This window comes from Salvia splendens, chromosome 8 (assembly GCF_004379255.2).
Source record: "Salvia splendens isolate huo1 chromosome 8, SspV2, whole genome shotgun sequence".
Classification (NCBI taxonomy): domain Eukaryota; kingdom Viridiplantae; phylum Streptophyta; class Magnoliopsida; order Lamiales; family Lamiaceae; genus Salvia; species Salvia splendens.
The window spans coordinates 202,611-331,500 of record NC_056039.1 but is presented as its reverse complement, the minus strand read 5'-3'; the positions used below and the strand labels follow the sequence as shown (position 1 = coordinate 331,500).

The following is a 128,890-nucleotide window of genomic DNA, read 5'->3' as shown; positions in this document are numbered from 1 at the left end:
TTAATAGGATGATACACATTTATTTTTTATTTGTATTCTTTCTATCATTCACTTTTTGTATTCATTCTCGATAGGACACTTGTTCGTTCATTATATTTTTTGATGACATTTGTTCAGTTGATTGATTATTACTTTATTTGAGTAAGCTTTGATAAAAATTTAAAGCTATACATCTTAGTGGAGCAATATTGAAGAATAGATTGTCTCGTAGCAAAAGTTTGTAAAAATTAGTATAGTTATTAAAATCACAGGTAAATTCCACGAATGTACGTCATGGGAGTGGATATCCGCCATTTGTACCCCGAAAAAAAATGTTTCCAGTGATGGGAAAGACGCGAGCGCCTCTCGTGTGTTTAAATGAAACACGCGTCTCTCTCTCGCGTGTATAAACAATGAAACACGCGTCTCTCTCTCGCGTGTATAAACAAAGACGCATCACCGTCTCACGTCTTTTAAGAAACACGCACGAGTCTCATGCGTGTTTGCCTTTGATACAGATACTGCTTCTGTCTTACTCCCTGATACGATCATATCTTTTATGATCTTCCAATTATTTAGTTTTCCTTTATTCACCATATCTTTCTCATATTTGTTTAGATATTTATTTCTTGTTCAATAAGTTAGGTATTAGTATCTAGTATTATAAATAGGAGAGCTTGTTATCATTTTAATCAATTCAATGAATATATTATTTTCCACAACTTGTCTTGAGTAACAAGAATATCATATTTCGTTTCCAAATTGTTGTTCATCGGAGAACGTCCGAAAATCAGCAATTCGTGAGCTTTCCTTCGAGCACGTCGAAGGTTTGATCACCTTATCTCTCCGAGAAGTTAGCCATCCGGCCTCGTTACGGAGAACGTCCGTAACAACTGGTGCTTTCATCCCGTGCTCATCCTCCGTCTTCATCCGTATCCCCCAAATTATTTCCCAGCCCCCGTCGAAAAAAAAAAGAAAAAAAAGAAAGAAAGAAAAACAATCAGTCGTAGCTCCACCACCACGGCCACACCTAATACTCCATATTCTTTCATCCCGAAACTCATCATTATCTGTGAAAACGAAATCTAATGGAGTCCGAAGTGCCAGTGACTGAAACACTGCAATTGGGGCCGACGCGTCAACGGAATATCGGCGAGATTGGAGGTAGGCCTCAATCGACGGACCCGATCACGCTAGGGTTTGAGCAATTGAACGCGCGCTTCGATAAGATGGATCGCCGGGTCGCAAACTTGGAACGACGCGCTGATTGGGACAAGCGGCATCGGCGTTACACCCAGCCTACGTACCGGCGGCCACAACACCACCAGTCGGACAGGTACACACCGTCGCCTCCATATCAGCCGGATAGACGCCGCCCGTACCACCTCCACCAAACTCGTTATCAACTGCCCGAGCACTATCATCCCTTCGACTATGGACCGCCACCAACGTACAGGGGGTTCCCGCTTCGTCAATTTCTGCAGCTGCAGAACGAGCCTTCTCGCCAACCATCCTGTTGGGACCCGCCGGGCGCTGGGGTGTCGATGGGTAACCTGGATTATGAAGAGATCGCATCTATATATTACCCTGATTATGATTGTGACTCTGTTGGATATGGTGAGGACGCTGATGTCCACCACGACCCATCTAGCAACTCACAACTAACTGTCATTGTTGTCCCGCCACCACCACCACAACGCTCGTCATCTTGCTTGAGCATGACAAGCCACTGCCGTGCAGCAGCGTCACTGCCCGCTGTAGCTGCTGTCCCATCTTCGAATCTGCCCCCAACAGTTCCGTCTTGCAGCCCCGACGATGACAGCGGAGGGGAAGGCGGATTGTTAGATGAACTGCCTCCACCAGCTATGATCTCTCCGCCGTGCAGCCCCTATATCAGTGGAGAGGAAGAAACATTGTTAGATGGCGACGAGGAGGTTGATTCCATTGAGGAAGTGAAGAAGGTCGTCGCATCTCTCGACGCTGCTCGAATGACATCTTCCGATGTTGTTGAGAATTGTTTTAGTGAAAATGTTGGTGCTTATCTATGTGCATTAGTTGGAAATAAAGTTGCACCGTCCTTTCCAATACATTTGAAGGAGATTGCCTTTATCTATGGGGATTTGCATGTTATGGATGCTACACGTCTGAATCCTCGATCAACATCGCTCGACACCGATGCGAGCTTGATCCCTCCGCGCAATGACACGTCATGTTTGGGCATTCTTGGAAGCATGGACAAGCTTTTCGTTTTGGCATGGAATTTTGCCGACAACATTGGGTCTCCTTTGTTGATTTTTGACAAAGGTGAAGAAGGGGGACGTTCAGCTGTTCGATATGGGTTTGATCCAGGAGGAGACGCCTCGCCAATGCGTTTGCTTTCAACTCTCGTCGTTGCTTTATGGTTCCCACCTTGAGGACAAGGTGGATTTCAACCGTGGGGGAGTTGATACGATCATATCTTTTATGATCTTCCAATTATTTAGTTTTCCTTTATTCACCATATCTTTCTCATATTTGTTTAGATATTTATTTCTTGTTCAATAAGTTAGGTATTAGTATCTAGTATTATAAATAGGAGAGCTTGTTATCATTTTAATCAATTCAATGAATATATTATTTTCCACAACTTGTCTTGAGTAACAAGAATATCATATTTCGTTTCCAAATTGTTGTTCATCGGAGAACGTCCGAAAATCAGCAATTCGTGAGCTTTCCTTCGAGCACGTCGAAGGTTTGATCACCTTATCTCTCCGAGAAGTTAGCCATCCGGCCTCGTTACGGAGAACGTCCGTAACACTCCCACTGGTCGGGGGATCGGAAGCACGGGTACGGCGTGAAGCATTACAGCAATGGCGATTACTACGAGGGGCAGTGGAAGAGGAATTTGCAGGACGGGCGCGGGAGGTATGTGTGGAGCAACGGGAATGAGTACATCGGTGAGTGGAAAAACGGAATCATCCACGGGAGAGGCGTTTTTGGTGGCAAACACGCATGAGACTCATGCGTGTTTCTTAAAAGACGCGAGACGGTGATGCGTTTTTGTTTATACCCGCGAGAGAGAGACGCGTGTTTCATTTAAACACGCGAGAGGCGCTCGTGTCGTTCCTTTTATTGGAATTTTTTTTTGCGGGTACAAATGGCGGATAAAAGCTCCCATTAGATACTTTCATGGAATTTCCCCTTAAAATCACGCTACACCCAATTTTACGAGCCACGTCGATATTGGCTTTAATTATAGTGTGCTCATTTTCAATAATAAGATTACATTAGTTTTAATTTATAAACCATTTAAATCAAGGAAACGTTAAAGGCCGGTTTTGTTGGCTGATTTTTAATTAGTCCTTAATTTTATTTATTTGAATTATTATATATCTATCAATCATTTAAACTATCAATATGTTACTCCATAATTCGTTACTTTTTGAGCTAGTCGATAAGACATAAGGCTTTGTATTTAAATGTTCCTTTTGAACAGATAATAGTGATTATTTTTAGATAACATAGTATAATTTTCACCTAATCCAACTCTTATATATGTATATATAGCAATTAAAAAACATAGTGACACGTCTACCAATTGGGCTTAGTTTTGGACGCCAGATTCTCTTCAAATAAGCAACGAGGACAACAATAAATAAATACTAGTAGAAGATTATTATTTTAACCTAGACATACGTCCCCAACTTATTTCCTTAGTAAGTAATAAATGGAAAATTATTATTAGATAATATAAATAAATTGTGTGTCGTTGTCTTTCCAAATATTGGACACATAACAATCAAACGTGGTGCTGATTTGTCAATTTTGTAAACAGTGTCTGATTTATTTCAAACTAAATTAACTTTAGGTGAAGACTAAAATCCAATACCAATTTAAGTGTATTGTGATTGGATTTTTATGGGCCCATAATTCATAACAACACAAGCAAATAAATGCATTCAACTACTTAAGCTATTTATAAAAATAAAATCCTATCATAGTTGCAATAAAAATAATAATTTACAATGTAGTGACAAAAATGTACTCACATTTATGATCCAATAACGACATAAATCAATAATTACTAAGCCCAATCTAAGTTGGATCTGGCCTACTATAAGAGCATCCATTGTGGTGCGGATGTCCCCGCGGACATTCCAAAAACACCTTATGTCACGTCATAAGGACTTTCCACTTCATTATTACGTCATAAAACATCTCACTGCACAGTAACGGACATCCCGACGGATTTCCTACAATAATAAAAATTCACAAATTCACCAAATTAAACAATTTACGAAATTAAAGAATTTACGGAATTAAAATTTCGACACAAATATGGAGAAATTGCAACCACTTTATTTAAAAAAAACATACATAGTACAAAAAAGATAATAAAATAATCGAGACGTCCGTGCGCACGTCCGTGGAGTCAACACAGTGGCGGACGTCCGCAAGGAAGTCGCGACGGACGTCCCGGGAACGCCGTGGAACTCCGGCACGCCGGCCGGATGTCTACCGGGACGGGCGTTATTGTGTATGCTCTAAGTCCAAAACCGAAATCAATAATTCATATGGATGAAATATTACTACATGGAACTGTAGCACATAAAGTTGTGCCCGAAATATTTAACTAAATTTATAGTAATTTTTAAGCGAATACATTATTTTATTATAAGTATCTGAGCTAACATGCGTATTGACAATATTGACTTTAAATGATTTTTCTAAAAAGAGTGAGTTCGTCACTTGACATTTTTTCACCTTTGCCGTATATCTAAACTTATTCTAAAAAGCATAGCAATTTATTAATTACTCATAAAATAAAATTAATAAATTAAAAAATAGAGGTAATAATAAAGGAAGAGTTAAAAATCACGAGGGCTTACCCCTAAACTTAAAAAGAGAGTTAATACATATCCATAAATCAAATGCCGCGTAATCATGTGTCGGTTTCGCCGGCTTGTATGCCGCCAGACACGTGTACCTACCTTCACTCAGACCATCCACAATGCCGCCCAGCCGACCGCTCAGCCGACCGCCGGCGCTGGGCGGTCTATTGCAGTCGCCCAGCGGGCGAATGGAGAGAGAAACCGCGCAGCGCTGGGCGGTGGCGGTGCGCTGGGCGGTCCGCTCGGCGCTATTGCAGCGCCCGGATCGCCCAGCGCACCGCCTAGCGCGAAATTTAATTTTTTTTTTTCCGAAACACTATATATACGCGTTTTGCTCGTCATTTTCATTTGCACCACTTGTTTTAACGAGTACTCTCTCTATCTTAATTTCTGTACAAGATCAACAAGGGAAATGGATCTCAACAACGAGCCTAGTTCCGGGAGTAGCGGGTCACAAACTCCGTCGATCCCCGTGGGAAGTGGATGGGGTCAGATGCCCGGGTACTACAACATGTACCCGTGGCAGCAGATGTATTCCAGGATGCCAACGGGGGGGAGTCCGCCGGGGGGGTTTCCGGCGGTACCGGGATGGGCACCACCGGGATGGGCACCCGGGATGCAGATGATGCCCGGGGGGTACCGCCGACACAGGGGACTCCGAGGGTAGTACCGACTACACAGTGGACTTATGGGGGGTCCCCGGCGCCGGCGGGGGATGTCTATCGCCTCATTTTAGATTTTTCGACTGGTTCATCGCACACATCGACCCAAACGCCCTTGGGGTTTGATAGTTTCTCCTTAGATGACTTGGTGTTTGATACTCCCGGATCTCCGGGAAACTCTCGTTGAAGGGGGAGGGGCAGAGCGGGTGCGTGGCGCCCCAGCGAAGAAGGGCAAGAAGAAGGTCGGTGAGTCGTCGCAGCCGGGTGAAGAGGAGGTACGGAGGAGGTGGACGGACGAGGAGAACGTCGCGCTATGCAAGGCGTGGGTGAGTGTTTGCGACGATCCTCTCGTTTCGAACGAGCAGAGGATCGTCAACATGTGGGGCAAGATAGCAGCAGCCTACATGAGATTTTGCCGGGGCTTCCCAGGAGGTCCAGTCGGCATCCCCCCTTGGCCAATCCACCGAGGATCTCAAATTCTTCGCTCGCGCCCAAACGCGCGCTCAGTTGATCAAGACGATGGTCGAATGGCGGGTGGCGACGGATCCCGTGGAGAAGAGCGTGCTTCAAACCTTGCTCATGAGCCTTGCTTATGGCTGTGCTATTGCTGGGCTATTCCTATTGTGGATGGCCTTACCAAGCAGCAAAATTTGTCACTTTCGAAGAAAATGTCTTTGAGCTTAGGCCATCCACAATAGGAATAGCCCAGCAATAGCCCAACCATAGCCTAGCCACCGCCGCCGCCGCTGCCGCCGGTCTCCCTCCGTGCCGCCTCCAACTCGTCCTGCAGGCTCATGAGCAAGGTTTGAAGCACGCTCTTCTCCACGGGATCCGTCGCCACCCGCCATTCGGCCATCGTCTTGATCAACTGAGCGCGCATTTGGGCGCGAGCGAAGAATTTGAGATCCTCGGTGGATTGGCTAAGGGGGGATGCCGACTGGACCTCCTGGGAAGCCCCGGCGTTCCCCTCGCCTCCCGCTGAGCGCGCTTGCGCCCAATCGGGCGAGGTCGGCCACCGACCGAACGCGGCGTGGGGAACTCATGCGTCGTCTCGGGGAGGTCGTGGGAACCACCGCTGCTGCCGCTGAAATCGCCGGTGTAGTTCAGTCGTTGCTTCTTCGGCCAGCCAGAGTCGACACCTACTCGGAACTTCTCAGACTCGTTCAGCACAAGATAGCAGTTCCTGTAGGTGAAGTCCTTGTATACCCCCTTCAGTGGGAAGGCTTTCTCCGCTATTCTCCTACAGTCCTCCTCCGTTTGGCCACTGCTCATCATGCGGAGTGCGTTGGTGTACAAACCCGAAAATCGAGAGACCGCAGCCCTGATTCGGTTCCAGGCCTTCCGGCAATCCTCCCCGTTGCGTGGCCTCCCCTCCGGGCAAAATCTCTTGTAGGCTGCTGCTATCTTGCCCCACATGTTGACGATCCTCTGCTCGTTCAAAACGAGAGGATCGTCGCAAACACTCACCCACGCTTTGCAGAGCGCGACGTTCTCCTCGTCCGTCCACCTCCTCCGTACCTCCTCCTCACCCGGCTGCGACGACTCGCCGACCTTCTTCTTGCCTTTCTTCTTTGGGGCGCCACGCCCCCACTCTGCCCCCCTTGAACGAGAGTTTCCGGAGCTCCGATAGTATCAAACACCAAGTCATCTAAGGAGAAACTATCAAATCCCAAGGGCGTTTGGGTCGATGTGTGCGAATCAGTCGAAAAATCAAAACTGGGGCGATAGACATCCCCCGTCGTCGCCGGGGACCCCCCAGAAGTCCACTGTGTAGCCGGTACGACCCCCGGAGTCCCCTGTGTCGGCGGTACCCCCCGGGCATCATCTGCATCCCGGGTGCCCATCCTGTTGGTGCCCACCCCGGTATCGCTGGAAACCCCCCGGCGGACTCCCCCCGTTGGCATCCCGGAAAACATCTGCTGCCACGGGTACATGTTGTAGTACCCGGGCATCTGACCCCATCCACTTCCCACGGGGATCGACGGAGTTTGTGACCCGCTACTCCCGGAACTAGGCTCGTTGTTGAGATCCATTTCTCGTTGTTGATCTTGTACATAAATTAAGATAGAGAGAGTACTCGTTAAAACAAGTGGTGTGAATGAAAATGATGAGCAAAGCGCGTATATGTAGTGTTTCGGAAAAAAAAATTTAAATTTCGAGCTAGGCGGTGCGCTGGGCGATCCGGGCGCTGCAATAGCGCCGAGCGGATCGCCCAGCGAACCGCCCAGCGCCGGTGCTCGGCTGGGCGGTCGGCTGGGCGCTATTGTGGATGGTGTAACTAATGTAAATAAAAAAAGTATTAAAAAAATAATAGAAAAAGTGGAGAGAGAAAGAGAGGGGGACAAAAAAGATGTTTAGAGTCATTGTTTGGTGCACAAAACCAAAACCAAAACCAAAATCAAAACCAAAACCAAAAAATATCAATAGTTGAACTTATTCAGTTTAGTGGAGTGCTCTTTTGTCTTGTAAATTTGAGCTAAATATACGCTTTTCAGGATTATCATTTTTGCAGTTTAAGCCACCATTTCATTTTTTATAATCACTATGCTTCATAACAGATAATTTTGGCATAAACTTCTACAGAAAATTGATAAAGCATAGAAAGGATAGAGAAAAATGACTTTAAAATATTTTTAGTGATGGATAATGAAAATCAACCTTACTAAAAAAGACAAACGTAGAAAAAAATGAGCGCGAATTAATTTTAATAGACAAATCAAAATAAAAAATAATACTACCATTGATTGTGGATGAATGAAGTATTTCACCTATATGCGTCTTCAATCACTTATTTAAATAACTATTCAAAGATTATTTCACTATCAATATCAAGTAATAATTAATTAAAACTCAAGTCAACAAAAATTTAGTCAATTATTAAGTTCGCATTTTATTTTTATGTACCCAAAAATTATTTCACTTCTACTCATATTTCAAGTACCCAAAAAATTATCCAAAATATATATTTGCATAATTTTATGAATTACTGCCTCCGTTCCATAGTAGTTGAGACATTATTTTTCGGCATAGAGATTAAGAAAAAAAGTGTGTAATGTATTAAATAAAATAATAATAAAATAGGAGAAGAAAAAGTACGAGAGGAAAAAAAGCAAGTGAGAAGAAATGTGTTGACTTTTAATGTAAAGGGAAATGACTCTACTATGGAATGTACCAAAATGACAAAATGACTCCACTAGACCACTACTATGGAACGGAGGGAGTATGATAATAGTGGGTAAAAAATGAGGCATTTTTCATGAACGACTAACCACATTTTAGATTATTCCAAATGCTACTTTAGTTTTCTTTTAAAAAAAATAAAATACTAAAATACAAGTAATGACGAGGAAATCATCGAGGGTTGAAGTGAGAAGAGAAATTATATTAATTTTCTTAAACACGGATGGTCACAATAGTGCAGTTATGGTCGTAGCACACAAACCTTACAAGGGTGTCTGTTCAGAATCTTCAGATAGATAATGCACACCCATGAATAGCAGCTGAAACTAAGATAACCGTTCATACGACGCCGTACCATGATTTCTTCCCGACTCCAAACTCAACAACTGCATAAAGAAAACCAGGAGCTGTTTTTTCAACGAACATGTAGAGGTATATACGAACACATCAAGGATTGCATATGACAGGCAATTCATTCTTTATCTATTGCTTCACGACTCATATTTAGAGTATTCTCTATAAAATCGATTTCAGCTATAATAAGCGCGACACACAAATTAAGATGCTGGGTCAGGTGACATCGTTTTGTTAAGTGAGATGTGAGAGTAGCAAAAACACAAATAAGTCAACAATTTATAATATAGGTGAGAGAAGAGACCTCGTTAAAGGGCCATTTCCCTCTGTAGTTCAGCAAGTTCGTCGTCTTCATCTTCAACTTTGCTTGCTGGTTGCCTTCCAGCAGGCACTCGAATGGGGGCAGCAGGTGCTGTTGTTGCAGGTTGCAGAAGCTGTTCCTCCAGCTCAGCTCCTTCAAGTTCTTCGAGTTCAGCTTCCAATTCATCCTGCCGAATAAAATTAATGAACATGAGATCTTCAAAAATGGGAAACTAGGAAAAAAGGGTGACTAGGGAAATACCTCATCAAAATCAGCTGCTGCACCAATTGGTGTCGACAATGCTTCTTGAATTAGTTTCATATTTTCAGTCTGCTCGTTGATCTCATCCATTGTTTTGTCCACATCATCGATATTCCTAGACAAACCAAACCAGAAGTTAAGTGAAAGGATTACTCTACATTCTTGAGGCCAAGATGTTTCTTCAAGGTCAGTCCTAAAAGATTATATGAAACTAAATAATATTCTCTTCCAAATTTATTATCTTTCCTTTCTTCTAAAATTTGCTGTAGAGAGAGATCCTATTTTTCAATTATGAGGGTGTTGTATCGAGGAATGATTTTTCACCTAAAATAGACACAACTGAACTGGCAATCAGCAACTTACACAGCCTTCTGCATGGCTTTCATTGCAGCAGCTCCAGTTCTCAGGGCATCAACAGTTTCTGTTGTAGCTTTTGCTCCCTCTAGCATTATCATCTGCAAGGAAGGTGCTTTACTATTTTAAAGTGAGAAAGTATCCAGAAAAAGCACCATAGCAGAAGGCAAATGAAATTCATGAATATCATATTAAAGCACCTGATCATGAATGCGTAACTGAAAATTCCCCAGCTGCTCTATTTGTTGCTCGTAAAGCCTTTTCCTTTTCAAACATTGTATAGCAGCTATAGAAAGAATTACAATAGAACGATAAATATCAACATAAGTTCTAATTTAGGAAATACTTCAAAATATGACAAAGAAGCAACCTCCATAATCAATATTTACGCCCTAATACACTAAAATATACAACCCCCCCCCCCACCCCACCCACCACACACACACACACACACATACAGCAACAAAGTATGCTGCTGGAAGGATAGGTATCCAATATAAGGTAAGATTAGAATGTTTGAAAGTAACAAGTGTAGCCGGGTTTTATAGTGAATTACAGAAATGTCAAACTTTCAACTATTTCTCTCAAAGGTTAGTTAACTATTCAAACTTGGCTGTCTCTTTTAAACGTATTATCAACAATGGGGTGAGGCTCAAACATTTTCCAGAGACACAAGTGAAATTTCGGTGCCCTAAAAGCTTATTTCTAGGGATGTGGGGGTTGTCATTCCTGAACCATGGCTGGAAAGTGGAAACCAATACTGTAACACTTAAATTTCCAAGATTTAAGGAAGCTGAACACTTGGTAAAGACATGAGATGGACCAAATCATACCCCTTTTATTTTTAGCTTTAGTGAATTCTTTGGCCTTTTCAATTTCTCCAGCAGCCTTTTTCAAGAGAACCTTCTCTTTTTTCTCCAGCATCTCAAGAGTCTGCATGAGCATGATGCATTTAAGACATTAGAGATACACTATATTGAATTTAAGTTCAGAAAAAATAGTGGAAAATAGTGCTATGACAATAGCTCTTAAACATTAGAATAGCACAGAAATATATGCCTGAAATTATGGTCTCCTAGTAGAATAATCTACTAATCACTTGGAACTATAAAAACATGAGAAAAAGATTGATGCAGGAAAAACGAAATAATGAAACAGACCATATAATTTCTCTATATGACGGCACAACAAGCATAGGGAAAGCAATATTGAATATCATTTTTGTTCAAAAAGCAAAGTGATAATTCAAGGTACATTAGGAACATATAGAGAGAGCGAGTTATGATTCGTGTATTATGTGGGTGCCATGAAAACTAGTGATTCTCTCCAGGGAAGCGGGGGGGGGGGGGGGGGGGTCAAGCAAGTGTCCTTTGAGCGATAAGAGGTGGTGGTTACAACGATATGCTTTAAAAACACGCGCTCCTACATAGTTAGGAAAAAGTGGAAATTTTCGTTTACATGGTCAAAGGGGATGGATTAACAGCCCAGCTTGTTCTTCTCTGTGCTAAACTTCTAACTATGTCTCGATGGGAGTGCAATAGAATGCATCAAATGAGCCAAAAACCAGTTAAGAGTGATTTTACAGAAACTTCCCATTTTCCAGCCCGAGTACAAACTATCAATGTAATTCTCTTGTTGTGGCAGGGATGTAAAACAACTGTTTTGAAACACATAACTTCTTCAAAAAAACTTGTTTTTTCCTTCATCGACTTTGTAGGTATTTCCCTTTTAACTCTGGTTCCTAGGAATTCAATTCCCTTGATTCCTCAACCCATCAAAAGAACAATATTTGTTCACATTCAACAACACTAACCAAATTCATCAATAGAAAGCTAACTTAAAGTGAGAACTACCATAAAAAAGTTAGATTCAGCTAGGTGTCATCCAGGAGTTGAACACATAAGAGATCTCACACACAGAATCAGCTCAATAATATCAGCATTCCCAAATAAACATCGAATTGAAGCATCGAAAGGCAAAATAAATAAAATCTAAAACCACAGAAGATCAATTATCATACCTCGTTCAACTTATCTAATGTTGCAAGAGCATTTGTCTCTTGCTTGGGCTTTCCAAAAATCCGCGTAAACATCGTGGGCGAATTATGTACCAAAATTACTACTATTTCCTCGAGATGAAGTAATAAATTTGTCCTCAAACCCTGAATAGAAAAAAAATTGAAAAACTTGCACTAATTGAAGCCGTGAACATTATCAAACAGATTACTCAAAAACCACAGAAACTCTACTACAGAACAGAGCTACTTACAATTAACGATAGCAAATGATAATCGAATAAACCTTCGTCGCTACTTACGGGATTCAATTGTTCGTTCTAGTTGAATTTTGAGAAATTTAAACTCTTCTTTTCATTTTTAATATTACTGGGTGATGGCGAATTCGGTGAGATAGCGCGCATGAGCCGGACCCTTCCAATAGCCCCGCCACTTTTTTTGTCCACAGCCCAGTTTATTTATCCGTGCCCACAAAGTGTCTATAGCTATAAGTCGGACACTTTCAATAGCCCCGCCACTTTTTTAGCCACTTTTCATTTTATTTCATTTTTCGTTTATTTTAAATCAATTGTAATTAAAATTATCGGAATGTAAATAATTAGAAATCGAGGTAACACTAAAATGTAAAAAAAGTATTGAGACCAAATATTCGTTGTATTATAGAACTGGGAAAATTATACAACGAATATTTTAAAAAAACACCGCCACCGTCTACTCGGTGGCGGAATTGGATTCCTCCTCGTCCTCTTCTCCGCCCCCCCCCCCCCCGCATCCTCAGACAACCCTAGCTGATTCCGGATCCGACACATGAGCTTGTAGTATATACCCTTGGTGATCGGGTCGGTTGCGGTCTCGTAGAAACGGCAGTTGTCTTGCAGTTGTTTCATCAATTGCACATCTAAGTTCGCCTTCGCCCTCAAGACCTCATGGGAACCAGTGGCCATGGATGGCGGTATAGGGGTGGGCTGTGAGATGCGCGATCCAGACGTGGCCGACGAGAGGTGGGAGGCACCTGCAGCCCCTCTAGCGCTTCGGATAGAGGCTTGTTGACCCGGAGGGCATGGGCGCCTAGAGTGTGTAGCGGAGGGCTCTTCGGTTTGCTCGTCGTTGAGGTCGATTGATTGCGAGCCGCTGCCGCTGCTGTGGTCCCTGGCTATGTTGTGTCTAGTACGCTTCGCCCTAGGAGCTCCTCCCCGCTCTTGCGCACAGATGGCGTTGAATTTCAGACAGTGCTCGAGAACGAGATACTCCTCCCACATGTTGAACTTCGACCAACCTTCCGTGTTGAATTGGGTCATAGACAGCGCCTTCACGTCGGCTTTGCTTCGGCCACTCTCAGCACTGAGCAGGTTGTTCTCGTATATGCTTGCGAACCTCTTGGTGGCTCTCAGAATCCTAGACTACTTTTTGCGGAGCTGTTTCCCGTCACGTGGTTTGGCGCCTCGAGGTTTGAACTCGTTATATGCCAACAGGACGCGCTTCCAAAAGCTCCCCTCGGTCTGATCGATGCCCACTATGGGGTCCGATGTGACGGCATCTCACGCCCTCGCCACAACAATGGACTCCGCTTTGGTGTAGTGCGTGGCCAGTCCACCGACGGCTGCCGACGCCGCTGCCACTGCGGCTGCCTCCTCTTCCGCCGCCACTGCTTCCACCCGCCCCACCGGACCCGCCGACTCTCGTCGGAACAGGCGTATCCACGCGTGCTGCCGGCGTATCCGGTACGCCCTGACTGAGCAGACCCATCATCGTCTCCAGTGCGTCTCGATCTGCATCGGTGAAAGGAGATTGGCTGGATTGGAAAGGGGTCTCCGGCCGTGGATGGTTAAGCACGTCCAAGTTGGGACAGTAATCTCCAAACGCCGAGCGGCTCAAATTCCTCTGTAAAGGTTGGAGCATGAGACTCGACCTCCACGGGTGAGATGGAGGAGAAGTTGGACTCGATCCCCACGGAGGGGGAGTTTGACTCCAACCCCACGGCTGGGAAGGATAGCCGTCATATCCCGATTCGTTAGTGCCGGGTGATTCGTCGTCTCCACTGTGCATTTTTAGAGAGTGAAAACGTAGAAAGTGAATTAATGGAGAGAGTTTGAAATGGGTGTAAAATGGGTGGTGGAGGACTGGTATTTATAATACAATTTTAAAAAAAAAATTAATTTCCCGAGGCGCGCCGTGCCCGGCGCGTCCTCGCACTCCTCTCGCCGGAGGGCTTTCCACCCCAAAAATGGCGTCCACCTCGGGGGACGTCGCCCCGCTCCTTAGTGGATGCCCTTAGATTGGGAGGTGACCTTTATTTTCAAAGTTATGCTGAATTACTAAAAAATTATCCACCCATTTTAACAATTAGTATGATATTTTATAATAAAATTAATATACACTAAAACATAATCCATATTTTACTAATTTTTAAACTATTTTTTACCCACAATTCTTCATATTTCTTTTCTTAGAGTTCTCATTCACATTTTAAAAAATTTATACTTTCATCATTGACATCTATAATTATAAGGTAATGTTATTTCGAAACGCAAATGATCAATTAAATTTGCATAATTCCACTTATTTCCCGATATCAAGTAGTACTAAATAAATGAATCATGTATATCACTTTAACTATGTTAAAAATTTTAAAATTAAAATGATAGCAAAACTATTATACCCAGAATACTACAATTAAAAAGAAAGAAGATGCATATATATAATTGATGAAAATACATCACTGATATCTACAAAAGATACAAACAACAGAGAAATGTGAAGAGAGATTATTCCTACAAACAAAAAAGTGCACCGGAATTAAAAAACAAAAAAAAAACGAAGAAAAGCTCACACAAACTCATACTGTTTTCTTTCTTCCTGTATCGATTGAAAAATTCTAGCAGCAGATTCAGATGCTGATCTTGCATTATGCGGCACAACCTTGATCACCTGCGTAGGGCGGCCGGGCTCGGGCCGAGTCGGGCTGCATCGACGGGCGTCAGAAGATGGAGCCGTGGGGAAAAGTGGCAGCTCGTTCGACCGCTCCGCGTCATTGCTTCCTCTACTATCCTGCACTCTCTCGAGCGGGCTACTCGCCCTATCCGCAAAAGCTCGTACGGGAGGGTCGGTGCCATCCCTAGGCGCGAGCAAGCTGCTCGTCCCATCCGCGAATGTCCGTTTCTTGTGGCGTGGAGGCGTCGAAGACACGTTGCGATGTTGGACGCTGGCACTGGCTTCGCCAGCCGAAGCTTGACTCGGGATAGGCCGAGGGTTCATTTGCTCAACGGACGAATTCGACATTGCGGCAGCATTCATGATAGGCAGCATGCCGTACGTCGGGAAGTAGCCGTGCGGGCCAGACGGCCCGGACGGAGGGAACAGTGGTGGCTGATAGTGAGGATGTGGATGTTGAGCTGGAATCCCATACTGCGGAGTCAAGAAGCTGCCCATTGCCGGGTTTTGACCAGGCTGCCCGCCTCCGCCGCATGCCGGGCCGACGAAGCCCGGCCCGGGATATGGCTTGTATACCAATCCTTCCGAAGGAGTCATCACAGGGATCAGCCACTGGTGCCCCGGAGGTTGATTGAAGCACCATGGCGCTGCATTCGGATTGCTTGTGAGAGACGGGGCTGGGGAGTTGCCCGTTGCTGGCTGGCCACTCGGCCGGGAGGCATCGTTCTGAATGGATGAAAATGATGTTTTTCCGGTTGTGTTTTCTGCCGAGGTTTCCTTGTTAAGGCACGGCTTCTCAGGTTCACATATTTGCTTGGAAACATTAGGCATTGCTTTCACAGGAGCTGGCAACGCGATTTTCGCCCCGGGCAAAACCTTCAACATAGGTTTGTCGATGAAATCCGAGTCGTCAACCAAAAGCTGTGGCGATTCAGCAATGGATTTCTGAACCTGTTAATGAGATTATGCTCAGATGCTTGAAAAGAGAATGCAACAACTCAAGCAAATAAGCAATCTTGATCGTAAAAACACGAACACGAACATCGCCCATACCTTTACCAGTCTATGCAGCTCGAATACTTGAACAGCAAAAACTCTTTGTTGACTGCAAAGAAACACAAGAGGATGACTTCAACGAAAACAACCTGTTTTACATTAAGTTGCAGCAGCAAAATGAAGACTTGCTTATTCAGAACTCTCATATAATCATCAAAATCCAAATTTATATGAAAAAACGAGCTTATAGGCAGAGCCTGTATAATAGAACAATTGAGCACGAAGCCTTACTTAAGGATGGCTTTCCGGGCTTTCCAAAAATGTTTCTGACCTATCACTCCGACCACATCATCGGGTGTCATATCCACTGTGGCGACGGACTCCATCACAGAAATCTCGGACGTACTGTCATCCCTCTCCAAGTTCCTCATCGGCACTGATCTAAACGATTTTTCTAGAGGTATTGCCTCGTTTCCCATATCACGAGGATTTCTCTGATCCCTTGAAGGATAAGATCCAGCAGAAATTCTTTCATCTAATGCTGCAGAACTCTCTGCCAACGCAGAGTTAGTGCATCGGTTTCGAGCATGCTCCAAATCAGCAAGGACCTCTGGCTCAACATTAGCATTGGAACGAGTATCTCTTTGTTCATGGTTCACAGGCGGAGCAGTTGGCTTCTTCGGACCTTCGGCCCTCGAGATGCTAGACGAATTCGATACTCGATCAGTGCCGGTGGCAGTCTCTTTTGAGTTCTCTTCCATCTGGCTCTTACCTACTTGCTTTCTGTATTTATGGAATTTCGAAGGGCGCTCAGCAGCATCAGAAGGGTTGGAAAGAGGGGCCTTCTCCTGTTCCACGTTACTACCATACTTACCACATTCTCGACTTTGGAAGGAGTGGTTGAAAATGGGAACTCTGAAGTCTTCTTCATCCAATTTCTTTCTCTGGCCCTCCTGCGCTGATGGAGTAACGAAGTCAGAAAATTGGCTGTATAGTTTCTCCGATGGTGGATGTCGAGTAGGCAGATGATACGAGACAAACGTACTCCTTTCGTTTGCAACCCCCTGCAAATCCAAGATCATACAAGACTTAGCAAAGCCCCTCCGACAGAAATCAGAAGCTCGAACATTCCATACAAGCAAAGGTATATCAAAAACCCTCCTGCCACGACTGTCTTGACACAAAATCAAAATATTTCACACGTTTCACCAACCAAGTCTCAATTCCAAGATCCTGACATCTCCTTATAAGTGAAATAAATCACAATCAACAACAAACCAGTCAATCTGATCGCATAACTGCATCTGTCCTAACACATAAATGAAGTATTTTCGTGTTTCTTGATCCCTAGATCCGCTCATCACCCTAGAACTCAAATAAATAACATAGAAAACCAACCAATCAGCACATAACTGCAACTTTCCTAACACATAATTCATATACTTCGTGCATTTCCTCATATAAATCTCGATTTCTCCCTAGAATTGAAATAATCACATATACGACCAACCAATCAATCTAATTACATAACTGCAACTGTCTTAACGCATAATTGACATATTTCACACATTTCCTCATATAAATCTCAATTCCAAGATCCCCTCATTTCCCTAGAATCGAAACAAATCACATATACAACCAACCATTCAATCTAATCACTACATAACTGCATCTGTCCTAAGACATAATTGACATATTTCATGGTATAGATATCAATTTCCCTAGAATCAAAACAAATCACATATACAGCCAAAAAATCAATCGATATGATCACATAACTGCAACTGTCCTAACACATGTAGTAATTGATATATTTCTCGCATTTCCTCATAATAAATCTCGATTCCAAGATCCCCTCATCTCCTTAGGATCAAAACAAATCACGTATAAAACCAACCGATCAATGTGTAATCATAACTTGCACATCAAATAATATATTGAACTTATGCATAACAACCACACTCAATGAATCTAAAAAAGTTCAAGAATCACAAATAAACCATATCAAAAGCTAAAAAATTGGCAAAACTCACGTGCTCCGAATTTGAAGGAAGAGAATGGCTGGATCTCTGAGAAGGAATGCTGAGCTGTTCATAAAGAGCCATCTTATTCCTAGGAGGAGCTCTTGGCCCTCCTTTCTCAGTATCATTCACATGAAGCCTTGGAAACATAGGCCCTGTGATCTTCCCTTCATCTTTCCCTCTCTTCATCCTCTCTCTATCTCTAAATATCCTTTCTCCCACTAGATTCTAAGCAAACTCTCAAATGGCATCGAACATCCTGAAATCCAACACAAAATCACTTCAAATCCCAATCTCCAAGATCAAATCTTTTTCTTCAACAAAATATACCAATTTTCAAGGAAGGATCAAAATAAGCTGGATAAATATCTACCTCCACACTCCCTGAATTGCCACAAAATCCCACAAACAAAATAAAGCTACTTCTCGAAAAGCAAAATTCTCCCCCAAAAAATGATTCTTTTCTCTTTTTCCCCCTTTCCCCAAAAAGGCACAACAAACACTCAGAGAAAAAGATCTTCTGCACACAATTTCACCAAAACTGGGAAACCTAAGCAACTTCTTTTTTTTCTGCTGAAATTATTAGGAAACAGCATAAATTCAAGAAGAAGAAGATGAGGGAAAACAGCAGTCAAATCAAATTGGATTCGCAGATTGGAGAAATATGCGTTTGAAAAAGAGAAGAAGGCTCTGTGGACCCAATATTTGGATAGAACAGAACCTAGAACCTCCTAAAGTGATGGCTATCAAATAAAATAACTAAAAATATTGGGTTTTTTTGGACACTTTTACTATGTTGATTTCTTTTTCTTACGCATCTTTTTCCCTGTAATAAGGTCTATTTTAGCACAGATATTCTTGGCACGTAAGCAATATTTATTTTTCAGCAACCAATGATAATCTGGTTTTTTATTTGCTTTTCCTACTTTAATGGTGGTGATAGAGAGATTTAAAGTGACAGGGACCATTTTGTTATTTTTAATGTTGATTTATTCTTGATGGATTTGGCATAACTTGATTTGTTTAGTTGCTATTATCTGCAAATACTGGGATCTCAAGTGAATGGTTGTGCGGTGCCTACCTTAAATAACAAAAAAATTTGGATTGGTGAAAAAGTGGTGCCTATTCATTGGTTTTGTACACAATATTAGTTGGTTACACTTACACTATTGGTTATGCTTGAAGGATGGACATCAAATTAAATCTACTTTTCTAGATTCTAATTTATTACTAGTAGTTTTATAAGAGAGTAGATAAACATGGAATAATATTTTATTCAACTTCACATATAAATGAATCCAATTTAATTTTGAAAACATAAATCTTTTTTAATCATTTTGTCAATAGAGAAAGTGTGAACCATTATTCATAAAGTAGACCTGACTTAAATCTAAAAATGGATGTTACGCCTATACTATAATTTGTACTAGTATGTAAATACGAATCAGTTTCCCAAGAAGAAAAGTAGGTTTCCCTAAAATAGATATAAATACTTTAATACCGCTAAGATTGAACTAACATCGTAACAGTAATTTCATTGAAAAAAATCTTTTGGTAGTGTTTAGGCAATCCGCATCGCGTCTCGATGTTGTCTCTATCTCGTCTCGGAGAGACGGGACGGCATCGAGACAGCGATGCAGCCAACCATCTCGGTCTCGTCTCGGCCCGGAGGGTGGAGTGGCGAGCGCTGGCGCTAGGCGTGACGCCCACTCGCGCGGGCCGCGAGTGGGCGTCGTCATGCTGACGCAATAAATATTTTTTAAAATTTTGATTTTAATAAAAAAATAATAATAAAATAAAAATTAAAAACGGTAATATTGCCGTTCAGCGGTAATAAAATTTATTTTATTATTTTTTTTCTTTTTTATTCTTTAAATACTCATCTTTCATTCTCATTATACACACAAACACACATCTATTCTTCTCTCATCATCTCTCTTTTCTCTCCAATTTTCATCTCACCTCTCCAATTTTCATCTCAAAATGTCCGGCGACGGAAACTCTGGCGGCTCCGGCGGCTATGACTTGAACACGTTTGGCGACTGGGGGGCATGTATAATGTCTTGGGTGGTTCCGGTTCCGGTTCGTCGACGTCGGGCACCCAAGGCTCGTCGACGCCGGCGGCGTACCAACCACCCTATTTTGATGTGGATGCATACTCTCGTCCCTCCGCCCCGAGATATGGGCAATCGCAGGGATTATCCCAAATTAGGGAGGATTTTTCAGATGAACCCAATCCGGAAGGAGGACGAGGCGGTGGAAGCTTCGGGGGTCGCGCATTCGACGTCGTGGAGGAAGAGGAGGAGGTGGCCGAGGAGGAGAAGGATGTAGGCTGTCATCCATACAGCCGCAACAACACGATGACTCTGTTCAACGCTTGGGTCAGCGTCTCGTACGATCCCATCGTCGGGAATCAACAAACCCGCAAGTGTTTTTGGAAAAAGATCACCGACGCCTACAACGAGAACAAGCCAAAGGGGTCCCGCCTCCGCACCATGAAGATGCTCCGCAGTCATTTTGACAGAGTCGACAAAGATGTCAAAAAATTTTGCGAGATCTACAAGAATAAAGCGGCGAATTACCAAAGCGGAGCCAGTGGAGCCGACATTCTGAGAGCGGCTATGCGAGTCTTTTTTTACGACAACAACAAAGAATCCAAACATGTCGATATTTGGGAGGCGGTCAAAGACGTTGAAAGGTGGGCTGGCGGTGTCCAGTCCAGCACGGGCTCGAGCTCAAAACGCACGAAGCACACGGCGGGTGGCCAATACTCGTCTAGTGAGGGCGGGTCAGGCAACGCCTCGCAAGAGGTTGAGGGCACGACCACCGATGCAGGGGGCTCCTCCAGTGGGCGCCGTCGGCCGCAAGGGACCAAGGCGGCGAAGGCGGCTAGATGGAGGAGGGGCCGAGACGAATCAAACAAGGCGGCAGTGGCGGATGGAGTTAAGGACAAGGGGGTACGATTGTACCCCCAAAATGCTGAATAACCTAGTGGTAAAATACTTCTATTTTATAGTGTAAGACCTAGATTCGAATCTCCTAGGTGTAATTTTTGCTATTTAGTCTTTTATTTTTGCTTTCATTTGTTAACTGTTTTGTTTTTATTACTATTAGTCTGTATTTTTGTTTACATTTATTAACTGTTTTAACTTTTACTATTACGTGTTACTGAATTTAAGCATTTACTATTATTAATAATCTATCTAATGTACGATTAAATATAGAGTAGTATACTTATTAGTTGATATTTTCATTTGTTTTTTTACACAATAAAAAACATGTATAGTTGAATCTAATTTTTATTATTTATAGTCTTCAATTATGTTCATATTTGAAATTCTATAAATTATATGATGCATTTTCTTTTATTTTAAATATTAAAAATTATTTTAAAACTGAAATAAGTTCTCAATTAGAAAAGAACCTCTATTTAAATAGTACTCCGCAGTAAAAATCTTTCAACTAATAACACTTAAATATCATCTATTTTTATATGCAATGAAGTGACTTGCTAAAAAATTGAGATAACGACCAAAAAAAAGTTATATCTCCACCGATTTAACTATATATCGCACCCCCAATCTCAAGTACATGGATCCGCCACTGCCAGGCGGGCTCGGTCTCGGGCTCGAACACCCTATTGTCCATGTACTTGACCGCCACGATGGCTGACACTTCCCGCATGACGCCTCCCCAATATCAAGCTCATCTTGCCGGAATTGAGTATATGGCAAGACAAATTGGTATTCCGCCTACAGGTGGCTTGAGTGCACCGCCACCGCCTTCGGGGGATGATTCGGCGGCGGAGTAGTTTTTAAGTGTGTAATTTTTAATTTCTAGTATTTTAAATTATGTCTTTTTTATTTATTTTTTTAGATTTTAATTATGTGTTTTTAAAAAAAAAATTAGGATTTTAAATTATAATTTTATTTTATTTAATGAAGTGTGTTTTTATTAATTGAATTTGTTGGAAATAAAAATAAAAAATTAAATTGAATGAATAGTTAAGAGATAAGATGGTTAAGAGATGGATGGATACAAGTGTTGTCTTTTAGTTAAGAGATGTAGTGAAAAGTACAGTGGGACCCATGAATTGTTAAGAGATGAGACGGTTGAGAGACGGGGATGCGGATGGCCTTAGTTGCAAAAACTTTCTTTGTTATGAAATAATTTGTAGTACTAGTTGATTTTCTACCAATGCTGAATCGGATGAGAAGTTGTAACACCTTAGCAAACTCAATGAAAGGCTAAGATTATTTAATGGATTCCCACTAAAATCTGATTTTTGTTAAAATATATACTAAATCTGTTAATTTTAAGACAGCCATAGATAGTTTGGAGTTGTTGATATAGAGTTTAATGGATTAATAATAACTTAGTTATATCCTCAACTGAATATTTTGAAAACAATATTTAAGGGCATTCCCAGCTTTTACCAGGGCCTCCAAAGTAGAACTCAGGATCATAAACATAATCAGTGACGTACAAAACATCATAGCATCTATACTCATCGGCATACTCGTACGCTCAATCCGGAAACTTCAACACATTTCCTAACAACACTCTCATCCTTGTCATGAGGCCCGAGTTATGGAGCGTCGGGAACGGCCACTGCCCATTGCTGTGGCTGTGTGAGGATGCACCCCGACTCTCTTGCTGTGCTCCTCACAAACACCTCCCGTGGCCAGTACCCGATGTTCGTCTGTTGCCCGTGAATGGATCCTAAGATGAGTCGTACGTCAATACGAAATATGATGTAAAAAGTTGTGATATAATATGATGCCTAAGCCAAACTATGATATGTTTCCTTAGCAGCATCAATCTTGGAAAAAAAAAGATGGAAATAGTGTAGTGAATGAATCATTACCTTTTGTTTAATTTCAAGATTCTTGATTTAGTAGTATTAACTGATACTACTACTATTCAGTTTCTTGCAGCTGATTTGAAACTTATAAAATGTCTGATTTCAAGATTCTTATAGCAGCTCCAATAAACAAAAGAAAAACAGTGTAAATGAGTCTTATACTCTAGTGTACTAATGCTGTCTGATTTCAAGATTCTTGGTTTTTGGCATCTTCAACTTATGATAGGTGAAGTTGTGACATAATAATATGATAGGTGATGTTGTAACAGAATATGACGTAGGTGAAGTTGTGACATAGTATAATGGATCATAAAACATAGCAAACTAAAATGGTGTGACATAATATGAGGCCTTAGGAAAAATATGATAGGTAAAGCTGTGACAAAATATAATGTTTTGAGGCAAAAATATGATCGGTGAAATTGTAAGAGAATATGAGGGATGTTACTGACTCTGTAGATGAAGATGGTTATTTGGTATGGGAGGTCGTTGGGCTCTGCAATGGGATATATGACTGCACCGAGGGCTATCTCGCTTGAAAAAGAAAAGATGAAAATAGTGTAGTGAATGTTATTACTATAGTTTTGTACATTTTGTTTTATTTCAAGATTCTTGATTTAACATTGACAGATACTATTGTGTTTCTTTTCATTTTCTTGCAGCTGATTTGGAACTTATACAAATAATAAAGGAAACAGTGCAAATGAATCTTATAAAATGTACTCCGTACTAATGTTGTCTGATTTCAAGATTCTTGGTTTAGTACATTCAATAAACAAAAAAAAAAAAGTGTGAATGAATCTTGTAAAATGTACCAATGCTGTCTGATTTCAAGATTCTTGATTATTAGATCCAATAAACAAAAAAGAAACAGTGTAAATGAATCTTATAAAATGTACTAATCCTGTCTGATTTCAAGATTCTTGATTTTTGGTATAACAAAGTTTATGTTTGAGATTACTCACTGTCCAATATACAAACAGCCTTGTCTTCCTGTCTCCATACACACTGGGATTCACCTATGACACAATTTCAACATAAAAAAAGCACTATTAGTCTACTTTTAACCTCTTCATTTCTCAAGTGTGTGTTTCTTGCTACTCACTTGCCAGCCCGCCTCCATGGCCTCAAAGTCGTAGTAAGGTCCGGTCTTGAGCGCCACCCTTGAAGTCGAGTACTCATCGTCTAGCTCCACTTTTGGATATTGAACAAGCATATCTGCTTTGCCCCCGATGTAGGCATATCCTTCCGTGTGCAGTATTCCCAACTGCGCTTATACTAATCCGATCAAAATCGCTAAAAAGGAAAAAGGTCGAGTATTCACTTACAGCATAGTTAGGGTGCAACCAATGCTGCCATCCTTTTTCCTCCCGTAGTTGGGAAGATGCTTATCCTTTGCTCTCCGAATGGGGACTGTTCCCTTCGGGCAGCTCTCGTTTTTGTGCCATAATTGTGGTGTCACGGTTGCACGAGAGCCTCTGCCCGTCTCACGCTGCAATGCCACATCCTCGTGGCTTTGGCTCGGGCTCATCTGTGTGAAAACTCACATAGTGTTAGTGACTAAAGATCCCTTGTTTCTTGTGCATACATAGGAATTGCATTATGAATTCTTTTTGTTACTTGGATTTTGTGATCCTTTAAAGCAGGATGGTCAAAAGCTGGCTGCTTGTAGATATCTATGCAATCAATGATATCTCCATCTTCACTCTTTAACATAAAATGAAAAAAAATAAATAAAAAAATGTGAGAAAAAAATGAATTTGCTGTTTTTCTGTTTTATTTTCAGAAAAAAAAATGTAAGTGAACAAGAATTGGAAGGGATGAGTAAGGCATGCATGAATGCTCAAAATTGCATGATTGTTTTGAATTTTACTTTTCCTGTCAAATTTCAAAGGCTCCTTTCTTGATAATGAGCCCTTTCTGCTACATAAAATTGTTGGTAATAAAAGCAAAATCATCAAATATTTGAATCCCATATTTCTAAGTGGGAGTGTTTTTGCTCTTGCAAAAAATGTGTCTTCAAGATTCTTACATCTTCTATCTGTTCAAGCAATGAGTACAAACTAAGTAAATTTTCTTTTTTGGTTTGGAGACAAATATTTGCTCAGAATTGTGCTTGAATACTGCAGTTTTTGCACTTTTAAGTTAGGTGTGTGTGGAAAAAAAGTCACATTTTGTATGACTTACTTTCCAAATCATTTGTATCTCATTTGGAGTTAGAATTTTTAGGTAGAGATGTTGTATAAGGTTTGTTTGCACTCTCATAAAATATGTGCTTCCTTGTCGTCTACACAATTTCATGCACAATAGAAATGTACATATATGCCAATTTGTACTTGTGTCACACTTGAAAGTATTAGTTAGTATCATAACTCTTCAAGATCAAATCTTGACTTCGAAATTAAACTCAAACCATGAACCATAAACCATAAAACATAAACTCCGAGTATTGCAAAAAAACTAGGTAAATACAATAAGTGATCAAATTAATTAATTTTAAATTAATAGTACTGTCTACTGATGCATTTTACGATGAACTAAGTAAGTTCATATTTTTAGAAAAAGCATCTACAATAGTTTCCAGTTATCCATAACTTACTAGAAGAAATTATAAAGCCCACTTACAGTATAAAGAAAAAAATATAACGAATTTAAATAGGCCCTAATATTAGCAATATGGAGTAGTAGCATTTTTTCTTGGGCCTATTTGAGCCTTCGGCCCTCTGTTGTGATACGAAATTTGGGGCCCTTTTCTGGCCAATCTTCCTCACGGGCCAGGCCAGAACTGTTTTTTGCTAAATATAGTATCTAAATCGCTTATATTGATGGAAAAACAATTGAACCACATTCATGTAATTCATTATTAATATTATTCACGTGATAGTGATAAAATACAAACTTTATATATTATATAAATTTTAAATTATGATTTGAACTATTAGAAAATATCAACAAATGACAAAATAACAGTAACAAAAATGTTAATACAGCATCAATCATTTGACACTGTGTTTACATTTTTTGTTATTATTATTTTGTCATTTGTTAATATTTTCTAACAACCCAAATCATAATTTACAGTTTATATAATATTTAAAGTTTGCATTTAATTACATCTCATTATCTATAACATTTACTTTAGATAGTTGTAACTTAATTTATGCTCGTGTAAGTTTGTGAGACTATGATGGGTAAAAGTGTATTGCTTCATTGTTAAGTTTTGTAACATGGGTGAGGAAATATTTGTTGAGATTATATCAACTAATTTCAGATTTATCGTTGTGGTTGAGGTTCATGTACGAGTTGGATCCTTTATTGTGATGAGAAGCACAACGAGGGATGTTGTTCCAAACAATCAAATAGTATTAATTTATAAAATATAGTAATATTTACATATTTATTTGTGAGAAACAACATTAGTATTGTCCTTCTCTCCACAAGAAGGGATCCAAATCTGATGTATCATTCCAAAGCTATAGAGATTAGTTATTGAAGTCGAGGAATGTGATTTATTGGTAGAGTTGGATACATGTAACCAAAAAATCGGAATTTTGTAGTACATGTAAATAATTAAACAACTAATATAATTAAACTATCGTTAATATCCAATTCACAACTTAAATACGTGCACACAGTGACGAAAGATCAAACAATCAAATTATTTAATGCTTCTTTACTGTATGGTTGATATTGTACAATATTTTAAACTATTCCCCACTTTCATAGAATTCGGTTTGAAAATATGAACTGCCAGAATAATATAATGTGCAGAATATAACGAAATGATGCTATCCAACAAAAAAAAATGCTTATAACTACGTGTCACAATATAACAACAGCAGCAGTAGAAGATTCTCGAACTAGGATATTTTTTTAAAAAACCAATTTTTAAGTTTTTACTCTCAGAAAAAACATTATTTGACTACCGTGCAGGTCCCTCGACGTGGCAGAATCCGATTCGCCCACTGCACGGAATCAGAGACTTATTACTGTACCAACGGTCGGAACAGCTGGACACTTGTCTTTTTCATCTTTTAACACTAATCGATAATTAATCCGTAAATCACTCGAAAATCAATGCTTAAGCGCCGTGATAGTAATTACTACTAAGAGGTGTTTGGTTTCAGTGATACTATAAAGTTTAAAATAGCTTCTAAAATGTGCGAGTTTATAAATTTTTCAGTTTATATTTTTAGAAAAATAGGCTTTTATATCGTTTATAACTCCTAAAAATATGCTTTAATATTTTCTAAGTTATCATAAAAAATAAGCCATTAAATTCCTATTTAATATGGACGCTTTTGCATTGTTTATAAATGGTGAAAATATGCGTTAATATTTCTAAAATTTCTTCTATAATAAGTTCTTAAATCTCAATTTACTTTTTTCATAATCTTATAAGCAGCAATTCTATTATGACAATAAGTTTATTATGATTCTTATTTGATATATACACTCATTTTTCTCTCTCTTTAGTCTGTCTTCTTAATAAATTTGATGCTTTTAAACCTTCAAATATTTTAATTTATAATTATAAATTTCCTAGTAAAATAATTATAGGTAAACGACCTCTTCTGCCAACCAAAGGTCAATACGTCGTCGTATCACCCGAGCTGTCTCTCCGCCACTCGCCAGTCTATACAGCTCGGGCGGGGCAGCTGCCCGTACAACCTAGCTGCTGCCCGAATCCCTTCCGCCTATATATAACTGTCACACTCACATTTTCTCTCCTCAGCTCAGCCGTTTCTCTTCTCTCTCGCTCTAGCACACCGTTAAACGTTCCAATCACATTTCAACAGCGCAATGGCGGTTTCTAAGAGCGGAGCTTTCATGGTCGTGGCAGCGATTTTGGCTGTCGTCGGAACCGCGGTAGCGCAGGAGGCGCCGGCGCCCGCTCCTGCTTCCTCCGCCGGAGTGGCAGCGCCGTCGTTCGCCGTAGGCTGCGCTCTCGCGGTGGCGTCGCTGGTGTTCGGATCTGCGCTCAGGATCTGAGGTTTTTATGCATACGTATTTAGGTGTTTATAGAGGGATGGTTTAGGGATTTGATGAGTGATTGTGCAGATCTGATGCGATTTGTTCTGGAGTTTGATTTCTGCTCGATATACATTATTTATTTACTTCTTGTATGTATTTGCTATTTATATTATGCTAGTAGTATTTGATTATATTAATACTACTGTTTCTGGGTGAGTGAATAGTGGTGTTTACATTACATTTCATTTCATTTAAGTTGAAATCACAATTGAATTGAGTAAATATATTTCAGAATCACCATAAACTATCTGCGCCGTAATAAAAGACATTATTTTTTCTGTAAATAGAAACTCTTCGTTTTAATTTCAAGGTTTATATCGAATTATATGATGAAATATGTCGCGATTATTTGTAAGAACTTTTTGTCTTGATCGTGATTTGCCAATTGCATCGGATTCTTCGAATTCGGTAGGTCAACATCTTGATTATTTCATGTGTTTTTCAATTTTGAAAACTAGTTTGAGGTTGAAATGGAATTAGTTTAATCAAAGCCAAATTTCTTGCACATACTACTCCAATAATCATATACTCCTACATAATGTAAAATTTTAAATCAAAATCGAGGAAATTTAGTACTGTTAAAAAGGTTTTATTTTACTTTTGGCTGTAGTAACATTGTAACTGAAACAATACTTTATCTGACCTAAAAATAAAGCTAAACCAACTCAAAATACTCAAATTTTAACTTTAGATCATTTTCAATCATACAACAAAAATGAGTTGAGAACTTTTCTAATCATACATCAAACTCAAACCTATTTTTTGGTTTTTTTGTTAAACAACATCAAATATGTTGTTCCTTAAAAAATTTCTGAGACAAAAATTCAAAAATGATGTAAATTTTAAATTTGGTATGAATGGATGGAGTAAAACTAATTTTTGGTGCAGCATATACTAAAAAATGAGTTTAAGTTTATTGTAAATGGTTGAAGATATAAACTCCAGTCCTTAAAACCCATATTTCATCCTATTTTCTTAATCCGTCTTTAGTAATTTTGTACTAGTAATTTATTTTGATTTTCCTAATAAATCAAGCTTTTAATCGCTGCGAAAGTTTGTGCTCCATCATAACTTTTGAATTTAGAATACTATCATCAGCCGCATTAATGACTGCTTTAATCTTGGTGGAATGTATCTACCATGTATTTAATCAACTTAGAGGTCTTGCTTGATTGATTAGGATAAAAGCTAATAGCAGGAAACATCAGTATTTATTGAAGCTAATGCAGTTCGAACATCAAATTTGAAGAAATGAAAATTTTCAGGGAAAACTATTCTACATTTCGGGGATTTAGAAATTTTCACTGAACAAAACTCTTGCAATAGCCAAGGAACAATACAATTTGTTTTTATCCTTGTTGAGATGTTTTACATAATTAGAACTTAGACAAAATTGAGTAATAGAGCAATTTTTACAAATAATAATGGTTCAAGATTTGTTTTAGGCATGAAGCAATTTTGAGTTGGCAACTAATATGATGCTTAGAAATAATTTCACAATCTCATTTCTCATCTCCCATGAATTTTTAGTTGTTTTTTCTTCAATTTAAATTAATTTAAATACACTTCTCAGTCCTCAAACCCTAACATTCCTTCTACTCGGAGTCTGATTCGATCATGTTTCCCATAGCTCTCAACCCTCTTGGTCTCTGAAAAATAAAAATAATCTATAATTCACACCAAATTCAAAGATAAATAATTAACAAATCAAATATTAATTTATTTAAATATCTAAAAGTAAATTAGGACAAAATACCTTCTTGGAAACCTTCTTCTCACGGACCTCGTAACGTTCGAGGGTCAAATCGCATAGCCAAGTACCCGGACTCACAAGCTTCCAAATGCAAGAAAATTTGGTCAGTTTATTAAAATATCTCATAGAATAATAAATGGCATCGAAAGGTAAAATCATAAAATCTTAATTTCAATTAGCTGTAAATCAATCATAAAGTCTGTTTTTTCTTCACGTGAAGCACATAAGACACATCGCACAAGGCAAACAAAATTAGGAATGCGATTGGGATGGGGCAGGTTCCTTTCAAAACACATTTTCTTATTATTAGAAAAAAGTTACTTTTCGTTTTTCATTATCAATATGCTTTATTCATTATTTTACAGTTCACTTTAATATACGGATCACTTAATAATTAGCTAACAAAATATAAGAACTAATTACATTATTACAAATATATAGAGTAGTACTTACTAAAGTAACAAAAATCCAATTACAGTATAAATACAATGTGCCTACCACTGATATCATGCAATATTTTTTACTCTCTATGGCATATGTCCTAAACTAGTTTCTTTTAGAGTATGAAATATAAGAAATGTATAATTAAAGGTTAATTGAATAATAAAATAAAATAAAAAAAAATATAACAATTTTTTCAATAAAAAAATACTACTACAACTCAATTACCTTAAAACAACTCAAAAAGAAGTATTCAATCTAAGAAATGTAAGCACAAGTTAAATGGTGACGATAAAAAATAGTAGGAGATGATTTTTTATTTTCTCAACTTTTTTACCCTTCTCTTTCTCGATTGTGAAGTTTTGTCAATTTATTCAAATAAACAATAATAATATTAATAATTAATGTGAGAAGAGGCTGTCGTTTTATCTGTATCGGTGCGACACGTGCAAGCCACGTTCATGAATGTCACAGCCCCCACATGGCTATCACTACCTAGCAATTAATTAGTACCATCCTTCCATCAAAAGGGATACGTCTAAATACCAATATGGCAATATCATGTTTGTTTATACACCAATATTACTCTCAAATCTGAATACCATTATAATACTAATTGTTTTTATACATATATCAAATCTTAAATGCCAATACCATTTATAATATTAGCTACTGATAGCTGTGTTTGATTACTCAAGTTCAAATTTGCATGATAATATTTGAAATTAATTGATAGTGTGATAGATTAATTGTTGCTTGGAAATGATTTAGACTCCAAGACCAAGACTTCCTATATTTTTCCTAATACTATTAATTATTGAGACAATATTTATAAGATCAATAAGTAGGCATGACAAATAATTGAAACTGTATTAATTTTCATTTTCATTCCATTATTGAAACTACAGCGTTGAATCTTAAATATAAAGTCGTAAATTTTTGTACAAATTATTTCTTCTGCCCCTCCTTTTATCAGTCATTACACAAAAATGACCAAACTTTAATAGTTTAGCAAGATATTCGTATCCGAAATCCAATCCTTCCCCATTAATTTTCATACGAAATCCAATCCTTCCCCATTAATTTTCATTTAATTTCACTTACTCTTTTAATTTCAAGCCATTTGTCGAATTTAATTCAATTTGCTAAAGAATCATTCCTCTTACTTTGACTCAATCAGAACAAAAATCCAACTGCAGAAAGGAAAATCAAGAAAAAAGTAACAAAATAATTTCATATCATTCACTCATTGCAATATCTAATTAATTACCTGCTTATCTACCAAACTCGAAATTAATTAATTACCTGCTTATCTACCAAATTCGAAATTAAAGTATCAATAATAACGTAGTAATAAATAAATAAAAAGTGAAGCATAATTGAGGGAGAAAAAGGAAGGAAAAACTCACATTGAGTGTGCGTTGAATCAACTTAGCTCGCTTCTTGGGGCGTTGAGGGAGCTTGGACCCTTTAATCGCCATGAAATCCTCCTCCTTCTCCTTGTTGGTCAAGGCAATCACAAACTTGGGCCACACCACGGGCGGTTGTGCCGCTGCGTCGCTGTCGCCCTTTTTGGCATCATGGGCATTCTCCGATGACCCAGAACCACCTCCACCGCCGCCCTGGTGATGGTGGTTTTCATGACTGTGATTGCTATTATTGGTCTTGTTATTATGGTGGTGGCTATGAGCATTATTGCTAGTAGATGTGGCTTTTCTTTCACCTGTATCCGGAGAGGCCAACCCCCTCACTCCATTGCTATTCCCTCTCATACCAATTTCTCTCTCTGAATTTCTAGCAAAGGATAGCATATATGAATCAAGCTCCATTTTCAAATGTTTTATAAAAATTAAAAACAGATCATCACATAACATCAAGAAAATTTAACAGCAAAAATAAAAAAGTTACTCAGGTTAAAAAAAAGGAACAGGATGGGGATTAAATTACTTGAATACCCTTGAGCGATTGGTGATGCGTAGAAAAAGGAGAGTTGTTGGGAGAGGATGTGTGTGGTTATTATGGTTTTGGGACAGCTTTTATATTTTAGAAAAAAGTGGTCAAGATATTAAGAGATGACTCTCTGTGTGTTGGCCAAACATGTGCTGCTATTTTAGATGATAGATTTGGACCAAAAAATGAAAAAAAAAGGTAGTAATAGAAATAAAGAGAGTAAAGGGTGGTTCTGAGGGGGAATATGGGCCATTGATTGGAATTTATATGATTCATAATCGCAATAACGCTGCTCAAACAAAGCAGGATTACGTGTCTTAATCTTAACATATGGATTTAACAATGAAAAGCAAATATTCATCGATGGAAAAGCAAGACAAATAGAAGGCCCACATATCAAAGGGGAGGCTTATTCAAGCTTCAACGGTGATGGGAATTGTGGAGCTCCTTTCAGCAAAATTAAATGAATTTATGTTAATTATTTAGCAAATAATCATGATAGAATTCTATGATGAAGCCACCACCAAGAAATGGTAGACCAAAGGAAGAGGCCAGTTTTGTGTTATAACAATTCCTAATACTTTTCTAAACATGAAACATGTCCCTTTAATTTTACTCCAGTTGAAGATTATCATCTTCATCTAAAGGAACGTACGCACAGGAATAAAATACTACTACTACAAACTCTAATCTTCAATCGGTGCATAAAAGAGCAAAATCATTAACTCCACGAGAAGAATATGCATATTTTTCTGATCATTAGATCAAGCAAGTCAAAGCTTGAGCTACTCCTTTAATTCAAATTCATATCAAAGCTTGAACTACTCTTTTAATCCAAATTCACATCAAAGATTAAAAAGAAGAGAACTAAATGTATAATAAAGCAAAAATCCCACGTGAGTAGGCACGTGACACCCAAATCGCAATTGAAGAACAATTCATTTATTCTTTAAAGAAAAAAAAGTTAAAAAAACGTTACCTGAGAATTCGATTAGAAGGCGAGGCGGAGCGGTGGCGGAGGTTCAGATAGCCATTGGTGATGGTAGGCGGATTCGGGATCGGATTTTTACTAGTGTTGTTATTGTTATTGGTGAGAAGATCAGACCTAACGACCCGCCGGTCCACGCGGGCCGCTGCTCGCTGAGACGGATCCGAACCGTCCGGGTCGTTATTTGTAGCGCCCTTAGCGTGGACCTTCATACAGCGTAACCTTTTCCGATTCCCCCACTGCAGCACGAAGTCCGACGACGTCGTAGCGGCTGACTTGGATAGTGATCTGTACAGCAAACCATCTCTATTGGTCGCTTGCGAATTCTTCCTCTCCATCTGGCTGCAGCTTCACAGAAACAAAGCAACGTGATTAACTTTTTGAGTGTGTAGATACGGATGAGCGGAAGTTAGAGAGAGATTGCAGAAATAAGAAAAACGACGGAGATAGAAGGAATGGCTCGTGATCTAAATTCTGCTATAGTTTTGAGAGAGAGAAACCACCAAACAATTGACATAATTGACCGAAAAGGAGTGGGCTCGATCAGTGGCGGATCCAGGATCCGGAATCGGAGGGGGCGGAATATATAGTATTAGCTTGATTTAGTGCGGACAAGGCTATTCTTTTCGTTGTTCGGGGTGACGCCGGAGGCAAACGGAGGGGGCGAACATGGTAATTTTACGTCCCGATAAGGGGAAAATAATCGCACGGAGGGGGCGACCGCCCCCTCCTGCCCCCCCTAGATCCGCCACTGGGCTCGATTTCATCATTATTCGTGATGAGATTTTTTTCAGGAGAGAAAAATTTGTGAATGTGGTAACTCGGAGGCTCTGGCTTTGCATCCTGAGCTAATTAGCTGAGAAAATATGAAAGTATTCTTCACATCGGAAGCTGAAAGGATCTACAGATGCAGACAAATGGATTCTACGAAGGATTTGGTGAATTGTTCTCTGATTCTAGCACGGGAACGGGGAATAACGTAGAGAAACGGTTGTATTTGACCAGAAAATTTTATGGAGAAAACTGTGGTGAAGGATCGAAACTGAAATTATGAGGACATAAATTTTTTTGAAACAGTATTTGCGTTACCGGAGAACTTCAATTCTGTTCACTGCACTCTGTTCTTCAGCAGATAATCCAGATTTTATACATCAGCAAACAGAATCATCCGAATCTGCAATTGAGAGAACAGAAGCTGATGAAAATGGAAATTCAACGCTTATCTTTTCAAAAACGAATAATCAAATTACCTTACGAAATCTGGATTTCTAAGCCAAGCATTCGTATCATCGTCTCAAAAGCGGCGAACACAAAACCATATCTACTGCGAAAAAACGTCAATTCACAGTAATCACGCCAGAAGAGTCTCCGAACGTTCGCATGACTATTGACGATGAAACAACGACAAATAGCAGCTTCCAATTCAGATCTTATGAAGCAGGAAAGTAATCATATATCTCCAGCACCTGTCGAGCAAAAAATCCAGATTAATTCCGAAACAAACCGATGAAAAAACAAGAGAAATGGAGAATACAATCTATCAGAAGCTCTGGAGTCAAAAAAATCGTATCAGAAATCCAATCGGAGTATACAAACAATTCCACAATCCTCTGATCCAAATCGAGCTTCGACGCCTTCTCCTTTAATAGCTACAAAAATGCACCTGTAATTCAACAATCACAATTCAAACTTGAACTCGAAAAACTGAGAATGTTTTGTTCATACAACTACGAAGCGAGAAGTTTAGATAGATCCTTTCGTATTATCCAATCCACCACATTTCCACTCACCAGGAGCTCACGGCATATAATTTAGAGAGAGAGAGAGGCACTTCCAGCCTGTTCGTCTACGCCTCTTGAATTGATGAATGGTAAAGATATAACGAAATTACTCTGTTTATTTCCTCATCAAACTGAAACCACCATTTTATACCTCCCTGTTTCTCAGTTTCAATCTGTGGCCGTTGAAAATAAATCGACGGTGTAGATGACTTATCATTTTGGACGCGTGACGTCATTTCTGTGTCGCATATAAGTTAGTTAACAGCGTTAAGGGTTTCACGGAATCCAAATTTCCGTTAATTTTGCCGTTTATATTTTGATTATCAATTACTCTCTCCAGTCCCACAAAGATTGTCCAATTTTTCTATTTCCGTTCGTCCCACAAAATTTGTCTCATTTTACTTTTTACCATTTTTTTGTAGTGGACGCCATATTACACTAGCTTATTTATACTCTCATTTATGATCCACATTCCATTAACTTTTTCAACTCACTTTTCATTACATTTCTTAAAACTCGTGCTCGGAAGGAATATCATTTAGCTTTCCTCATGCCTTTTGCTTGGTTAATGGAAATTAAATCATAATGGAAAAATAGCGAAATAATCAATTTCCTAAAATATCTATTTCTGAAATACTCTTATTTTAGAATTAGATAATTTATTTTCTTATACTCCATACCTCTAGGGGTTCTTATAACTGGAGCAAGCTATGGTTGAATATCCGTATATATCTCAATTCTCATCAATATAACGTCCAAAGAGTTAAATAATTTTACATTTGCAAAATATCACAATTGTCCGAACAATTACCATGCTCATCCAAAATTTTCTACGCTAGGACATGGGCACGCCGCGCTTATGATCTATCGAGCCGGATTCCACAGTGGCCGCCATCTGCAATGGCGGCCAGCCGACCGGCGAGCGGATCGGCCAGCGCCCGAAAATCGACATCGGGTCGCCGATTTTTTCACCGAAATGGCGCTCGCCTGTTGCAATGGTTCGGCGAGCGGACCGGCCAGCGCCGGAAATCGGCTAGCCTGTCCGCTCGCCGCCATTGGAGATGCTCTTAATCTTGGAGGGCTAGATACTCTACATGATGTTCAGCCTTTCTTTTTCAATTTGTTTGCTGACCCAGTATGTTATACGGTTGGACAATCCCAGATACTCAATCCAATTCCGGCCAGATTTGCCACGACGATCCTGTTTCACAAAATCAGTTCCGTGGAACCGGTTGACAAGCGGGATATATGGTTGGGCAATCCCAAATTATCGCAACACTCGCTGTGGCAAGTGTGGCTCAACCAGATTCCAGCAAATAAGGGTTGTGATTGATGTCCATATAGGACGACCGTCAATACAAACATCCGGCAGGTTTCGCATGACATAAGGCCTCCAAATAAACTACATATGAAACAAATTTAGTCAAATCAAATTCAATCAAAACAGCAAACAAAAAATAAATTAGGTTACGTAAATTACTTGGTTGGCGTGCATTCTGGAGAACTGATCTCTGACATTTTTAATGCAATGCCCGAGTGCTTTTACATATGATGCCGGACCAGTCCATCTAAAAAAATTAAATTATGAGCGAATAACACGGAAATTAATAAAAGTTATGCTTAAAAAAAGTAATTAGTGAACAACTTACGCGACTGCACATGGTACGTAGTCTATAGGCACGGGATTTAGCATATGCGGTCTAATATTTGGGATTCTCTCCTAAGCCCACAGCTGTAATAAAATAAGAGCTCCCCCGACACCGGTCCTCTTTGCAAGGGTAGATTCACATAGATTGTGGTACAAACAAGCAAGAGTCGCACCACCCCAGCTATAGCTAGCACATCGTTCTACATCCATGAAAAATTGCAAGTAGAAGAATGAAATTTTATTTCCGGATGCGTTCGGGATCATCAGACCACCAAGTAACAACAGACAATAAACACGAGCACGTTGAGCATATATGTACTGTTCGTGTTCATCACTCAACTCAATCCTTAGTTAATTTGAAAAGCTTGTCTGCTTCCAAACCATTTCTTTCAAATCAACTGCATCTGGAATAAAGCCAAGATAATCCAGAGAAATTTGCTTCCAATAGTTGACATCCTTAGTGGGTTTAACCCGTCAGAGCATCACCGTCAACTTTGAGGCCCCATAAGACCTCCACGTCTTCTAATATCACTGTCGCTTCACCGACTGAAAAGTGAAACGTGTGAGTCTCTGGCCTCCATCGTTCAATCAATGCGGTGATAAGATGATGGTCAATGTCTTTTGGTTGACCACACCTCAATATCCTGCCGAACCTCATCTCGTCTATTACTGTCAAAACGGGAGAATGTATGGGAACATCCTCAATGATTCCTTTGTATCTTCTGTAGCGTACGTCTTCTGATAGAACTCCTACCCATATATTATTAGAGATGTGTTGTCTCTGAAGATATAATACGGAAGGGTCCTCAGGACCACATAAGAGTCTTCGACGAGAACTTGAAGATGATGCCATGGTTCACCTACACAACATTTACAATTCAAATTAAACAATTCACAAACCTAAACAATTTCAATACTTGGATACTATTTAAGTCAATATCACAAAATGGAACACCAATATCAAATAATGTAACACCTAAACTCAAATAATGCAACACCACTTTAAAACCCATATAAACCAAATCAAGTTGTCCAAATTTTAAGCTAGAACAACACTAGGGTTTAGGTTTTTAATCAAATTTATACCCTAACTAAAGACCAATATCTCAACTATTAATCAACAATAATGTCATTCAAACAAGCCAATATGCTAAATAATAATTCAAAACAATATTTCAACTCAATTCACAACCCATTACAAACCCTAACTAACTATCCAACAATTACTCTATTAATGTAAAAGATAAACATACTAACCGAAAAGTATACGAAAATGGGGAAGAATAGCACCGATTGATGGAGGGAGGGCAAAATCACGGAGAAGAGGGCGAAATCGCGACGAAGAGGCGCTGCTTTGGATAAAATCGCGAGGTGTGTGGTGTGAGTTTCGCTATTTGGGGGAGGAGAGGCTGATATATTATTCTGTCTAAACACGCTAGCCTTGTTGGCGTTTTTAAATTGAAACACGCCACCGTCGCTGGCGTGTCTTCTTTAAACACGCCAATCTTGTTGGCGTTTCTAATTTGCTAAATACGCCAACACGAATGGCGTTTTTAATTTAAACACGCCAACCAAGTGGGCGTGTTACACTTTAAGCTGTATTTGTATAAAATAGTCGAAATTGTAAAACGCCGACCGTGCTGGCGTTTTTACTTAATAAAACGCCAACGAGGGTGGCGTTTTTCCCATAGATGGAAGAAATAACAAAGTGGGTACATTTTCGTTATTCTAGTTGGACTCATCCGATTTTATCTAAGAATTTTCCGTTTCTCCACTTGAATTTCCATGATTCAATCGTGGCATGGTTGATTCGGGCTCACAACGATGTTTCCTTCATTTTTTGCAGGCTAATGCTATCAAGTTGGCTCTGCAAGGTAAGGATGTTCCTGCTAACGTGTACGTGGCGATGCGTTAGTGGCACCCTTTTACAGAGGAAGCAGTTCATCAGGTAATTCATTAAAATGCGATGATTGTGGTTTTCTCAAATTATGTTGTTGATTTCGCTAGCTATCATCACTTTTCAGCCATAAACGTTGTACGTTTAGTCAGTGTAATCAAATTTGCTAGCTATGAAACCTCTAGCTGTTATCAGCTTTCTGAAGAACTTTGGCACATGCTCTTTGTTAAAAGCTGAAAATTTCACACAAAACTTATTTTCTTGCATCGATTATTATCTGATCACTTGTTCCTTCCTTCAACAGATTAAGAGACACAGGATCACAAGGCTTGTGGATATTCCATTTCAACAACAGGGTCGAGCATCCGTGTCCTACGCGACATGTTTAGGTGAATTCCCAATTGATTCATTTCTCTATCAACTCATCACATGATACTCCATGATGGCATCAATTTCCTAACTGAATTGGGTTCATATCAGGAATGACGAATATCTATCTGGAGTACCTGTTGCTATCATACAGTCGTGGTATCAACGAGAAGGCTACATCAAGTCTATGGCTGACTTGATTGAGAAAAGGAATTACAGACGTTCCCAAAACCAGATGAGGTAGCTTTTATTTTAGATTTTTTTTTTCTTTAAAGGCTAATTTGAAGAGTGCAGTTTTAGTCCACTTGTCGTTGTTACTATGAACGTAGTGTTTATGCCTTTCTCGATTGTGTAGGCTATGATATTTTTTAGTGCCCACGGAGTTCCTGTCAGTTACGTTGAGAGTGCTGGTGATCCTTATAGGGACCAGATGGAAGACTGTATTTTCTTGATAATGCAAGAACTCAAAGCTAGAGGAGTTCCCAATGCTCATACACTGGCTTACCAGGATGGTTGCATTGCTAAGCTTTTAATATTCAGTGACTATGGCTCGTGCATGCTTCATTTACTTGCACTGCACTAGTTTTAAAGTACTTTGCCGTATGTAACAGAGCCGTGTTGGACCTGTGCAATGGTTGAAGCCCTATACCGATGAAGTTCTTGTTGAGCTTGGCAAACAGGGCATCAAATCCCTACTGGCTGTTCCTGTGAGGTACTGTTTTAAGGACTCAAATCTCTCTCTCTCTTTCTACAACATTATGACCATTGTTGCCTCTTCCCATTTCTTCAAGATTCATTATAAATGAAAACATTTGTTAATACTCAATATTTCATTTTGGTTGGATTTCAAGTGTGATTAACACTAAATTATGGGGAATGGACAGCAAGAAAAATATTTTAGTTCAGTTTAGGAGGTGGCAGCTTCAATAGATAGGTTTTAGAGAGTAATAGAGTTTCAATATATAGAACTAATATAGCTGTTTGACCATGTAATATGATGGACTGAACAATTTCGAGCTTGTGTTATCATCATATAGTTCTTCAAATACTCGATCTAATCTGTAACCCAAAATTGAACGGGTGGGTTCATGGTGGTGTTAAAAGTCTTGTGTTTGAAATGCTGAGTTTCTCCAACTTGCAGTTTCGTAAGTGAGGATATAGAAACTCTTGAAGAGATCGACATGGAGTACAAAGAACTGGCTCTGGAATCAGGAATCATCCATTGGGGCCGTGTCCCAGCTTTAAACTGTACTTCGTCGTTCATCAATGACATGGCGGATGCAGTGATTGAAGCCCTGCCTTCAGCCATGGCAATATCACCCTCTGCTGCTGCTGCAGATGACGGGCTGTTGGTCAAGCTACTGTTTGGCTCTATACTGCCATTCTTTTTGTTTCTGTCACCAAAACTTAAATTTGCATTTAAGAACTAGATTTCGAAAAATGAAAGGCGAGCTCTCTCAAATTTCTACCATGTCAAGGTTTTGAGATGAGAATATCAATTTATACTTGGTAAATAAATTGTAGGATTCATGTACGCTTCTTTTCATCTTTTGAGAGTTCGGAGCATATTATGATGGTGATACTTCGAGACCAGTGTTCAAATTTTGTAACATCATTAGATTTGGGTAAATGGATAAAAAAATGTTTGCCTAAATTATACAAGTATGGGGTTCGGATTTTTATCTTATTTTGTTGGCGTTTTGCTGAATATATTCGTAGTCTATATCGGTAAATTAGTTTTTGTATAACAGTAGGAATAAATTTAAAATAATAAAATTGATCGTCAATATACGAGCTCTTATGCGTGCGCATCAAATATAGAATCAGTGCCCACAAAAACAATATTCAGCTCTAAAACAAAAACCACACAAGATAATTAAAACACACCTTTATCAAATAATTATCAGTTTGTTATGAAAACAGAATTGTAAAACAAATACCATGGTCAAGATTGACACAATTCAGAATCTCCAGTTATCAAAACCAAACTTAACGAAGCTAGAATAGACAAGAGTCACTAAAAGAGGCAACAGCAATATACCAAAATATGAGTCGCTCGCGCATCAAGCTGGCGGTGATGCTTTGGCAGACCCGGTGGGCGGGGCAGATTGAGGTGGGGGAGTAGTAGAATCATACGTTCCACGTGCATCACTACTGGCTGAGCCATCAGCAGAACGATAAGCTGGAGGCTGGGAATACCCAGCAGCGCCACCATAAGCACTGTTGTATGCTGCAGCCTGCTGTTGCCCATAGCCAGGTTGGGTAGCCGCTGCTGCTGCGTAGGGTGGAGCACCATACCCTGCCTGGGATGTAGGATAAGCTGCTGTCTGAGCATAGCCAGCATGTGCTGCAGCAGGCTGCGACTGAGAATACCCAGACTGTGCATAGCCAGCACCTTGAGAGCTAGGTGACTGTTGTGGTTGCGCATACGCTGCCTGGCTACCTGGTGGTCTTTGCGCCTGGGGAGGTGCATAGCTCGGGGGGGTTGTCTGGGATCCGTAACCAGCTCCATAACCCGTCTGGTTGGAAGCTTGGGGTGGATAGTTGGGATTAGCAGCAGGTTGACCTCCAGCATTGTATGACTGGCCAGATGCAGGCACTTGATTGGCTTCATCCTGTGTTCCATAAGATGCATCAGGTGTCGGGTTAGAGGTATTGCTACTCTTAGAGTTATATCCTTGCTGCTGGTTCTCGTATCCTGCAGCGGGATTCTGCTCAGGCTGGCCGTAACCAGCTGCAGCTGCACCTGTTGGATAACTACCATAGCCATACTGGCCGTAGCCCTGTCCTTGACTGTAGGCTTGAGCCTGGCCATAGGCCCCGTAGCCATATCCTGAAGCATCAGTGGGAGCAGTGGGACCCCCTTGGGCAGGCTGTTGCTGTGGAGGTTGCTGCTGGTTGTAGTAATCATAGCCGGCACCCTGGGGGGCTTGCTGAGTTTGGGAAGCAGTCGACGGGTCCCAGCTGGTTGGGTATCCACTAGAGGTGGATTGTTGAGGATAACCGGAATAGGGAGGCTGATTCATGCTGTATTGTGGTGGTTGACCAGGGTATGCACCAGCTTGAGGGTAGCTATAACCAGGTTGTTGCATTGGCGCGCCAGGCTGCCCCCAGTTAGAAGGAGGTCGAGCTTGGTATCCTTGTTGAGAATATCCTCCGGACATTGATGAATTTCTATTACGATTCTGCACAATTATTTTAAGCACGAATGAACCAAGAACACTTGACACATACTTTTCAAGCATCACATTAGTTCAGTGTTGAACTGACATACAAGTTCAAACCAAATATAAGCAGAGAAAAGAATAATAGATATACCAACATACTATTTGCATGAAGCCACAGATTCTAAGCACAATATACATAGTACAGTTGCATGAAGACACAAGATTTTGCCTACATACCGTTCTGGTTGGGTCGTATTATTGGACTACTCCCGCAGAAGCCCATCCTCTCCTTATTCAAGGTGAAAAGGTACAAAAGAAAATTGCAAATACGACACAAACTAAACCAGCAAAACAAGCCAATAGGTCTCCAAGAGGTAACACACGCAAAGACTCTAATTTCCAAGAATAATCATCTGTCTACTCCAAGACACCAAACATTGGTATCACATTCAATAAGGAATTACATGATCTAGATTCCTGAAGATGGATAAGACAGCTGGAATTGAATAGTAATGTAACAATCAATTTCACTAAGATAACAGACATTTCCGTTCTTATATTGCTTCTTTTAACAGACATTAACAATAGATAAATTGATGGATTTAGCATGACTAGAACAATTGAGCAATGGAGATATATTCTGGGTATATAAATTAACTAAGAGTATACTTGATGCTATAAAAATAAGCATGCTACTTGGTTACCTTTAATAATGAGCTCACTAAAGACCTGCACTGTTCAAAACAGTTTGCTAAAATATATATATAGCCAATACATGCAGGTTAATATAATCATGGGGTGAAGTGACTAAAAAGTATGTGCAAACAGAAGATCAATAATTTGTTGTCTCATGGTATGGCTTAAGAGTAGCAAATGGTAAGATCCTCCATCTAGGGATCATTTTGACAATAGTAGCAGATGAAATCTGCAAGCATTTATATTCACAATGCACAATAGGGTAGGCAGAAAGAAGGATTTGCAATCTAGAAAATTTAGCAGGGAAATGACCAGCATTGACAATATTCCAGCAGTCCAGTACAACTAAAGGCAAAGTGACAAGACTTTCCAGAAAAATAAATAGAGATTGTGCCATGCTCTGTTGCTCTAGGAATATTAACTAGATAGATGAAAGCACAATTGACTTTATTTTATTTTAGTTATGGAAAGTAAACTTGAACAAATAGAACAGTTGATCCAATGAGCTAAAACAATGGCCCATTGACTTGAGCTAAAACAGAGCATTGCAAAAGAGACAAGATAATGCACAGAGATACAATTAACAACTTATCAAGTCAACAGACATAAAGTCAAACCATATAAAAAGAAAAAAACACTTTCAGAAATCAATAATCATAACAATGATAAAAAAAGTACATGTTCAAAATAAGACAAATCTTTTAATTTTATAAATAAAAATTGTTAAATGTTACTCCCTCCGTCCCACCGAATGTGACCCACTTCCCTTTTTGGTTTGTCACAACTAAGATGACCCATTACTAAAAATGGAAACAACTTCCTCTCTACTTTATTTCATCTCTTTTACGTTATTCTCTCCACTTCACACACAAAATATAGTGGAATAAATTCCCGTTCCACCCAAGGAAGGGATAATCTTCCTTGGGACAAAGGGAGTACTAGTTAACATGCTGCACGATCTACATTGCTCAGACAGGGCCATTTGTAACAGCACTATTAGTAAAAAGGCAATGTTTTAGTGTTGTGAACAAATAGATTCAACTACTTGTACTTCCTTTGCAGGCAATCCTAGCAATGAACACAAGCGTAAAAAGAAGAAACAGGACAGTGCAATCATTGGACAAACCTCACTGATGACTTCATCTACTATTAGTTTAGCAGCCTCGATCTGCTCACTAGTTCCATCAATTTGGACAGTCCTCTCCTGTGAGGTATCACCAGGTGGCAAATGCAGAGGTATAACCTGCAATGTTTAGAAAATAAACTATTATAATGACACTGCTACATCTTTTTACATCAACATGCAACCTTGCCCAATCTAGGAAACGGGATATTGGTGAGCAATGGAACCGAGAATGGGCAGACCAACCTGAATGCGAGCCCCGGTCATTGTTTGCATGCTTTTAATGGTTTCACCTCCTTTACCGATAACAAGTCCCACCTGAAAATTGGGATCAACTACATGCAAACTAGTACATATATAGCTAGATAACCCATAAATACAACACACCTACTACCTTGTTGTTGGGGATCTTCATCACAAACTGCTCAGCTCCAAATGATTGACCACCCACACGCCGAGAAGTTGAGCCAGCTCCACCGGCCTCGGCCTGCATGTAGCATTTACTTAGTCGAATATATGTCAAAACTGATAAAAATGGGATGTATTTCTGCAAACTTCTAAAGAAACTTTTACTAATACTCTAATAGAAGGGCGACTAGAAACTAGGTTGCACGAAGCTTTGGAAGTACATTCAAGAGAGCATTCTTAAGTATCCAAGATTCTGTAAGTAATGAAGTAATTCAACCAACATTACCTCAGAAAGTACATCTTGGATAAGCTGCTCCGCTCTGGCTATCTGATCAGGAGTACCCATGAGATCAACCCCTCTTGTAGGGGAATTAAGGTCTGCATCCATGTCCCTAGTGACCTGAATCTTAGCTCCCGACTGTTGCTGGAGGTATTTGATAGTCTCCCCACCTTTGCCGATTATCACACCCACCCTCCCATTTGGTATATCAATCCTCTTGCTTGGACCAGGATAACCTGATGAGGCGCCTTGTGGTGGACCACTAAGACCATAACCTGAAGGCTTCTGACTACCTGCATCCAAATAGAAGTTAAAACAGGTTTATGATGCTTCATCTCTTACACATACATCCTAACCAATAAATCTTCATATGACCTTCCAAGACTTGAGACAAGTAGGAGGCTAATAACAAACCCTAAACTCATAAAAGCTGATCAGCACAATCAGAACTAAACAAAACTGCACGAATTCGTTAACCTTGTTGCCAATACAGCAGCCAATATTTGGAATTTAAGACATAATCACAGCCATAAGCAGAGCCAATTACAAAACAAAACACGAGACAAGAGACGCATAACTAGTGAAGGAGTTTTAGCTCAACGACGAATTAAACAGAATAATTAGGTTCGCTCCTAAAAGCTAAGAAAAAAGAGGCATACTATAATCGCTGGAATCGAATCCTCTGCCACCGTTCCCCACATTCTCAACTCTGGCTCTCTTCGTCGGATCAGCGTTGTTCAGGAACCTCGCGGCGATCTCCTGCGCCTTCTGCGTCGCCAGCTCGATTTCGCTCAGATGGGGAGGCGCCGCGGCGTCCGGCGTCGACGAGAATCCGGTCGACCTGCGCGCAACCGGCGACGGTGAATCCTCGTACTTACGCTTGTTGGAATCGGCGGCGGCGGCCGCGTAGAGCAAATCGTCCGCCATTCGAAGCCGAAAAGAGGAGAGCAGCAAAAACCCTTGAGAGTGAGAGAGGAGAGGAATAAAATAATACTGCGTGTGGGAAAGAAGCTTTTATAGTAGGGATATTTTTTCTCTAGGGGAATAACTGATATTAGGAATAAATAATGGACCGGGAATTTAATACTGTGATTTGTATTTTCGTCCCCTTATTCATCTAATTATTTTTGAAAAAAATCCTTATCTAATGTGATTTACTAATTCTATTGTATAATTTATTGAAATTGGCATATTGTATTATTTATAAAAAAAATATAGTACTAGTAGATAGAATCATAGAATATCGTATATTCCTGAAATTTCCGGATGATAAATTTAAATGTCGATTCTTCAATATGGAGTACATATTAAAATACTTTCATACCAAAATATTGTTTCACACCATTGTGTATATGATGTGGTATAAAAATTTGTTATATACCATATTATTAGTATATATTAGTATTGTGGTGTAACAAAAATCAATAAATAAGTAGTACTATATTTTTACGATGATGTATCAAACACTACAATATAAACCGAAATTCCAATATACTTTATTATACAAAAATGTATACATTTATCATATCAACATCTTACGGCATGATATCACGCCGTATTTCAATATACTCGATCTAAGTTCGTTAGACAAGTGCAATGCCTAAGATTTTTGATATATTTTTCTATCTCGTATCCACATTAGGCAATAGGCAACCACCAACAAATATTTACTTTTGCAATTGGATATGTTTTTAAAATCATATTGACCGGTCATCTAAATTTTAACGAGTAAGATAATCTTATAATTATACAGTAGAGTTTTTATAAAAGAAAGAGAGTAAAGGTCAAACGTGGTCCTAAATATATAGCTGAAATATGAATTTGGTCCAAAACATTCCTTTTTTAAAAATTGAGTTCTAAACAAACGAAATTATCGTCGGATTGGTCCGATTCCGTCAAAACTAACGGCCAACCCCAAATTAGTGATATTTTTACTAAATTAGTGCATAACTAATTATTAAAAAAAAAAGAAATTCCAAGATTAGAATTTCTATCTCTTCTTCTCTCTCATCTCTCACCTCTCCTTCCTTCGTTGAAGTTGAGGTCGATAAAGAGGAAAGAAACCCGGCTGGTGAAAGTTGTTGTGACTCTGGTTGGGAGCTTCTTTAGGTAGGTTTCCGGGCTGTAATGAATCCGAAAACTACGTTAGACTTCCTCCGGGGGTAGCGTAGAAGATCGTGAAACTGGCTGGCTCACGGCTAAGATAAGGTTCAGTAGAGTTGAATACATTGTAAAAATATGGTTTACTTATTATAAAGGTCCAAACATTTAAAAATTTAAGCCCCTTTGGATAGTGTAGGATAAGATTTCATATGTATTTGATTTGATAAATGAAGACATAGTTCTTTGCATAGGAGTAATGTGTTTGCTATAACACCAAATTTAGAAAAGAAAATGTAGTAGCAAATAAAAACAAAATATATAAGAAAGGTTTACAAATTGTAGTAATTGACAATAGCAATGGCAAGGGCTCTAGTTCTTCATAGCTCTATATTTGAGTGTCTGATAATCTCGACACTCAAATAGTTGATAGGGCCGACACTGCCACATGCGGCTTTTCCAACACGGTACGCATAGCAGAAATCCGGGGATGCTAGTTCAAGATCTTGGATGCGATTGATTCCGTTACTGATTTGAGAAGATTGTGGGGGATCCTTCCAATACTTCTTTAACTATGCTCCAAAGTATAATGTATAATTAAGAAATTGAACCAACAAATGTGAAATGAGAGATGAGCATACAACAACTCACGGATGTTAGTTATTGATATATAGCAGTATAGCTAATGTTGGTGTCGGAAACACCGACTGATTGAGGGAGTTACGGTGTCCACTATAAGGCGGACACGCCCAATAGCCCCGCCCCAGTTTTTGTCCATAGCCCCAGTTTTGTTGTCCATAGCCCCAAAATTCTATTTCTGCCACTATAGTGGACAACTCCAATAGCCCCCAAATTTTATAATCAATTTTCATTTTTAAATATTTTTTAGTTTCAATCAAGTGTAATTTAAATAATCGCAGTGTAAATAACTAGAATACAAGGTAATTAGGGCCGAATATTCGTTGTATTGCTTATACAACGAATAATTAAAATAAAATACAACTACAAAACTCCAGCACCGTCTACTCGGTGTCGGAGTCAGCTTCCTTCTCTTCTTCTTCTTCTTCTTCTTCTTCTTCTTCTTCTTCTTCTTCTTCTTCTTCTTCTTCTTCTTCTTCTTCTTCTTCTTCTTCTTCTTCTTCTTCTTCTTCTTCTCCTCCTCCTCCTCCTCCTCCTCCTCTCTCGCTGCTGCCGGCCGCGGTATCCCCAGGCGCATTATCAACCAACCCCAGTCGACTCTCAATCCGATTGATGAGCCTCTTGTAGACGTTCCTGACGTACGGATCAGTTTCCCCTGCGTATGACCTGCATACGTCTTGCAGTTGTTGCATCAACGTTACGTCTATGGTATTGGCCAACACCTCGTGGGGTTGCACTGTGGGCTGTGGGATTGGGGCAGACTGGGGGATGCGCGATCCGGACGCGGCCGCAGTTTGGCGGGAGGCACTTCTACCCCCTCTGGCGCTGCGGATAGAGGCATGTTGTCCCATGGGCCGTCGTCGCCTAATGTGAGTCGCGGCTGGCTCTTCGACTTGCTCGTCGGACTGCTCGAACTCGTGCGAGCCGCTCCCACTGGCCTCGGCCTGCATGTAGCATTTACTTAGTCGAATATATGTCAAAACTGATAAAAATGGGATGTATTTCTGCAAACTTCTAAAGAAACTTTTACTAATACTCTAATAGAAGGGCGACTAGAAACTAGGTTGCACGAAGCTTTGGAAGTACATTCAAGAGAGCATTCTTAAGTATCCAAGATTCTGTAAGTAATGAAGTAATTCAACCAACATTACCTCAGAAAGTACATCTTGGATAAGCTGCTCCGCTCTAGCTATCTGATCAGGAGTACCCATGAGATCAACCCCTCTTGTAGGGGAATTAAGGTCTGCATCCATGTCCCTAGTGACCTGAATCTTAGCTCCCGACTGTTGCTGGAGGTATTTGATAGTCTCCCCACCTTTGCCGATTATCACACCCACCCTCCCATTTGGTATATCAATCCTCTTGCTTGGACCAGGATAACCTGATGAGGCGCCTTGTGGTGGACCACTAAGACCATAACCTGAAGGCTTCTGACTACCTGCATCCAAATAGAAGTTAAAACAGGTTTATGATGCTTCATCTCTTACACATACATCCTAACCAATAAATCTTCATATGACCTTCCAAGACTTGAGACAAGTAGGAGGCTAATAACAAACCCTAAACTCATAAAAGCTGGTCAGAACAATCCAAACTAAACAAAACTGCACGAATTCTTTAACCTTGTTGCCAATACAGCAGCCAATATTTGGAATTTAAGACATAATCACAGCCATAAGCAGAGCCAATTACAAAACAAAACACGAGAGAAGAGGTGCATAATTAGTGAAGGAGTTTTAGCTCAACGACGAATTAAACAGAATAATTAGGTTCGCACCTAAAAGCTAAGAAAAAAGAGGCATACTATAATCGCTGGAATCGAATCCTCTGCCACCGTTCCCCACATTCTCAACCCTGGCTCTCTTCGTCGGATCAGCGTTGTTCAGGAACCTCGCGGCGATCTCCTGCGCCTTCTGCGTCGCCAGCTCGATTTCGCTCAGATGGGGAGGCGCCGCGGCGTCCGGCGTCGACGAGAATCCGGTCGACCTGCGCGCAACCGGCGACGGTGAATCCTCGTACTTACGCTTGTTGGAATCGGTGGCGGCGGCCGCGTAGAGCAAATCGTCCGCCATTCGAAGCCGAAAAGAGGAGAGCAGCAAAAACCCTTGAGAGTGAGAGAGGAGAGGAATAAAATAATACTGCGTGTGGGAAAGAAGCTTTTATAGTAGGGATATTTTTTCTCTAGGGGAATAACTGATATTAGGGATAAATAATGGACCGGGAATTTAATACTGTGATTTGTATTTTCGTCCCCTTATTCATCTAATTATTTTTTTAAAAAATCCTTATCTAATGTGATTTACTAATTCTATTGTATAATTTATTGAAATTGGCATATTGTATTATTTATATAAAAAAATATAGTACTAGTAGATAGAAACATAGAATATCGTATATTCCTGAAATTTTCCGGATGATAAATTTAAATATCGATTCTTCAATATGGAGTACATATTAAAATACTTTCATACCAAAATATTGTTTCACACCATTGTGTATTTGATGTGGTATAAAAATTTGTTATATACCATATTATTAGTATGTATTAGTACTGTGGTGTAACAAAAATCAATAAATAAGTAGTACTATATTTTTACGATGATATATCAAACACTACAATATAAACCGAAATTCCAATATACTTTAGTATACAAAAATGTATACATTTATTATATCAACATCTTATAGCATGATATCACGCCGTATTTCAATATACTCGATCTAAGTTCATTAGATAAGTGCAATGCCTAATATTTTTGATATATTTTTCTATCTCTTATCCACATTAGGCAATAGGCAACCACCGACAAATATTTACTTTTGCAATTGGATATGTTTTTTAAATCATATTGACCGGTCATCTAAATTTTAACGAGTAAGATAATCTTATAATTATACAGTAGAGTTTTTATAAAAGAAAAAGAGTAAAGGTCAAACGTGGTCCTAAATATATAGCTGAGATACGAATTTGGTAAAAAACATTCACTTTTTAAAAATCGAGTTCTAAACAAACGAAATTATCGTCAGATTGGTCCGATTCCGTCAAAACTAACGCCAACCCCAAATTGGTGATATTTTTACTAAATTAGTGCATAACTAATTATTAAAAAAAAAGAAATTCCAAGATTAGAATTTCTATCTCTTCTTCTCTCCCAATCTCTCACCTCTCCTTCATTCGTTGAAGTTGAGGTTGATAAAGAGGAAAGAAAACCGGCTGGTGAAAGTTGTTGTGACTCTGGTTGGGAGCTTCCTTAGGTAGGTTTTCGGGCTGTAATGAATCCGAAAACTATGTTAGACTTCCTCCGGGGTAGCGTAGAAGATTGTGAAACTGGCTGGCGCACGGCTAAGATAAGGTTCAATAGGGTTGAATGCATTGTAAAAACATGGTTTAATTATTATAAAGGTCAAAACATTTAAAATTTTAAGCCCTTTGGATAGTGTAGATTTAAGATTTTATATGTATTTGATTTGATAAATGAAAACATAGTTTTTTTGCATAGGACTAATGTGTTTGCTATAACACCAAATTTAGAAAAGAAAATGTACTAGCAAATAAAAATAAAATACATAAGAAAGGTTTACAGATTGCAATTGACAGTAGCAATGGCAAGGGCTCTAGTTCTTCACAACTCTATTTCAGTGTCTGATAATCTCGACACCCAAATAGTTGACAGGGCCGACACAGCCACATGCGGCTTTTCCGCGAATTTTCCAACACGGTACGCATAGCAGAAATCCGGGGATGCTCGTTCAAGATCTTGGATGCGATCGATTCAGTTACTGATTTGAGAAGATTGTGGGGGATCCTTCTAATACTTCTTTAACTATGCTCCAAAGTAGAATGTATAATTAAGAAATTGAACCAACAAATGTGAAATGAGAGATGAGCATACAACAACTCAGGGATGTTAGTTATTGATATATAGCAGTATAGCTAATGTTATCCCGGAGGGTGTCAGAAACACCGACTATTGAGGGAGTTAGAGGCACAAAAGAAAGAGAGTCTGATTTGGGGAAAGAAGGATGGTGAGGAGATAAATGGGAGAGAAGAAGAGAGAGAAATTTTGATTTCTCTCTCTTTTTTTTCTTTTTTTTTTTTTGCAGTATCAAATAATATATTACTAATTTAGTCAAAATATTATTAATTGGGCGTTGACCGTCAGTTTTGATGGAATCGTAAAGAAAATGACCAATTCGACGACGATTTCGTTTGTTTAGGATTTGATTTTTAAAAAGTGAATGTTTTAGACTAAATTCGTATTTCAGCCATGTGTATAGAATTACTTTTGACCTTTACTCCAAGATTTCCATCGCAAAATGATATAATTTAAAAAACACTTCAGAATATTTCTGGACCAAATAGCTCGTTTAATGCGCACAAGGCCTCAAGCCAAGCCCAATGATATTTAGTACTCAAACAGCCCCAATCTATGAACACACTTGACATATATATCTAGTTGAAAATGTTGGTATAATAGAGATATGTTAAACCCAAACTTTATATTTGCTGAATAATTTAATCTCTTCAATCTACCGACTTAAGTCTGTTGCCCTTGTCTTGCCACATTTCCATGACGGCATCCCCACAAATTGTAAAGCCCGTACTTGAACAACAACTAAAGTAATAAATGTCTTTTACTAAAATCAGACTAATTCGTCATTTATTTGAGTTAATTAGTTTTTTATATATTTTATTATTATTTTTAAATACTTAACGTTGATGCATTGCTTCCAGTTAAGTAAATACTTATTTTTATATTTATTATTATTATTTTTTTAAAATACTTATTTTTTATATTCTAAATTACTGGGATTGAGTTGAGTCACATTCAAATTCAATAATATTATTTGACAATTTGCAAGATTATATCTCAAGATTGAATATGTTATTTTATTCATTAAATTAACTTTCACATCTTAATTTTAAATGAATAATCATATGATCATTATAATAGTCACTCCTCTAACTAAAATAATCGCACACATTAATCTTAAATTACATGTCATGATTATTTTATCAAAGAATGGAACAACCACTCTAGAGTTATTATTTCTACATTTGCTGCTCTTAATTCACAAAAAAATGATTATTTTATCAAATAACTGAACAACCACTCTAGAGATATTATTTCTACATTTTCTACTCTTAATTAAAAAAAAAGAATTAATTAATAATCGGTTACAAAAGAAAACAAGGGAAAATAAAGAGCGAATGGACGAAATTACCCCCAACACATTTCATAACAATAAGCTCAAGTCAATCCGATTACCTCACGCGAATTCGAATCGAAAGAAAGGGTCACAAAGCAAAAGGGGAAAATGGCTCAGCTAGCCAGAAATGCCGCTCGCCTACTCCCTCAAACGGCGCCGTTTAACCACCGCGCTGCCCTAGCTTCGATCCACACCACCACCCCCTCCCTCGCCGCCGCTTCCTCCTCCACGCCGACGCCGTACTCGCCCTCCCTCCCACCGGCGGGCTCCTCCCCGCCGGGGATGTCCAAGGCGGCGGAATTCGTGATCTCGAAGGTCGACGATCTCATGAACTATGTCCGCCGCGGCTCCATCTGGCCGATGACGTTTGGGCTGGCCTGCTGCGCCGTGGAGATGATGCACACCGGCGCCGCGCGATACGATTTGGATCGGTTCGGGATTATCTTCAGGCCGAGCCCTAGGCAGTCCGATTGCATGATTGTCGCCGGCACTCTCACCAATAAGATGGCCCCTGCGCTCCGCAAGTAAGCTTTCTATAATTATATGGCTTTTCCCCAATTTAATTGGTGAAACATTAGATATATTTTTGTATGTGCGTGTGGATGATATGCTGTTACCCTTTCCTTTAATTTTTATTGTTAATTGTTAATTTTGATTTCGTGATTTTCTATACGGAGTTAGCTGGTTTCTTATGCGGCTACACGGTTTGCCTTTTCTGAGTTTGTTGAATTACCTAAAATCGCCTCTTTAGTATGCTACCCCATTGCATAAAATGATAAAATTGATTTAGATTAGATGTGGATTATCACTACTAGCTTGTTTCGAGAAAACAGTGATGTTTGTATTGGGCCCGGGGAAGTTGGAATGCCTTGTTACCAGTTTGATATTGGGAGATTAGGTTGTGAGTAGCACTCCATCAAAAACTCTGTATTAGCTTCAGCTGCTGTGTTTCCAGTTCCGTGCAGCCACAGTAGCACTCAATCACATTTTGTGACGTTCTCTTAATTGGTCAGTAGAAGTGAAATATATTACTACGAACTTATGGCATTCCATTTTTCATTGTTTCTAAAATTATGGACTGCAAGTGGCATGGAGTATGTAGCTGTGTGATAAGGCGTTATACCCGTAACCCGTATCACTGTGCTTCTGTGAAAAATGATGGATATCATATATTGCAAGGAGGGGATAGTTGGTAGTAGTTGATTTATTTTAGCTTTTAGATTAATCCCATATGCTACGTATATCAATTGGTTGCTACTAATACATGGGTGACAGTGACATAATATGTAGGTTTCTTCGCTTAGAAACCAAGGGTTGATATAAGCTTTAGGGGATGGGGATAGCATAATTAGCACTAGGCTCGTTAGGGCCCTTTCCCCAGTCTTGTCCCTCTTCCTCAAATACGCAATTATAACAGTTCATGGTGTGCTGCTCTTGCAAGTTGCAACTCTATTTGTCATTAATTCATTCCTTTTGTATATTACAATTTTACATGATATTGGGTTGACCCTTTTGTTTGGTAACTGGGTTGGAAGCTGTCTGATTTGTTATCTATTTTGTGCGGTTCCTCCAGTATATGCTTCTGTCACATTTTTAAGGCCCATCCAACACCTCTTAAGATTTCCCATCCTCAACCATAATAGTCATGATTAGGATTTAGGATCACCCATTACTTCATCCTGCACGTTGAAAACCATTTCCTTAAGGTAGTATTTTTAGTTTACTATAACCTATTATCAAACTGGATGTGGTGGAGTGATTATTGGGCATGACTAAAAATATGATGGCTTCGCGCACAATGGTTTGAATCCTATGTGTGATTTTTTAATACAAGCCTGTGCCATGAGTTATTGAGGGCTCAAGCTTGAGTCGTGTGGCTTGAGCCCTTTTGAGTCCAACGCAGCCTGCTCAAAGGAAGGATCACTTTTGAGATAGTCCCAAGACTCAAGTAATACTACTACAAAATAATCATGCTAGTGACGGTCTTAATTCTTAAAACAAAAATAATCAGTGTTAATGCTTCTAACAATTAGACTCTCTTGTCTTGACTCTTGAGTAATTAGAATATGTGCTGATATGTTAAATATTTTGTTTGTGAACCATTTTCTGCGTATCTTGGTATAATTTTCATTGAGTGATAATATATACTTTGTCATATGAGTATAAGCTTAACATTTTCTGGCCACTTGTACCAATTGTATATGCAGAGTCTATGACCAGATGCCTGAGCCACGGTGGGTGATCTCTATGGGAAGCTGCGCAAACGGCGGTGGTTACTACCACTATTCGTACTCTGTTGTCCGAGGTTGTGATAGGATTGTCCCCGTTGACATCTACGTACCTGGCTGCCCACCCACTGCTGAGGCCCTCCTCTATGGACTACTCCAGCTGCAGAAGAAGATCAACAGGCGTAGAGATTTCTATCACTGGTGGACCAAATAAACTCACAGCTTCGCTATGCATCTTCGAATGCGAGCTCATGCAAGGTGTAATGGAACCACCAAGTGTAGCTTTGTCAAAAAAATAAATGCCATCGCAAGGGAGAGACGTAATCTGGTGTCACTGGTATGTGTTCCTTGCTAAACTCACTCTTTTCTTTTTAAGTTACTTTGGATCTATGTACTGTTTTTGTGATATGTCATCGAGTGGGATTGTTAAGTGATCATATCTGTATTAACTTCAAGTAAAATGCTTCATTTGTGAGATTGATGTATTGAAAAGTGAGCATTGGTTTTAAAAAAGGTACTACTATGAAAGTATCTCCAATATATTCATGTTGACACATGTATACTCGTTTGAAGATCCTATTGTTACCGTAGGAATTTCAAGTTTTGCTTCATCTTCTGATTTGTAGTTTCTTAAATGATTTTTTTATTTATCGAATTATAGTTTTTCAAGATCAAACTATTATTCGGGCCATGCTTGAGCAAGTTGTGGGCCTAGTTATTTCTGAACAAGACTTAGTAAATGTTAACACTGATAAAAATTTAGTAATGATCATTAATAGTGACGCTTTTTAGAACCCTTGGTTTTCAGAAACAAGGACGGATATACACCTTCAATTTTGATTTATTATCTTCAACTTCTTTAAATTTTCCTTCTTATTGGTCCATTGCCAATATGAAGACTAATTTCACGGAATTCTCTAGCAATTTTCGAGTTTTTCTTTTCTTTTTCCAGATTGATTTAAATAAAGTCACGAATAAAATCATTAGATCATACAAATATATTAGTAAGTATTTGTGATGCGTAAGTCTAGAAGTGTCATTCTTGCAAATAATGCAGTTTGCAGTCTCTGTGTTACTTTTGCAACACACAATTATTAATACCAAATGGTAATCTTTCTATCCCATGATAAGATGGTAAGCGAGATACTTCTTTTTTTTTTTTACATTTTTTAGAAAAATAAATAGTTAAAATAAAGTAAGAGAGAAGATATGAGAGACTATTAGAGTATATATATATATCTAAGGAGCATAATTTGTATAACTCGGAGTTTTTTTTATATCATCCAACAAGTCTGCACTATAGTTTCTAGGGACGAGGGTGATATCACTGATATGTATTGATGACTTTACGTATTTCACAAATAAATGTTACATAGTGGAATTACTTCTTTTGACCACTTTCCATGTTGATATATTTTCTCACTCATTCGAAAACGTGTAATGTAAAAATGATTGAATTATTAAAAAGTGTCCTAAAAGTTAATGAAATAAGACGAGACACCACACTTACACAATAAAGAAAAAGGGAAGGTCGTTTTGCAAAGGACCATAACTTTTAAATGCAACCACTTAAAAATTTTCAACTACATATTCTACGGTATGCAGTAAATTGACCAATATAATTCCATTGATCACCAATTGATGTCTCTTATTTAATTTGTCACATCCTGTGTTTCATTTTTCTGTTTAAAATTGGAAAGAAATCTCATACATATAGGTTTATATTCCAAAGTTTCCAAATTATGATTTGGGGCACCATTAATGTGTCGAATAATCAAATGATTTGAATCTCATTTGTATGTTATAACTATAATACGTGTAATGTGTAGAGATGGTCTAGTGTTATACTCCAATTTTTCTCTATCTAACTACTATTGTGATTCAATAATAACAAATTACAATAGATAACTAATGACGCAGAATAGCCTTTGGATACACATAAAATTGATTGCTATCATTATGGGTTTACCAACAAAAATCCAAGTTTGTTTTTCATGATTAAGTTTAAATGTTTTTTTTAAAAGGATAAATAGTGGTTCTCCCATCTATCTTATAATGACTCAAACCTCTAATCTATTATTAGTTAGAGGAGAAGATACTTAAGTTTAAATGTGACTTGTTAACAATTGTGAAGCAATATTTTCAATACACATGAAAAATTTCGACGAACAAATAATCTCAAAACCAACTCCTAAATCTCAATGCATTTATCTTCGAACAAACCAACTTGAAATCAATTTTAGCTCTAATTCTAATCATTGTTTTTATATAAATCCATACCAGTTCATGAATTGTACTAGTAGTATATTAATTTCCACACCGAATAAGTAACTTTATCCTTTTTCCGTTTTCAATAATTAAATATACATGTGAAAAGAAATGGAGATGACCAATCTGGTAAAACATCTCACTCTTCCACACACATATCATCTTTGGATTGCTCAAACACAGTAAAATATGTCTACTATGATTGGCTTTAATTGGTCAAATTTTATTAAATTCTACTACTATTATTTAAATACTCTTTTCGTTCGAATATATCATATCTAAAATATCGATAATTAGTTGTCAATTGCCACACCTCAATGTATACCTGAACAATAGACATTTTCAATTAATAATCATGATCGAGTCTAGAGATTTACAGTATTTATTACAGAGATATGTCTACTTGATTTAAAAAGAAAAAAAGAAGTAAATGTACATTGATTATATTTAAGAATTGGTAGTACTATATCATAATGTTAAATATGATCCATTGGGCCCACTGCATATGCAATAGAAGGCCCAACGCGTTGGTGACTCAGTGAGTCGTTTCGAAGAAATCGCTCGAATCGGTAACTCAACTCACCGTCTATTTATATCAGCTGCAACGAGAGGGAAACGCAATGAAAATCCAAAACTAACAGTTACAAAATTGATTTTGCGAATTTTGGAGAGAGCGAGAGATAGTTTACAAGCTATGGATGCCAAATCCAACGCGTCTCGAATTTCGGAGATAATTTAGAGAGTGGAGATTTTAGTTTAGAGAGAGAGAGAATTAATGGCAGAGCACAGTGATTCCATCTGAGTGGATATTGAGCCGGTTCTACTAGCCGGGAAGGTCAAAATCGAACTGAATTCATATTGTTCATATAAACACTGTACGTAATGTCATTTATATCCAGTGGAAGCTACATTTTTGTTGATCAGATTTGGATTTCATTCTACAATCGGTTTTTTTTCTGCTCGGTCTCTTATTTTGGGATTGGCTGTTTGTTGACCATGATCATGATATTTCGAAATCAAGTCCAATTATATTTTATTCAATTTAAAAGTGCTTTGAATGAGGTAAAATTATTTGCTCTGCCATTTTTTTGGGATTGGAACGTCATTTAGCAAATTCTCGTAATTACGATTATTATTTGGATTGAAAGGCAAAGTTGCATGTTCTTTATTAAATGGACTTCGAATTTGGCTGTATTGTTGTAGTTTGCATCATCTCTTGGTACGATCATTTTGACCAAACAAAGGAAACTCATATATTGCTTGCTGGATTTTTGTGTTCTCCTTAACTCTTAATGAGAAAATTTGATTTCGGAGAGAGTTATGTATCTTGCTAGCTGGTATTGGGCATATGGATAGGTATGCAAGTAGATTCTCATTGGATGTAACGAAGCAAAAGAAGCATCTTGGGCAAGTAGATACTTCTATGATATAACCAAGAAAAGCAGCTTTGACTTTGTGATCCATTAACTAAAGTTTTGCTTATATGCTAGCTGGAAATTCTTGAATGGAACAAAGCACATGGGAAATTATGTAGGGAAGCAAATAGTAATCTTCACTAAAAGATTGTTCCACATTGTAAAGCATGGGTAGTAAATTCTTATGGTATTGAGTTGTAATGAAATATCTGACCTTCCTTGGCATTAGGATCTCTCCTCTCCATCTCTTTGAATAATGATGATTTGATAATCTCTGGTTTTGATATCTCCTACAGGAACATATTGTGAAAACTAGCTGCGGTTCTTTGTTAGTTGCTGTTTTTGGAGACTGGGACAACCCTGCCCTAATTACTTACCCCGATTTAGCTTTAAACTGTAAGACGATGTCTTCAAAATTGACTAGAGTGAAATAGGAATTTGCTGTGACTTCGGTTAAACATATATATCTTGAAGCGTGTTGTAATTGCTGACACTCACTCATAAATGGTAACATTGTGCCATTTTTCACAGAAAACATTTTTTGAAATTCTTTTTATGAAAAATGTTACTTTGTGAGAATTGGTTTGTATGAAGTCCAAGAAGATGCATGATCTCATTGAAGTATTAATTCGTTTAAGGGGATCAAAATATTACCACTACTTTTAAGGTGGTAATGGCATCTAATGCTTATTCTGTTTGCATGTGAAACCAACCAGATGTGTCTTGTTTCCAAGGTCTCTTTTCTTGTCCAGAAGCATTTTCTCTTCTTCTCCAGAACTTCTGTATCTATCACATAAGCCCTCCTGGGCATGAGGTTCGTGCTCTGGCTACTCGACTACTGGTATTTATTAATGACTAGTGGCACTGCTCAAGTGCCATTAAATGTCTTTTGTCTTAAGTTTGCTGTTTCTTATGTGGGTACTTGTATTAAGAGATATTACAGCTAGGAGCTGCAGTAGCTGGGAAGGATGAACCTTCATTATCTGTTGATGACTTAGCTAATCAGATTGCTGAAATCCTTGACTACTTTAGGTACTTTTGATGTTTTCAACTTTGAATCGTCTCTCAAATTCACTTTTTTAACGCCTTCTTATCCATGTCGTTTATCTGAGCTTTCCTCATTTTGTTTTTCTACATAGTTATATACTATCCCAGTTCAGAATTGATCTATTCATATTTAATTTCCTCTGCAGAGCCTGAAAATACTTAAGTCAAATGTAATATATATGCTTATAAACATATAGTAAGTGAAGGTAATTGCTTCTTGCAGAGTTGATAAGGTTATGTGCCTGGGCGTGACAGCTGGAGCTTATATACTTACCTTGTTTGCTGTAAGTTATTCTCATCTCTTGCACTTTCATTTGATTTTTGGGTTTTTATCACCATTGGCGTGCCTTTCTGTATGCAGATAAAGTATCCAAAACGAGTAACGGGTTTGATTCTTGTTTCTCCTCTATGCAAAACATCATCGTGGAAAGAGTGGTTATCCAATAAGGTTTATATTCTGAATTTCCCTTTGTTATATATAACCGACTCCCACCCTTCCTGATCCCCTAAGAAAAGATGAACTCATTGTGGTTCGATAATGAGTTCGTGTTGCAACAGTATTTCTCTCTGGGTGCGAAACATGTTTTCTTGACGCCGGTCAGCCATATATGCAGGTAATATCAAACTTGCTATATATGTGTGGCATGTGTGGTTTGGTTAAGGAGGTGTTGATTATGCGTTACTTCAGCAAGGTGCCTCCACACATCTATTTCAGTTTGCAAGAAGATAAATTTAGACCAATTGCTGATACAATTGGGAGTCTATGATTTGACAGGAAGTTCGCACCAGCACAGATGCACTAGAATCAGACATCATTCGATCATGTAGAAGAGTTAGTTTTCTTGTCATCCTTGGTTTATAGCCCCATCAAAAACCAAATTTGTTGGACATGCCTCTTAATCCCAAATTCGTGTTACATTAATTGCAGTTGTTAGGAGAGAGACACGGCTCAAATGTTCATCGGTTTCTTGGAGCTATCAATAGGTAGCACACATTATATCACAAAGATCTTTAGTAACTTCATTACATGGTGCAAACTGAAGTTTCTTGCTCCAAAATAAAAGCTAAATTTAGTTTCTAACGTCTTGCAGGAGATGGGATATTACACAAGGCTTGAAGAAACTACCGTGTCGATCCTTGATTTTCGTTGGAGAACACTCCCCTTTCCACAACGAGGCTCTCCACATGATATCGAAGCTAGACAGGAGATTTTGTGCATTGGTTGAGGTACACTCAAATTACTTTCTCCTCTCTCTACAAAAATGCACATATACCATTTCTTAGTACCACACCCATGCTAGGTTCAAGCATGTGGATCAGTAGTTACAGAAGAACAACCGGATGCAATGCTGGTTCCTTTGGAATACTTTCTCCTCAGCTACGGCTTCTTCTGCAGACCATCTCGATTCAGTGTAAGCCCGAGAGGCCCGTTGAGCCCAACTAGCATTTCACCCAAGCTTTTCTCACCCGAAAGCATGGGGTTGAAGTTGAAGCCAATAAAAACCAGAATCCAGAAAGAAGTATGAGGGTGAGCAAGATCAAAAGCAAGTTTCTAATGGTTTTAGGTATTCATTTGGTTGGAAGATAATTGATGAAATATATAGGCTGAAAGAATTACTCCAAAATGCTTGGATAAAATATACAAGTAGGAAATCCAGATTTTTGTGGATTTATTATGTGAAGCTGGGACCTTTATTGCAAGATGGTGTTTGATTATGTAAATGCACCATTTTGCAATAGAGGACCCAAAATATATTAGGAATTACTCTTTGTATTGTTTGTGATGCCTATTTGTAAAGCAGGGAGTAAATAATAAATGGTGGGATAAATTTCCATTCTACTTTATTGTTGTCAACTATCAATGTTTTTCTCTTTAAAATTGACGAGTTATATCAACACGAAATACAAACAAAATAAATCTAGAATAGTTCATGGAATTATATAGCCTGCACTGGAATCAATCTATGTATTGGAGAGAAATAGATTATTCTGAATATAATCAAATTTCCAATTTTCTTGAATTCTACTTAGATCCCATTTCGGAGTTTCAGTAACAATTGTAATGATATCTCTCCATACTATACTACTATGATACACTGAATATAAATCAAGAAATGCTCAAAGCATTGTAACAAGAAATATATAAATACATATATAGTTTATCAATCTCTTGTAAATCTCCTAGTTTCAAAGCGCATTTGGTTTCTGTGGTTTCCTTCCATTTCTTCATCATCCTTCCGAGCTTTTCTTCTGTTCATTTCAGCACACATTTCCTCAATCATTGGCTTCCATAGTCGAACACGAGCATTTATAAACCAGTTCGACACCTTGCAGAGAGATAGGATGTAAACGAGTCAAGCTTGAACGTCGGGAGTTTCATGTGCAAATGAAGTCAAGAGTTGTCCAAGTATATATAAAAATTTATGTGTTCTAGCCTTAAAAAGGCACAACTTCACAATGTAGGACTTTTTTGCATACCTGATTCCTAGTTAGGCCACTTTTCAGAGCTAGCAAGTGCTTCTCCGAGTCCTTTGGATACCTGCAAGATCGAGACATAGATTTCAGATGAAATTTGCATATATCAGAATTATAGGGTCGTATGCAAAGAATATGGCGTTACGGGTGTTGGAAATTCCAAAACATCCATGTCCTCAAAACGGACACAGATGTTTCGGGAAGGCCTCTCTGAGGCCTCAATAGTTGATGATCTCTCTTGCTTAGCTGCTGCAGAGCCCACTGCTTCTGGATGAAGCATGCCTCAAATGACTTGTTTTCTCGTGTTTCTCCCTCCTCGAGATGAGCTCCAATAGCAAGAATGTGGCTGTTGATCCTCTCCCGGAGGCTCTTGTACATGAACGAGATAGTGGGGAGAGCAAAACGAGCGTGCAAATTAGGTTCTAGCTCCGTCACAGCATGGAATGCAGAGGTGACCGTGTGGATTTCATCGAGGCATTGGCTGTATTGATCATCGACCTAAGACGAAACAAGAGAATTTTTTAGTTAAGAGAGTATATAAGTTATCAAAACAAGCAAAATGTGAGTATATACCATTTGAAGTAGAGATAGCAGATGCTTTTTCTTTGCTTCTAGGCTTGTTTCTTGCTTTTGAAACACAAATGTGTGATCCACTTCAATCCCGTTGGAGGACCCAATTGAAGAAAATGAGAAGTTCACTCCAAAATCTTCGACATTCTCTAGCGCGTAGCAAGCTATTGCAGCAAGTATTTCTTGCATGGCCTCGAGAAACCTTGATCCCGACAGCAATGGAGGGAGTTGGGATGTCTTGAAGCTCAACGAGTGGTTCTTGCTGCTGCAAGAAGTATGCTCGGGCAACGAGTGGCTACTCACACCATTGGAGCAGCTCATCTCCGAGCATTGCTCGTGTGGTGTTGTTAAGAGCCCGTGTAGCACAGATGGCTGTGATGTCACGAGACTCAGAGACAACTCGTTGCTATACTGAGACGAGTCATGACTGTGGGAACCGAACCCTACTTGCTCCATCACCGGCCATTCCCTAGAGTGACAGCTACGAGCTGGTTGGGCCGGTAGAGGAAGGCTAGTCCTTCCAACCACTCTCCTCACGAGCTCAGGTGGGAATGGCAAACCTCCATAGCCATGGAGCATTGTCTCAAGAGAGGGACCACCAGCGTTTAGGCCGTTCATGGAAGCGCTATATCTCATGTTTTCAAGTGAACATCCGAGGGGAGCCGGAACTGCCACCTTTTCTTGATGATTCTCAGTTAAGGTATATGGGAAGGTGCCAATGGATGCATTAGGGAGAGGAATGGCCTCCAAAAACCGATCAGCCCATTGAAACGGGCTGGTTTGGGGGAACGAGGAGAAACTCACTGCCCCTCCATTTGCTGTGGCAACTCGACTCGTTAGCTGGCCAGCAAACTTGTTCATGGCATCTCCAACTGTGCGAGTCGAGGGCAGCACGAATACATTAACTATATGATCTCCGACAGTTTCACTTGTTTGCATATTGATAAGGCCACTTTTCCAACATAGTAACACACAAGAGAAATAAAAATGCCAAAAAAAGTTAGATATTTCAAACATTACTTATGAAGAAGCAATTTCAAGAATTTCCAAACCAAAACTGAAAATGTAAATTATTAGCATATTTGCATTTTTCCTAATGAAAAGCCATCATTTTTCACATTTCTATTTTGATATATATACCACTCCACAATACTACTACATACACAGACAAAATGTTGATAGCTTCTAATTCTACAAAGAAAAAAAACAACATTTTACATTTCTATGTTGATTTATGTCAACTAAAATACTAATATCTTCCAAATTTTCTTCTGTGTTGCAAAACAGGCATTAAAATGGAAAATCTGGTAAGTATAAGATGATAATTATGTCTTTTTTGATCAAGCACAAAGTTTGTTGCTCTTAACAACAAAAATAATGTACTATCAACAAATCAAAATATGAATAATAAGAGAAAAAGATAAGGCAATATTATGACAAACCTTGTTATCTTCGAAGAGGGTATTTCGCAACAACAGATGACAACTGTGTGTTTTTGCTAAAACAATATAAGGATTCAAGGAAATATATGTTTTTGATTTCAGTGGCTGTAAGAAACAGACATAAAAATGGAAACTTTGAAGTTTGATTCTATACTGTTCAGTTCCTTCCCTAAAACAGTGTAAAAATCCAGAAAAAATATAAAAAAAACACCTGAAATCTTCAAAGTCTGAAACTTTTTTACCCTTTCAAAAATGAAAATTTTAGAAGTCTGAACTTTTTTACCCTTTTAGCTTTTTACGAGAAAGATTAAGGTAGCAAAATAAGCTAAAATGACAATGAAATTGAAAACACAGAATATTTCAGCAGTAAAAAAGTAGTTCAAACTTCAAATTTCAGTCTTCACAAAACCCCACAATAAAAACAATATAGCAAAGAATAAAACTCAAAAAGTGAGTTGTTTTTGCTTGCATGGAGAAGAAAAGGGGAAAAAGTGAGATTTCAAGAAACTGGTGAATTTTAGAGATTGAGAGAAAACCCACCAAGAATCATTATCTGTATTAAAAGAGAAGAGAAAAGAGAGGTGCTTTTTGTTAGAGGAGAGTGGTCAAACCGGTAGATATTATGAATATCATGTTTTCAAGAAAAAATGGGCATCTCTGCAGAGATCGTTTAGGAGAGGATTAAATGAAACAAGAGAGAGAGAGAGCATTTATTTGTATGAATAGTGCTCTTCAGTTCCACTCATCATCTCTCTCTCTCTCTCTCTCTCCAGCAATGATCACCAAAAACAAAATATCTTGATTCTCTTTCTCTGTGGTGAAGCAGCTTCTGTGCATGGCAGGAAGGCCATGGAGAAGAAAAGTGCTTTGTAATGGATCCGCGAATTTCTGATGTTAGTAAACGCTGGTAGAGAATACAGATCACGACACAGAGATTTACGTGGTTCGATTTACTGAAGTAAATCTACGTCCACGGGAAGAAGGGAGGGCAAGATTGTATTGCTTGATCTGGGATTACAGCTTACAACACAGACTTGCTATATGATGTTTTATCTCTAGAGAGCTTAACCTTTTTCTATCTGATCTAAGTTCTATTTATACATTGAACTAAGATCGTGGCTTGCATCACCACTAATGATGGTTGTGGATGTCGTGGAGGTCTTGGAGGTCCTGCATGTAGCGTAGGTCATGGCCTACGATCGTGGCCTGAGTTGACACCACGTGGTAGTGGGTGTGTTGGAAGTTGTGGAAATCCTGTATGGGTCCACTAACTCCTTGTTCGGTCGAATACTGAGACCGAACTGCTTTGGTTGCCGATCTGAGAGTAGAGCTTGATGCCGACCTGAGAGCAGAGCTTGATTGGTTGGCTTTTACCGAGCTGTAGGCTGAGGCCGAACTCTTTGGTAATGCCGAACTCATACTCTTCCTTGGGCTTTGGGCTGATAGGCCGTCATTGCTGTTGGGCTTGTTTAGTACGCACCCCATCACTACCCCCCCCGAAGGGCGAAGTGAATCACTTCGGCAAAGTGAGTCACTTCGGCATTCTGGATAAAGGCAAGGGGGAGGCTGATGTCAGGGGACGTGCCTTGCATTAAATGCGACAGTAAAATCCGGCCGTTGAATCCTGAAAAGGTGGGATTCGAAACGGTGCGACGATTTTGAAATCTTCGCCGAATCTGATAAATACCTCCTTTCTTCATCATTGAAGCACTTTTGCGACTGCTTCTTCTGCACTCTCTCTTTTTTGCGAAAATTCTCTCTCCGCTTTCAAGAATTTCTTCAGACTTTCTTCACCTTCAAAAAGTAAGAAAAATGTCTTCTTCTTCTTCTTCGGAGTCGGGTAGCGGTAGGAAAGGGGATAAGGGGTCTTCTAGCCGGAAGGAATCCGGGGAGAAGACCGTAGAGTACTTTCACAGCGTCTTGAGTAAGGACACCGTGATATCTCTACACGAAAAATATCTTCTTCCCGGGGGGAAGGCGGTGGTTCCCGACGATGATCATAGGGCTAACGACCCGCCGGAGGGTTACGCCACCGTGTACGAGGCCTGCTTAGAATGCGGGCTTCGTTTCCCCCTCCCTACTGCCTTTATAGATTTACTAGATTTTTTTCAGCTTCCTTTAGGCCAGGTGACTCCGAACTCTTGGAGGCACTTGTCGGCCTTCGCTGCCGAACTCCGTAAGTTAGGAAGGGATTTGTCTTTGAAGGCGATCCTTAAATTCTTTCAATTTAAGAGGAAGGGGTCTTGGTTTTACTTGATCCCTGTACAGCCCTTTAGGGCCTTTTGTAAAACGAAGTGGCCGAAGTGGCAAAACCGCTTCTTCTACTATGATAGGACCGCGGCTCCTAGTTTTCCCTGGAGAGGGCCGAAGTCCGTTATCCGTCATCCTCGGCCTGAACCGTTGGACGAGCTCGATGGCGAGCTCAACAAGATTCCCATAGTTAGGAAACAATACACGGAGTCTGAGCTCGTCAAGGGCGACGTCGTGTTCGACATCTCGTCTTCGGACGAAGAGGCCGAGGGTGAGGATTTCTCTTTATCTTTATGCTCTACTGCTTTAACGAAGAAAACTAACCTTGCTTTCTTGCTTTTTGGCAGTGTACATGCTGAACAAGGCTATCCGAAAGTCCTCCGAGCTTGTGGAGCCGGAGAGGCAGAGAGCCCCTCGCTCGGCGTCTGAAGCCGAGAAGAATCCGAAGAGGCAAAGAACCTCTTCTTCGGATCCGAAAGAGCCGGAGCCGTGTTCGGCTAAAGGGAAGGGGAAATTTCATGAGTCCCCAAGAGTGCCGGGGAAAGACCTGGTCATCTCCGAGGTGGTTGCAGACATCCCGGAACACGTCCCTGAGCCTTTTCAATGGCCGACGAATTTTGTGGAGGTAAGCTTTCTGACTTGGCTTCTTTTCCACATTTTTTGATGGCCATTCTGTTGAGTTTTTTCCTTGTTCATCTTCAGAGAGCCAAGCTCGTCTCCGTGGAGCTCTCCAAAGCATCCCACGACTACGAGGAGATGCAGAAGAAGTTGCATCTTGCTCGTAGTCTGGCCGAACAGGCTGAGGCCAAATTTGAGAGGGCCCGAGCTGCTAGGATCTCGGCTCAGGATGAAGCCCGGTCAGCCAAAAACCAGCTCATCATCCTGCAAGAGCAGACGAAGCACCGGGAGGCTCAGAAGGAGGCTGCCGCCGTGGCTGCCCAGGGGGAGGCTCTCCGTGTTTACACGGAGAAACTCTTTTTGAGCAGCCAGTTCTCGGCCTTTGTCGGTAGTCTGGTAAGGCTAATTACCGATAAGGGCGAGCAGGGGGCCGACGTCGTGCTGCCTCTGTACAGCCGAGAGATAGCAGCTCGGCTTCAGAATCTGCCGCTCCTTGAGGAGCTCGCTTCATCCTCGGTCCTGCTTTCTGCAGACCGAGTCCGGAGTTGTCGAGCTGATCGGGACGAGAACCTGGAGGCTATCTTTGCCTCCGTGGGACCCGTTTCACCCGCTTCGACTTACAACGGAGAGGGTGAGGCCGAGCCGCTGGAGCGGGAGGCCGAAGTCGAGCGGGCCGGGCATCCGGAGAAGGAAGCCGATCAGGAGGCGGAGGCGAGGCCGGCAGGATGCGAGGCCGAGGCTGAGGTAGCTCAGGAGAAAGAAGCTGAACCAGGCCGAGGAGCCGGAGACGAAGCTGGCGGAGTATGATTTCGTCTCCCTTCTCTTAGTCTAGTTTCTTCCTTGTAAAATGGCCTTGAAGCCCTCGTGTAAAAAAAATTTTCCTTGTGAATGAAAAATTCTCTACACTTGTCTTCGTATAGCTTTTCGTACTCGCCTTTATTCCTGTTGTATTTTACTATCTGCTCGGTACAGCTGCCGAACTGACATAGCTGCTTTGTACTCAAGGAGATGGAGATACTTCACTGGAAACGGCTGTACTCTTCGGCTTTAGACGAAGCTGAGAAAAGAGCTATAGCCGATCAGACGAAGAATGACGAGCTTCTGGCTCGTTTAGTGAAGCTGGAGGCCGATAATAAGGACTTAGAGTCCGATAAGAATGATCTGGAGGCCGAGCTGAATACGACCATTGCTGAGAGGACTGCGTACGAGGATTACATCCGTGTGCGCGGGGGAATGACCATATCAGATGTTCAGAGTCGAGTTGACGAACTGTGGGAGGAATATCATGTACTCCGGAGGAACAATGCGCTGGAGAGCTCGGCTTGCCAACAAGTCGTGAAATCATTGCGGCGCTGGGCTTCTCGGTACGACATAGTTCTTTTCCGGCGTCCCTCAATTGAGAGATTCCTCAGGCATTTCCCGCCAACAGATGCTAGTACTCCAGCTCAAACCTCTGATTCACTTGCTCAAAACCCTACTCCAAGTCAGCAACGAACTCAGGGACAACCGGAGACGTCAAGTCGAGGACGGACTGAAGTTCGCAGAGGAGCTGTGGTTATGAGTGAGCAAGATCGGCAAATGCTTCGTGAAGAGACTCTTCGCCGCCGAGGTGCTAGGGCTTCCCGGGCTCAGAGAAGAGGTGGCAGGTCGATTAGAGCATCTCGTCGACCTGCTTATTCTGCGGCTGCCTGGAACGCCCGAACTCAGCTTCACGAGGATTTTGTGAATAGATGGCTCAACTTTAGCAACCCTGGACAGTAGAATAGTCCTTTGTAATAGCGTAACGCCATCTCGTAGGGTAGCGGAGTTGTGTGCCGAACAAGATTTGAAAAATGAAATTTTGTTTTCGCTTCTAACACTCTGTATTTACAGCTTAGCGAAAAAATTTCATCGTACTTGTCCTCGGTCTTATGAAGTGAACTTCTTTGACCGGACTTGGTCCTTGGTCTGATGAAATAAACATCTTTGACCGGACTCGTCTTTGGTCTGATGAAATAAACATCTTTGACCGGACTCGTCTTTGGTCTGATGAAATAAACATCTTTGACCGGGCTCGTCTTTGGTCTGATGAAATAAACATCTTTGACCGGACTCGTCTTTGGTCTGATGAAATAAACATCTTTGACCGGACTCGTCTTTGGTCTGATGAAATAAACATCTTTGACCGGACTTGGTTTGTGTTCTAATTTGGCGATTTTTGTCGCCGGGATCGAACTTTCCCTTGTCCTAATTCGGCGAGTTTTATCGCGTGGATCGGACTTTCCCAGTTAACCGAAGTGGTCTTATGCAGTAAACCTCTTTGACTAGACATGGTCGTCCTCGGTCTTATGAGGTAAACTTCTTTGACCGAACTTGGTCGTCCTAATTCGGCGAGGTTTATCGCGTGGATCGGACTTTCCCTTATTGCAGTTCGTTTCAGACGAAGTGCTTATTTCTTAAGCCGAATTGTGGTCTTGTATCTTCCTGAGAAGCTTGGACTCACAATCGTTGGCTTATTGCAGTTCGTTTCAGACGAACTGCTTGTTTAAGCTGAATTGTGGTCTTGTATCCTCTTTAGAAGCTTTGACTTCACAATCGTTAGCTTATTGCAGTTCGTTTCAGACGAACTGCTTGTTTAAGCTGAATTGTGGTCTTGTGTCCTCTTTAGAAGCTTTGACTCACAATCGTTGGCTTATTGCAGTTCGTTTCAGACGAACTGCTTGTTTAAGCTGAATTGTGGTCTTGTATCCTCTTTAGAAGCTTTGACTCACAATCGTTGGCTTGTATATGTTCTAAGAAGGGGATCAGCCTTCGAAGAACAAGATACCTCAGTAACATTTGTAAGAGACGACACGCACAGAGACAGACAAAACACACAGACAAAACGCACAGAGACAAACAAAGACCAAGCAAACCAAAGAAAGCACATTGACCGAACAGGACTCAAGACTGACTGGACTGTCTCTTACAAATGGAACTTTTTGAGGTTGGAAACGTACCATGTTCGGGGTACTTGTGCTCCTGACACGTGAGTCAATTTGCAAGACCCTTTGCCGAGGACTTCTGACACCCGATATGGACCTTCCCATGTGGGTTCGAGTTCGCCCAGCTTTTCTGCTCGGCTTACTTCGTTGTTTCTCAAGACGAGATCTCCCACTTGAAATTGCAGCTTTTTCACCCTTTGGTTATAATACCGGGCTACTTGCTCCTAGTACTTGGCTGCTTTTATGCAGGCCAATTCTCTTCTTTCTTCGGCAAGATTTGGTTCGGCTCTCAGTCCGTCACCATTCATTTCTGAGGAGAAATTGAGTTCGGGGACTGGGTATGCCGATCTCAACCGGAATCACGGCCTCAGTGCCGTACACCATCGAGTTCGGCTCCGGTGTGACTTCGGTCATTTCGCTTGCCTCTGACTCCGGCTGCTGTGATTGCTATGCTTGATGGTGCCGAACTGATTGCTCGGCACTTTTAAGCGCAATCTGCGAACACACTTGCTCTTTTTCGATCACCTCGGATGACCGCTATCCCTCCTTTGGTGGGGAAGGTGTTCGGCGAGGAAGCCTCTGATTGCTATGACCGGGCTTCTTTTTGTCTTCTCTAGATGAGCTGTCTAAAGACCGTTTTCGACGGTCTGCCTCATCCGCACGGGAAAACTGGTCCGCAATGTCCCACATTTCTTGAGCTGTTTGCGGACCGCACTCCACGAGCTTTCTGTAGAGAGCTCCGGGCAGGATTCCATTTTGGAATGCCGAAATGACAAGTAGATCATTGAGATTATCTACTTGTAGGCATTCCTTATGGAATCTCGTCAGGAAGTCGCTGATCTTTTCGTCGCGACCTTGACGTATAGAAAGCAGCTGAGCCGAAGTAATTCGGGCTTCCGCTTTCTGAAAGAACCTCCTATGGAAAGCATCCATTAGATCTCGGTAGGATCTAATGCTGCCTTGAGGAAGGCTGTCGAACCACCTTCTGGCGTTCCCGATGAGCAGCTCGGGGAACAGCTTGCACATATGGACCTCATTGAGACCCTGGTTCGCCATATTATATTGATAGCATCCCAAGAAGTCATGAGGATCCACTAGCCCGTCATAAGTCATTGACGGTGTCCGGTAGTTCCGCGGCAAAGGAGTTCGGGTGATATCGTCCGAGAACGGAGTCTTTAATGCTCCGTACATGGCGAACCCGACATCTCTTCGGTACGGAGGAGATGGAGTTCTCCTGTGGTTCCGGTACCGAGGAGGAACAGGAACATGTCGGGGTTGAGGATTCTTTCTCCTGGAAGACACGTCACTACTGCGGTAGTGACTTTCATGTCTGGATGAGGAGGGAGAATCCGCCGTTGTCTTCTCCGGCTGTTGGCTCTTCTGCAGGAAGGTTAAGAACTCCTCCTGCTTCTCGGCCAAGAACAGCTTGACAGCTTCATTTAAATCGGGCTGCTGGGAAGACTCGGTGCGATCTCTCCTGGAGTGGCTTGTTCCTTCTTCGTGAGAACTGGAGACAGATTTCTCACGAGGCTGCTTTCCAGGCCTATGGGCTGCTGGATTAGCTTCCTCATGGTTATCACGGACGGAGGCACGGGTGTTATGTGATCTGGTATGCATTTTTTTTTTTTTAGTGGTGGAAAAAGGATCAAAAATTCGCTTTATCACAGATTTGGTTCTCTGGGTTCCCACAGACGGCGCCAGTGATGGATCCGCGAATTTCTGATGTTAGTAAACGCTGGTAGAGAATACAGATCACGACACAGAGATTTACGTGGTTCGATTTACTGATGTAAATCTACGTCCACGGGAAGAAGGGAGGGCAAGATTGTATTGCTTGATCTGGGATTACAGCTTACAACACAGACTTGCTATATGATGTTTTATCTCTAGAGAGCTTAACCTTTTTCTATCTGATCTAAGTTCTATTTATACATTGAACTAAGATCGTGGCTTGCATCACCACTAATGATGGTTGTGGATGTCGTGGAGGTCTTGGAGGTCCTGCATGTAGCGTAGGTCATGGCCTACGTCGTGGCCTTGAGTTGACACCACTGGTAGTGGGTGTGTTGGAAGTTGTGGAAATCCTGTATGGGTCCACTAACTCCTTGTTCGGTCGAATACTGAGACCGAACTTCTTTGGTTGCCGATCTGAGAGTAGAGCTTGATGCCGACCTGAGAGCAGAGCGTTGATTGGTTGGCTTAGCTTAGGCTGAGCACCACTCGTTGTAGCCGAATATACTCCTTCGCTAGCTGTTCATTGCCGTTCCCAGTCGATCACTTCTTTTTGGTAGATGCCGAGAGAGTAGGAAGTAGCGAAGCGAGAAGACGAGTATCTGGGGATGAGAGCCGACTGCACTTGCTGTCCTCTCTCTAGAAAGCGTCGAGAGTAGAGAGATACGCACCGAGAGAGCGCATCGCCAGCATCGCGGAGGGAACCGCGAAACAGAGATTAGATATCCAGATCAGAGAGAGAGAGAGAGAGAGAGAGAGAGCTTTTTCTAGCTGAATTGAACAACTAAATTGGAAGCTAAATGAATACTGATGCACCCACCACTAGTCTACTCTTGCATTGTTGCCACTCGATGCCTCTCTCTCTCTTTGGTGATGCAAGCTAAATTGGAAGAGTGTGAAAAGGTAGATCTGATGGGATATCTTCCACAATATTGTACTACTATTATCTTGTTTGGTGACGGTGGGATCCATCTTTCATTTTTGTGTGTATTAAGAGATTCATGTTTGTGTGTTAATTAAGAGATGAAGTAGGAATTGTGGTATGTGATCATCTATTGTTTATTTGATGGATTTTATTTAATAAAATACTAATTGATCTTATTTTATGGATTTGCATGGCTGCAAAAGGAAGAAATAATGTCTTCTGGCTTTGTCCTCGTCGGGTTCTTGAATTTTGGGGAAGATGAGTTTCACTGATAGTGTTCTTGGAAGAAATTGGTTTTATCGACTGCTACTGCTATTAACATTTGCTTTTTTCTTGTGATTTCTAATTTTTAAAATAATTTGTACATATCATCTATGGCTAACTAATTATCAATCTAAAATTAAAATTAATTTTTAATTATTAGATTAGAAGATTTAGTGGTGGATATAATATCAAATGGATTAATTACAAATTTAAATAATTATTAAATAAAATTAAAGGGTATTAATGTCAATTCTCTCTTATTAAAATATCCTATAATTTTAAATTTACATAACTCTCTCATTTTAAATTATTTTTTTCGCAAAAAATATATTAAAGGTAATTTTATAAGGATTCTAACGAGATCTCAATTGCATATGTTCCGACGGCGTTCGGATGATGAAATTTGATGATTTTTATTTCGGTTTTCGTATGTGTTGATAAGCAGATTTTTTTATCAACAAATACATAAAAAATTCTCAATATAATGCATGTAAAATCTCAATAAAACCGTGTTGATATTTTCGTGTACTTGTGTTGATATTTGTAATACACTATGTTGATATAAAAACAACACGAAATGTTTGATATGATAACATAATGACGATCTTACCCTTTTGTTGATATTTTGTCTATTATTTATTGAAATTTATAAGATTTAATCTCGTCTACTCATTTTAAAATCTAAGAGTGAAGATTTGGTCTTGCTTTTAGATTATGATGCTATAAGCAATACAAAAGCCTCATTTCTTACATTTACTATTAGCATTTGCTTTTTTTTTTGTGATTTCTAATTTTTAAAACACTTTCTTACATTTGTTATGGGCATGAAATTGATTGATACGTAGTACTACTTTAATTTTCTAACCAATAAAGGAAATTATGAATATCCAATAGTTTACTTGTTTAATAAAAATTAGAAAAGAAACAAATTGGTTGTGGAAAACTAGTTACAATGATCTAGATTATCACATTATTAATATTAACCCCCTATTCACTTACATGATGATCACAATGATCATGTAAGTGACTCGGCACCTACTAATAGTTATAGAGAAAACGTTTTACTACTCTTTTTTCAATGATACTATTTAATTTACAAATCGGTACCTAAGTCCTTGTAGACATTGATTGATATGTACTTAAATTTTTTTAATTATCAAAGGAAATTAGAATTGCTAGAATGTACTTCTTTCACCAAAACAGAAAAGAAAAGCGATTGCGTGTGGAAAATTAGTCATGTATCTCGATTATCACATCCTTCACATTTGCGAAATTGATATAAAGATTAAAACCCAAAAATATCCATTATAACCAAAAAAAAATTAATTCAGTAAACATAATTATGTAACTATCTCTATATGGGCTATTGGGCATTGTCTTTTACGGGCCTCAATTGTAGTATATCCATCACAATATAATATGGGCCCGGCCTTGGAGTGACTACACTACCAAATTATTAAGCCAGTCAAATTTTACGGGCCGAGGCATTGGTCCCATTTTTCATATTTTCAATTTCTAAACGAATTGTAAAAAATAGGTTTTAAATCATTAAATTAAAAAGAAATGAAACAATAAAGAACACTAGTTGTATTTTAAAACAATAAAGAGCTTGACACGCTTATGACGACTAGAGCATCTCCATCCGTGCTCTTGCCAAAGAATATAGATGTGGGCCCGAATCCACTTATATTACGTTTTTTATTCCCTGCGCACGACATCCACATCCATGCTCTTCCGCAAAGACATGCTCAAGGGTTCCACCATTATATTATTTAAATTAAATACTTCAATTACTAAAAACATTTCCACAATATTAAAATGCATTAAAAATACCCGGAATACTATTACAAATTACAAAAAAATTAAAAATTACATAATTAAAATCCTAAAAATTAAAAATTACATAATTAAATTCATAAAATTAAAAAAACTCACTACTCGTAGCCGAATTTCGCCCAAATGGATGATGGATATGTGTATTTATAGATGATTTTGAGATTAATTTTTTTAAAAAATTCAAAAAAATGGTATTAAAACGGCTATATTTTTGGAAATCCGAAAATATATTTTCTAAAATTTTTGTTATTATTTTGGATTTAAAAAAAATGAAAATGCTAACAGCCAATAGAAACGCGCCACGTCGCCTTGTTCAACTGATGTATCGAGCAGAGCTGTGCCGTTGGCAAGAGCATAGCGACGGACATGCCGTGCCCGCGGCACGGACGCCGTCCTTGCGCTCTAACAACTCAGCACTTTATAATATAATAATATTATATTAGTAATTTTTATGGGTTAGTCTTCTTCTTCTTCCCGTATCTGTCGTCTCTGCCATAGATCTTCGTTTTGCTCTGCAATTTTGTACTTTCAGGTAAGTTCAGCCCTTTTAATTATTCCGTTCTCAATAATTTAGTCTTCGACAACAACGTTCATTCATTAAGGGCTTAAGACAATATTTAAAAAATTTCAAAAAAATAGAAGTATGAAAAACAAAAAAAATCGTAAGTGCTTAAGCTTTAGCCTCTCCTTTATTGGGTCCGCGCTGTTTATACCAAAGGAAAATATTATTCTCCCGTAAAAGAAAAAGAAAATATTTTTTCGCCACGTTTCGTTAAAGCAACGGTTGCTCAGCATCGGATGCCAACCCCCTTAGTTGCAAATTTCTTCTGCCACAGTTCTCACTTCTTAGTTGCACTTTGCATTAGGCATACAAACAAACCTATACAGAGAGAGATGGCAGACAAGCCGAGCAGAGGCCTCGTATTGTACGGCAACGGACTGGCTCGATTCTTGAGCCCGGCCCATACTCATCTCAATTCGCTCGCTTCTCGGGCTCTCTGCGGTTTCCTCGCCCTCCCTCATTCTCCTCAATCAGGTACTGATCAATCAATCGCACTTTCATTGCCTGTATATGTGATTTTTTTTATTTAAATTTAACAAGCTGGTTGGATTTTGATTGTTTGGCTGCTGCATTTTCTGTCATAGATTTGGAATTCAGAATTTGAGTGATGATTGTTAGACTGGAAAAATGTTTTATTTGTTCAGTTTTGGAGATAGTATAAAACTCAACTGAACTATGTTGATTTTTTTATCTCTTTCCTAGAAATTATACCGTCTGTATTTTTAGTCAATGAAAAATATTGTCTTGGTTATGACTGAGATAAAAGATTTTCCTTAGAGGGAGAAAGAGAGAGGTTATTTGCTTTCCAGCTTTGATAACGCTAAGATTGTTTACGCAGCTCGTGTTTTGTGTTTTTTCATGTGTACAAGTGTTTAGCTAGGATTTTTTTTCTTGTTTTTTTTTGTCTATGGGAATATTTGCATCTCTTGTGTTTTTGAATGTTGAGTTTGTTTGGGAATTACATTGCAGAAAATGAGGATATGAGGATAGTTAGGGAGTTTGCAGAGTTGCTTGATGCAAACGAAGCATATGAAAGCACGGTGAGATGCAATGTGATATAATCCATGTATGGTATACGTGATGATCTTTTGATGAGATTCGGAAATCTAACAGCCTATTGCAATCCTCTTTTAGGCTGTAAAAGGAATATGTGATTATACACCTCAAGAAAAGTGTGCATTTCCATCTGTAGCAGAGAGGTTTGTTTGTTTAAAGGGATTTCATGGGCTTGATTGATCGATATATAAACTGAATGGATTTTATAAGTCGTTTCTTGATTCCATTTTCAGGTTCATGGGAATGAAGGCGGCTATTGTCACTGACAACTCAAGTGTGGAGTCTTTTGGAGGTATGGTTGGCTTCAAAGTGTTTTCCTGGAAAGAAATATCTGGAAACGATGGTTCTAGTGCTGAGTCATCACATTTGGCTTCCGAGGTTCTGAAACTGCTTGGATTTCAGGAAGGGAAGGAACTGGATTTGGGCATCTTTGAGTTGATTTTCGTTCATATTGGAGCCAACACGAAGATGAATGGGGTCGAGGGCATAGATCTTGTGAACCGTTTGGTTGGTGATTTCTTACACAAGGCATCACCTGGAAGCAATATTGGCTCTAGGTTGCACGTGTCTGTTATTATGAGCTACGGGGCTACTTTGGGTGACAAAGATCTTGAACTCTCAGTTTCAAATGCGGGGAAGAAGGGTGATAGTGAACTTTCGCACCTTTTCCCGCGTCAAAGTTACATGATGAAAGCCGGGAAACCGCGGGAGAATATTCGGTATAAGTTGGTATTTTTGTGATAATATGTTAGTGAGACTAAGGCTATGATGCTAATGCTGAACCAAATCCTTTGCAGGCAGCAATGTCCAATGCTACTAGCCCAGTATCAGCATGCTGTGACACGCGTTGATGCAGTTGAATCATTTTCGTTTAGTGATTTTCTTGAGGTATTCATTTTCATCTATGTTTCCTCGTATTTCTTAAAGAAGCTAAATGAGTTTTGAATACTTGTAGATGATATCTGATTATTGTGTTCTTCCTCGACTGAGATAACTACAGTTCTATGCAATTTGAACATCATGATTTAGTATAATTCTAGTCTAGTCTTGAATTTAGTCCGATTATATAATCTGTTGCAAAATGTACACTAAGCTCAGGGCAAAAAACAGGCATTCTTTACTAGTTTCTGCATGGAGAAAATAAATGACTTTTACTAGTGTTAGATTTTGATGTGTTTAGATTAGATATTAAGCCTTTTCTATGACATTTATCTATAACATTCATCTTTTAAAAAAAAATTCCTCTATATTGAAGATGGTCATTTTTTCTCTGACGCCTACGAACATCCATCTCTCAAGAATTGGCCTATGTATATTATGCATTAAGAAGACTTTATATATTGTTTAAGATGTGCATTTTTTTTATTGCAGAATGGGGGGAACCTCGTTATACCGGTGGATCGATTCTTACATGAGGTAGCCTTCAAGCTATGGAAGGCCCCAAAATATGGTGCTTGAGAGCTCTTCTGCTGCATATCATCAAAACTAACAAGTTCGAAGGCGACTGCAATGAACAAGATTTTACGTTTATCGATCTATAGATGAACTAATGCCAATATTATATTGAACTTTGCAGCTGGTTTACATTATGAGATGATGTGTTGAGGAAAATGGATGAGAATTAGAATTAGTAAAACAATACAAATGTTCACGTTAATTTTTAAATTCTCCGCTATTACAAATCTCCTTTTGGAAGTATTATAATTTCAACATTAAAGATTTAATCAAAATTGCAAGAGTATGAACATCATCTAACAAAACATGTAGTAATGTATGTATAAAACTTTAATATTCAGTCTACCAAAAGAGTATGAACATCATCTAACAATCTAGCATGTTCTTAAAAACATAATTACTCAACAAAAACCAAACCAGAAGTAGGAAAGAGAAGGAAAAGAGAGCTATTATAAATGGCCATCCAACCGCATATACACCCAAGCAGAGCACCGCCATAAACGGCATGAAAGATCTCAGCACTGAGAGGCCGTCGACCCACCTCCCCTTGGCCAGCACGAGAGCTGCCACGTTGACCATGTTCCAGCTCATTGAGCCCTCATAGCTGACCCGATTCAGGCAGTCCGCGACAAACGAGTGGCAGTTGCAGGTGAAGATGTTATAGGACCTGTTCTCAATGTGGCGCCCGCTGGCCTGGATAGCATCGTCCCATGTCATTGCCGTCCCAAATTCTGTGTGCACGTATCGGTGCTTGCATCTGTGTTCCGCGAGGTTGGGAGGGAAGCAGCACTGTTACAAGAAAATTCACATGAAAGCAGAGCTCATCAACCACTAGCACGGAATGTGTTTGAAGGTGGGGTACCGTTTTTGAATTTTTTTTTGAGAATCGACTCGTGCCTTTGTCTACGACAACTGCACCTTGTTGCAGAAGTTTCTATTTAAACTGAGACAAGAACTCTTTGAGTTAGCTTAAAGAGAATTTGGTAGAGATATTATACCTGCTCTCGATCCAGTTGAAGGTATCTGGCAACAGGACCAAATGCAAAGTCGTTGACATTGATGAGGTTGGAGCCGGAGAAATCTATGATGGTGCCATCCTCCTTGCAGATCCCGACATGTCCTATAAAAGGCGCTAACCATGAGACGATGGGCAGAGGTGTCCAGACGACACAACATGGAAATCTTGCCTTCTTAGGATCTACTTCCTCCAGTGGCCAAAACTCGTGCTCAATAGTCCTGGGACGACTAACCCTGCTTTCAACGTCCTTGGCAAGATTAATTTCCATCGGAAGAAGTTCTCCTGCAGACGATACTGCAGTCCCAGTTAGTTCCTCGTCAGATAGCATTCTCCAGGGATGTGCTAGAGTTTAAGAACAGAAGAACATTACGTCAAATCAAGAGTCAGCTGTATCACATACGGCTGTAAAGTTTTTTAGTATACAAGGAGAAAAGTGATATTTCAATAAAGAATGTAAAAGGAAAAAGCACGAAAACAAAGATCTTGGCAATGCAATAATTCCTTTTTAGGTTAAGGCGGCTGAAAAACATGGATAAAGTGGGTATATACAATTGCAGGGTTAAATGGAATTCAAGAATCTGTTATATCAATGAAATTCCGTTTCAGCTGGTTCATCCAAACATACGTTGCCATGAACTAGCACACGTGTCAATTTCAACAATCGACAAACTAACAACATGGAATGGAATGGCGATATGTAAATGCAGGGTTAAATGAAATGCAAGAACTCGAGTTAATGGACAATTACACGTGTCAGGTGTCATGTGATATATAAATGCATGGTTCAACGAAATGCAAGAACTTGAGTCAATGGGCAATTACAAGTGTCACTTTTTATCTAGTCGACAAGGAATCATGAAATATGATATCTCTTTGGCCTAACAACCATACAAAAACACAATGGCATATGTAAAGTGAAACTTTTATGATGTTATGGGAGTATGACAGTCTCCGTATCTGAAAATACCTATTCATTCTAATGCTAAAAATAGCCTTTAGAGTTGGAGATCGCAAGATTCAGGAAAAATTCTTGCAACTTGCCATTTATAATCTTTACTTATGACCTGAATGACTCTTAACCACTATCATTAAACAGCATTAGCAATGACTGCTCGGTTCAGATGGATGTCTATCATTTGAAGGCATGCTAATGCTAATGTTTATAAAACAACAAGATGCTAATTGAACACTGCATAACATCACGCAACCTTTAGATGCTCCCAATCCAACAAAGCTCATTGAGCTCCCCCTTCAACATAAAACAGTATTTTCCTATAACACTCTTATATGGAGTATCTTTAACACACTCTTTAGCATTTTAAGGAAAGGGCAATACACAGATGAGCAAATTTAACTTTAATTATACAATGCTTGCACCTCTCAAATAATAACAAAATGCATCATTTAATATTATAGTCGAATTACCTAATCACACACATTCCACATTGAGAGCTAGAAACACAAAGATCGATACAATCAAGTAAATGCCAATAAAAACACAGCAAAAGAAAGAGTTTATGAAAATGATAGTAATTCATAATTGCAGATGCCTTTGTTATTGAAGCAGAAACCATCGAACTGCATTGTTACATTTATCACCTAGAAAATCAGTTCCAATTTAAGCAATCAGGCAAATTATTGAAAAAACAACAATCTGAGCAACTCTGAGCTGGAAGATTCCAAATAAAAGTCCAACACACAAACAAAAAGAAAGAAAAACAGTAGAAATTCCTCATACTAACTGCATTGAAGATTCAATCTAGCAGATGAAATAGAAATGAACAATTTAAGAAAAGAATTTAGGGCGGAAAAAATACTAAAAAAAACGCTACAGCAGTCGGCAAAAGTACCTGTTGAAGGAATCTAAAGAGCATAAACGATTAAAATCGAAAGTGTTTTAGGAAATGAGAAGGTCGAAATGATCAATTGAAAGAAACGGAGTTTGATGTAATGAGTTTGTTGGAGAAAATATCAGAGATTTAGAGAGATAGAGATGAAGGGAAAGAGAGTTGAAAAGAGCGCAGGTGCATGAACCTCAAAACTCAATATCATTTTATATACTAACTAGTACTACTCTCTCCTTCAACGGTGGACCCCACAGTGTTATTTCGTTTGACCATTCTATCCCTACCCGTTTACCTCTATTTTACTACTAGTAACTTTTGTTACTTTGATTATTTTCTAGAATAAATTTTAAAGGGTATGAAAAAAAGAGGGATCGCGATCGACAAAGGAAATTTTAAGAGGGTTTGTTAGTTTGATTAAAGGCTCGTGATCGACAAAGGAAATTACAATTTTTAGATCTTGAAAAATAACATTAAAAACACGAAGCTATTAGATATCCGATTAGTAAAAACAGCATGCATATGTGCATGGGGATCGCGTATGAAGGGACGGACGTAGGCGGGTACCAAATTTCATCAAGTATATGTTCACTATCAACATTGTTCTTAGTTTTAAATTTCAAAATACACAAAAGCAGCTGTGACACTAGAAATCAGGGGCCGTGGATTCACCGCCACAAAAGGCCTCGGGCTCGAAGTTCCTGGCGGACTCATCGTTGTAGACCCCCGGAATGGCTCGCCCTCCTGGCTCCGCTGGGGGAATGAAACCGCGCTTTTGGCCGTCCGAGTTAACAAGGGGAACTATACACATTAGCAATGATATTCCAAGAAAAACAAGTGTGTTTTTCAATCTACCAAGTACAGGTTTCACCTATTCAAATAAATTAATTTGATTATAAACACTTTTATAGAAAACCTAAAGATTTCACGACAGAATTAGATTTTTTTTTTCTATTTCATTTTTGGTAATTTTTGTGTGTGTGGAGGAAGGCTTACTGAAAATGAGCCAAGGAGGCGATCACGAGCCAAAACTTCAGCAGTTTTCACCCAAATCTGTTACACAAAAAGTAGATAATATAAACAAATCATTAGTGATAAAATATAGTGTAACAAAACACCATTTTCGACCTATTTTTCCATAAAACAGATTTCATGTATGATGTATCAAAGTATCAAGTAAATGAAACTAGAAAGAGAAGTCATACTTGACATACCATACTAATTTATTGAAAAATATTGTTATATAAGATTAAATGACATTTATTTATTTATATGAAATTAAGGTCACAACATAACATGTTTGTGGGCTTCTATATATAGCTCAAATAAATAAATTTCAGACAACTAATAATTGAAAGAAAAATAAATACCTGGCCATCATACCATCCTGTCTCCTCATCTGCCATTCAACAAATATAAAATCAAACAATCATTAATAATATTCCATTCAATTTGACTAAATCAATTTTAAAAAATATAAATGCGTCAGAAAAAGAATTAAAAAAAAAAACTAACATTCAACAGTAGCACTGAGAAGCCTGTTTCCCACATAGGCCCAGCCCAAATACATTCTCACAACAGCAAGAATCACGATAAAAAGCCCACTACCAACGCAGCCCATAGCGAGTTTAATGGGCTCGGATTTGGGCCCGATCGACCCGAACCAGGAAACGGGAAGGCCCACGAAGATGGCGAAGCAGGCGCCGACCGCGAACAGCCTAGAAGAGTACTCGACGACGTCGCTTGACGCCCATGAGAAGGGGAAGGAGCTAGAGAGAGAGTGGAACTCGTTGATTGGCTGCTGCTCTGGTGGGACCGGGCAGTCTGTGTCACGGGGGTTGTTGTTGTCGTCATATTTGGATGATGAGGAGGGTATTTTGGGGAAGGAATTGTGGTGGCGGCGGCGGCGGTGGGTGGAGGGGAAGGAGAGAGGTGGTGGTGGAAGTGGTTTTAGAGACAGAAAGGAGTTGATGGCCATTCTCTCTCTGCAATTTTTGGAGTTTTTTTTTTGGTTTTGGATAATTTAGTTAATTGGGAAAATGTTGTGGTATACAAGAATAGAAAAGAAGGATTGAAGCATGACAAAGTATTTTGGAACTTAATTATAGTCTTGCCATGATTTCTTGTAAAATAAATTGAAGTATAGGATGAATACAAAATATATCAAGTTATTGATTGACATAAAAATAAAAAGTTGGAGACTGATATTGAAAATCTAAAAAGTTTGTTTGTAATTAAAATTTGTTCTTGACGTAAATACCCGAATACACAATATTTCCCACTCAAAGATTTATTAAAAAGCTACTCCATATGATTACATTAGTGAACCAATAACAAATTACACAAAATAATACTTTTTCCGTCTCCCGTCCCACAAGAGTATGCACTCTCGGTTGATCACGAGTTTTAATACACAATAGACAAAGCAAGAGAAATCAAAAGAAAAACTAATTAAAGTATTATAAGTATAAAATGAGTCCTACCTCGTTAGAAATAAAAAGTTACTCCATTCGTCTCACAAAATATATCACACTTGTGAGACGACACGATATTTTAGGAGATTTTGTTTTATTTGTTAAATAAAAAGAGAAAATATAATATTTATATTATTGTGAGAGAACTTTTTCTAAAAATGGAGATGTGACATCTTTATTAAGACAAACTAAAAAGAAAAATGAGACATTTTTATGGGACGGAGGGAATATAAATTAAGAAAGTGCATACTAGACGGACTAAAAAATAAAAAGTACATACTTTTGTGGAAAGAGTTATTATAACATTAGAAAGTGCATACTAGACAAACTAAAAAAGAAAACACCAAATTTCTCTTTCTTTTACCTTCCGTTACTTTATATTCCTTCTGTCCCCTATTAAATGATCCCATTTTCTTTTTTTTTGTACCAAATTAATTAATACCCTTACTTTTTACTACTTTTGGTTAGACCTCATCTTCTACTAACTCATTATACATATATTTTATGATATAAAAATAGGTCTCACATTCTACTATCTTTTTCCACTCATTTTTCACTATATTACTTAAAACTTGTGTTAAATCAACCGGTTCCAATTAATGAAGTAGTGAGGGAGTAGTAAAAGAACAACAAATTTCTCTTTCTTTTACTTTCCATTATAACAAACTCTTGTCGAAGTACAAACTGCAGATACCCGATTTTTACATTTGCTATTTCGAGGATCTCAACAGAGACTCAAAAACTCCCTTTTATGTATCTTGTATATTTATTTATGAAGTTCTCACGAATAGATGACGATAGCTACATTGTTTTTCAACTTAAAAACATGAAGAGAGACCCTTATCATTTTCACTCTCATGTTTTTAGGACTAGACAAATTTGAAGGACCAAGCTTTGCTCAACAGAAACTTACTAAAGTTCTTCCCCAACTGCACACTTTTGTGCCAACATTGAAATTGAGGACTTAATGAATCAGCTGCGTTCAGTTCCCACTTTGAATGAACCAACACTTCCCAATTCAGCAACTTTCCAGCAATGGCCTAGGTCCGGAAGAATTCTTTAATTTTATAGACTTCTGCTCAAACTGGCTCTTCAAGTCCAGAGACGAGCGAGCAGCCAGCTACTGCTACAACGGTTTTACGCACACTGAGGCGCTGCAGACACTTGAGGCGGGTGATAATCTGTGCAAAAGAAGGGCGTGCCTGTGGATTTCTGCACGAGATGGAGCCTCCGAGTCAATTTCATATGAACGATCAAGGAGCTGTAATTGGCCAAGTCAGTGACTTACCTATTCCAACAGTCACTTATTATCTCGGCCACCAGGGGATCAACCGTGGGGGGGATATCGAGGTGCCTACTCTGGAATCCAACGGCTCCAACCACTTGCATTGAGTTCATCTCTGTCCATGGCACGCGCAGAGTTGCCAGCTCCCACAGTATGACTCCAAAACTATATACATCGGATCTGTCAATTCAAAGAAATGGACCTTTATTAGTGAGATTCAGGACAAGACATCAGTTACTCAAAGTTAGAGGGAGATTATGAAACTCACTTCTCATTGGATGGTTCATTTCTCAGAACCTCCGGGGCCATCCATTCTGCCTGCACATCCCAAAAAATTCAAATATTTTCAGCACTTCATAAGAACCAAACTTCAACTTTTGTCATTATGATTTTAATCTTATCATGCATTACCGTTCCAGCTGCAGACTTTGAAGATAAGAAAGTATGGTGCTGCAGGCGAGACATACCAAAATCGCACACCTGATAGGTTGTGGTGGAGAGAGAATGTTAAGAGAGAAAGGGGAAAATTCAATGTCAAAATATACGGAGTTGTATTAAACATGAATCAAACCTTGACAGCCCAATTTTTATCAACAAGGAGATTTGGGGTCTTCAAATCTCGATGCACAATGATAGGATGGCTAGTATGCAAGTAATTCATTCCCTTGGCCTGCAAAGGATATGCATGTTAGCACATGTGAAAAAACCTAATAGAAGCTGTAAATGCTGTATAACTTATTGACCCCATACCACATCAAGGGCCATTTTTAATCTCCTTTTTTCGTCTATTTGGATATTTGGTCGGTGCAGCAGCTTATATAAACTACCCCTGCAAGTAAAATAGGGTTTATAAGAACTAAGTAAACTAAGCCCAAGAAATTAACGAATAACTGGAAAAAAAAAACCTTGGAAGGAATTCAGTCAATATGGACATATGAGGGGGGCGTGTCACAGCTCCCATGAAAAGGACCACGTTTGGATGTCTCAGCCTTAACATGATCTCAATCTGCAATGGGCAACTAAAAGGATTTAATAATCAAAGATGAAGAGGATCAGAAAATCTTCAACGCACATATACACACAGCACGATCTTCCAAAGAACCCCTACCTCGCATTTGAATTGTGCAAGTGCATCTCCTGAGATATCTTGTTTCATAAACCTCTTCACTGCAACTTCCTGTCATGAAACCAGAGTCGCAATGTAAAAACTGGTACTGCTGCCAAGTACAGCGACAGTAGACAAGAAACACACACTTCAAAATCAGAAACAGCAAAATCTCAAAGTGCTATACAACCCACCAAAAAACAACACACACACACACACACACACCATGACTCGGAAGGAAAAGAAAAGGAAAAGAGCCCCCATAGTAATTTTCTTATTAGCACAATCATTAACCCCATATCAGATAACTAGAATTATTAACCTACCGTGCCATTCCATTCTGCTCGATAGACCTCACCGTATGAACCTGCAGAAGGAACAAGAAAAGTTAGAACAGGCAGTTTGAGAAATACTGCAATTAAGCATATATAATATCCCAGTAGAAATCCTTAGCATGCAACAAAAGACATTTAGAATCATGCATAACAAAGCTGATTCATTACAAATGTGTAAAGAAACAAAAGTGGTTTATTACTCAAAGGTGCACTTGAATAAAGCATAATTTTGTACACAAACACAGGGAGGAGGCCAGCTGAAGGTGATCTTTGTGCAAGAAAACACGCACTACAGGCACAACGCTCTATTTGCATAAATTTCAACAAGGAAAAATGAAATATACAGCTAAAATTCTTACCAATACCAATACGTTCACCAATCTGAAGATCCTCCCAGAAAATTTCGGCAACTCCATTCAGCACAGGTTCAATTTGCACATTATTTCCAGAAGTTTCAACATCTCTGCTGCTTTCATAAGATATGTTCAACAACTGTTGTCCAGAGAGGGGTATAAGTGAGTGTTCATTTTCACAGCATTCAACTGCATGATCCTGATCATCCACCCTATCCCATATTGGCAGTTCATTGCGTTCCCCTACCTGATCTTCTCTAGAACAATTCCTGGTTGAAGAAACCTGATCTTCTCTAGAATTGTCCTTCAGCGGAAGATATAGATCTTCAACATTATGCTCCAACTGCTCTGTCAAAATTATTCCTGCAGATCTCCTGCCTCTTACATTTGAGTGGAGGGAAACCGCAGAAGGTGCACTTGAAGTACTGGGTTTAGGTCTTTCATCTATACAAAAGGTATCCAGACTCCCTGGAAGCGTACCAATATTCCTTGCATCTAACTCAAAATTTTGAGGATGGGCACTAGGTACCTCAGTGGGAATGAGTGTGCCTGGAGCACCCATTAGATCAATGATGTATTCGCTGCACCAAAAGAGAAACAGAAAGTCTATTTATCAACTTATATTGTTTGCAGTCATCAAAGACCTAGAGTATAGCAATAATCACAGACCTAGTTGATTTCTCATGCATTATTTTAAGCCAGCCAAGATTAACAGGAATTTATTTAACAAGATGATTTTGCAGGTGTAATTAGATGAAGAAAGGAGAGGACAGTTCAATATATTCAGCATAGTTATGACTTAAGTGAACCCAATTTGAAGTCCTAATTCAGACTCGGCGAGGAATTATGTACAAAAGGAAAGACTATCTGCAAATTCATATACTATGCCAACATTTCAAGCAGACATAGGCTCACACTGCATACAGTTACAGTCTTCACTGCAACCAATTCAATCTCATTTGAGACCCAACCCATGTACTACCTCAAGGAACTACATACAATCAGATCAGACAACTACTGCCAATATCTGTTAGCAAAAGGAAGATTGATTTGAATCCATCAATGGCTGACTGCGTCACTGCATTCAGTTTTGTGTGTGTGCGTTTTTTTTTTTTTGGGGGGGGGGTTCAAATTGAAGTCATGGAGTGAGGGTAGAGGTGAGAGGAGGGTGCTAATTTTAATTCCAGACTTCATAAACCAAGCATCATAGTAAGAATGCTTCCCCTCGTATTCCCTAGTCTGTTTACTCTTTAAAAAACAATTGAAACAAGTGGAAAATGCAGAACTAGTGTATAAGCAAGTCAATTACCTTCCATCCGCTAATTTGATCAAGTTCACTGCTCCTTCGTCAGTACCAGTATAGTAACTGCCTTTGACTAGCTTGCATGGAAGACTGACCTTATCAGCAAGGACCTAGAAGAAACTAATTACAGTTATGGTTCTTCCTTATGCAGTGTGGTGCAAACATTCATTGAAATTACGTTATTACATGCTAAAAATAAGTGCTTAATCGACATGACAGCCCCAAGCAAGCATACATGATCGGGAGATCTTGCTACCTTAAAGAGTAAGGCCCTTTGGCGGGAATGGCCAACATCAAGTGAGCCAAGGGGAAGGATGACCGAATTCAAATAGGCTCGTAACTCATGGTTCCTTGCCCTCCACCTTCTGAACATTTCTTCAACATCACTAACAGGACCTCCCATTCTTTCAACAATAAGGTCGGCAATTTTTTGAACTAGAAAACTTGTACTCAAGGTCTTGTCAAGCGCCTGGGATTCAACAAACATATAAAACACTCTTTCTTCAAGTTTACGGAGTTCCACATCATCTGCACGGTTGACTAGAACCACCTCACACCCCACATCTTCCAAAGGAGAAATGGCTTTAAGTTCCATCAGTGATGGCATTTTCTTTGGGACCACCAGGGATGAATTGATTCCACAAACATCATAGAATCCATCTATAACCTTTTCACCATAATTTATAACATTGCAACTCTGCATCATGCCATCACAAGAAACAAAGTCCTAATGAATCATCAGTTTACTAAAAGATAAAATGGGAGCTACATAGAACACACAAAATAAAAGAAAATTTTGACAAGCAGGTTCATCATGGTGCAATGCATACCAAAAGTCTAACTTAGGACTACTTAGTTCTTGATGGAGCAATGACACAAATCTATATCGTGATGTGTCTTTAATTAATTTATTTGTTTACATCACGTGTATCCAAAATGACATTATAACCAGGACCCCCAAATTTGCAGACATTCCAACACTCCCAACAACATACAAGGCCAAACAAATATTACTTGCAAATCCACAATCCATACAGAAAGAATTCCCCCGTAACTAAGTCACAACCTAAAACTCCAGCAGCTCTCCCCCACAAAAATCTAAATTTCACAACCGAACCCCATAATTCCTGCCCACCGACACAGGCAATCTATCCAAAATGGGGCAAAACACAAGAAAACATCTAGTAAACGATGTACCCAAAATCGGAGCGACAAGGATTCCGAGAGGTTCTGAGAAGGCGCATAACCGAGGCTAATCTGCTTAGCGACGTTGATTTGAGCAGTTTCCGGGTCAACGCAATTCTGACCCGGATCGGAAACGCTTATTGCCAGCGCCAATTGCATCTGAAACTCCTCCTCGAAGAAACTGATATTGCTATTGCTCGAATTGCCACCCGAAGACGACGACCCCGTCGGAGGCACCTCGGAAGACGGAGATGTGGAGGTCAATTGCTGAGACGGCGCCGTTTGAGATGAGGGAACCAGCGCAGGCGGCCGCACTTGGTTGTGGTGATCGCCGATGTGAAGCTTCCGGAAAAAGTGTTTCACTTTGGACATTTTCGTCGCCTCTCATCGATCGGAGAAAAAAATCTGATAATTTACAGTAATACACAGTAGAAGCCGAAAGATTACGATGTCGAATTCACTCTAATTGATCGACTTTATGATTAGGGTTTGAGATTGAGAATGGGGAATTTGATTTCGGGGGTGCTAAAATGCGCGGCGGTAGGTAGAGAATAAGGTGAGAAGAGGTTTAAACTGCGCATTTGGTGTTAGACGTCATCGTCAGCTAACAAATAGCCAGTTGGTAATAAAATTAACTGAAGACTGTTTCCTTCCCTCCAACTAACTACGAATATATTTAGTACTATTATTTTTAATGTGTTAATAGTTTTTTGAATTATTTATGTGTCAAAAGAAAATTAGATTTTGTCGAGTACTATTAATTATTTTTACACTAAATAAATGCTGGTTCAAACAAAATCGTATTCAAAGTATATTGAAATACTACTATATGAAATTGCATTTATGAAAAAATAACGATTTTGTCAAGTTAAATAAAAACTAACAATGTTGTGATGCATTATTTAATGGATGTTACAAACTTATATTTATATCGTACAAAATAAAAAATATTGATATTAATTGATAAAATAAGGCATTTTAGATTTCACGGAGTATGAAATAATTGGTACTCCTCCTACTATATTTTAATGATTTTTCGTCTTTATAATGCCACGAGTCTTAAAACATCAAACATCTCCTTTTTGTTCTACTATAGTGTTAGATGAAAATATGGGCTTGTCATGTTTTTATTTATTACATTTAATTTCCTGCATGAAAACAATATTTGATTTCTAATAATCCTTTTTATAACTTTTAAATAGTTTATATCTTTTATTAATATTATCAATAGGCATTATTTCATGACGTTTTTCTAAAATAATGATAATTTAGACATTAAATATATAAAATTCTTAGAATGAAATAGTTCAACCACAATAATAGAATACGAATTCAATTGCAAAATAAAATCATCCAAACAACCACTACATATTTGACATTATAAATTTCATATCTACCCTTACCTACCATTTCCTCGTATCACATATTTGAGTCACAAAAACAAATGTCTTGAACTTTTAATATAAATCTAAAATTATTTACATCCTAAAAGTATTTAATTATTTTCCTACATGAAGGAAGTTATTTAAAGTATGTAACTGCAGAATTAAGAAAAGAAGTTGTAATTACAGCAAGAGACAGAGTTGCAATGATAAGCAACAGTGGAAATAGAAGAATGTATGAAAACAGTGCCAACTTGAACATAAATATTGTTTATGTACAAGAACATAAAGCAGAGTTTGTAGTGATATTGCATTCTTTTAAAAGGAACCTTGCAGCCTTAAGCAGAAGCGGCAGCCGCCTCCTCCGCCATCTGTGACACTGGGAGGAGGGTGCAGATGAGGTTCCGGTCCCCATAGACGTTGTCGACGCGCCCTGAGATACGAAGAGTCTCCCAAGTTTAGTAAGGCAAGACAAAGTAGAGAAATGGGGTAAAACTATGTTAGGGAAGTGTCGTTTCGACTTAGGGGTGGGCATCTGGATTTTGTTCGACTGAACCAGTTAAACCGTGCACCGGGTTTTTTGGTTCGAACCGACCAAAAGTGTGTATTTTGATGGAAGTTGCATACAAGATTATATCAGTAGATCGATTCAAGCATCTCACCTGTGGTTGGCCAGAACTTGGCATTCTTGAGCCACGGAGCGGGGAAGGCTGCATATTCTCGTGAGTAAGGCTTAGTCCAGGCGTCAGCCATGAGCAACGAGGGCGGGTGAGGTGCGCTCTGAAATCGCATCATTGTGATCAGTCATGTTTGAAAGCAAGTAAACAACAGACGCATCAAAAACTGTGAAGGCTAAGAAGGCGTAGCTGGAATACCTTGAGCACATTGTTGTTGATGTCGGCTTTTCCTTTTTCGATCAATGAGATCTCTTCCCTGATAGAGATGAGAGCGTCGCAGAACCTGTCTAGCTCAGCCTGCAAACAACAAGGAGGATGCTATGAAAAATTCTTGTTTGTTGGAAGGAATGGTAGATCTACGTTGTTGTAGTGAGCTTGCTTTGTGTTACCTTGCTCTCACTCTCAGTTGGTTCAATCATGAGCGTTCCAGGAACAGGCCAAGACATTGTGGGAGCATGGAATCCGTAGTCCATCAGACGTTTGGCAACATCCTCGGGCTCGATCCCAGCAGTGTTCTGCAGCAACCACCACTTGCAGTATAAGGAAGTGATAAATGGCGCACAGCGCGTGAATGGCATTATTAGTGTTCAAGACACGAACCTTAAAGCCTCTTAAATCGATGATGAACTCGTGGGCGCACGTTCCATTGACTCCACGGAAGAGAACGGGGAAATCCTTCTGTTGATCAAGAAGCAAAACATCAGAGCTATGGCATATATTTCTTTGGGGACGATTGTGTGATTGAGATAACAAGCATGAAACGGGAAAGAAAGTAGAGTGAACAAACGAGACCTCCAAACGCTTGGCCATGTAGTTTGCGTTCAAAATAGCAATCTTTGATGCATCAGTTAGTCCCTTCGATCCCATCATGGCAATGTAGGTGTAGGATATAGGTAAAATGAGAGCCGAGCCCCACGGCGCAGCAGAGATAGTCCCAAGTGGTTGAGATTGCTCGGGTGCTGGTAGGCCTCCGGTGGCTATCTGCAGCACAAAAAAGAAAACCGATACAGAATCAGCCACGACTGCATTCAGACACACACACATACACATATCGATGCATATTTCACTGCAACTGTATTTCTGCATACCACTGGATGTGATGGTAGGAACGGTGCAAGGTGTTTCTTCACTCCAATAGGCCCCATACCAGGTCCGCCTCCACCGTGGGGAATACAGAATGTTTTGTGGAGATTGAGATGGCAAACATCAGCACCAATGAAGCCCGGACTAGTCAAACCAACCTGTAGGCACAAAAGACCGATCATCAGAAGCAAAGAACAAACACTGTGCAAACCTTCTGAGTTATCAATATAAATATACCTGAGCGTTCATGTTGGCTCCATCCATGTAAACTTGTCCACCATTGTCGTGGATTATTTTGCAGATCTCGTCAATGCCTTCCTCGTAGACTCCATGAGTCGAAGGGTACGTGACCTGGAATTCAGCAGAGTTTATCAACACTAGAATCAATTGCAAATTCAAAGAAGAGCAACAAGACAATCCTTACCATAAGAGCAGCTAAGTTGTTCTTGTTCGCCTCAGCAGCCTTCCTTAACTCTTCAATGTTGATGTTTCCCTTGGAATCAGTTCCAACAGCCACGATTTTCATCCCACACATAGCTGCACTTGCAGGGTTCGTTCCATGTGCAGAGACTGGAATGATGCATACATCACGGTGGTGGTCTCCTCTCGACTACATTATAAGTTAACCAGAAACCGGCATTACTAATGGTGGATTGTGATGTGACAACTCAAAGTAAAGGAATTTTTCAACTCTCATTTTCCAAGTATAGCAATTTAATTAAGAACAATTTTAATTAATTTTCTACATTATAATTACAGATAAAAAGTAATACTATCACTTTATTATTACCCTGTGATACGCTCGAATAACCATCAGCCCAGCATATTCTCCAGCTGCACCGGCGTTGGGTTGTAGAGAGAACGAATCAAAACCAGTGATCGTACACAATAGATCACCCAAATTCTTGAACATTTCCTGTGAGAAGAAACAACAGTTTAGAGGAATCCTTAGAACTTCCTAACAACGAGCTTATGTATTTTACGAATACCTGGTAACCAGCAGCCTGTTCCGTGGGGGCAAAAGGGTGAATGTCCGTGAAGGCAGGCCATGTTACCGGCATCATTTCTGTCGTTGCATTCAATTTCATCGTGCAAGATCCCAATGGAATCATGCTGTGGCACAATGAGAGATCCTTTGACTGAAGTTTGTAGATGTATCTAAGAAGCTCATGCTCAGTGTGGTACCTACACCAACCGGTACAGAAATAGTTACATCTAACCTTACAAAGACAAGCTCAAACCGCAGATATTTCAGTAAAATGTCCATACGAGTTGAATATTTGGTTCGTTAGAAACGGGCTCTGCCTCACAAGTCCTGAAGGGATCAAGTTCTCAACCTCTGATGCAATAGATGCAGCAGTGAATGGCACCTGATGAAACACAATTGCTCAAGTTATGATAAAAATACGAGAGGCTACAAAACACATCCCGAAAGATATACACTTGTACTTACAGGCTTGCCGGATGCAAAGACGGCAAACAACTTGTCCACATCTTCCAATGTAGTTGTTTCATCAAAAGCAACAGTTATCTGAGAGACAAAAGTTATATGATTACTCACAATCTGTAACAATATACGATAAAAAACTTAGACAGGCAACGCTTACAGTGTTCTTGTCGACAACCCTCAAATTTATTTCATGCTTGTAAGCAGCATCAGCAATCGCCTTTGCATCTCCACATTTGACCTTCACTGTGTCGAAGAACGGAAGGCTCTGAACTTCTACAGTCCCGAGCTTTTTCAACCCAGCAGCAAATGTTCCAGCCAGACCATGTACCCGTTGAGCAATATTCTTAAGGCCTTCCGGTCCATGGTAGACAGCATACATAGCAGCCATGTTGGCCAGCAAAGCCTACAATCGTAACATATCCATATTTCCATCATCATAAAATCTGAGCATAGTTTTTCACACACACATTCCCACCTTTCATATTTGATTCAAAAAACATACTCATAATACTAAGATTGGACCATGTTAACCAGAAAAGCCTAAAACATAACAGAGCCATATTTCTTCATAACAACACCCAAACAAAGTGTTTTTATACACACACACTGCCATATTTCCTATTAGAGTCAACACAAATTATTGAATTCAACACCAAAATAAAGCCAAATTGGATTAGCTTAGTTCATCACGTTCCTATTAAAACCACCATCACTACTTCTCAACTTACACTACTGCAAGCCTGCAACATGATTTCACAAACACAAACAAATGAGATTCAATTCACCAAAAAACACACTCACTTGAGCAGTGCAGATGTTGCTAGTAGCCTTGTCACGGCGGATATGCTGCTCCCTCGTCTGCATAGCCATCCGAAGAGCAGGCTTCCCTGAGGAATCAACACTGACACCAATAATCCTCCCCGGCATCATCCTCTTATACTCCTGCGAGGTAGCCAAGAACGCAGCATGGGGCCCGCCATACCCCATCGGAACTCCAAACCTCTGAGCCGACCCCACCACAATATCGGCCCCCAACTCACCAGGCGGCTTCAGCATTGTCAGGGCCAGCAAATCAGAGGCCATCACAACCTTCACACCACTTGCGTGAGCGTTCTTGATGAACTCCCCGTAGTCCAGGACCTCCCCCTCGGTCCCCGGATACTGCACCAGCACGCCACAGACATCACCGGAGCTGTAATCAATGTCCTTAACATCGGAAACAACGACCTTGAGATCGAATCCATCAGCCCTAGTCTGGCAAATATCGATTGTCTGAGGGTGACAATTGCTAGCGATGACAAAGGTCTTCTTCTTCCCCTTGGAGATGTTGTTGCACATGGCCATTGCCTCAGCAGCGGCAGTCCCTTCATCGAGGAGGGAGGCGTTGGACATGGGCAAGGCGGTGAGGTCAGTGATGATGGTTTGGTAATTGAGCAAAGACTCAAGCCTCCCCTGTGAGATCTCAGCTTGGTAAGGGGTGTATTGAGTGTACCAAGCTGGATTCTCCATGATGTTTCTCAAAATCACAGGAGGCACAAACGTGTTGTAATAACCCATTCCAATGAAGGATTTGAAAATTTTGTTTTTGGAAGCTAAATCCTTCATGTGCTCGATCATCTGAGACTCTGTCAAGCCCTCGTCGAAGATCGAGAACTTCATGACGTCCGCGCGGATGGATTTGGGGACGGTGGCGTCAATCAGGGAATCTAGGGTTTCGAATCCGACGAATTCGGCCATTTTGGACTGGTCCTCCGGCGTGGCGGAGTTGTGGCGGCGGGGGAAGGTGTCGCTGGCCTTGAGAGCCTCGACGGAGATGGAGCGGGTGCCGATGAATTGGGCGAGGTTCCGAGAATAGAAGCGGTGGTTGACGGAGGAGGCATTGGCGCCGCCGGGGACGACGCTGGGGGAGAGGGAGGAGATGTAGCGCGAGGATTTGTGCAATGGCTGCTGCTTCGATTCGGAGACGAGGCGGCGGAGGATGGCTCTGTTCGCTAGCTTCCTCGCGCGCTCCATTTCTAGAGAGAGAGGGAGAAGAGGGAGGGAGATTCAATCCAAGCAAAACGGAGAGTTTTAGCCTGTGTAATAAGGTAAGGCTGTGAGCTTCTGCTTCTCTCACTAAAAAAGATTTTTTTTTTTTTTACTGTTACTGGAAAAGGGAAAATAGGTAGTTGAGATGTACTACGATGACGTGGCAACAACTTGGGGAAAACGACGTAGTTTGTGTTGTGCAGCCCACTGGATTCTGGTAAAATAATCTAATCTTTTGTGTTTGAAAATATTTAAAAAAAAATTAAAAAAAAGTGCAGCTTGAGTGTTTGATTGATAAATTGTATGGAAGGGAATGAGTGGGAGAGGATTGAAATTCAGTGGATCAAAATAATGTGGTTATTATGGGAGTTTTTATTTTTGCATGGCAGAACCTCTTTCACATTTGGCTTATCTTGAATTTTGTCCTCACAAATGTATGGGGAGTGAAACGATTTTTTTAGCCTCATACAGTTTAGAAGGATATTGTGCATAATAATTAGGTTAATTTGATTAAATTGAGCTTATATAATTCATTTCAACTCGACTATATTTATGAATTTAACATAAAACTCATATACCATGATAATAATACAAACATTAACATATATGAGCACTTAAATTCGAAGTCGTAAATGTTTTTCTTTTTCCTAGCTATCTATGTATGCGTTAATTTTGCAATACTCCAATAATTTGTAGGTGGAACTCATTTATTAAATCTGCACTAAAATGACATAGTTTAAGTATTGATATTTGATAGGCAAAAATTGATGTATATTTAAAATTTTATAAAATGTGATTCGGTGATATAATCCATTTTTTTTTCAAATATCACACTATCCTAAATTTCTGATAAATTTGTGTATAAATAACCATTGATAAATTCAAATTTGTAGCCAACCAATAAAGATCAGGCTGCCAAGTCATTTTATTTTGTATATTAAAGGAGTATATAAGGCTGAGTAATTTGGGATCCATTTTATTCAATCTACATTATAATACTATGACATCATTGTTATGGGCGTCTAGTACTCAATTTTATAAAGTATTCAAATCCTATTGTTACAAATTTGGTATTACCTCCTAGATATCGACACATATATTGAAACAAAATAATGAATTATACTATAATGCTGAAATTCAGTAAAGACGTTATGCTTCTCTCATAAATGCAGTCAATAAAACTAGACAACACGTGGCAGTCCCCGGAGTTGATGAGGATAATCTGATGTTAAATCTGGGCCCTACGATCAACGACTGATTTTATAATAGTTGGTGAAACTTTTATAAAGAAAATATACTGTATTTATTAGTGTCTTTCTTATATAGAAAAAGAAAGTTATATCCATGTAAAATGTGGATATAGTAGCTATTTCATTTTTTTTACAACCTCGTGACCTTAAGTTCACCATAACTCTTGCTGCTAACTGCGCTACAGTATGTTGGTTCTAGCAATTTTCTTTTATTGAATGAGTATAATTTGGAATTTCTATTATTATACATGCCCTTGGTTACTAGTACTCAGAGTGCTCTCTAAATTTATAAATGTATGTTTTAAAGTTCTCCAAATCTAAGTACTAGTAATATTTTTTTCCAAAATTATTACTATTCAAGACTTACAAAATGCTTTTGCCATCTTTCCCTCTAATAATGAAGCTTTGCTTGAATATTTAAATATTTCTTGACTTATACTGCATGTAGTCGCAGACATTTGTGGATTAACAAGTAGGGAGTCTTATATTAACAATTTTAAGATTCAAACAATAATTATTTTATTCATTAATCCAAGTATATTTAATTACTGCGAGTTGGACTATTCATACACACACAAAAATGCTACTAAAATCAACATACATCAGCATCTGTTTCCACTGATTAATCCCAAATAATTTGTATATATCGATCTCTTTTCTGTGAAAAGAAAAAAACATGAAGAACCCTGTGATAAAGATGCTGTTTTTACAGCTCATTTAGATTGGCTATGGAATTGGAGTTAGAAGCGTTGACCAAGATGAGAAGATTCTTGATGAACAGCCCTACAGATCAGCATTCCATTTCCAACCACCTAAAAATTGGATGAATGGTGAAATTTTTTTACTAATTTACTCACCCTTTTTATTGTCACTGTGATCCTAATCTTGCTTTTTTGTGGTGCGGCGTGATTCTGTGACTTCGAGCTGTAAAGATCCAAATGGTAAAGTTTCTACTCAACTTTATGTTTTCAATCACTTTTTTATAATGTTGATTCAATATTTCTGTTGATGTTGATGCGATATTTCTGTTGTGGGAGAGAAGATCAAAAATATGATAGCCCATCTTGGTATTAGTATAGCCTTTACATGCTTAAAATTTGGACTTTGAGCAGTGAATTTACTCAAAAGAATTTAATTTTTTTTGGCTAAATTGATCCAAGAATAGTTTCTTCAAAGTCTAAATACAAATGCTCTATTTTGTGCCTCTTTCTTAAAATATTGTAGTATGTAGTTTTGTATGAAAATGTGATTCCCAAATGAACTCAGAGGCCTGATTCAGACAACCAGTTGTGTCTTTTTTGAAGTTATAAAGGCCTAATTTAGACAACTTATGTCTTCTTTATGTTAACTTTCTCTAGCTAATGTTCGTGTTGCATCTCGTGTTTCAGTTGCTACTGTCATCTTTGTTCTTATGTATCATCCATCTTCTAAAGACACAGTAACTCTATTTGTTGATGTTAGCTCGTTATGGCTATGGTTCGTTTTTACATCTAGCGTTTCACTACACAACAGGACCTATGCTCTACAATGGAGTCTGCCACTTGTTCTGTCAATACAATCCATATGCAGCTATATGGGGAAACATTTCATGGGGGCATTCGGTTTCTTACAACCTCGTCGACTGGATCCATCTTGAGCCTGCCCTCAATCCAACAGAGAAGTATGACATCAATGGCTGCTGGTCCGGTTCAGCCACTCTTCTTGCAGGGGAAAGCAAGCCCGTGATTCTTTACACAGGCAGTGACTTTTTAGGGCAACAAGTTCAAAATCTTGCAATGCCTAAAGATTTGTCTGCCCCCCTTTTGAGAGAATGGGCGAAGTCTTCACATAACCCTTTGATGCTTCCGGTTGAAGGCATCGATCCAGACTTTTTTAGGGATCCCACCATGGCATGGCAGGGTCCGGATGGCTCTTGGCGTGTGCTTGTGGGGAGCCAGGTTGGAGGCCATGGGTGCGCACTTTTGTATAGAAGTCGTGATTTTGTGAAGTGGAAGAGGGCTAGTGGGCCTCTCCACGAGTCGAATAAAACAGTAATGTAAGAGTGTCCTGATTTCTATCCTGTTGGTGATGATGGTAGATATGTGTTGAAGGCGAGCTTCAATGATCACGACTACTACGTACAAGGGAGTTATAATGCTGAAACGGACGAGTTTGGCGTTGTTGGGGTTGATTTCATGGACGATGTGGTGCAGCTGAGGTACGATTATGGTGTGTTCTATGCTTCAAAGATGTCCTACGATGATGCCAGGAAACGAAGGATGTTGTGGGGGTGGGTGACTGAGGCTGATGATGTTGAGCGAGGGTGGTCTGGGTTAATGGTAAATAGTGTTTTTTTACGTGTAATGAAGCTTGAAAAGGGCATGATCTCAAGAGTGCTTCTCTCTCTTTGCAGTCATCTCCAAGAAGTGTTTTGCTTGATGAAGATCAGAAACAGTTGATACAATGGCCTATAGAAGAAGTTGAAGAGCTTCGTGGAGAAAAAGTAGCATTAGAGAACAAGGAGATCGAAAGTGGGAGTGTGTTGGAGATTGGAGGCATCACAGGTTCACAGGTGTAACTACTTGCGTGTTTAATTTCATCGCATAACACAACAAGATACGTATGATTTTAATACCATGTAAGAGGAACAATTTGTTGTCTGTGATCTATGGCATAGGCTGATGTAGAAGTCTCATTCCGTGTTCCAAATCTGGAGGGGCGTTGAGCTGATCGATGGAGGATTGCTCGATCCACAGATGCTCTGCAGACAAAAGAATGCATCAGTGGAGGGAGTGTTTGGACCCTTTGGGTTGCTAGTCTTGGCCTCGGACAACTTGACTGAGCAAACTGCTCTGTTTTTTCGGGCTTTTAGGCAAAACGAGAAGCACGTTGTTCTCATGTGCAGTGATCAGATCAGGTACATCAGTACATGAGTAGTTTCCTGTTTCATGAACTGCAATAAAAAGATTGATGTGTTTCTGACCTGCAAACCACAATATATCCAACAGATCTTCACTGCAGACTCGGGTGAAAGAGGCGATTTTCGGGTCGTTTCTTGATGTAGATCTTGATCAAGAAATCTCCCTAAGGACTCTGGTATGTTGTTTGATAATCACTCTCTATAATATTGGATTTGAAACAATTGATAGTTTTGCTGTTTTTTAGTTTACATGTTGGTGTTCTCTATTCCCTCCAAGAGCCCTTTGTGCCAATGTTATATTCGGGCCGGTTTGGGTTCGCTGGGGTTTTTTTATGGGCTACTAAAAAGCACGGTCAACCTTCCCAAATACAAGCTAGTTTACCCTAGGCCACAAGTTCGATGCTCGAACTTTGAGGCGAAGCCGTCCAACCAACCACAAGTCCATCGAGCCAATTCACTTTCTCGATCTTATGGATACATAGCTCGTCCCGCTCATCTTTTTGGGGTTTGACAGCACCTAATCTCGTATTTTATGACATCATCATAATACACGTGACATAAATATGGAGAGTTTTGGCGGGAAAGGGAAGAGCTGCATCACTTCTAGAGTTTATCCAAAACTGGCAATTTACAACAACTCCCACGTCCACGCATTTAACAAAGGCTCGAAGAGTGTCATGATTTCGAGGCTCGAGGTTTGGAGCATGTCGAGAGCTCGACTCGTGCAAGTTCACACTCGGAGAAAGCCCTCATTTAGCTGAGAGGAGAACATGAACGCGAAAGGTCGTGTTCGCGTTACATCTCGTAATTTCATAATCATCTTACTTTGGCATCATTCAAGCGATTGTTATTTCATTATATCCATTGATGGTGCTCTTAATGCTGTGTAACAAAGCTATGGTAATAATCTGACAAAAGTTAATTATTCTTTGAAAAAGAATATCAAATATTTACGGCTACCATTTCCAACTTTATACAATAGAATCTCTTAAAACACTTTGAATCTGATTCATTAAACTGAATACTCCTAGTTAAAACTTTAAAATCATGTCGAATAATAAATAAATAGATAAAGTGTGATAAATATTACTCCTTCCCAATATTTGTATCCGACGTGGATTTTTCATCTACCGCCATGCCTACTTTTTAAATGTTATTATATCAATAATTTTAACTTTATCCGACGTGATTCGGCTCCCTCTATCCCTCTTTTTTATAGTAGTAGTGTAGTACTACTTGGACTACTATTTTTATAATTATATGAATATTTTTCTTCTTATAATAATGTATCGTGAGCCTTTTGAAACTATATTTCTGAAAAAAGAATACTTCGTTAGATTTTCAGATTTCACAATGTCAACGATATATTACTATACTAATTTTTAAATTTTATGATGTACTACTACTACTAGGGCTGGGGAAAAATACCGAAATACCGAAATACCGGCCTTATCGTACCGAAAAAATATCGAAAATACCGAATTTTTGGTATACCGTGACTTTCGGTACGGTATGATACCTTACCGAAAAATTTCGGTAAGGTAACGGTATGGATTTTCAAATACCGCGGTATACCGCTGCATACCGAAATTCGGTATATACCGTAAATTAAGGTATATACCGTAAACTAAGGTATATACCACAAAAATAAACACAATTATATATAAAATATATTTTATATATTTTTAAATTATAAAATCTATTGTGAAATATAAATATAATTATGAATAAATTATATTTAATTTATTTTTAAAATTATAAAATATAAATAATATTCTAAAAAATCTAATTTTCTATTTTAATTGATGTTGAAAGTAAGGTATACCGAACTTCGGTATGGTATACCGAAAATGAGGTACGGTATCGGTATGGAAATTCGTCATACCGAAAATAAGGTATACCGAAGTTCGGTATACCGAAAACTTTGGTAAGGTAAAGGTATGATTTTTTCGCATACCGTATTTACGGTAAGGTATACGGTATGGTGATTTCGGTAAGGTATACCGTACCTACCCACCCCTAACTACTACCCCTTATTTATAATTGCTAAAATTTAATTAAGTTTCAATATAAATAGAAAAGAGGGAAAACAAAAAAACAAGAAAAAAGGTTGTTTTCTTCTTCCATAAATGGATATATATGCAAAAGAGGAAACCCAATAGAATACAGGAGAATTAGAAAGCCATCACTTTTCTTGAATTTGTTTTCAAGAAAAGAAAGAAAAAAAATCAATATTGCAAGAGAATCACGAAAGCCCATTTGGCGAGCTAGCTTGATTTCCCCATATCGAGAACGCAGCTCAGAATTTGATTCCCGGAAGCAATAAAAATTAGAATCAGTCCCCTGCGGTGAGAATAATTGAATCTTTCCTTGATTGGAGGGAATAATGGTGGAGAAGGGCGGCGATTATGAGCCACCGACGTGTCTGAGCAGTTTCCACAGGGATCTGACTGCGGGGGCGCTGATGGGGGGCGTGGTGCACACGATTGTGGCACCAATAGAGAGGGCGAAGCTGCTGCTGCAGACGCAGGAGAGTAATGCGGCGATCTTAGCCGGTGGCCGCCACCGGAGATTTAGAGGGATGGTTGATTGCATTGCCCGCACCGTTAAAGAGGAAGGGGTTTTGTCTCTCTGGAGAGGGAATGGCAGCAGTGTGATCAGATACTATCCCTCTGTTGCCCTCAATTTCTCTCTCAAGGTAGCACACACAGGAGGGAAAGTTTTCATTTTTTTTATTTGTTTCTAATTTGGTTTTTCAATAATTGATGAAATGTGAAACGTCAAATGATTTGTGTTGAGCTTTTCTGTGATGCGTGGAATCAAGAATTTGGATTAGGGATTGATGAAGGAACTTTGTGGGGTTTTTATGTTGAGATCATGGTGATGGAATGTTCTTGTTTATTGTTTTATATCAGTGGAGATGTTGTGCTTGAGAGTGTTTTAGTTGTTTGCTTATGTTGCCTGTAGGAAATGGTGTGAACTCCATGGATAGAATGCATGCTTACAGTTTGGATTGCAAGCTCGTAGATATGTACTAGAACGCGTTTTTCTTATAATATGATGGAATATGGGTTTATCTGTATGAGATATTTTTTGAGGTGCTTGTGAAGGGTAAGAAAACTAATGAACTGGGTTAAAACCACATAACTCATTAGGTAATTGGTGATGGGTGACTCCGTTAAGCGAATTTCATAATGTTAATATTGTACAAGCGATAGGCTTGACATTCTACTTTCTGCATGGTTGGCAGTGCAGCGATTTTAGTTGTTTTCTACGATCTAATCAATACATTTAAAGCAGTGAGAATGAAGTGCTCTCTATACTTAAATTTGAAATAAGGTGATTTCCTTATCTTTATTTTCCCGTTCCCCATCTGAGCATTGTAAGGGATCTACACTTAGAAGGCTTTTTGAGATAGAGAGGGAAAGGGAGAGCATTTTTCTGTCCTAATCTGGAAACTGTCTGTGGAAAGGTTAACATTTGGTTGATCGTTTTAGCTTTTGATCGTAAACTGGTGGATTTTGAGAAACTTAACAGTTAGGTGCTTCTTGTAGTATGATTATTGAGCTGATCAAGGCTGCTCCTTTGCTATAAGATTTCTCGCCGCATGATGGCATGTGATTTCATAACCAAAACTTTTCGTGAGTGTAAGGCAGGACTGATTGTATATCAACTCACTAATCAACACTCCTAAGTTTTACATGCCTACTACTAAGCTACAAGTATATGCTTCTCGTGTTTAGGCTTAAAACCCGTAAAAACCAACTATAATGCACTGAGCAACTTGAATCAGCTTCTCTTGGAGTTAGAGAATCGACATATGGGTTATATCTGAACAATTTAAAGTATGCCATCACATACTTCCTTATAATTGAGTATTGATTACCAAGTTACATAATTTCATGTCTCATTGCATTAATTTCTGTTGAGTAATTTCCAGATTTCTCATTTGATAATTTCTGTTGTCTGGTCTTGTTATGTTACACCGAACATGGTTGAAACTAACGAGTCTGGCCAACAAAAGTATTATATTCATGTATCGTGTCTAAGGATAAACGTCTCATTGCTGACTTGATTTTTCTGTTATCTTATGATAGGATCTGTATAGGAACATTCTGCGTGGTAACTCACGAGAAGGCAGTCTTCTTTCCGGGCCGTCTGCCAACTTCCTTGCTGGATCTGCAGCAGGCTGCACGACGCTGATCATCATTTATCCGCTCGACATAGCCCACACGCGCCTCGCTGCTGATCTCGGGAGAACAGAGACCCGCCAGTTCAGAGGCATCCGCCATTTCCTAAGCACTGTATATAGAAAAGACGGAGTCCGGGGCGTCTACAGGGGCCTCCCGGCCTCTCTACACGGCATGATCGTCCACCGGGGCCTCTACTTTGGCGGGTTCGACACCGTGAAAGAGATGATGGCCGAGGAGTCTGGCTCGGACGCTGTGCTGTGGAAGCGCTGGGCCGCCGCCCAGGCCGTGACGACGACGGCCGGGATGCTTTCGTACCCACTTGACACAGTGCGGAGACGGATGATGATGCAGTCCGGCACGGAGAGGCCGATGTACGCGACGACATTCGATTGCTGGAGGACGATATACAGGGTCGAAGGTTTCGCCTCGTACTACCGCGGCGCCATGTCAAATATTTTCAGGAGCACAGGCGCTGCAGCTGTTTTGGTTTTGTATGATGAGATCAAGAAATTTATGAATTTGGCAGGATTATAGGAAGGTTTATTGTTGAATTCTTGATCATCTTCATTTAGAAGAATGAGTATAATGTGTAGAAAAGCCTTGTTGTAATTTTTGGCCATTTGTGGCAATACAAAAGTAGAAAAAAGGTGGAAGTTATAGAATGTGTAGAAGCCCTGGTGTAATTCTTGCCATTTGTGGCAATACAAAGTAATTTTTGGATTCTTGAATACAATATTAGAAATTAAGGGTATTTTTTTGGTAAATTGTTTCATACAATAGTTCTTTTGATAATATTTCTTTGGTTGGTTATTATATTGTATGTGATGTAATGTTTTAAAGCATTTTATGTGATCAAAGTAGGCGAGCAATATTAATGTAAAAACCCCAAAAAGTGGCCAAACCAAACATGACTTAAGCTATGACATGGGATTAAAGGCTATATATTGTGGGGTGGGATGTTAAAACTTACTGTAAAATACACTACCAATTCATACTTTTTGAATGATTAGGTGTCTGAATCATCATACCTTGTTTGATTCCACAGTTGGAGATTCTAAGGAGTTTAAGAAGTGAGATTCTCTTGCTTTGGCCTCAGTTATTTTGGTGTATTTTGGCTCACCTATATATGGTGGCCTTGTGAGATTCCATTTCATATATTAATTGATGGTGGGACATATTTTGTTTTCCTATAAACCATGTGTGTAGACTTCTAAGAATAAAGAAAATGATTATATGTCTTTAAAATACTTATCATTTTAATGACTAACAACAGATTTCCCTACTAGTACCTCTATTACTATTTTCATTTACTAATTTTCATGTTATAGTGTTCATGCTTGTTTTAACTTATAAGTGATCGCTTAATTTGTAAATAAATGTATCTATGCATCTATTTTTATTTATTTACAGTATGAGATAAGAATCTTTTATCGGAATCCTTAACATTTATGATAAATTTACGTAGTAACGTTTTGGAGAGGATGCATCAAGTTTTATAGTGACAATATATGGCATATACAAATCAATCAACCTTTGATAAATATTGTTATTCAATAATAACATTCCCAAATATTTATTTACACCATATTCACGTACACACACAGTATTGGATTCTTGGAGAGATGGGGTAAGTGGTTTATTGTTGTGTGGACCATTGACATGAAGTGGGAGTTGATATCTTCCTCTTATAATGGAACTTTATTTCCAATCTTCTTTTTTCAAGTGGGGTTAGGCCTTCTTGGAGAATGACTAACTTTAACTTCTTCCCTTTTTGTATTAATAATTACAAATAAATGGTGTTTTACATATTTGGCACCAATTTTGTATACTCTTATGCGGCCTGAGTCTACCGTGCAGACGCAAATTTGGCATTTTAGTTAATTAGTCTTTAATTCCTTTCCCGATGAGTTGTTGAACTTGAATGCCTTGTTTTGGTTTTATCTTTTTTAGTATCATGTCATGTGTAGGCTGAGTTTGGGCTCAATCTTGTTTTCTTTATTCACAGTTTCGGATTTATTTGAATTTTTCGTATAAAAATGATTACCATGTTGGAAATTTATATAGTTAGATGGTAAAATAATAATTTATCACTTTAATTGATTCAAGATTATTATCACCTTTTTATTCACTTCCGATCCCGTGAAAAAGATTATTGTCTTTTTTCTTTATAATAATTATTCGTTGTTCAATTACTAATCACTCATTCCATGCCATCAACTAAAACAATCTAATATGTCGTTGCATGTGCTCTTTGAGTCTTCGTATAATGTATTTCAATATATTAAATATAGTTAAGTAATTCTTGGAATGTGACCATCGTGCATCCCTACTAAATTCTTTTTTGTCACTTTCAATAAGAACAATCGATAAAGAATCATAAAAGAATTGCTTGTTTGTATAGACTTAGCTTTTCTCTTTTTGAAATAAATTTAGTTAAAGTAATCGCTAATGGAATCTTTATTTCCAATTATTATTGTAAAGTGCCACTTTTCCTCTCTATATTTCCCTTTCAGTCATTGCCGTTGTCCAGGTTTTATTGGGATCTAGTAAATTTGATGAATGTCTATTTTTAGGGTTAAATGTAATTTAAAAGAATGGATCATGAATTGCCCTCCAATTTCTAATCACAACATTTCTGTACTTTATTATATGTACTGGAGTATATAACTTGGTTTTTGCTGACAAAAAAGCGGTTGCAGATTTTTAATTGAAAACAATTGCCGACATTAAATCTCTAATTTGGATTTCCACATAATGATAATTGTTGTATGCGTATCAAATTGAAAAGCAAAAAAACTGATTCCTATTAATTTACACACATCTGTGAACAATATTTGTATGCTCACATATATATGTTCCTAGTTGAATTTACATCAAAACAATGTTTAAAAAGTACGATAATCGAGCAATGATGCAAAGACAGATATTTCACTATTTCTAAGTCAAAAGTTTGTTTGCAATGGAGCGAGAGTAATTAAAATCTGATCTGACCCCCAATTTGTCTTAGATATTTATATTTACTAATACACGCAAAAAAGATGTATGCATTCCTCCATCAATATATATATATATATATATATATATATATATCCCTGTGATTTTCATCGGTCTAATTAACATATTCACATACTAATCTTCTAAGGCATAAATGATTATTTTACCATATAAAAAAGTAATGCTTCTGCAAAAATGGTTTTCCAAGCATATTTTACTTCGAGTAAATCAATTAGAGAATTTCAAAACTTAAATGAAAGTTGTTATTGATCTTTTCAAAGTTGATAAGAAGGTTTAGAGTATATCTTATGGTTTTCTACCATTTATTCCAATTTTTAGTACTCCATAAAATGCCTGCAATCGTTATAGTAGATATCTATTATATTGCAGCATTCATTTTCAAAAATATTGACAGAATGATTAAACTGTAAATTTTTAATTACAATACCATATATACATTCCAAGAATTAAGTCCCAAATTATCACTACTCGAGGACAAAAATAGACAGCATGCAATAAATATACCAAGAAAACGTTACTTTTGTTTGTGTTTGTTTTAAAACTATAGACAAACTTAAATTTGCACTTTCCAATTCACACCAAACATCACGTGTCATATTTAGTGAAATAATGTAGTACTACTACTTCTTTACTTGTATATCTAAAATCTAAATACACACCTAACCCGTAAAACGAAAATACAAATAACATTTGCAATATTTTCCTACTCATTAAATAGACACAAAATGGCAAATGGAAAAAAATATATATATAATTGAAATGCCAAATATGATTATTTGTGCATCATAAATCATAATCAAGCACAATGGTTTCCTTAATCATTACATCACCTCAATTAGGAAACACCACATTTCACAAGCATCTAATGGTAAAGAGGGCATTCTAGAATTAAACTCACTAGAAAGCTAATTATATATTTCTTCACCTAATAGTATTATTCAATCAAAATAGCACTAGAATTTACAATAATATATAGATAGATTTTGTAATTAGGTAATACTAAAAATTCCGTGACTCACAACACCGACTTCAACAAGCTTTGGCACGAGGCTATTATTCAAGTGGAGCGCCACCACGCTCTCGACCCCTCCGACGCAGGCGCCGCCGATGTAGAGAGCCGGAGCGGCGATATCGTGTTCGTCGAGCTCGATGACGGTGGGGTGGACGCCGACTGCGGAGAGGAGGCGCTTCATGACGTGGCACATGCAGCAGGCGGAGCGCGCGAAGATGATCACCGGATTCTCGGCGGCCAGGCGGCGGATGCGTGTCTCCGCGGGCTCGGCTGCGGAGGGTGCCAGCTCGAGGCGGACGCCCTGCATAGTGAGTGAGGACAAATGGTGTGGCCTTAATTTATTCATTACGTATTTATGGCACTTTTTGTGAGGTGGGGAAGGGAAGGGAAGGGAAGGGAAGGGTGTTATTCATCGTCAAATTTCTAATTAATTTATTATATCTTCTACAGTTATGACCATGATTTTAGATCAATATTCATAAGTTGTCTAGTTCGATTATTTATTAATACATTTACAATTCGAGTCACTATATGATTGTGTGTGTATAATATAACTAAGTATGTACAAGGGACACGACACTAGCATATATACCCAACAATTTTTTTTCTACGCTATTCTTCAATTACCTTGTTTTATCACCATAAAAGTCCATTTTTTTCTACAGTATTTTTCTGCATTTGCTCACACACCTGTGTGTGTGTGTGTGTAATTTTTAAAAATAAAACAAAATTATGATTATATATATTTACGTTTTAATACCGAGATCGGCCAACTATGTTACAAATTCATATAGTACTAGTAGTACTTAATTATACGGAGTAGTACTACTACTACTACTACTATTAATTAATACAAATTGGGTATGTGAGCACACGATGTTTTCATGGCTAGATCAATTTCAATAGGTAGCAGTTTTCTTAATCAAATATATACTTTAAATTACCGATTCCGTTGAATTAAAATCGAACTTGACTATAGTCTGTGAAAATTGTGTAGGATAGATAAAATTAAGAATTCGACAGTATATGACGAGTGGGGCCCAAATGAGACACGGGTTACATCAGCGAAAGCAACATTGGTGTCGTAATTAAATCGCAAATTACTTATTGCAACGGTATATATTACCCCTTTTAATGATGAGTGTCAGTTTGGTGAATGTAAGAGAATAAATACTGCTGTGTGACAGTCAGTTATTTTTGGTTGGTTCAGAATTTGGTAGTACACCACTTTTAAAATTTGTTATACGACTATATTAAATTTATTAGTAGAATTTTACAAGGAATTGAAATTCTTCCAAATTACTAAAATTTATCGAAATGTGCTACATCCCCTGCTGGACATGATTTATAAATTATTCCCGCGCGTATTACTAAAATTTGTGTAATATTCTGTTGTAATCTACGAATAATACCCGTATTATATGGAGTATTTATAAAAGAATCACATAATTCTGAGGCCCAATTAAGCAGTAGGAGTATATAATTTGACAAATTTCATTATTGGCCCAATATCCATTAATTGAATGAATGGGCCATTCATACAATTTGATTTTCAGCAAAGTCAAAATATACTGAAACTATCAAATAAACATATTGGTGGAAATAGGGGTGGCGCGGTACGGTATACCTCACTGAAAATGTCATACCGCATACCGTACTGCAAATTGCGGTATAAGAAAATATCATACCTATACCTTACCGATTTTTTCGGTATACCGCATAGAAAATATCATACCTATACCTTACCGAATTTTTCAGTATAACGCAATGCGGTATACCGAAAATTCGGTATGTCAATATTTGAAAACCTTTACCTTACCGACATTGCGGTATAGCGTACAGTGTTGCGGTATACCGCGACATACTTGTTTGATTTATAAATAATAAATATATTAAATATTATAATTTTATAAATAATAAATATATTAAATATATATAATTATTAACGGTATATACCGTAATTGCGGTATACCGCGGTATATGCAAAATTCATACCTTTGCCGTACCTTAATCTAACGGTAAGGTATCATACAGTTCCGAAAAATGTGGTATACCGAAAATGCGGTATTTTCGGTATTTTTTCGGTACGGTAAGTGCGGTATTTCGGTATTTCGGTATATTTTGTCAGCCCTAGGTGGAATTACTTCCTATTAACTACAAAATTGAGTGTATTTCAATACTTAATAGCTGGTACTATAAATTGTAAATAAAATACTTATAAAACAAGCATCTGAGTAAATTAAATTTAGAACTATAATAAACTTGTTTCATCAAATTAATTAATTAATTTGTAAAGTCACCATTCATTTTAAACAATCCGTCCATTAATCTGAAGAATTTTCATAATATTTCTATAAATCTTCAGAAGTTTGCAGATAATTAGAGCATCCACATTCGTGCTCTTGCCAACGAGCACGGATGTGGGCCCGGACCCACTTTTTCTGTCTGCTCTTAGGCAAGAGCAAAACACCCACACCCAGCTCTTACGCAAGGACGAGCACAAGGGTCCCACCATTCCATTATTCAATTTAAATAAAAACATTTCCACAAAACTAAAATACATTAAAAATACCCGTAATAATATTACAAAATACATTAAAAATTAAAAATTACATAATTAAAATCCTAAAAAATAAAAATTATATAACTAAAATCATAAAAAATAAAAATTACATAATTGAACTCCTAATCAATAAAAAATACATAATTCAACTCCTAAAATTTAAAAAACCACTACTCGTGGCCGAATTTCGCCCAAATGTGTTTTATTATGTCTTCTTGTAGCTCAACGTGGGTTCGGGTATCGCGCATTATGTGCCTTATTTCGATCCTCTCACCCAACGTCGTATGCATACCTCTGCGTGGGGGAGACCTCGCGCTTGAGCTTCCGGCTTCATCCTCGTCGTAAAAGCTAGCCGCCCTCGGTCCTTCGTCGACTATAATCATGTTGTGTAAGATAATACACGTGTACATGATGTCGGCGATATTCTTCACAATGTTATGACTCTTGCGGATTGCTGAGTGTCTTCACGAAAGTCGACCACCCTGGGTAGATACCATCGGCGAGATAGTAACCCATGTGGTATACATTTCCATTGACGGTGAAGTCGATCACCGGTGCTACACCATTCAACACATCATTGAAGAGGGGTGAAGAATAGAGCACGTTCAAGTCATTGTTGGATCCGGCAACACCGAAATATGCATGCCAAATCCATAGGCGGTAGTCGGCGACCGCTTCAAGGATAAGTGTTGGGCCACCGCCTTTGTGGCCGCTTAAGTGTTGTCCCCTCCAAGCAGTCGGACAATTCTTCCACCTCCAATGCATGCGGTCAATGCTGCCAAACATACCGGGAAAGCTATGAACTGTTTCGTGAAGACGAAGCAACCATTGACAATCATCGGTGGTGGGTACCCGAAGGAATTCATCACCGAAAGCTGAACGAACGTGCTCGCAAAAAAATTTAAGACAATGGATTCAAGTGGACTCACCGACATGCAAATACTCGTCAAAGAGGTCGACCGTTTGCCCAGTAGCGAGTTGTCGGATGGCACACATACACTTCTGCAACGCCGACAATACGCATAAACAAGCGCTTTGACATGCGAAAACGGCGCCTAAAGTAATTTTCTGGAAATCGCGGCTGGTCGGAAAAATAGCCGGCAACGAGCCTTTCGTGGGCTCCCTCCCGGTCACAATGAATGTAGCGGCGAGTTGATCTAGTTGGTTGAGGAGGAGGAGCGGGGTATTCGCTGCGACATATGCTTTATAAGCGGCACGATGTTGTTCATAGTATTCTTGTTCTTCGCGCTCCGCTTCCGCAATGAGATGGGTGAAATCCATTTGAGGTTTTGAGTGAGAGATGAAGGTGTAGATAAGTTGTATGAAAAATATGAATGAGAGATGAATGAGAGATGATTTGATGTGAAAAATGGTTGATGAATGTGTGTATTTATAGATGATTTTGGGGGGGAAAATAAAATAAAACAGAAAAACGGGCAAAAAACGGCCATTTTTTGGGATTGTGAAAATATTTTTTTTGTATTATTTTCGGTTTTTTTTTTAAAAAATAAAAAAATGATTTTCCAACGGATATGCAGTTGGCCAATTAGAACGCGCCACGTCGCCTGCTCGCTGGCACAGACGTGCTCGATGCATCCAGCAGCGCCGTGCCAACAGCGCGAGCGCAGCAGGGGACAGCGTCTCCGTGCTTCTGGCACGGACGGACGCGTCCCTGCTCGCCGATGTGGATGCTCTTAGAGCATCCGCAATGGCGCCCATCGGAGCGGAATTCCCACCGGAGTGCGGGAATTCCGTCGCTGACGTCCGCCATTGTGCATGCCCGCAACGGATACGGAATTCCCCTGAGGACGTCGCAGGTCCGCGGCGTTAAGCGGAATTCTGCGGGGAATTCCGCCATTGCGTCGACTCCCGCGGAATTCCGCTTTATTTCATCTTTTTTGTAATGTTTATATATACCGCTCGTTGAACTTCATTTCATTCGCACCACTTGTATTAACAAGTTTCTCTCTTTCTAAATATCTTTTATATAATAGTAATGGCTGGTAGTGGTAGTGGTAGTGGTAGTGGCCATCTTGAAGACATAATGGCTCTGATTTGGGCACGTGTGCGGGAGGCCGCGGCGAGGGAGGAACAAGCAGCCTCGGCGCCGTCGGTGCCTCGACCCATCCATCGTCTCACTATAGTACCCCACGACCACCTCGCTGCCCACCGTGGGTTGTACGAGGACTACTTTGCACCGGAGCCACGGTTTGGTAGATCCTATTCCGGCGACGGTTTAGGATGCAGCGGCAGCTGTTTATGCGTATCGTTGGCGCTTTGGAGCGTCGGTACGAGTATTTCAGGGTGCGGGAGGATGCAGCTGGTAAACACGGCCACACGCCGATTCAGAAGTGCACTGCCGCAATCAGGCAGTTGGCGTACGGAGGTGCGGCGGACATGTTCGACGAGTACCTCCACATCGGCGAGTCGACAGCCCGCGATTGCCTGAAGTATTTTTGTTAGTGCGTTAGGGAGATATTCAGGGATAAGTATCTTAGGAAACCTACCCCCGAAGATTGTCAGGCTCTGCTGGATATACACGGGTCTCAGCACGGCTTCTTGGGGATGCTGGGCAGCATAGATTGTATACACTGGGAATGGAAGAACTGTCCCGCTGCCTGTAAAGGGATGTACACTATCGGTTTCAAGGCCAAGAATCCCACGATGATCCTTGAAGCGGTAGCTGACTACCGGTTGTGGATTTGGCATGCCTATTTTGGAGTAGCTGGGGCGAACAACGACATCAACGTCATCCAGTCGTCGCCCCTTTTCAACGACCAGTGCATGGGCGTCGGTCCGGTCGTCAACTTCGTCGCCAACGGCAACCAGCACAACACGGCCACACGCCGATTCAGAAGTGCACTGCCGCAATCAGGCAGTTGGCGTACGGAGGTGCGGCAGACATGTTCGATGAGTACCTCCACATCGGCGAGTCGACAGCCCGCGATTGCCTAAAGTATTTTTGTCAGTGCGTTAGGGAGATATTCGGGGATAGGTATCTTCGGAAGCCTACCCCGAAGATTGTCAGGCTCTGCTGGATATGCACGGGTCTCAGCACGATTTCCTGGGGATGCAAGGCAGTATAGATTGTATGCACTGGGAATTGAAGAACTGCCCCGCTGCCTGGAAATGGATGTACACTATAGGTTTCAAGGCCAAGAATCCCACGATGATCCTTGAAGCGGTAACTGACTACCGGTTGTGGATTTGACATGCCTATTTTGGAATAGCCGGGGCGAACAACGACATCAACGTCCTCCAGTCGTCGCCCCTTTTCAACGACCAGTGCATGGGCGTCTGTCCGGTCGTCAACTTCGTCGCTAACGGCAACCAGCACAACATGAGCTATTATTTGGCGGATGGGATCTACCCGATGTGGCCAGTCTTTGTGAAGACGATCAGATGCCCAACGGATGCGAAGAAGATATACTTTGCGCAACGTCAGGAGGCAGCGCGCAAGGATGTGGAGCGGGTATTTGGTGTGCTACAGGCTCGATGGGCGGCAGTGAAGGGTCCATCGCGGTTGTGGTATGTTGACAGCATCGCCGACATCATGTACACATGTATTATCATGCACAACATGATCGTCGAAGATGAAGGTCCAGCACTGACTGATTGGACCAATGATGATGCTGATGCTGCGGGTCCAAGCCACGGCGTGGCCACTAGCAATGTACGCATGGGGATACCCCATGACGACGTCGATCGAGTCTGTGCATTTGCCGACATGCGCTAAAAACAAGCCACGTTCGACTCCAGAACGATATTATTGAAGAAGTGTGGCAGCGTAGGGGTCGTCGTTGATGTAGTTTTTAATTATTAAAATGTATTTTTTTTAAATTTGGTGAAATGTACTTTTCTATTTTAATGGAATTTTTCCCTATTTGTGTCGAAATTTTAATTACGTAAATTGTTTAATTTGTTAATTTGTGAATTTTTTTTGTTGTGGGAATTCCGCCATTGTGCAGTGGAAATTCCGTATGACGTGGCAGTACAGTGAGAAGTCCTTATGACGTGGCAGAAGGTATTTTTGGGAATTCCGCGGGAAATTTCGACAGGACATCCGCGCAACTGCGGATGCCCTTAGAGCATCCACAACCGTGCTCTTGCCAGCGGCACGGTTGTGGGCCCGGGCGGTACTATTCATGCCTGCTCTCTGGCAAGAGCACAACACCCACAACTGTGCTCTTCCGCAAGGACGATCACAATTAATTTAATATTCAATTAAACATAAACATTTCCATAATACTAAAATTCATTAAAAAATCACAATAAATATTACAAAATACAAATAAAATAAAAAAGACATAATTAAAATCCTAAAAATTAAAAATTACATAATTATTGGCTAATATTACCCGAGGAAGACTACTCATCCGACGGCAACAACCCCAATTGTTTTTGGACATAGTGATGTTGTAGGGTATGAGAGAATGAAGATGAAAATGGATATGAGAGATTGAAGATGAGAATGGAGATGAGAGAATGATGATGAGAATTGTGTAGTTTGATGTGAATTTTTGGGAGTGAAATTGGGGGTATTTATAGATGAAAGTGTGTATTTTTGGGGTAAAAAAATTTTTAAAAAAATTAAAAAGTGGGAAAAACGGTTATAAACGGATATAATTTTTTGGGAAGTGAAATTTTTTTTTATTTTTTATCGGTTTTTTAATTAAAAACCGATTTTTTTTTAAAAAAAATTTAATTTAAACCCAACGACTATGCCGTTGACGAATGAGGGCGCGCCACGTCAGCTGCTCGCTGGCACGGCGCTGCTCGATGCATCGAGCAGCGCCGTGCCAGCGGCGCGAGCGCAGCGGCGGCGGGTGGCGTCCGTGCCAGCGGCGCGGACGGCAGTGGCGAGTAGCACCACCGTTGCGGATGCTCTTATGTTGCGCGAGATATTTTGGTACAATTAGTAATAAAATATTAAAAAGGTCCATTAAAAAAATAAAGAAAGAGTTTTGATCCAGCTGGCAGTGTCTAGAAGGTTCTGATTTGAAGGATATAACGCCGGTCTGTCCACTCTCTTCAATTTTCGACAACTGAAAGAGTGAGGAGTGAGATTGTGAGTTCAACTAAGAGATCAATTTGTGGTGAATTGAATGGAAGGTGTGAAGGTGAAGGTGGAGGATGAGAGCACCGGCACCACTGGGATTTCATCGTCTTCTTCATCCTCTTCTCCGCAGCCGATGGAGGGGCTGCACGAGGTGGGGCCTCCTCCGTTTCTCACCAAGACTTATGAAATGGTGGAGGATCCTTCTACTGATGCGGTCATTTCGTGGAGTAAGGCCAAGAACAGCTTCATTGTTTGGGATTATCACAATTTCTCCACTCATCTGCTTCCTAAATACTTCAAGCACAGCAATTTCTCCAGCTTCGTCCGCCAGCTTAACACATATGTAACTCTCTCTCTCTCTCTACTCCTACTATCATCCCAATTTTCAATTCTATTCATTTCCTATTTTCAATTTTTTTTTTTAATTTTAATTGAAATTTGCCCCCTGAATTTGTTGTTGCCTGGTATGTATTGAATGATATTCTGTGATTTAGATGTCAAAAATAGGCAATGTAAGAGCTATATATATTGTTAGTACTACTTTTGTATTGGAGACTGGTTTGTTAAATTGGCTTGTTTATGAATATGCATAGCACAAATCCTGATGAGCTCCTCTGATTGCAGTAATGGTGGTTCTGGCATGTTAGCTGTTTCTGGAAGAGACGGCTGTTGGTTGTTTGCACTGTTCCTAGTTGAGATGAGTTCTAAGTGTTGACCTGTCTGCAGGGTTTTAGAAAAGTCGATCCCGATAGATGGGAATTTGCTAATGAGGGGTTTCTGGGAGGGCAGAAGCATCTCTTGAAGACCATCAAAAGGAGGAGGAACGTGATGCAAGGTGTTGTGGCTCAACAAGCCGGGGGAGCTTGTGTGGAGTTAGGGCAGTATGGAATTGATGAAGAGCTCGATAGGTTGAAACGAGACAGGAATATTTTAATGTCAGAGATTGTGAAGCTCAAGCAACAGCAGCTGAGCTCAAGGCAGCTGGTCATGGCAATGGAAGAAAGGCTTCAAAATACAGAGAAGAAACAGCAGCAGATGCTCACCTTTCTTGCTAAAGCTTTCAAGACCCCGGCTTTCGTTCAGCAATACGTCGACAAATATGGGAATAGCAAGAAGAACATTGAGATAGGCCAGAAGAGGAGAATAAGTACGAGTTCTAGTGTCGAGAATCTGCAGGAAGTTGCTGCGACTGTTTCCACTGGAAGTAGTCTGAATTATGCAAGGGACGAGCTTGCAGGCATTCAACTGAAGGTGGAGAGTCTGGAGGATGGATCAAGCACGGATTTGAAGGGCCTCTCGACTGAGGCAGACCCAGATCCCTTGAATGACATGACTAATATGTGGGATGAGTTCCTGAGTGATGACCTTATTGTTGGAGACGAGGCAGAAGAAGTCCTTCCAGCTGATCGCTTGTCGGATATAGAGGTTGAAGAGTTGGTAGCTAACACATCGGATTGGGGTGAGGATTTACAAGACATTGTAGACCAGTTAGGATTCCTTTAGGTCTGATTGGATTTCTTGTTGCCTTGGCCTCCTCGTACACACACCTTTGTTGGAGGCCAAGAGTTAATAATCCTACTGCTGTGTATTCTTGATGGAAGTTAAATCAATTGTATCTTCTTTATTTTGCTATTGAACCGCTTCATCTCTATACATTTTTCACAATTGTTGTCTTTGCCTTTTTTGTTTTCCTTTTTCTCTTCTGCAGATCGAATGGTAGGCTTGAGCCGTATTAGGAGATTACACTCTCTTCCATTCTCAGAATGTGATGAGTTGCAACAATATTGCAATATTAGAGTTAAAACTTCAATCCCATGTTTGGATTCATCAGTTGATCCAGTTATGATACTAATTATATAAGATGAGATAAAAACATATTTCCAGATCGATATATTTGGAACCAAAGATTTAATTATTAATCGAATATGATGAGTTCAAACTTCAACAAGTTCGTAAACTAACATACGCACATTGCGCTTTTTTTTATCAAAAGAGCTGCACCTCTTCTATTTTACGCTAAATAGTAAAGGAGGAGGTAGAGCAAGCTTATGCAGATGCCGTCGCGCTAGGTTTCTGACGAGGAGGAATCTGCAACTGAATCTTCAACGCGTCGTAAACTGTGAAACCAATAGCAACAGAGGGTACAACCTGCAGGAAAGGATCAACCAGCAAGATCTTAGCACAGAAAACTAGCTCGTTTCTTCATGTCCAATAAAGTTGGGTTGGACCACTGTTATTCATCATATAAATGTGACAAATACTACTAAGCAATGGGACATATGGCTCGTGTTCGATAAGTTAGCAACCAATAACGATCTCAGTGTGAATCTCAAGATTTGTGACTATCAGGACTAGTATAAGAACTCGCGATCATAAGTTACCTAGATGTAATTATTGTTTAGGCCATAGAAACGTGGCAAATAATACTACTAAGCTACAAGACTATATGGCTCGTGTTGGACAAGTTAGCAACCAGTAATGATCACAAATTGTGAATATCAAGATTTGTGTCTATCTGGTCTGCCTTGTTTCACCATACGATAACGGAAGAAACAGGTGAAAAAACTCAAGATCACAAGTTACCTTGATGTAATTGATGCTTAGGCCAGCGAACAACTGTCTCCAACCGTGATTACGGACAATGGAAGCGAGCCCTTCCCACGTGCTCTTATACATGTGACCACCTTGCGATGAAGGCTGCAGATGCTCGACCTGGAATGAATCGGGATTAGTAGTCTGAGGACATCGGGCAGATAATCTCAATCAATATTTCATAAGTAACATGTATAAATGATCAAAGATAATCTCCATCAATGGGTTGGATTCATAATAAATGTGATCGAGTATTTGAAGGGTTAGTCGATTAAACAAGTTCGAAAATGCACAATCCATAGAAGTATGTGGCTGTTCAGCCGATACTATTTTTGTTTATCTAAAATATCGATCAAAGTAAACGCCCTCAAGAGGAATAATGGATGGTGCAATACCTGCATCTGCCTCCTTACAACATCTAACGGGTACGTCAAAGTTTGTCCAAGGACACCAGCAATGGCTCCACAAGATAGCCGCATTACAATTGTCTTCTGGTGTTCTTCAGGGACGTGCCTTTTGAGCTCCTCATAGACGTAAAATTTCAGGCCAGCGTATGGAAGAATACCTATAAGTGTGGGACCTGCACGAAGCAATTCTTTGGACTTCAGGAAGAACTAGAACATATGGATTACATACACGACTCTAAACAATTCACAACGACAATGAAATAGTATAAGATCAAATAGAGCAATCAAATTCAACGTTTACCTATGCCTCGGTAGAGACCACGGACTCCCCCTTCTGTGTAGACTCTCTTGAATACATCTCCGATACCAGTGTAAGAAGGATTGGCATTAAACTGCCTCGTTCCGTGCTGCAAATTTCCTCTTGTGTCTCCAACCTAAAAAATAGGGATACCAAACGATGATTCAACCTGACATAATATTAGAGGCAGAGAATTTATGTAATTATGTGTGTAACTGCTTAAGTTTGGACTACATTTCAATGATTTTTTGTTGAATCTCGAATATAAATTCAAAAAAGAAATTCAAAAGCATACTTGGTACGCAAGTTTGGTGCGAGCCAAATCTAGGGGATAAGTGCATAAAACTGCAGTACCACCAGCAGCCGAGCCAGCTAAAAGATCCACAACAGGCCCCGTTCCCAAAGCCGAGTAGTTATCCAAGATTCGTGAACGATACTGCTCGTAGGCCATGAAATGTAATGCTGCATATGGTACAATCCTAAGTACACTTGCTCCATTCCCTCTGAATCACGAGAAAACAGAAAAAGAGCGAAGAAGAGTAAGCCAAACGGGTCCAGTGATGATAAACAAACGACTCAAAATCAATTGTTTGAAAAGCTTACTTGTAAAATCCTGCTACACCTTCGTGCTTCAGTAGCTTCTTCAATGTTGGGTAAACCCCTAGAGAATGAAAACCTTGTGTTCTAGTCTAGAAGAGCAATGAGGAACAGAATTAGAAATGAGTAAAAGTTCAAGCAACATATCCGTTTTCAAATGTGAACATGGAATAAGATAGGGTAGCTTCCTATCATAATGCAATGAATTTTATCTTCAAAACAATCATACAATTGAGATTATTAGACCTAGGGACTAGAAGGAAAAAAAAGAGAGAGAAGAATGCAGGAGACAATAGAGATGGTGGTGGCATTGAGCTACTGCAACAAGCAAGAAACAAAAAGCCAAGAGGATCAACTCATAACACCCAAAACTCTACCCAAACACTTTCAAATACATTTATAAACCTTGAATGATAATTTAATTTGATAAATTGCCTCAAATGCCTGATGTTAACGAGTAGTCACTAACAATTCAAGTCTATAAACTCTCTAAAATTGAGATTTCTAGATAGTGCAATAATATGAAACTTGCTATCAGCCATACAAAAATTCCATAGCACCACACAATTTGCAAGCATTGCATCAACTGTTCATTGGCATAATTATTCAATCCTTAAGAATGGCAAAAAACTATGCAGCCACACCAGAGTCGATCCGAACAATAGAAACAGACATTAACCAAAACCAGCAACACGAATATAAGATTATAACATTACAATTCAGTATGCACAACCAAAAATTCAATCAACTAAATCAGCAGCAACAAACAATTCAGCACCTGCAGAAGGATTTTAGTTCGTTCCAACGGTGCAACAGCAGTCTTAGCAAATCCACCAGCTGCCCCACCAGCAATCAGCTCCTTTACATACACGGGAACTGTATCCATATACTTGGCCTCTCTGTGAGCAGAAGCTGCTCCTGCAAATCCAGTCACGTTGGATGACAGAGTAGAACCCCTTGAAGAATTCATCATCTTCAAAACCCAATCTCAGCAATTCAATCCCAAAGATCCCAATTTTCAACCAAAATTAAAGAAGAGATTATTATCCAGCCTTCAATTTATAAAACTCCTTATCCCATCTATCTCTTGGAATAGAGAAGCAAAACGCCTTGTTTCCAACAGGCAGAATCAAAGGCCTGGGAACAAAATCTATGTTCACAAGCCAGTCTTCTTCGCTGAAATCAAGATTCATCAAAATAAACAGCAAGAATCGGAGAAACGATCGACGCCCTTCACAATTCAAACACACCCGCCATGAAATCAAATCAAAATTGGGTTCAATCAAAATCGAATCTTTTTTTTTCTCAACAAAGGGAGATTTGCAGTCAAATTCGAATTTCTAGAACAAGAAAAGCCTCCAAGTTAGGATGAAATTGAGGAGGCTTTTCTTGAAAATATAAACCACCCAATTTGATTTGGTCTTCCTGAAATGTAATTGTTTGATACAATCACAGATTTATCATCATGAGATGGAGAGGAATAAGACACGTCACCAAATCAAACAAAAAGGAGAGAGAAGGGAAGTTGAGGGGCATAAATGCAAATGAGAGGGATGGAAGTCTTAGGGGTATAAATACAAAGACCATTTTCCTCAACAAACATTTCATGAGAATTGTGTGAGCTTGCGAGCTATGGTCATCGTAAGAATCTGGCGATTTTCCGTTGAATGTATCGTGTTCATCTTATCATTGTATCTTTGGTTTCCATTTACATTTGAAGTTCCATTTGTGTAATACTCATCATCAATGCAGTTCATATTCATTTGTTCTATAGATTTGTGTCTTTGATTTTGGTTTAAGTTGCATCAAATCATGGAGGTGGTGATCGATTAGAGCTCTTTTTGTAGTTATTACTCTGATACTAGAAAAAAGATGCAACAAGTGGTATCAGAGCCGTCGATCCTCCGAGGGGAAAGACGGCTTAAATCACGGCAGTTCGATGCCGGAATCATAGAGAATCGAAGGAAGCTGGAATCCCAACAATCTGATGCTCGATGGGAGAAGAATATGCAACTACTTCGAAATATCATCTCCTCAAAGCCCGGTGGAGAAGTTCAGCCGCGGATAAGGAATCATCACCTGTTGAAGAAGAGGATCAGCAAGTCGAGATCCGATGGCAACAATTGGAGGCTCGATCGGAGGCTCATTGGCGTTGCATGGATGTTAAATTCGACGAATTGAAAAAAGCAATTCTAGATCTAAGCTTCTCGATCCAAGGCCGATCTATGGAGACAACATATGCGAGTTGCGGCAGCCGTGAATCACATGTGAGGGCAGAAGCGGAGTACTAGAGTTATAGCACTGACCTCGACCCAACGGATTGTAATTTGTCTCCAATGCAGAAAACAGAGGAGCACAAAGTTAAAGGTATTGATTCCGAATCCTACTTTTTAAGCTTCTCGTATGACTCAATGAATTCTTTTGTGGAAAATTCGATTGGAGTGTTGGAACTTTCTACAATGGGAGATGATAGTCTAATTGAGCAACCTAGTAATATTGTGGAGGAAGAGTCGACTATGAGCTTGAAGGATGCTATTGCAATTTATGAAGAGGAGTTTGTCAATTCTAGGAATTCTTCTATAAAATTTGATGTTGCTGCAAGGGCATCATTTGATGTTAAGGTTGAGGGATTAGTTGATGAAGAGGAAAAGGAGGTTTCCAAAGAGGTTTCAATGGGAGAGTTTCTCTGCATGTGTAAAGGGATTGATGGAAAGTATGTGCAAATGGATAGAACATTTGATGCATTCTTGTTCTTGGATTCTATTAAGGTGTCAGTGAGTAATAAGATGCCAATGACTAATAAGATGATGGTCCAGAATCCTAGTAAATATGGTTGGTTTGTGCCAAAGTGGTTTGCTATGCCTAAGGTGAAGATGAACACGGAGAAGGTATGACTAGGCGATCTAATAACTGCCTCTAAACAAGAGTTTGGAGAAGGGATACAACTTGTGGATGGTGCATTTGTGTTTTTGAATGGCAAGGTTACTGGAGTAGTAGTTGCAGATAGTTTTTTCTTCCATTTTGGTGTTGATACAGGGGCTGGGGAGATTCTCGATCATGGCAAGGTGAATGGAATTGAATTGGAGCAGTATGTCGTTGATGTACCAGATAACAAGATTTTTTCACAAGCTAAGGAAATCAAGGAAACTAAATGCTTGTCAATTGCTCGACGAAATGCCTCACTGAGGAAGCTTGCTGTCACTTTGAATGTGGTGACAAATTTGACGAGGCTGTCAATTCGATATCCTAAACCTTTAGTGAAGATGAAGTTCATGGTGGTTCCAGTTGATAGTTGTAGAGTCTTTAAAGGAGGTGGTATGACTAGGGTTACTCATATGCAAGTTCAATATGGTGAAGTCATTGGTGGGAAATTGGGGAAATTGTTTGATCGTTAGGGATGTCAATGTAGCTCGTAACCCGTGGGTTGGCCCGAATAGCCAGCCAAATTTATAGGGTTAGGGCTGGAAATTTCTAGCCCGATAAAATCAAAATCCGATTAGCCCGCACCCGATTAACTCGTAACCCGTTAGGGCCAGACCCGAAAACCTGATAAAATTTCTATTATTATATTTTTTTACTCCTAATTCGACACTTAATTGATTAATTTTATAATATAGATAATTAAAAAAACTTTCTAATTTATATTAAATATACAAACTATATATTGAATTTTTATTAATATAATAATTGATTAATAAATTAAAAACTTCAAATTCATTAAAAAATATTTAAATTTATAAAACATGCATTAAAATTCGGTGAAATATCTCAAATATTAGTATTTGATCATGTTTATGATTGAGTTTAAGCATATATCTCAAATATATCATAATTAAATGTTTTACATTGTATGAATATAACTAATTTTAATCATTATTTATTGGATTGATCGCATGCTAATATTATCGGAAGCAACCCGATTAACCCACTGGGCTAGCCCGAAACCCGAGCTTTTAGGTTAGGGTTGAACGTTTATAACCCGAAAGAAATCACAACCCGATTAGCCCTCACCCGATTGACCCGCAACCCGAGTAGGATTGGCCCGAAACCTGACGGGCCGGCCCGATTAACTTCCCTATTGATCGTGATAAGGGGAGGTTGCAGAGGGTAACGAGGGGGTTCCATGCAGACGATTGTGATGGAAATTTTAAGTTCTTTGATGATGTTGTGATTCAAACATTATGTGGCCTTAGCGAGCGCATGAAGGAGCCGAATGTGTCTTCTTCTCCAGCATTGCAGATTTTGATTCTTGGGCTTAGTGATTGCGGGCTTGAGGTGTTTTTTACTTCTGGGGATATTTATCTTATTGGTGATGACTTGGACAAAGGTGTTGCTGACTGGTCTGCTGCAGGGTTCAAGAATGAGGGCAGAAGAGATCAATTAAATAACAAAAAAGTTCTTGTGAGTTTGCTCAAATTAAAACATTTTGCTTTGACTCAATCCAACGTTAGTATGCCTTTCATTATTGCAAGTGCTAATGGCTCTAAACATATTGAGACAACACTTACAAGAGCTAAATTGATGGAGTATGCTCAGATTTACTTGGCAGTGGAGAGCTTGTGAAGAAATTGATGGGTTCAGAAAATGTATTATATCCTTGTACCAAGGAGCCGATGCATTTTGTGCAGCATGCATCTAAACCATTTGGTATTGTTGAAGGAATTTTCAGAAACATCGACAATATGCCAGTCTTCTTCGCTGAAATCAAGATTCATCAAAATTTTACAGCAAGAATCGGAGAAACGATCGACTCCCTTCACAATTCAAACACACCCGCCATGAAATCAAATCAAAATTGGGTTCAATCAAAACCGAATCATTTTTTTTCTCAACAAAGAGAGATTTGCAGTCAAATTCGAATTTCTAGAACAAGAAAAGCCTCCAAGTTAGGATGAAATTGAGGAGGCTTTTCTTGAAAATATAAACCACCCAATTTGATTTGGTCTTCCTGAAATGTAATTGTTTGATACTATCACGATTTATCATCATACAAGCTGAGATGGAGAGGAATAAGACACGTCAGCAAATCAAATAGAAATGAGAGAGAAGAGAAGTTGAGGGGCCAAAATGTAAATGAGAGGGAAGGAAGGCTTAGGGGTATAAATACAAAGACTCTTTTCCTCAACAGACATTTCATGAGAATTGTGTGAGCTTGCGAGCTGTGGTCATCGTGAGAATTCGGCGATTCTCCGTTGAATGTATCGTGTTCATCTTATCATTGTATCTTTGTAATACCCGAAAATTTGTGGAATTTTATTCTTTTAATTAAGGATGAAATTTTTCTATGTTTTTGTGTTTAAAATATGGTGTGGAAAATTTTTTGTGTTTATTTGATTGTTGTGGATGTGGGATTTTCTACCTAGACAAATTAAAATTTGGTTTTATTAATTCAGCTATGTTTTAAAATTCTAATTAATCGATTTAAACCTCTCTCTCCCTCCCCATTTTCGAAATCCCTTCCCCATCACCCCATGATGTTCTCAACTTCCTCCACCCTCACATAACCGATCCTTTTCTTCCCCTTCCTTTTCTTTTCTCTTTTCGGTCACTCTCTCAATCTCTCCCTCTCTCTCTCGCAAAGTTGCTCTCTCTCACTGGTAAGTCTCCCTCCTTCTCCCTCTCGGTTTTTATCTTCTTCCTTTCACCCCCTCTTATCACCTTCTTGGATTCCTCAAGGTGATACCCTCCTTCGTCGTGAATCGGAGTCGGAAAAGGAAGTAAAGCTTTTGCGTTTCGTTTGAACCATCCGGGGAAGGTAACCCCTAACCCTTGTTTAATTCGAAAACTCATGCATATAGGACGTTTTGGTTGGTTTAGATGCTGAATAGGGTTTGTGGCTATGTGATATGGTTGAGCATGTTTTTGATAGTAACTGGCAGTGGGTTCCGACCCCTTTTTAACTAAGCAAACGATCTCCGTTGGGTACGAAATTTTGAACTGTGTAAAGGTTAATGTGTCTTTTGTGTGGTGTGTAAATTTCAGCCTCTTTGGATGTCGTATGAATTTATTATGATTTTTGCAAGTAAACTGCGCAGTTTCGCGAGTTGTATGTTTTTGGGAGATGTTTTCATGTGCAATTGGCGTGATTCTGAGTGATATGTTTTTGTGATGAATGTGGGTGTGTTTGGCCAAGAGATGGCTCGGAGGAATCAGTGTTTGGTTCGAGAGTTTTCGTGTGTGTTGGCCGAGAGTGTTGGGTTCAGCCTAGGGCAGATTTGTGGAGAGTCTGGAAGGGATGATCCCAGGTGTCTGGGTGTGTTTTGGGATGTAGAGTGCGTGGTGTGTTTGTCGTATAGGGTTTGAGAATCGGGGGTCAGAGGAAAAGGGGTGTAAACTAGGTGCCGAGCAGACGGCCGAGGTGGTCGGCCGAAGTGCCGAGCATGCGGCCGAGACGGTCGGCCGAGGTGCCGAGCAGGCGGCCGAGACGGTCGGCCGAGGTGCCGAGCCGGACGGCCGAGATGGTCGGCCGAGGTGCCGAGCTGTGCCGAGACAGGTGCCGAGCTGTGCCGAGACAGGTGCCGAGCTGTGCCGAGACAAGTGCCGAGCTGTGCCGAGACAGGTGCCGAGCTGTGCCGAGTCAGGTGCCGAGCTGTGCCGAGACAGGCGGCCGAGGTGCCGAGCCAGGCGGCCGAGACGGTCGGCCGAGGTGCCGAGCCAGGCGGCCGAGGTGCCGAGCCAGGCGGCCGAGACGGTCGGCCGAGGTGCCGAGCCAGGCGGCCGAGACACCGAGCCATGTCGAGACGCCGATCCTTTTTCCGAGTTTTTCCGAACCTTTTCCGAGCCAAGTGAGCCGTTTGCACAGTAAGGGTATGCCAGGACTTGGAGTGCTGTGTTCGTGTGTCGTGTGCGCGTTTTGGGTACGTCGTTTGCATGCGGGGTGTGTTTCGAACGTGTGACTTTGTGTGTTTGTTTTGTAATATGTTGTTAAGTGTATGTACGTGTAACGTGCTAGATGTTGAAGTCGTCCACGTAGGATTCATGCATTGTCGTTTAAACCTCGTTTACCCTGACTCTAATCATGATATTATTTATCTTTCAAAAGGGTGATCTTTTTCGAGGAAAGTGTGGTTGAAGGGAACTGTTTTAAAAGCTAAGCAATCGAGGTGGGCTTTCCTATCCTAATATACTGTGGGATATCTTTAATACGGACTTTGTTCCGGAAATGTTTTTATGGAGGTGAACTGTTTGTCTTGCCAACTGTTTTATTTTGAAACCTATCTGAAGTGGTTTACCACATATGTTTAATCGAATTCGGGTCTGTTGGGCTGCGAACCCTCAGGCTAGTGTACACGAGACCGGGAGCCATCTGAGAGCAAGTTGGCCGGTCTAGTTGACCTGGGGTGTGGCCACGCCCCTTGTCATGGTTTGGATCAGATAGTGTATGATTGAGGGAATAAGGGTGGCAATATCGGAAAATGACTGCGCAGTCGAATTTATGAAATGTATTTTTGTGTACTTGGGTTATTTTCATTATACTCAAAACCCCAATGTTACACTGTTATGGCATGACAAACTATGTTTTTGGCGTGTGTCCACTGAGTGCAATAAGTACTCAGCCCTGCATGTTGTTTTCTTAATGTGCAGGTTGAGCGGCGATGGGGAGGACGGATGTTGAGCAGTTAAAGCCAAAGTGTGTATTTATCTTTTGGATGGTGTCGTGTCGTCATACCCGGCATCATCTGTCTTTTGGTCTTTTCCGCTGCTTGTAAACTGATACAATGTTTTCCTTTAAAACTCTGAATACTTTAACTCAAGAATGTCGTCACAGTACTTTGTTTTGAATTGAATTTCCTTTTATTAAATGTTTTCGGGTCAAATATTCTCGTTCCCCCTTTCTTCCCCGCTTCTTTACTCCTCCCCTAGTCGCGGTCCACCGTACTTCCTATCCTTAGGAAATGCGGGCGTGACAGAGTGGTATCAGAGCCTAGGTTTTCTCTTTCTGCTCTGGACCCAAAAAAAAAAAATTCTTTTTCTGACTGGAGTAAGTTTTCAAAAGTGTCATTGGCTCAACATCCGACTCATCGCACTCAACCTGAAATGAGGTAATGAAAATTTCGAAATTTTGGAAAGTATGGAGGTGGAGGAAATTGTGATTTTGGTGTTGAAAATGTTTTTATGTAAAGTTTAAGTAAATGTTGAGACATGTGGAAGGGTACAACGTGATGTGGAAAAGTTGGAAATTATTTGAGTTATGAACTGTTATGGTGTTATGAACTGTTGATGTATGATGAACTTATATGAAAGCATGTGGCTGATGTGTGATGATATGATGACGTGAATGTCGATGTGAGCTTTTATGTGAGTATGTGTTGGCCTTTTGAATGTTTGAACTTAGACGTGATAGAATTTCACTAGTGCTTCTTGGACCTATGATAGATAAGAGCTTTTGGCCTTTGAACACCAGCGGGTTTGGGTTAGAACAGCGATACGTGCATACACCCTCTCTCTCTCTTCTTCGGTTATGTACTCTGTTTTTATACGCGAGGCGGTTGTTTCTGTTTTTTTTTTTTTTTTTTTTCTATAGATGGCGCGTATGTTCCGAACCCCGCGACGGAGTGATCGCGATAGACTTAGGGCACAGAGGGTGCTCAGGGATTATAGAGTGTACCGGAAGAAGGATCACGTACCGTTGATCGAGTTCGTGGCACACTTCGACACCCTCTGGAGGGCAGCTCAGGAGTTCGGAGTGACAGAGCATGACGGCATTGAGAAGCTAATAGATTTGCTTCCCGATAGCTGGAAAGAGTGGGCCGAAAGAACGGCGAGGAGGTACACGTGGCATGAGCCCGCTACCGATGACATGGTGGGTGACATGGCTGGCTTTCGGAAAGCCGTGTATTGTGCACTGGTGGACTCTCGAGAGGAACAGCCCCCACAGGATGTGGAAGAGAGGGTCGTGTATCAGGACAAGTATGTGAGCATGTACGAGGGTGAGCAAGGGTTTGAAGATGACTACGGGGAAGAACCCGAGGAGGCTCAGCAAGAGAACCCCGAGGAGGACGATGACGAAGACCCGGAGGAAGGGCCTATGGATGAGGATGATAGAGTCGTAGTCTAGAATTAGAATAGTTCGTTGTCTTTTCAGTTTTTGCTTTCTGTACGATCTGCTCTTGGGAACAATGTTGGCCTTCTTTCTTTTAATGAGAATTTGATTTTGGTTTATATCCTATGTGTTGCATCTTATACTACATGAAGGTTTTATAAGAAAATTTTGAGAAAGTGGTAATTTTGGATGAGAATTGTAGTAACACTTTTGGATATTGAATCAGAATGCCGCCAAGACGTGCACGCCAACCACGACAAGGACCCAACGTGGAGGCACCACCTCCACCACCACCGCCACCACCACCTCCACCCCCGCCTCAACAAGAAAGATTCATAGTTACGTTCTCAAGGCAGAATCCCCCAAAATTTGACGGACAAGGAGACCCATCCAAAGCGGAAGAGTGGATACGCGGCCTCGAGCGTATCTTCAGGGTCATGGAGTGCACAGATAGGGAGCGCATTGCTGGTGCTACCTTTCAACTGTTAGGTGCTGCCGATTACTGGTGGGAGACTCGGCAGAGAACTATGGATCCTGCACGCCTGGAGGCGCTAACATGGGAGGAGTTTAAAGTAGAGATCGATAACAAGTATGTTCCAAAGACGTACAGACGGGCCAAGGTGGTAGAGTTCCACACACTAAGCCAAGGCCGAATGACTGTAACCGAGTATGACCGAGCCCTCGCGCAGATGGCACGATATGCGCCCGAGATGATGGACACCGATGAGAAATGGGCGGTGAAGTTCCGGGCCGGGCTCAGAGATGAGATAAAGGCCGCATTGGCCTGTCGAGGAGAACTCTCCTACTCGGAGATCTTGACTTGTGCACTGGACGTGGAAGATGCACTCCCTAAGCCAAGAGTTGTGGCAACAACAAACGCGACACCTCTACAAGCTCAGCCGGGCCACCAAGAGAAGAGGAGGTGGGATGGTGACCAGGCTCAGTATGGTGGTAAGAGGCCACAACACATGAGGAACCCACCCTACAATGGCGGGAGACAGAATACTTTCCAACCGAGGGCAAACTTTCCGCCGAGGAACCCTCAATGTGGAAGGTGCTTCA

General features: G+C 39.7%; 17 protein-coding genes and 2 pseudogenes across 31 annotated transcripts; 7 read left to right on the top strand and 12 right to left on the bottom strand.

Annotated features, from left to right (window-relative positions):
• Positions 1-8,873: 8,873 nt before the first annotated feature.
• LOC121743324 (vacuolar protein sorting-associated protein 32 homolog 2-like) lies at positions 8,874-12,395 on the bottom strand. Of its 2 annotated transcripts, none has more exons than XM_042136598.1 (8): positions 12,279-12,395; positions 11,983-12,123; positions 10,796-10,895; positions 10,163-10,248; positions 9,972-10,063; positions 9,609-9,723; positions 9,351-9,534; positions 8,874-9,078 (listed from the first exon to the last, which is right to left on the bottom strand). In XM_042136598.1, exons 2-7 carry the CDS (start codon positions 12,052-12,054, stop codon positions 9,355-9,357), a joined length of 645 nt encoding a protein of 214 aa, XP_041992532.1. In that variant the 5' UTR covers positions 12,055-12,123; positions 12,279-12,395; the 3' UTR covers positions 8,874-9,078; positions 9,351-9,354. The 2 variants fall into 2 exon arrangements, with proteins under 2 accessions (XP_041992532.1, XP_041992530.1); XM_042136596.1 differs by having other exon boundaries at positions 12,231-12,382.
• Positions 12,396-14,649: 2,254 nt separating this feature from the next.
• Positions 14,650-18,733, bottom strand: LOC121745270 (protein EARLY FLOWERING 3-like). The gene is made up of 5 exons (XM_042139101.1): positions 18,298-18,733; positions 17,937-18,183; positions 16,195-16,967; positions 15,961-16,012; positions 14,650-15,858 (listed from the first exon to the last, which is right to left on the bottom strand). Exons 2-5 carry the CDS (start codon positions 18,111-18,113, stop codon positions 14,803-14,805), a joined length of 2,058 nt encoding a protein of 685 aa, XP_041995035.1. The 5' UTR covers positions 18,114-18,183; positions 18,298-18,733; the 3' UTR covers positions 14,650-14,802.
• Positions 18,734-22,316: 3,583 nt separating this feature from the next.
• Positions 22,317-24,879, bottom strand: LOC121744581. The gene is made up of 5 exons (XM_042138176.1): positions 24,409-24,879; positions 24,117-24,319; positions 23,894-24,062; positions 23,708-23,807; positions 22,317-22,450 (listed from the first exon to the last, which is right to left on the bottom strand). The coding sequence occupies exons 1-5, from the start codon at positions 24,502-24,504 to the stop codon at positions 22,338-22,340; spliced, it is 681 nt and encodes a 226-aa protein (XP_041994110.1). The 5' UTR covers positions 24,505-24,879; the 3' UTR covers positions 22,317-22,337.
• A 4,399-nt stretch (positions 24,880-29,278) lies between these two features.
• LOC121744834 (probable serine/threonine-protein kinase DDB_G0282963) lies at positions 29,279-34,836 on the bottom strand. Of its 5 annotated transcripts, none has more exons than XM_042138494.1 (8): positions 34,745-34,836; positions 34,489-34,617; positions 34,205-34,420; positions 34,044-34,128; positions 32,946-33,302; positions 31,426-31,810; positions 29,579-29,656; positions 29,279-29,471 (listed from the first exon to the last, which is right to left on the bottom strand). In XM_042138494.1, exons 5-8 carry the CDS (start codon positions 33,290-33,292, stop codon positions 29,418-29,420), a joined length of 864 nt encoding a protein of 287 aa, XP_041994428.1. In that variant the 5' UTR covers positions 33,293-33,302; positions 34,044-34,128; positions 34,205-34,420; positions 34,489-34,617; positions 34,745-34,836; the 3' UTR covers positions 29,279-29,417. The 5 variants fall into 5 exon arrangements, with proteins under 5 accessions (XP_041994428.1, XP_041994429.1, XP_041994431.1 ...); XM_042138495.1 differs by having other exon boundaries at positions 32,946-33,296; XM_042138497.1 differs by having other exon boundaries at positions 34,551-34,617.
• Positions 34,837-37,068: 2,232 nt separating this feature from the next.
• LOC121744580 lies at positions 37,069-40,079 on the top strand (annotated as a pseudogene).
• A 443-nt stretch (positions 40,080-40,522) lies between these two features.
• On the bottom strand, positions 40,523-49,174 carry LOC121743390 (far upstream element-binding protein 2-like). Of its 4 annotated transcripts, none has more exons than XM_042136682.1 (8): positions 48,867-49,044; positions 48,422-48,500; positions 44,983-45,003; positions 44,330-44,616; positions 44,030-44,122; positions 43,882-43,953; positions 43,639-43,755; positions 40,523-41,834 (listed from the first exon to the last, which is right to left on the bottom strand). In XM_042136682.1, the coding sequence occupies exons 1-8, from the start codon at positions 48,906-48,908 to the stop codon at positions 40,713-40,715; spliced, it is 1,833 nt and encodes a 610-aa protein (XP_041992616.1). In that variant the 5' UTR covers positions 48,909-49,044; the 3' UTR covers positions 40,523-40,712. The 4 variants fall into 4 exon arrangements, with proteins under 4 accessions (XP_041992616.1, XP_041992617.1, XP_041992615.1 ...); XM_042136683.1 differs by having other exon boundaries at positions 48,840-48,981; XM_042136681.1 differs by lacking the exons at positions 44,330-44,616; positions 44,983-45,003 and having other exon boundaries at positions 48,214-48,500; positions 48,867-49,174.
• A 3,148-nt stretch (positions 49,175-52,322) lies between these two features.
• LOC121745500 (NADH dehydrogenase [ubiquinone] iron-sulfur protein 7, mitochondrial-like) lies at positions 52,323-55,112 on the top strand. The gene is made up of 2 exons (XM_042139438.1): positions 52,323-52,797; positions 54,481-55,112. Exons 1-2 carry the CDS (start codon positions 52,382-52,384, stop codon positions 54,713-54,715), a joined length of 651 nt encoding a protein of 216 aa, XP_041995372.1. The 5' UTR covers positions 52,323-52,381; the 3' UTR covers positions 54,716-55,112.
• Positions 55,113-58,474: 3,362 nt separating this feature from the next.
• On the top strand, positions 58,475-61,071 carry LOC121744579 (protein NDL3-like; the record flags this gene model as incomplete). Its single annotated transcript, XM_042138175.1, has 10 exons — positions 58,475-58,580; positions 58,901-58,998; positions 59,128-59,216; positions 59,455-59,515; positions 59,593-59,679; positions 59,846-59,923; positions 60,007-60,063; positions 60,160-60,215; positions 60,323-60,458; positions 60,533-61,071. Coding segments are annotated over 10 exons (993 nt in total), but the record flags the coding sequence as incomplete, so codon positions are not given.
• Positions 61,072-61,215: 144 nt separating this feature from the next.
• Positions 61,216-64,533, bottom strand: LOC121743714 (homeobox protein ATH1-like). 3 transcript variants are annotated; one of them, XM_042137057.1, is made up of 5 exons: positions 63,719-64,533; positions 62,280-63,228; positions 61,852-62,204; positions 61,710-61,770; positions 61,216-61,558 (listed from the first exon to the last, which is right to left on the bottom strand). In XM_042137057.1, exons 2-5 carry the CDS (start codon positions 63,213-63,215, stop codon positions 61,394-61,396), a joined length of 1,515 nt encoding a protein of 504 aa, XP_041992991.1. In that variant the 5' UTR covers positions 63,216-63,228; positions 63,719-64,533; the 3' UTR covers positions 61,216-61,393. The 3 variants fall into 3 exon arrangements, with proteins under 3 accessions (XP_041992991.1, XP_041992992.1, XP_041992990.1); XM_042137058.1 differs by having other exon boundaries at positions 62,280-63,148; XM_042137056.1 differs by lacking the exon at positions 63,719-64,533 and having other exon boundaries at positions 62,280-63,712.
• A 10,237-nt stretch (positions 64,534-74,770) lies between these two features.
• Positions 74,771-77,588, top strand: LOC121744508. Its single transcript, XM_042138064.1, has 7 exons — positions 74,771-74,837; positions 75,172-75,341; positions 75,837-75,907; positions 76,002-76,066; positions 76,157-76,642; positions 76,721-76,811; positions 77,295-77,588. Exons 2-7 carry the CDS (start codon positions 75,200-75,202, stop codon positions 77,379-77,381), a joined length of 942 nt encoding a protein of 313 aa, XP_041993998.1. The 5' UTR covers positions 74,771-74,837; positions 75,172-75,199; the 3' UTR covers positions 77,382-77,588.
• Positions 77,589-77,675: 87 nt separating this feature from the next.
• LOC121744510 (protein REVERSION-TO-ETHYLENE SENSITIVITY1) lies at positions 77,676-80,438 on the bottom strand. Of its 3 annotated transcripts, none has more exons than XM_042138070.1 (3): positions 80,247-80,438; positions 78,377-78,678; positions 77,676-78,167 (listed from the first exon to the last, which is right to left on the bottom strand). In XM_042138070.1, the coding sequence occupies exons 2-3, from the start codon at positions 78,662-78,664 to the stop codon at positions 77,745-77,747; spliced, it is 711 nt and encodes a 236-aa protein (XP_041994004.1). In that variant the 5' UTR covers positions 78,665-78,678; positions 80,247-80,438; the 3' UTR covers positions 77,676-77,744. The 3 variants fall into 3 exon arrangements, with proteins under 3 accessions (XP_041994004.1, XP_041994002.1, XP_041994003.1); XM_042138068.1 differs by having other exon boundaries at positions 78,377-78,738; positions 80,247-80,437; XM_042138069.1 differs by having other exon boundaries at positions 78,377-78,690; positions 80,247-80,437.
• Positions 80,439-80,796: 358 nt separating this feature from the next.
• LOC121744509 (uncharacterized protein ycf36) lies at positions 80,797-82,357 on the bottom strand. Of its 3 annotated transcripts, none has more exons than XM_042138066.1 (4): positions 81,756-82,357; positions 81,611-81,639; positions 81,237-81,293; positions 80,797-81,041 (listed from the first exon to the last, which is right to left on the bottom strand). In XM_042138066.1, the coding sequence occupies exons 1-4, from the start codon at positions 82,216-82,218 to the stop codon at positions 80,853-80,855; spliced, it is 738 nt and encodes a 245-aa protein (XP_041994000.1). In that variant the 5' UTR covers positions 82,219-82,357; the 3' UTR covers positions 80,797-80,852. The 3 variants fall into 3 exon arrangements, with proteins under 3 accessions (XP_041994000.1, XP_041993999.1, XP_041994001.1); XM_042138065.1 differs by having other exon boundaries at positions 80,797-81,111; positions 81,756-82,355; XM_042138067.1 differs by having other exon boundaries at positions 80,797-81,012; positions 81,756-82,353.
• Positions 82,358-83,337: 980 nt separating this feature from the next.
• LOC121745098 (probable serine/threonine-protein kinase SIS8) lies at positions 83,338-88,885 on the bottom strand. Its single transcript, XM_042138879.1, has 13 exons — positions 88,293-88,885; positions 87,352-87,792; positions 87,102-87,205; positions 85,799-86,373; positions 85,431-85,471; positions 85,108-85,176; positions 84,905-85,005; positions 84,750-84,828; positions 84,571-84,669; positions 84,411-84,479; positions 84,268-84,317; positions 84,003-84,179; positions 83,338-83,926 (listed from the first exon to the last, which is right to left on the bottom strand). Exons 1-13 carry the CDS (start codon positions 88,650-88,652, stop codon positions 83,794-83,796), a joined length of 2,298 nt encoding a protein of 765 aa, XP_041994813.1. The 5' UTR covers positions 88,653-88,885; the 3' UTR covers positions 83,338-83,793.
• A 941-nt stretch (positions 88,886-89,826) lies between these two features.
• Positions 89,827-94,977, bottom strand: LOC121745096 (glycine dehydrogenase (decarboxylating), mitochondrial-like). Its single transcript, XM_042138878.1, has 15 exons — positions 93,674-94,977; positions 93,030-93,275; positions 92,876-92,953; positions 92,692-92,792; positions 92,412-92,607; positions 92,213-92,338; positions 91,847-92,032; positions 91,660-91,773; positions 91,428-91,580; positions 91,132-91,320; positions 90,940-91,017; positions 90,729-90,854; positions 90,538-90,636; positions 90,325-90,442; positions 89,827-90,095 (listed from the first exon to the last, which is right to left on the bottom strand). The coding sequence occupies exons 1-15, from the start codon at positions 94,883-94,885 to the stop codon at positions 90,001-90,003; spliced, it is 3,117 nt and encodes a 1,038-aa protein (XP_041994812.1). The 5' UTR covers positions 94,886-94,977; the 3' UTR covers positions 89,827-90,000.
• A 78-nt stretch (positions 94,978-95,055) lies between these two features.
• Positions 95,056-100,008, top strand: LOC121744578 (annotated as a pseudogene).
• Positions 100,009-101,223: 1,215 nt separating this feature from the next.
• On the top strand, positions 101,224-104,006 carry LOC121743206 (probable ADP,ATP carrier protein At5g56450). Its single transcript, XM_042136438.1, has 2 exons — positions 101,224-101,747; positions 103,147-104,006. Exons 1-2 carry the CDS (start codon positions 101,436-101,438, stop codon positions 103,774-103,776), a joined length of 942 nt encoding a protein of 313 aa, XP_041992372.1. The 5' UTR covers positions 101,224-101,435; the 3' UTR covers positions 103,777-104,006.
• A 3,113-nt stretch (positions 104,007-107,119) lies between these two features.
• On the bottom strand, positions 107,120-107,576 carry LOC121744577 (glutaredoxin-C10-like). Its single transcript, XM_042138174.1, has 2 exons — positions 107,277-107,576; positions 107,120-107,182 (listed from the first exon to the last, which is right to left on the bottom strand). Exons 1-2 carry the CDS (start codon positions 107,574-107,576, stop codon positions 107,120-107,122), a joined length of 363 nt encoding a protein of 120 aa, XP_041994108.1.
• A 7,289-nt stretch (positions 107,577-114,865) lies between these two features.
• Positions 114,866-116,523, top strand: LOC121745268 (heat shock factor protein HSF30-like). The gene is made up of 2 exons (XM_042139099.1): positions 114,866-115,234; positions 115,618-116,523. Exons 1-2 carry the CDS (start codon positions 114,938-114,940, stop codon positions 116,392-116,394), a joined length of 1,074 nt encoding a protein of 357 aa, XP_041995033.1. The 5' UTR covers positions 114,866-114,937; the 3' UTR covers positions 116,395-116,523.
• Positions 116,524-116,782: 259 nt separating this feature from the next.
• Positions 116,783-120,310, bottom strand: LOC121745258 (mitochondrial carrier protein CoAc1-like). The gene is made up of 7 exons (XM_042139085.1): positions 119,564-120,310; positions 118,792-118,877; positions 118,484-118,691; positions 118,192-118,324; positions 117,879-118,063; positions 117,475-117,603; positions 116,783-117,039 (listed from the first exon to the last, which is right to left on the bottom strand). The coding sequence occupies exons 1-7, from the start codon at positions 119,756-119,758 to the stop codon at positions 116,938-116,940; spliced, it is 1,038 nt and encodes a 345-aa protein (XP_041995019.1). The 5' UTR covers positions 119,759-120,310; the 3' UTR covers positions 116,783-116,937.
• Positions 120,311-128,890: the final 8,580 nt, after the last annotated feature.

Excerpts from the sequence above, each read along its gene's own strand:
- LOC121744509 (XM_042138065.1), bottom strand. The coding sequence starts at position 82,218 with ATGGCCATCAACTCCTTTCTGTCTCTAAAACCACTTCCACCACCACCT. Across the intron at positions 81,640-81,755 it reads TCTCAGTGCTACTGTTGAAT|ATGAGGAGACAGGATGGTAT; the intron begins GTTAGTTTTTTT and ends GTTGAATGGCAG. Across the intron at positions 81,112-81,236 it reads GCCTCCTTGGCTCATTTTCA|GTGAAACCTGTACTTGGTAG; the intron begins GTAAGCCTTCCT and ends TTATTTGAATAG.
- LOC121743714 (XM_042137056.1), bottom strand. The coding sequence starts at position 63,293 with ATGTTTGAAATATCTAACTTTTTTTGGCATTTTTATTTCTCTTGTGTG. Across the intron at positions 61,771-61,851 it reads TTTTGGAATTTCCAACACCC|GTATCCAAAGGACTCGGAGA; the intron begins GTAACGCCATAT and ends TCGATCTTGCAG. Across the intron at positions 61,559-61,709 it reads GTGGCCTAACTAGGAATCAG|GTGTCGAACTGGTTTATAAA; the intron begins GTATGCAAAAAA and ends TCTCTCTGCAAG.
- LOC121745268 (XM_042139099.1), top strand. The coding sequence starts at position 114,938 with ATGGAAGGTGTGAAGGTGAAGGTGGAGGATGAGAGCACCGGCACCACT. Across the intron at positions 115,235-115,617 it reads TCCGCCAGCTTAACACATAT|GGTTTTAGAAAAGTCGATCC; the intron begins GTAACTCTCTCT and ends ACCTGTCTGCAG.
- LOC121743390 (XM_042136681.1), bottom strand. The coding sequence starts at position 49,134 with ATGGCGGACGATTTGCTCTACGCGGCCGCCGCCACCGATTCCAACAAG. Across the intron at positions 48,501-48,866 it reads ATTCGATTCCAGCGATTATA|GTAGTCAGAAGCCTTCAGGT; the intron begins GTATGCCTCTTT and ends ATTTGGATGCAG. Across the intron at positions 43,756-43,881 it reads TGACCGGGGCTCGCATTCAG|GTTATACCTCTGCATTTGCC; the intron begins GTTGGTCTGCCC and ends TAAACATTGCAG.
- LOC121743206 (XM_042136438.1), top strand. The coding sequence starts at position 101,436 with ATGGTGGAGAAGGGCGGCGATTATGAGCCACCGACGTGTCTGAGCAGT. Across the intron at positions 101,748-103,146 it reads CCCTCAATTTCTCTCTCAAG|GATCTGTATAGGAACATTCT; the intron begins GTAGCACACACA and ends ATCTTATGATAG.
- LOC121744577 (XM_042138174.1), bottom strand. The coding sequence starts at position 107,576 with ATGCAGGGCGTCCGCCTCGAGCTGGCACCCTCCGCAGCCGAGCCCGCG. Across the intron at positions 107,183-107,276 it reads AGCTTGTTGAAGTCGGTGTT|GTGAAGAAATATATAATTAG; the intron begins GTGAGTCACGGA and ends TAATACTATTAG.
- LOC121744581 (XM_042138176.1), bottom strand. The coding sequence starts at position 24,504 with ATGTTAAAGAGTGAAGATGGAGATATCATTGATTGCATAGATATCTAC. Across the intron at positions 24,320-24,408 it reads TAAAGGATCACAAAATCCAA|ATGAGCCCGAGCCAAAGCCA; the intron begins GTAACAAAAAGA and ends GTTTTCACACAG. Across the intron at positions 24,063-24,116 it reads GGTTGCACCCTAACTATGCT|AGCGCAGTTGGGAATACTGC; the intron begins GTAAGTGAATAC and ends CGGATTAGTATA.
- LOC121745270 (XM_042139101.1), bottom strand. The coding sequence starts at position 18,113 with ATGAAGAGAGGGAAAGATGAAGGGAAGATCACAGGGCCTATGTTTCCA. Across the intron at positions 16,013-16,194 it reads GCCCGGAAAGCCATCCTTAA|TCAACAAAGAGTTTTTGCTG; the intron begins GTAAGGCTTCGT and ends GTTTCTTTGCAG. Across the intron at positions 15,859-15,960 it reads AGCTGCATAGACTGGTAAAG|GTTCAGAAATCCATTGCTGA; the intron begins GTATGGGCGATG and ends TCTCATTAACAG.
- LOC121745096 (XM_042138878.1), bottom strand. The coding sequence starts at position 94,885 with ATGGAGCGCGCGAGGAAGCTAGCGAACAGAGCCATCCTCCGCCGCCTC. Across the intron at positions 91,581-91,659 it reads GAGCCAACATGAACGCTCAG|GTTGGTTTGACTAGTCCGGG; the intron begins GTATATTTATAT and ends TTGTGCCTACAG. Across the intron at positions 90,443-90,537 it reads TCAACAACAATGTGCTCAAG|AGCGCACCTCACCCGCCCTC; the intron begins GTATTCCAGCTA and ends ATGCGATTTCAG.
- LOC121744508 (XM_042138064.1), top strand. The coding sequence starts at position 75,200 with ATGGCAGACAAGCCGAGCAGAGGCCTCGTATTGTACGGCAACGGACTG. Across the intron at positions 75,342-75,836 it reads CCCTCATTCTCCTCAATCAG|AAAATGAGGATATGAGGATA; the intron begins GTACTGATCAAT and ends ATTACATTGCAG. Across the intron at positions 76,643-76,720 it reads AAACCGCGGGAGAATATTCG|GCAGCAATGTCCAATGCTAC; the intron begins GTATAAGTTGGT and ends AATCCTTTGCAG.
- LOC121743324 (XM_042136598.1), bottom strand. The coding sequence starts at position 12,054 with ATGTTTACGCGGATTTTTGGAAAGCCCAAGCAAGAGACAAATGCTCTT. Across the intron at positions 10,896-11,982 it reads CATTAGATAAGTTGAACGAG|ACTCTTGAGATGCTGGAGAA; the intron begins GTATGATAATTG and ends ATGCTCATGCAG. Across the intron at positions 9,724-9,971 it reads AAAGCCATGCAGAAGGCTGT|GAATATCGATGATGTGGACA; the intron begins GTAAGTTGCTGA and ends TGGTTTGTCTAG.
- LOC121745098 (XM_042138879.1), bottom strand. The coding sequence starts at position 88,652 with ATGTCCAAAGTGAAACACTTTTTCCGGAAGCTTCACATCGGCGATCAC. Across the intron at positions 86,374-87,101 it reads ATCAAATTAGCGGATGGAAG|CGAATACATCATTGATCTAA; the intron begins GTAATTGACTTG and ends CTTTTGGTGCAG. Across the intron at positions 85,006-85,107 it reads TTGCACAATTCAAATGCGAG|ATTGAGATCATGTTAAGGCT; the intron begins GTAGGGGTTCTT and ends TGCCCATTGCAG.
- LOC121745258 (XM_042139085.1), bottom strand. The coding sequence starts at position 119,758 with ATGATGAATTCTTCAAGGGGTTCTACTCTGTCATCCAACGTGACTGGA. Across the intron at positions 118,064-118,191 it reads TGGTCTCTACCGAGGCATAG|GTCCCACACTTATAGGTATT; the intron begins GTAAACGTTGAA and ends TGCTTCGTGCAG. Across the intron at positions 117,040-117,474 it reads TAAGCATCAATTACATCAAG|GTTGTACCCTCTGTTGCTAT; the intron begins GTAACTTGTGAT and ends CCTTTCCTGCAG.
- LOC121744834 (XM_042138496.1), bottom strand. The coding sequence starts at position 33,292 with ATGGAGAGGAAGAATTCGCAAGCGACCAATAGAGATGGTTTGCTGTAC. Across the intron at positions 31,811-32,945 it reads CCTTCTAATCGAATTCTCAG|AAATTCAGAGAGAGAAATTG; the intron begins GTAACGTTTTTT and ends ATCCTTTGCTAG. Across the intron at positions 29,657-31,425 it reads TGATTCAACGCACACTCAAT|CTTGTGAGTCCGGGTACTTG; the intron begins GTGAGTTTTTCC and ends TGCATTTGGAAG.
- LOC121745500 (XM_042139438.1), top strand. The coding sequence starts at position 52,382 with ATGGCTCAGCTAGCCAGAAATGCCGCTCGCCTACTCCCTCAAACGGCG. Across the intron at positions 52,798-54,480 it reads ATGGCCCCTGCGCTCCGCAA|AGTCTATGACCAGATGCCTG; the intron begins GTAAGCTTTCTA and ends TTGTATATGCAG.
- LOC121744510 (XM_042138068.1), bottom strand. The coding sequence starts at position 78,724 with ATGCTATCTGACGAGGAACTAACTGGGACTGCAGTATCGTCTGCAGGA. Across the intron at positions 78,168-78,376 it reads TTCAACTGGATCGAGAGCAG|TGCTGCTTCCCTCCCAACCT; the intron begins GTATAATATCTC and ends TTCTTGTAACAG.